The sequence below is a fragment of the Diplotaxodon limnothrissa genome, linkage group LG23, assembly GCF_057381915.1.
Source record: "Diplotaxodon limnothrissa isolate DT_005_m linkage group LG23, D_limnothrissa_male_GT1.1, whole genome shotgun sequence".
Taxonomy (NCBI): domain Eukaryota; kingdom Metazoa; phylum Chordata; class Actinopteri; order Cichliformes; family Cichlidae; genus Diplotaxodon; species Diplotaxodon limnothrissa.
In genome coordinates, this window is record NC_140617.1 from 41,069,464 (window position 1) to 41,210,930 (window position 141,467).

At 41.1% G+C, this 141,467-nt stretch overlaps 9 protein-coding genes across 11 annotated transcripts; 5 read left to right on the forward strand and 4 right to left on the reverse strand.

Moving 5' to 3' along the window:
• The first annotated feature begins 2,553 nt into the window (after positions 1–2,553).
• Positions 2,554–9,618, forward strand: prkag3a (protein kinase, AMP-activated, gamma 3a non-catalytic subunit). 3 transcript variants are annotated; one of them, XM_085348846.1, is made up of 13 exons: positions 2,554–2,661; positions 2,764–2,803; positions 3,004–3,104; positions 3,223–3,304; positions 3,391–3,449; positions 3,767–3,827; positions 3,916–3,970; positions 4,054–4,180; positions 4,270–4,435; positions 8,802–8,839; positions 8,950–9,096; positions 9,184–9,376; positions 9,497–9,618. In XM_085348846.1, the coding sequence occupies exons 1-12, from the start codon at positions 2,644–2,646 to the stop codon at positions 9,298–9,300; spliced, it is 1,011 nt and encodes a 336-aa protein (XP_085204972.1). In that variant the 5' UTR covers positions 2,554–2,643; the 3' UTR covers positions 9,301–9,376; positions 9,497–9,618. The 3 variants fall into 3 exon arrangements, with proteins under 3 accessions (XP_085204972.1, XP_085204973.1, XP_085204974.1); XM_085348847.1 differs by having other exon boundaries at positions 9,184–9,372; XM_085348848.1 differs by having other exon boundaries at positions 3,767–3,812.
• A 1,084-nt stretch (positions 9,619–10,702) lies between these two features.
• Positions 10,703–20,550, forward strand: retreg2 (reticulophagy regulator family member 2). Its single transcript, XM_085347494.1, has 9 exons — positions 10,703–10,988; positions 11,426–11,529; positions 12,128–12,158; positions 12,516–12,645; positions 15,037–15,121; positions 15,231–15,368; positions 15,642–15,724; positions 16,244–16,379; positions 17,735–20,550. Exons 1-9 carry the CDS (start codon positions 10,735–10,737, stop codon positions 18,499–18,501), a joined length of 1,728 nt encoding a protein of 575 aa, XP_085203620.1. The 5' UTR covers positions 10,703–10,734; the 3' UTR covers positions 18,502–20,550.
• A 1,499-nt stretch (positions 20,551–22,049) lies between these two features.
• mdh1b (malate dehydrogenase 1B, NAD (soluble)) lies at positions 22,050–24,534 on the reverse strand. The gene is made up of 10 exons (XM_085348542.1): positions 24,513–24,534; positions 24,311–24,423; positions 24,095–24,229; positions 23,868–24,010; positions 23,618–23,786; positions 23,201–23,543; positions 22,960–23,101; positions 22,460–22,632; positions 22,209–22,348; positions 22,050–22,088 (listed from the first exon to the last, which is right to left on the reverse strand). Exons 1-10 carry the CDS (start codon positions 24,532–24,534, stop codon positions 22,050–22,052), a joined length of 1,419 nt encoding a protein of 472 aa, XP_085204668.1.
• A 448-nt stretch (positions 24,535–24,982) lies between these two features.
• On the forward strand, positions 24,983–35,022 carry fastkd2 (FAST kinase domains 2). The gene is made up of 12 exons (XM_085348114.1): positions 24,983–25,138; positions 25,354–26,003; positions 26,101–26,204; positions 26,303–26,411; positions 26,630–26,753; positions 28,105–28,244; positions 28,365–28,537; positions 28,818–28,975; positions 29,050–29,286; positions 32,521–32,617; positions 34,115–34,229; positions 34,630–35,022. The coding sequence occupies exons 2-12, from the start codon at positions 25,383–25,385 to the stop codon at positions 34,753–34,755; spliced, it is 2,004 nt and encodes a 667-aa protein (XP_085204240.1). The 5' UTR covers positions 24,983–25,138; positions 25,354–25,382; the 3' UTR covers positions 34,756–35,022.
• A 1,048-nt stretch (positions 35,023–36,070) lies between these two features.
• LOC146608682 (T-cell-specific surface glycoprotein CD28-like) lies at positions 36,071–38,526 on the reverse strand. The gene is made up of 4 exons (XM_085348946.1): positions 38,436–38,526; positions 37,330–37,629; positions 37,097–37,245; positions 36,071–36,204 (listed from the first exon to the last, which is right to left on the reverse strand). Exons 1-4 carry the CDS (start codon positions 38,524–38,526, stop codon positions 36,094–36,096), a joined length of 651 nt encoding a protein of 216 aa, XP_085205072.1. The 3' UTR covers positions 36,071–36,093.
• A 1,616-nt stretch (positions 38,527–40,142) lies between these two features.
• On the forward strand, positions 40,143–80,272 carry raph1b (Ras association (RalGDS/AF-6) and pleckstrin homology domains 1b). Its single transcript, XM_085348672.1, has 16 exons — positions 40,143–40,400; positions 52,478–52,546; positions 62,929–63,048; positions 63,359–63,464; positions 63,547–63,741; positions 64,878–65,302; positions 70,612–70,689; positions 72,422–72,581; positions 72,788–72,909; positions 73,238–73,303; positions 73,410–73,553; positions 74,114–74,224; positions 74,849–74,947; positions 75,048–75,168; positions 75,628–75,764; positions 75,854–80,272. The coding sequence occupies exons 3-16, from the start codon at positions 62,929–62,931 to the stop codon at positions 78,464–78,466; spliced, it is 4,497 nt and encodes a 1,498-aa protein (XP_085204798.1). The 5' UTR covers positions 40,143–40,400; positions 52,478–52,546; the 3' UTR covers positions 78,467–80,272.
• Positions 80,273–83,909: 3,637 nt separating this feature from the next.
• Positions 83,910–85,284, reverse strand: spp2 (secreted phosphoprotein 2). The gene is made up of 6 exons (XM_085348134.1): positions 85,143–85,284; positions 84,933–85,060; positions 84,734–84,856; positions 84,321–84,434; positions 84,179–84,227; positions 83,910–84,065 (listed from the first exon to the last, which is right to left on the reverse strand). Exons 1-6 carry the CDS (start codon positions 85,192–85,194, stop codon positions 83,962–83,964), a joined length of 570 nt encoding a protein of 189 aa, XP_085204260.1. The 5' UTR covers positions 85,195–85,284; the 3' UTR covers positions 83,910–83,961.
• Positions 85,285–86,744: 1,460 nt separating this feature from the next.
• Positions 86,745–92,135, reverse strand: alg11 (ALG11 alpha-1,2-mannosyltransferase). Its single transcript, XM_085347671.1, has 5 exons — positions 92,032–92,135; positions 90,262–90,483; positions 89,807–90,178; positions 89,129–89,694; positions 86,745–87,599 (listed from the first exon to the last, which is right to left on the reverse strand). The coding sequence occupies exons 1-5, from the start codon at positions 92,076–92,078 to the stop codon at positions 87,316–87,318; spliced, it is 1,491 nt and encodes a 496-aa protein (XP_085203797.1). The 5' UTR covers positions 92,079–92,135; the 3' UTR covers positions 86,745–87,315.
• Positions 92,136–92,460: 325 nt separating this feature from the next.
• Positions 92,461–96,784, forward strand: cpb2 (carboxypeptidase B2 (plasma)). The gene is made up of 11 exons (XM_085347249.1): positions 92,461–92,579; positions 92,821–92,896; positions 92,981–93,105; positions 93,196–93,304; positions 94,151–94,252; positions 94,706–94,810; positions 95,450–95,560; positions 95,643–95,739; positions 95,844–96,046; positions 96,144–96,228; positions 96,314–96,784. The coding sequence occupies exons 1-11, from the start codon at positions 92,503–92,505 to the stop codon at positions 96,523–96,525; spliced, it is 1,302 nt and encodes a 433-aa protein (XP_085203375.1). The 5' UTR covers positions 92,461–92,502; the 3' UTR covers positions 96,526–96,784.
• Positions 96,785–141,467: the final 44,683 nt, after the last annotated feature.

Sequence of the window (141,467 nt, forward strand, 5' to 3'; positions counted from 1 at the left end):
AACAATACAACATTTGTAATTTCTTTTATCAATTTTCCTTCTGACGATGCTGTCTGTGTTGAGCGCTCAGTGAATCTGTGTTCGACTACTCCGCCTAGGCTGCACTGTCGAGCGCAGATCCACTGAGCGCTCAACACAGACAGCATAGTCAGAAGGAAGAGCGCAGGGCAAGCTAGCGAGACAGAAGTTAAGCTCTACTTGCAACAGGCAAATTGAACCTCATTCAGATCTGGCGTTTGGAATTATTTTGGTTTTCATGTGACGTATGACCCTGAAGGTAAGCGAGTCATGGACTAAAGTAAAACAGTATGTTGGATGTGCCATGCAATGCTCAATTACATTGGTGTGAACTAGTGTGTTAGCGCAGTTAGCTCGTTAACGTGTTGGCCGTCTAGCCCCATGCACGGAGTGATCGGCGGAGATTTGCCGTGTTGTGGCGTTAAGGTCATTTCAACGAGATTAACCTGAAAGCACTAGTGGGAACACAACGAATATGACTGCACATTTACGCCGACATTATCCTAGTGCAAAGACAAGTGGAAGCAGACAAAAAAAAGCAAGCATGCTACTAACTTTAGCCGAGTCATTTAGACAGCTGTTAGCACATGATTCTCCTTATGCTGCTGAGAATATAACCCAGAAGAAGCGGATAGTATAGCTTTTATTTTGGAAAGAGCCATTTCTCTGTAATAAACTCTCTTTTCCAAAGATGAGTGATTCCTCAATCAGATACAGGGCTTGCAATATCGCTAGCCCGACGTCCTGGAGCTAGCGATTTTTTTCAGTCGGGCTACCAAAATCTTTCTCTTCCCTGCCCGTCGGGCTATTGTAGGAAAAATATATGTCAATGCTTTTGCATTCTTTCAGAAATGTAGCTGGGTAATTATGTCATTGGCATCGGTGAGCCACTGTCAATATGTGACATATTGAAGTCGCGTTTGAATTTGCGCTTGTTTTTTTGCTTTCACTTTGCAATCGTGCGAACTGTGTATAGAGAGCGACAGCACTGATCTGTGAGTGATGATAATTTGTGCACCAATTCCTCTGACATCGTCTTATTAATTGTTAGCTTACTATGCAAACATGACAAGTGAAATCTCCCGCAGCAAGCTTAAACATGTGAGAGGTTGATCGCGCAGAGAATCGCTGAGCTTATGTGAGTGAGCGTGTAAAAGCATTTCAGTTCTGCTGAGCCAAATAAGACAGGTCAGGGTGAAGAAGTGACAGCCAAAGAAAAGCTTACCACAAAACGGAGAAGTTATGACAAATCAGACTATAAGGCAAAAAGAAAGTGCAGCTTTATGGTTTCATGGACAAAAGAATTTCTGTGGCTGCGATATGATGAGCTAAATAACCAGGGCTGCACATAAGTGGTCCGCAGGTGCGCATTCGCTGTCAAAATAAAAAACACGCACAAGGGTTAGGGTTAAATTTAAAAACTGTACTTTTGAGTTAAAATATATATTTATAATTTTAATAAATGACAAATTAAAAATGCATGAACATTTTTTTGTATCGAAAAAATATCGAACCGTGACACCAAAGTATCGAACCGAACCGTGAATTTTGTGTATCGTTGCACCCCTAGTATTAAATGGTATTTTGGGGTAATTCCCAAAGAGCTCTTACCTGAAATGTCTTGGCAGGGGGTGCAGTGTATCCTTAAAAATTTGAGGAAACTTGACAAGTGAAGGGGAACAAATTTGATTTTTCAATTATTTATTTATTTTTTGTTCAACTCATCCTCAGTATTTATGGAGGAGGTCAGGAAAGAGGTATAACAGTTAGTATCTATAGCCATGTGCAGAACACTCTGTCATGGTTTGGGGCTGCATTACAGCCAGTGGTGTTGGATATGTGGTGAAAATTGATGGAACATATTTTAATCCACCGTGCAATACCATCTGAAAAGTGTCTGATTGGCAGTGGGTTCATTTATCACAAACACACTGCCAATGCAGTAAAAGCGTACCTGGGTAGGAAAACACACGGATAAATTCGCCTACCTAGACCTCGGACCTCAACATTATTGAAGTAGCGTGGGATCATGTTGACAGAGAACAGAAGAAAAGGCAGAAACAATCAAAGAAGAGTTTTGAATGTCCTTCAAGAATCCTGGTGAATTATTCCTGAACACTACATAAAGACATGACAAGAACGCTGCCTAAGAGAGTTCAGACTGAATAAACGGTAGTCTAATACTGACCAAATATTGACTTTCGAGCTTCTTAGAATTGTACAAACTATTTTTGCCTTATATTCTGTATTTCCATATATATATATAAGTATGTTTGTATATCACACTTTCCTGGCAAAATATGAAGAAATGAGGGTTTATGGGATTGCACTAAGTGATCCCATAACAGTTGAAAAGCTATTCCATGTTTTTAAGGGCCAGGATAAACGTTTTGGATGAGCATTTTTACAGAGGGGGAAAACAGATGTCTGGTTTTGGTTGAATATGGGATGTCCCTCCCCCCTGACTCTATGCCAAGCTTCTCTTACCCCTCCCCTACACTCCTGGCTTGACACATACCATTTGAGAACTCCTAATATAGACCCAGCTGCTTTGTAGAAAAGGCTAACAAACGGTCTCAGTTTCCTGCTTTGAAAACCACTTTTTCATGGACACAAGACAGAGTCATGGAGCCTCGTTCACAGGTGAAATGTATATGATTGGGGTGTCTGGGAGGTTGATAATATTTTTGAAACCAAGGAAATGAGTAGCCATGGGGATTTTGTTGACAGTGATATATGTTATAGGTGTCATTCCCAGAAAAGAAGCAGGAAATACAGAGTCAAGGTACAATGCCTGGCAGTTGTCTGGGTTTGGATCTGTGCATGGAAATGTGCATATGTGTATTTGCATTTGTTGGCTTTGTGCTGTTAGCACTTTCCTTAATTTTGTAGCTGTGTGTGTGCACGCATGAATATGTCCTCGTCTATAACTGCTGAACCCTGTTCAAACAGTGTGTTGTGACCAGCTGGTGTATTTTCTCCTAGAGGCTGATGCCACAGTCTACATGAAATTCATGAAAAGTCACCGCTGTTATGATGCCATTCCAACCAGCTGTAAACTGGTCATATTTGATACCACACTACAAGTGAGCCTGAAGCTTTTCCATGAGCTGTTGCACATCTAGACTTTCATATTGAATTGTCACAGAGTAGTGTTATTTACCTGTAAAACATCACTGACTGAAAAATCTTTAACCCCAAAAGGTGAAAAAAGCCTTTTATGCACTGGTGGCAAATGGCTTGAGGGCTGCACCACTATGGGACAGCAAGCTGCAGAGATTTGTGGGTAAGATGACGGATTAATGGGACAGATATGGTAGACTGGGCTCACTCACTGGTAATAATGGGAATGTGAATCCTCCTCTGCCACAGGTATGCTGACTATTACAGATTTCATCAACATCCTTCACTGCTATTACAAGTCCCCCATGGTGAGCACTAAATTCCCACAGTTTGAAGCCACTCAGGTTGGACGCCCCTACTGTAGAGTTAAACAAAGGACTCGGGGCTACAATCAGCCCAGGAAAAACTCCAATCTGGCCCACTGGACGTTTTAGAAACATGTGAAAGAGGGCATACATTTCTGACTTTTAACTTTCGTAAATTTTACAACTTGTCCTACGGATAAAGACCTCCCGCACAGCCATTCATACTACACCCATGTGACAGATAAACTATTAAATGACAGAAAAGTTCCTATTTTCTTGCTAGCAACTATAAAAATGCCTGTCGTCTTTGTTTTTTTAAGGTTCAGATGTATGAGCTTGAGAGCCACAAGATAGAAACATGGAGAGGTGATTCCCTTCGAAGTAAATATGCAAGCAGGAATGAATGGCATCATCTGTGCCCAGAGGTCTATGAAATTCATCTGAGCCGTTTCTCTCCTCTTCTGTTTAGATGTTTATTTGCAGTATTCCAATAACTTCCTCATTAGTATCTCTCCAGAGGCCAGGTGAGTGGACACAACACTCTGAGGCACCTCTGTTTCAAATTCCAGTTGGCAGGCATTCCTCTTCTTATCTCTTCTCCATCCAGCCTCTTCGAAGCCATCTATTCCTTACTCAGATACAAAATCCACAGGCTGCCCGTAATCGATCCAGAGTCTGGGAATGTCCTGCACATTCTGACCCACAAAAGAATCCTCAAGTTCCTCCATATATTTGTGAGCAAAAGCTTTAGTTATGATGTTTTTTGTAGCCTTGAGTACCATGATACTTTGTTTTTCAAATATGGGTGTTTGGATTTTTTTAGGGGAAAAAACCTCCCAAGCCTGCATTCACAAAGAGGCCGATCCAGGAACTTGGGATAGGAACTTTCAGGAACATCGCCACTGTCCAGCAAACTGCATCGCTTTATGATGCCCTCTCTATATTTGTGGAGAGGCGGGTGTCTGCGCTGCCAGTGGTGGATGAACAAGGTACATTATACTCAGCTGTCGCTGTCACCATGTATATATTCTACAAAACCACAAGAGTAGCTCTGCACGATTCACTGGTCACAATAATGCTTATCTGCCTTATATTGAGATGGTGCCGTTGTCATTACCACTGCTGCCTCACAGCCAGAAGGTCTTAGGTTTGAAGTGAGCAGTCAGCCAGAGGCATTTCTGTTTGGAGTTTGCATGCTTTCCCTGTGCTTCCCACAATCCAAAGATAGATTGATGCTTCTGATTGCCTGCCCCTTGTAAACAATAGCTTGAACAGCAGATGGGTAAGTCCTGAGGGACATCCACTGTATATGATGTCATACCGTGAAGAAAAACCTACTGGAAAGAATAATTTACGCCAGTCTGAAGCCTGAGCTTTTGGCTCACAGTGATCACTTGTATATACACTTATCAAGGCTGACTGTGTGTTGGACCCAAATGAAGGACTTGGAAACTACGTTTACTCTAAGAAACAGCTTTACTGCAGAACTTAAACTGAGTACAAAATAATCCAGATCAAAACCAACCACTACAAACCTTCAAGGAAGTGTGCAAGGGAGGACACAATGACCAGCAGGAAACCGAGGACTTAAATACTCACCAGGTAATTAGGAAGATGGGGAAACACCAGGGAAGACAGCCGCAACAAATCAGGATAACAAAGCAGGGGAATTAAAACAATATGAAGCACACAAAACACTATCAAAATAAACGCGGGCACACACAGAGAGACCCATAGGAACTTGACAAAGAGACAGAAGATAAACAAACATGGAGATAAGGTAGAAGGAACAAAATGGAAATACAAAAGAGGAAATCAGAAAGCCAGGGAGACGGAACACAGAGTGACAAGGCAGACCCAGGGACATGCCGGAGGAACAGGAAGGGAGCACAAAGCACGATAACAAAACATTAATTAAATTTAAATTTGAGATGAATAGCATATTGGAGAAAAAAGTGGAATATGCAATGTTTTGTCTAAATCAGAAGTACTTTGAACAAGGGGAGAGAACAGGTAAAATGTTGGCACACAGGGTTAAGCAGATAAAATCTAGTAACCTTATACCATCTATTTTTGATCCTAGTAATAATAATAAGTTGACTACTAGTAAAAAAGAAATAAATGATATTTTTACTAAATATTATCAGGAGCTGTACACTTCTAATGGACTGGTGGAGGAACAGAGGCTGTCAGATTTCTTCTCTTCTATTAAAATTCCCAGCCTGTCGGAAGATCAAAGAAGTATATTAGAAGGTAAGATTACATTAATTGAAGTTAAGCAGGCAATCGGCAGCCTTAGAGTGGGTAAATCTCCAGGTAATGATGGATTTCCATCAGATTTTTATAAGGTGTTTGTGGACGAACTAGCTCCAAGACTACTGTCGGTATATCAAGATGCGTTTCAAAGAGGGAGACTACCGTTTAGTATGCGATCGGCAGTGATCACGTTATTACATAAAAAAGGGAAAGACCCACAGCATTGTGGGAATTATCGCCCAATTTCATTAATTAATGTGGATGAAAAAATTATTTCTAAGATATTAGCTTTTAGGCTTGAAAAAGTTCTTCCGTATTTGGTGCATAGGGATCAGGTCGGTTTTGTGAAAAATAGAAGCTCTGCGGATAATCTACGTAGGTTATTGCATATACTCTGGAAGAGCAGGACTAAGCTAGACCCTGTCGTTGCCTTCTCTTTGGACGCAGAGAAAGCTTTTGATAAAGTTGAGTATCCTTTTCTGTTTCATACCTTGAAGAGATTTGGTTTCGGTCCCTTTTTTAGGCAGTGGATTCAGGTGGTATACACAGATCCAATGGCTACAGTTATTACCAATGGGATAATGTCACCCTCATTTTCGTTAAGTCGGGGTACTAGACAAGGTTCACCCTTATCACCTCTCATTTTTGCTCTGTTTTTGGAGCCTTTAGCCATAGCTTTACGTGAATGTAAGAAAATTAGAGGGGTGGATTTGGGTCAAGAAGAACATAAAACTTTTTTGTATGCAGATGATATTTTACTGATTTCAACTAACCCAGAACAGGCCGTTCCTGCAATTTCCTCAATTATTGATTCTTTCTCTGTAATCTCTGGATACACTATAAATTGGTCTAAGTCTGAAGCTATGCCTATTTCTAAATTGTGTCCGCCTGTTATGAGGAGTTCATGGCATTTCAAGTGGAAGCCCGAGGGTCTGACTTATTTGGGGATTAAATTGACCCCTGGTTTAGACAATATAATGAAAGTAAATATTTCCCCAGTGATTCAAAACATCCGTTCGCTGTTGCAGAATTGGGTTAAAATAAATCTGTCCCTTTTGGGCAGAATTAATTTGGTGAAGATGATTATTGCCCCTAAACTTCAGTACTTTCTTCACATGTTACCGATAGCAGTCCCACATAATTTGCTAAAGCTTTATAATACATGTGTAGAGGGTTTTGTGTGGGCAGGTAAAAAGCCATTGTTCAATCGGTCTAAATTATATGCTGCTAAAGAGAGTGGTGGGTTGGCATTGTCTAAGATGGTCTGGTATCATTATGCTTTCTCCCTCTCTCAGTTAGTTAAGATACATAATTCCTCTACTGATAAGCCATCATGGGTTGGGATTGAGGAAAGTCTTGTGGCCCCTTCGTCTTTAGAGGCCTTCCTTACTCAGAAGGGTAGGCCAGTACCGTTTAAAGATCCAGTACTGTCTTTCATGCAAGAGACCTGGCTTAGAGCTCACCAATATACCAACAGCAGCCCTTATCTCACCGCTAGAGCCTCTATTTGGTATAATAAGAAAGTATTAATAGGGAAGAAACCGGTCTGGTGGGAGGCCTGGGCTAGGACAGGTATTAATCAGATGGGGGACCTATTTGGGCAGACTGGCATGAAATCGTTTGCAGAAATCAGACGAGAATTCAATTTGGATCCAAGGGAAATTTGGAGGTTTTTTCAAATAAGACATTGTATTAAAGCCATTTTGAAAAATAATCTAGACCCTCCATCTAGTGTTCAGAAGATGTTTGCAACCCCTGACAATAACAGAATCAGGGCATCTAAATTTTATGGGAGCTTCAGAGAGGCACACGCTCCCAGTTTGGGGGGACTGAGGCGGTGTTGGGAGAAAGATCTGGGTATCCAGATCTCAGAGGACAGTTGGAAGATGCTGATCTCATCATGGTATGTTTGCTCACCTGAAACACAGTCTCAACTTATCCAGTACAAGTTGCTTCACAGAAACTATTGGACACCCAGTAAATTAGTCAGGTTGAAGCTCGCAGATAAGGACATTTGTTGGAAATGTCAGCAGGAAGTCGGGACTCTAGTTCATATGTTGTATACATGTCGGAAAAATGATTATTTGTGGGATGGGATCATCAACTTGGTGAATGATATTTTTAAACTTAATCTTTCTAAATCTCCAGCTATATGCGTCCTGGGTCTACTACCTGACGATAACATTCTCTCAAAAAAACAGAGATTGTGGATGCGTCTGGCTTTTATAACTGGTTGCAGGGTAATTCTTAGGCATTGGAAGTCATCCAGCCCCTGTTCTTTCAAGGAATGGACCGAACAAATGTCTAGGATGGCATCATATGAACGGGTTATGTATAGAATGAAGGGAAGAGAAGATATTTTTGAGCAGGTCTGGGGTCCCTTTTTGCGGTACATTGACAATGTCTCTTAGACATTATGATAAATGGTCTCTTAGAGGGATATTTCATGTGTCATTGGTATTTTGGTTGTTGTCTTTTTTTTTTTGCACCAGGGGGTTTTACCCTTATTCGTTTTTGTTTTTGCTGATGTTTTCCAGGAGGCGGTGTATTATTTTGTTTCTCCTGGGTTTTATTTATTTTATTTAGTTATGTAATTTTTTTTTTTTTTTTTTTTTTTTTTTTGTTTGTTAGTGTGTTGTTTGTTTGCTTGTCTTAGTTTGTTTGTTTGTTTAGAAATGGACAGAGAACTGACAGTATGATTATTGCAGTTGTATATTTATTTATTAATGTTTCTGTCCATCCAAAAATATTAATAAAAAAAAAAAAAAAAAAAAAAAAAAAACAAAACATTGCGTAACCTAGAAGAACAAGAAGATAAACAGAGACTAAACAGATGGTATAATAATTTCCAAAGGAAAATATTGACTATACCAATATCCAAAACAGCTCGATTAAAACATAAGTGATCCTCACCAAGAACACAAAGCCCTGGATCCAAGACCCAGGGACCATGACACCCCCCTCATTTGACACTTTGGCCATGCTTTAATGTGTATCCACCACTGAAACAGTGTACACATGACAGAAAAAAACTATAACAATAAAGACTGTTAGACTTGTAACCCGGTTATTACATTGTCAAACTATTTGTTTTCCCAGGCAAAGTGGTGGCACTCTACTCAAGATTTGATGTCATTGTAAGTACAAATCTAACGTGACTATATTTATCACTCCACTTATTTTCCTTAAATATCAAAGCACTGTTCACACACACACTTTCCCAGATACCGTTTTTGATCCATTGCAGAACCTAGCAGCCCAGAAGACCTACAACAATCTGGACATGACGATGCAGGAGGCTGTTGAAAAGCGGATATGTTGCGTTGAGGGAGTTATTAAGTGCTATCCATATGAAACCTTGGAAACCATTATAGACCGTATAGTTAAAGCTGAGGTAGACTTTTTTCAGCCTCTTTAAGATTTATCGTGAAATTATGAGGTCAAAGGATAATAAAAGAAAAGTCCTTTGTGCTTATCCCAGGTCCATCGGCTGGTCCTGGTGGACAGGGCTGATGTGGTGAAAGGCATCATCTCTCTGTCTGACCTGCTGCAGGCAATGGTCTTAACCCCTGCAGGTATTGATGCCCTCTTGTCCTAGCACCAGGGGAAAGAGGGCCCCCCTCCCCTCCTTTAGCACCTGTGTAGGCTTGAGTCTTGGCAGTGCACCCAGGCAGGTTGGCTCATGACCCTCTTTTGTGTTTGTGCTGTTTGACTGATGCTTTGTTTCATTTTCTACATACTCCCAAGATCAATTCTAAGTAGTGTGATTACAAATGTTCTTTTTTGTTTTACAGAAATTGGCATGTGACTGAAATGAGCCCTCATACCAGGAAGAAATAATCCCCAACTCTACTGCTGTTTATATGCTTTCTGGACCCTAATGCCTCAATGCATCTGCACAGCTCCACAACACAAAGCAGCATTTGATCAGTAAATGTTTACTGATTTTGATAACATTTCTCAATTAAATTTGTATTTAAGCTTGTTGTGTTGTCTTTTCAGTGCCTCGCCTCTAAAAAAAAACCTCAAGTATTTGGCCTTCAATTTATCTCACAGATTTTCAGTGGCAAGTCACTCCAGTTTTTGATACTTGAAAAAGCTCTGATAACTTTGTATATCCATCTCCTGCTTTGTGAGCATCAAAAGCTCTTTTTCCTCAAGTCTAATTTCCTTTGGGTTTTTTCTTAATGAAATTTTAAATCTGTTTAATCTTTATAAGCGTTGCTATTTAAAAAAGAATTCTGTCATGTGCAAATACAAATAATCTGTTTTCTAAAAACAACTAATATGAAACGAAAATAAGCACGTGCGTGAGGAAATCTTGATAAAAAAAAAACGTTAAATTTAATAGTTTAAAATTGTATAAAATGTTGCATAACAATCAGTATCTCTAACCACGGGGTGGTACTCTTTGGCTTTCTTTAACCCCGTCTTCTCTACACAGTAAACAAGGAAACACGTGACTCTATTTTTTCTGTTGACGGGCCGTATGATCCGTCAGCCCATCTGTGTACCCGTCTTTGCGACGGACTGGGATCGGAAGAGGAGTTACCTTCAAAATAAAATACACTCGCAGGTCACAGTCTGCACCCACACACACACACACACATACACAAAACATAATCAAGTGTTTGTGCAATTGTTATAGGAAATGGAAATGCATCTGTATAACTTCAGGTATAAGTTGGCGTTTATTTATGTATTTTTTTTATTTATTTTTGCAGTTTTGCATTTTTCTATTCCGTTTAGTTAAATTTAGCTATCAGAGTTTCACGGCACGTTTCAGTATCACCTTTATTTTAGTCATTTTATTATTATTAGAATATCTTATGGCGGTCTTCTCGGAAGCAAGGTAAATTTTTCTTTTAACAAACTTGACAGAAAGACGCGACTGTACTCGCTGCTCTTTATCAACCCACTTTATTTTGAAAGTTTTAACCGGATGCTTTATCGTTTTCACTCTGCCCTGCTTGACCCTCATCTTTCCATATACCCCGTGATCTCCAAAACAACATAACAAAGTGGGGGAAACATGGCGAGCGGAGAGGAGGCCAGAAGACGCCCCTCGGTTACCTCCTCTTCGGTCGGCCTGGAGGCCCTGTTCCCTGCGGGGACGTCGGAGCAGGCGTGCGGGGACGGAAACCCGGAGCTCGTTCGCCTGCGGGAGCGTCTTCAGGGTTGGCTATCGCAGTATGAACTCCTGCTGCTGTGGGTGCAGAGGCTGCTGGTCTGGGAGAGGCCGCTGTACAGCATCTTTGTCGCCCTGACACTGAACACATTATTCTGGTAAACGTCGAGTCTGCGTTTAATCACGCTTGTCTCTCACACTGATAAGGCTGCTTTGGAGTGCATTGTTAGCTATCTGGCTAACGTCAGCGAGGGTATTACGAGTGAATGTCAAGATAAGTTAGCTAATCCCACGTCTTTAGCCTAATGCTAACGAAGGTTGCAAGCCAGTTTAAACTTCCTTTTCGGCACGGCATATGTTCCCTGCTAACTATAAGGAATTATATTATATAGATAAAGGTTATTTTGAGGTGTCACACCTGTTAATACCGCAATTCAAGAGAAGACGTAAAGATGAGTGGCTCAGGCCTGGTTGACCAGCTGTCAGTTTGCTGTCTGATTACTTTCCCTTGGCTCATATTCAACCACAGCAATAGGGCTTTAATAGATTCCCCGTATTTGAATTTATATACATGAGTGTGTTTGTGTTTCTGCAGGATCTTGTCCTCCACCTCCCTGCGGCCTCTGTTTCTGATAAGCGTGTCCCTGCTGGGGCTCATGCTGCTGGAGAGATGGAAGCCCAAGTTACCCATCATTACTGGTAAGGTCTCAAAGTAATCACAATGATGCCTTCCTCTAATAGTTCGCGTAATGTTGTCTGTCAGGTATTGCTGACAAAGCTAAAATTCTATTCAAGTTGAAGTTGTTCCTCCACTCACACACATCGTGTGATTTCTGGTATTATTTTAACTGAGTAGTCAAACATCCACAAAATATGTTACAAGGCTGAAAAAATTCTGTTAATATTCAATGTGAGAATCATTAAAATCTGAAAAAGTTGTGATGCTGTTTGAAAGTGCAAACCAAACCTGCATGCAGTGATTTGCAAATCTGCCCAATTTTATTCACAATAGAATGTAGAAACATGTTTAGGAAAAATATGAGCTCCTTTTGAGTTTGATGGCAGCGACGCGTCTCACAACTGTTGGGACAGGGGAAGGAAAAGGCTTTAAAAGGAAGCGGTCCTTAAAAAGAAACAGCTGGAGGAACTTTTTGCAACTCGCTGCATTCGGTTTATATTTTACACAGCGGCCCAACTTTTTGTGGAACTGGGGTTGCAGGAGAAAAAAAAGATGTTTCGACAGATTCTTTGCTAATTGTGGGTTGTTTTTTGTTTGTTTTTTGTGTCTCTTCTACAGTTCAACATGTAGACGCTCATCCTGCACAAAGGTTTGTAGTGTAATAAGTTGATTTTGTTTTCTTAAGCAGTGATTTTTCCTGTGTTAATGTAGTGTAAAAGTCATCCATTAAAGTCTGTCCATGTAGGATGTTATGACCCGTTTGTCACACAACACTCTGTGATTATAATTAATTTCAGGCTCCCTGCCTCATTTAGTGTGTTGTGTTTGTGTTCACTTGTGTGCATCTGTCTCCCTCCATCATCATTACGCAAACATGAAATCCTAACCTGCACCTTTGCTAACATAAGTACAGCCTGAACTGCTTCAAATACAGATCTGTGTCCGTCACAGGTGTTGAATTTTTTTTTCTTCCCGTGTGTGCGTGTGTGTTCTTGTTTGATCATAGTGAGACAATGAGCGCGGAGCAGCGTCTGCTCAGCATCCCCGAGCTCAGCCACCACCTGGCTGAGAGTTATCTGACCTGTTGCATGTATCTGCAGGAGATGCTGCAGTACAAACGACAGAACCATGGCAAGGTACGGTGCTTTGGTGTGACCATGGAAACGCATATGCACACATGTTATTGGGGTGAATCTCTAATAGTCCAAGTATAAATGTTTATGCGATTGTTGTCAGGTTGTGTTTTTTTTCTTTCTTTCTTTCTTTTTAAGAAAAAAGCCAATTCTTCTAGCCATCTTTCCAGCTCTGTATTTTTATTCTCAGACTTTAACAGACGAGCTTTGCATGATTATTTACAAAGTTCAGAATAGTACTTGTATAATGTATTACAGTGGGACTTAGTTCTTAGTTCCTCTCAGTTTGTGCACTGAAACTTTACTTACTTTAGAGCCACCCACCCTTCAAGCCAACTTTCTGACTGAAAACCCTGAACTGAAAAAATCTCTGAACAATAGGTGCGTGGGGCCCTCTGAGAGCTGTATCCCTGAGATGACCTTGTCAGGGATATCCGCTCAGTATCTGAGTGATTAGTGGAGTCTGAAGCTCAATGGGACTACTTGTATATATGCTGGCCTCATTACTTGAAGGATTGAGATTCATATTCAGGTTTAAGATGAACTAAGCTAAGACTGTCAATAAGGAGAGGCAAATTTAGCGTAGTCATGAGAAGTGCTGGGGTTGTTACACAACAAAAGTAATGTATTAGGAATTGCTTATTACTTTTAGTAATGCAGCATATTACTTAATTATTCCTCAAAGAAAGTAATTCATTACACTACTCATTATTTTAACTTTCTTGTTACTCCATAAAACGCCCCTAAACACACACTCATAATCAGCAACTTACAATGTAAAGGTGAGGATACAGTTCATCACATCAGCCCAGATCCCTGTCCGAATAAGGAAACACACACAATCTTTATATTTTAGTTTTTATGTGTAAACACAAAGCCAACAACACAAAGAAAAGTTGAAAACCAGCCCAAAGAGACTTTTAAGCAACTGCCACAATGATTCCGCTGTAGAAATGTGTCCAGATGCAAGCCTGACTGCTGCCTTTGTTACCTGATGAAGTTCAGGTTTTAGCTGCTGGGCTGAGGTCTGCATATACTCAGCTATAACGTCCCTCTGGGTTCTTGGCTAGCTTTGTGTTAACATGCTGTATGTGCAGGTCTTGCAAAGAGACAATGTTGCATTAGCAGCATAATGCAATTGTTTCTGTCCTGGAGACAGTTCCCACTTCACTATCATGTTCTTGTGCTTTTGTACATTAAAAATAAAAGTAACGTCCACATCTCCACTCCTCCCCTTCACCGTTTTCCTCTCGCTAAATGAGTCTGATTGTAGTGCAAGACTACAGCAAGAAAAAAAACGAACACATGACTTGGACATTGGACTTTGGGAATCTCAAACAAGTAATGTAGGCTTAACAACACATTAAACAACTCCTTAAATGTCCTTTTAAAGTGTTTTCGATCATATGACAGAATTAGAATATGTCTGAAAGTGCACCTTGGTTACTTTTTGGAAAACTCACAATGGCGGACTTCCAAGGTAAATCTAGTCACATTTACACATTACTTTCAACACGGCACAATTCTTAAAGAATGCCATTGTGTCAGTTAATAGACACGCACGAGATTAGACTGTGATTGTTCTCCCTTCTTGAGCGAGTTGCTCAACTAACTGAAAAACTGGATCCTTTTGGAGAAATAACTGAAAAAGCTTCCAGTTTCTTTCTCATCATTCTACTCTGCCCAAACCTGTCTCGTAGAATCAGTCCTTTGTGGTAAACAGATTTTTTTCCCCCCTGCAGTGAACATGACATCTCCAATATTAGGCTTTGGCCACATTTCACCCAGAACTTTACATGTTTTGATAACAGAGCTCAGATAACAGAGAGATGTGTCTAATGAAAATGAGACCGTTACCCTGTGGTGAAGTTAGTCTGTTGCTTCCAGCTGTTTGCAGAAGTCTTTCTCTTTAGTTTTGAGTTGTAGGTATTTGCACACGTGGCACAAAGTCGATAACCTCATTAATTACAGTGAATTATCTTCAGTCGTTACAACTTAATATCCATCATAAAGACTGAATTGTAAATAGGATTGTGGGCGTTGTGTGAGGCGAGTGAAGTGACACACACAGCCAGTGTTTTTGAGCTGCACTGTAATAATCACCTGATTCCTTTGCACAGTTTTACTAGTGTTTGGATGCATTTCCATAAGTACATGTCGGATGCAGGACCTTTTAATCATGGGTTTAAAAAAATAAAACTCATGAGTAGTGCTGTTATTCCTTTCAGCGGTGTTTTGGGGGAAAAGTCAACTATATGAATAGCATCACACTAACCGATTGGTAATGCTAGTGATATAAACTATCCCACTTTTAGAAACGGCTATAGTAAAGTGTTCTCTATGACATAAATACAGCACACACTGAAGATATCTCTCGCTTTCTCTTTTTTCCAGTTCTGTGTGATGATGTGCAGTGGCTGTTTTGTTCTGGCTGTGGTTGGACATTACGTACCAGGAATCATGATCTCCTATATTATAGGTGAGCCATAACAGAGGGTGTCTGGCAGTGAGTAATAATAGGAGTCAGTGCAGTAATTAAAACGACAACAACAAAAAAACCCATGTTCATTCTCCACGCTGCTTTTCAGCGCTGAGCGTTCTGTTGTGGCCGCTGGTGGTGTACCATGAGCTGATCCAGAGGATGTACACCGGTCTGGAACCGATCCTGATGAAACTGGACTACAGCATGAAGGGAGACACGGAGCACCGCAAACACGACAAGAGGAGTGAGTGAGAGAGCCACTTTCAGCCGCAACGTGCTTTCAAGTGAAGTCGGCGTCGATGTAGCTCACCTTTCTTTGTCCTCTCAGCGATACCCAACATCAGGGGCTCTGCACACACAAACAAAAGGAGCCATTGTAAAGCCGCAGTTTCCCTTGGTTACTTGATTCTCATACCGCTGTCTTTGAATCACTTCCTTTAGTGGTTTGTTGTTGTTGTTGTGGTGTCCTTCATGGCATGTTGAAAACACGTGTTTGTGTGTGGGGGGTTTTAAACAGAGATAAAGGTAGAGGAGGGGGACGAGCCCAGAGCTGAAACGGAGAGCGAGAGCGAGGAGGAGCTGTCCTGCTTTGCTCCAACGGTAAGGACCCACACCTGCAACACGACCCACAATGCACAGAGAGTACGTATATGCAAGGGTGCCGCTTTAAAGTGTAAGACTAGCAGAGGAAGCTGCAGCAGCAGCACAGTGTGCTGAAGTCAGCACCGACCTTTATGAATGTGGTGACGTGTTGATGGGAATGGAGCTCTGCGCTGTGCCAAATGACCTGAAGGATTATCTTTCCAGTACAACTGCATTCCATTTGCGCAACAGCAGAAAGTACACGGTTCAGTTCAGTAACTGACAGTGTCATGTCAGGTATTCAGTCGCTATGCTGTGAATGAACACTTGCAGGGCATGGTGCAAACGTAATAAAATAAACAAACTAGTATAATCTGGATTACTTCTACGAGCTATGAAGGTTATAGTCCTTGTAATAAATTCAAACTTGTTGCATGTGGAGTAACCAGAGGAGTCTGGTTATACTTATCTTTTTCAGGTTTTGAAATGTGGAAAATAATGCGTCATTATTTTATTTATTTTGTTTTCTTTGGTCAGGTGGATGTGAAAACTACGGCTCTGGCTATGGCCATCACAGACTCTGAGCTGTCAGATGAAGAGGCATCCATCTTGGAGAGTGGAGGCTTCTCGGTGTCCAGAGCCACCACTCCTCAACTCACCGACGTCTCTGAAGGTAGTTGTCATGTGTCAATGTTGAACTTTGATTAAAGCTTGTTTAAAAAAAATATATATATTTTTTTTTATGATCCAAGTTGACAGCACGACACAGCTGCTACATCCATGATCTGAATCTCCCGTTCCCCTGCATCCCAAAGGTGCTCTGTTGGTTTGATATCCGGTGACTGTGGAGGCCGTTTGAGTTCAGTGAACTGTCATGTTCAAGAACTGAGTCTGATATGATTTCAACTTTGTGGCATGGCGAGTTATCGTGCTGGAAATGGCCATCAGAAGACGGGTACAGTGTCGTCACACAGCGATGGACATTGTCAGCAGCAGTACTCACATGTGGATGTGGTGTTTAAATGATGATCAGTTGATACTAAGGGGCACAAAGCGTGCTAATAAAATATTATCGTTACACCACCATCTTTGACCTGAACCACTGATAAAAGGCATGTGGGATCTATGCTTTCACATGAACTATGACCCCACCATTCTATTTGTGGCACTAGAAATCAAAACTCATTTGACTAGGGAACATTTTTCTAATCTTCTATATCAGTCAACCTGCCGAGGCACCTGACGAGGTCTTCTGCTGCTGTATCCCATCTGCTTCAAGGCTAAACATGTTTGCTTTCAGAGATGCACTTCTGCATATCTTAGTTGTAACGAGAGGTCATTTGAGTTACTGTTGCCTCCTTATCAGCTCAAAGGAATCTGTCCTCAAGTTTCTTTTTTCACTCAGAACTGCCGCTCACTGGATTTTTTTTTTTTCATTTTCAGCCCACTCTCTGATTGTTTGGGAAAATCCCAGTAAATCAACCGTTTCTGAAATAGACCAGCCCGTCTGGCACCAACAGCCATGTTCAAAGTCACTTAAATCACCTTCTTTCCCCATTCTGCTCAGTTTGAACTCTAGGAGGTTGTCTTGGTCATGTCTGTACGCTTAAATTCATTGAGTTGATACTGTTGGACAGGCTGATTAGATAATTAGGTCAACAAGCAGTTGAAGAGGTCTATATAAGAAATAAATTTGGATAGTGAGTGTGTGCAGAGGTGTGTGTGCTGCTCTGTGCAATGTCATTCACCAGTATCAAATTTTTAGAGATGCAGACCAACAGAATTAGCGAAATAAAACAACAAAACTCTCTCTTGGCCAGACCGAGTGTCTTTCCTTTGCTCTTTTCAAAGAAAGTATGACAGTATGTGGGCGAGTGTTCCTTTTGGATTGTCGTGCTTCTGTGCATCAGATTGTTATCATAAGGGCAATGTCACCTCATCCTCTCATCGTTAAGATATCACTGTGAAAATTAAATGTGCACGACTTGCATTTATTTATGGTTTTATACTGTCTCTTGCCTACTGCAGATTTGGACCAGCAGAGTTTACAAAGTGACCCAGAGGAGTCGTACCTGCGGGATCTCCCTGAGTTCCCCTCAGTGGAGGAGTTCCCCTCCATTGAGCAAAGTCTGCTTCACTTTCCTCTGCGAGGTTCAGGCCAGGCAGAGGGAGCCCAGGCTGACACTCAGTCCGAAGGGGAACCATTGAGCCCCGCCAGCCTCCTTATCCAGCACCTAGCATCCCCCCTCCATTTTGTGAACACACATTTCAACGGACACGGTCGACCACCTGGGGGCGAAGAGGGCGCGGTGCCTGTGGCGGGCGTGGATGGGGGAGGAGAGAAGACAGAGCCTGCAGTCACCCAGGGTGCACAACGTTCCTTGGAGGCCCTGAGCGAGGAGATAGTGAGCACTGCCATCTCCACTGTCGTGCAGAACACTCTGTCAGCCCTGCTGCGTTCCAGCGAGGCCAGCGAGGAGCCCTCTCTGGCTGAGTTTCTTCCCAGCGAAACCCCACCGGGCGCTCTGGAGACACCTGCCGACACCACTGCTAACACTACAGTTACCACGGCAGAGGAGCTCGGTCCTGACGAGGAACCAGATGAGGCGATCACAACGGAAAGTGGCACCGGCGAGGAGTTCCCCGACGACACACTAGTTCCGACCGAGGAAGAGGACTTTGAGCTTTTGGACCAAAGTGAACTGGATGAGGAGTTGGACATCAGCCCTGAAGGACAGGTGGCGGGAGAAACTCCAGACACACCTCCATCCCCTCAGCATCAACCACAGTCATAGCTGCCCTGCTGCGCCCCTCCCCCAATGTTTTGCTTTTATTTGTATGTTAAAACAACATTATATTCATGCATACAGCTATACAAAACCCATTTATCAATGAGTTTGGAGTTAAAGGGTGTTGGTCAGTGATTGTGTGGCAGATGGTTGAGATACTCGGTGCGTTCTGCTTTTATAGCCTCACGTCAGAAGAGTCTGTTAAAGTCTTGGGAGTCGTGTCTACACCAGGACCATCATTAGCTTCTATCGGGCAGCGTTCATAATTACACAGCTTTACTTTACAATTAAATGCACCATTTCATATTGCATTTATAGTAAAGAGGTTTTGTGTTATGCTGAGTGCTCCCCTGACAGGAGTGTATTCAATGAAAAGCAGGTTTGTGGCTTTAATTAAAAGTTTAGAAACTTTTTTTTTTTCTTTTAAGAACCCGTTTGATTTCAGTCTCTTTAGTACAACAGTGATGCCTTTATTTTGTACCACGGCTAAAAGCATCCACCTTGTTTTTTCATTCAGAGGCAGATGTCTATCTATATAGGTGGCGTTAGGAAGAGTTGGAATGTTGGATTAACTGTTAATATATGGTATAAATTATTTAATTTAATGGTCAGTCGATGAAACTTTATAACTAAAGCAGAGGGGGAATTTAAGAGTCTATTTTATCCCTTTGGTTATCCATATAAAGATTGTATGTAAATGTTTTAACGACAACACCAGGTTTGAATCGTAGTTGCACATTCCCACAGTTAGACGAGTAAAATGACACCAATCCGCGTCCACACCTTTAGGGTTCAAAGTTAGAAATTCCCATTCAGTCGTTGCTGGTTTTTTCACTCGTTGCCTGAAAACGGATTCTCTGACTTCATTGGATGTTGACAGCTAGTAGATCTTTACCCACATGCGAGTTCTTTAACGTGACACGATAAGAGAAGTGTTCCCAAGTTTCCTCTGTGTGATCAATGCCTCATTTTTATTTACATTTGTAAGTAGGATTTAATTTCATACATCCACGTGTAATTGAATTTGTTATTTATCTACAGACCTGTTAGATATGCCCGTGTACTGTTTGTACAGTGATTACTGGGATCTGTATATTTACCAAATAACCTCCTTTGTGCCATGACAAGTTCATGCATGCCATGCATCACGCATGTATTTAACATCAATATTTGAGGTTGATTTTTCAGTTTTACTAGAGCAGAATTTTTTTCTGTTCTTGTAGGGAATAATACTGTCATTCTGCGTCATGTACCTGGGCCAATGTTTGGGATCTGTATTCAAAAACAAGATGGGAAAAAAAAAAAAAAAAGATCATCAACAAGAAATTTAGCACCTTGTTCGACTGTATGGAAAAGCCGATTTTGCTCTTGTGAACCACTCAGCATCCAAGTCTCAGGGTTGGGTTGTACAAAGTGAACATACCATTGCGCAAAATGTGTCTGTTTCCCCCAACTTGTCGTAGTGCACTGCATTTGTACTAACCTTCTCCTCTTTTTCAGTCAGCGCCTCCTTGTGCATAGTGTAGAAATGCAAAAAGTGTACATTCTGCATGTAAAAACGGCACCCTGTTCAAGTTCTCCTTGTCGGCTGACAAAGTACTGCACAATTTGTGAAGAAGAAAAAAAAAATCAGTTTGAATGTTTCAGGTTTAAAGAGTGCATTAAATTCAGCTTGTTTAATATTTCATTATCAGTGAGGAGAGTAAACGTTTTGATGTGTCCTTACTTTTAAAAGGCCAACCATCTGTACGTGGAGATGGACGGTGAGCGGTGACGTCGGCTTTAGAGAACGATATTAACTGACTAGTTTGTGTACGGTAGTACTGTGATTTATGTTTAAAATCCTGCTTAAACGTTTAAAAAAAAAAAAAGTAACTTACTGAACTGTAAAAATTTAAAAAAAGGAATATATTTTCTAATTTCTCCTTTTTCCATAAAGTACTCAGTTTGATCTTTTATGTCTAAAAATATAACCTCTGGACGTGTTTCACAAAGCGGGATGGGTTTAATGTGATCAGACTGTGATATAAAACTGCAACTGCACATGTGAAAATAAAAGAACAAACTGAAACAAACTTAATATGTTGCAATGACACGTATCTGGATTACTACCTTTAATCATTAACTGGTCTTCAAATTCTGTTTTTAAGAGTGTCTGTTACAGTATTGTGCAAACATAAATGGAAATGCAGTATATAACAAGCTTGAACGTCAATATTTGGTATGACCACCTTTATTCTTCTGCACATGCTGAACTCTCTTAGACAGCTTTCTTGTTATTTCTTTAGTCTTCAGGAATAGTTCTCCAATGGAGGACATTCAAAGCACTTCCATTTGTCACCAAGATGATCCCATCCTGCTTCAGTAATGTTGACGTCATGGCTCTGGGGAGGCCGATCCAAGTTTGGGATCATTGTCACGCTGAAAAATGAAGCTGTTTTCGCTAATCGGATACTTTCCAGATGGTATTGCATGGTGGAACAAAATCTCATGATAGTTTTCTGCGTTCATAATTCCAAAATTTCTAACAAGCTTTCAAACACCACTGGCCGAAATGCAGCCCAAACCATGACAGAACCTCCGCTGTGTTTTACAGATAAGTGTAAACACTCATTGTGACCTTAAGTATACTGTATATTATTGATCATTTTTACCATAATTCCACATTTGGATTCATCACTCTATCAGACCTGTTGCCACTGATTTTCAGTCCAGTTCTTGTGTAATGTGGCATACCTCATCCTTTCCCCCTGTTTCTCATTATTAAGAATGGCTTAATGAGGCCGGCCTTCCACTGAGACATTTCTGATGAGGTTTCAGTGAACAGTAGATGTTTTGGACTGAAGAGCCAGATGTATTTCTGCAGGTCATTGCTTGATTTTTCCTATTTCTTAAGGTTATGGTACTGTTCATCGCCTGTAGATATTTGTTATGCCTGTCACTTCTTCCTTTTGTCATTCACTTATCGAGTTTCCTCAAATATTTGAAAGAAATTTTACATTTTCCTCAAGTTATGCCATGTTTTTGGCTAATATTCCTTTGGGAATCACATTGTTGGTGCAAAAATACTAGTGCTGAAGAAACTCTGGCCCCTTTGGGGAAATAAATAATACACACATATATATTTTATAAAGAAATTTGGGTTGGCTCAAGACTTTTGCACAGTACTGTATATATGCAAGAGCTTGCTTTATGATTACAGGAGAATCATATTCATATTAAACAACATAGTCAAAGCATATGTAAAAGGAGTTGCTTGAAGCCAAAGGTCTGGTTTCAGACTGCTCTGAATTCACTTACTGTTGTGCCACGATGATGTAAGCTTTACACAGATTTCCCTATTTGGTGGTCAAAGTGGGCGGGGCTTACTAGCTAACTGATTTGCCAGAATATTTAAAGAAAATGAGCTAAAACAGCTTGTTTCAGAGAGAAAAACCAAGGGCCAGGATAATGTAAACATGGATTTAAAAAAAACATTTGAATGATGAAAACTCCCGTGATAAAAATATAAAATATAGACGTGGAAATGAGCATGCTTGCTTTAAACAACAGCTTTATTCAGTTGTGCCGCTGTCTGATCCAAACTGCTTTTCCTGAGAAAGAAAAGATAGTATTAATACATTTTTCTTAAATTACCTAAATTATGTCAAAATGTTAGCAACATTTCAAGCAACGAGAATGCGCTACATCTAATATTATTGGTTTAACTTTACCTGCTGCAGTTCACTTGCTGAGAGCTCAAGCCTGTACTTGAGCTCATTTTCAACAGTCAACTCAGACACTACTGACCATTTGCCATCTGTGAAGGTTAATGGAACTGAGAAGACAATGCCATCAGGGAGACTGTAATGACCTAAAATAACCCCAAAACAATCACATTTTGAAACAAGCTAGATCACACTGAATCAGAGACTCTGAATCGCATTTAAAAATCATTCTGTCACACTGAAAACCAATTCTCAACCTGGGCAAGCTACACCCGAAGACAGAACATCTGGATCACTAGCACCATTCCAAGCTTTCAAGACAGTGAGGATCCCATTGGCAGCTGATGTGGCGGCTGCTTGGCCTGTCTTTGAAGTCACAGCTAGACGCCGCCTGCGTACCAAGTGCTGAAAGTCTGTTTCCAACCATTTCCTGAAAAGGAGAAGAAGATTATCTTGTGTGCCAACAGAGGATGGGTTTCCCATCAGAGCAGGCAGCTTTCTGGACAGATGTATTGTGCAATCAATATTTGCACAGACTGAAATCATGCCAGTGGCTGGCCAGTGTCAGACTTTATCATATTATATTTGTTTACCCTGCCAAAGCCCCAGCTGGGTTGAGCTTACCAATGCGGTAAATCTAGGGCACCAGGAAATAACCACCTTCATGACTCCAGACTCACTTCACAAGGAGTCTGGAGAATTAAAAGTGCACTGAAAAAATACAAATTAAGGTCTTTATGTTTCCGTGGTAACAGACCTGTCAGGAAAAATGCTTAGAAGTGGCTGGGAAAAGAAAGCTGGTCCTGTGATTGGCCCATCATGGTTGAAAACTTTTGCCCTCTGCAGGTCAATGTAGAAAGTACCGCTGATATTTCCCCACACTATTACATCTGTAATATCTGCAGAAGGAGAAGACATAAGAACTGATTCGTCTTTTATTTCAGGGGCTGGTGCTAAAATGCAACATGAACATGAGTCAACCAATTCACACGAGATACCTGACGGCCTCATTCTCATCTTCTTCCCAAGTACAGCCTTGGCTTCGTTTTCCAGTTGAGCTGCAGCAGCGATAAACTGGTGGCTGTCGATGGAGCGTGCACTGTCCACAAGAAGCGAGCACCTCAGGTTGAGAAACGAGTCGCCGGACACGATCACCTTCACCGTCTCCTTGGCTGTTGCATCGATCAGTTGCCCGTATTCTTTGTAGCGCTCTGAGATCACCTTTACCTTCTTCTTCTTTACTTCCTCACCCTCATTTTCTCCATCGTGCCCACCGTCATCTAGAAGGAGGATGACATCCGCCTTCCTGAAGGCTCGCTCCAGATCTGTGCCAGTAGTCACCTGTAAATAAATTTAATGACATGGTTTTGCTTTCCTCTCGATGTGACCAAACAAATAAGTAAGTCTAAGTGCACCTGGTGGAGCATGCTGATTGCCAGCTCCTCGATCTCCAACCTCAGGCTCTGTAACTGCTCCTCGTTTCCCTCCAGGTCCAGCAAGCGGAGGCTGATTGCAGAAACGTTGGGAAACACCTCGGGGGAGAGCAGACTGGGGATCAGGACTTGGCATGTTGGGTTGAGAGCACTATAAAGACACGCTAAAGTCCTTAAAAGTTTCCTAAAAGAGGAAATAGAGTTTTCTCTTTAGCTTTTACAACAGACCCACCCAGTTATCCAAACATGAAGTGGTTGAATAAGACTGGCCCGATGCTGCTCTTCTTTGATGAGATTCATTTTGGCCTCCAGATTCTCTGCTGCAACACTCAGCATCACATTTGTGGTCATGTCTGACGTGATGCCGTAGTAATCCTACACAACCATTGTTCAATTGATGACATTTTCAGTTTTAAAAGTTTACGTTATTGTAGCTGAGAAAATCTATTTTTTGCTTACCTGGCAGTGCTCTAGGAAGTCATTGAAGCCCCCCAAGAGCATCCCTTTGCCCCCTTGCTCCACTAGTTCCCTCCAAACCAAAGGGGAGCCCTCATGTTTCCAGTTATTTTTTTCACACGTGGCCCCCAGCCATTCCTGCCCAGAGAGAGGTCATGCTGAGGTGACAATACGTCCTTAAATTTATATGCCTAAAACGATCGCCTGAAAATATGATACCTTCCATTCATCTGGGAGGATGGAGATCTTATGGATCTTGAAGTCTGGCAAACACTGCTGGAGGGTGTCTGCTAAAAGCTCTGCTTTGGCATAATAAGGGCAGTCTGTTTTTCCTGTTCGAGGTAAAATTGCACAAATTAATGCACGTGTATGTACCGGAAATACTGGCAAATATTAGATTAAAATGAAATTAAAGCTCTACCGGCGAGTACAAATTTTGCCATGCTGTGCGTCTAGGTGAAAAAGGTTTGTTGCTAGGAGACGGATGGACGGCGTTGCACTTATTTGAGTCCGTGTATGGCAAACCCCAGAATACCAAAGCCACTTTTTGTTACTCCTTTGTCCTTAGAGATCACCACAGCGGGTTGAGTTTTACTTTGGATTACCTTCCCGATGCAAGTCCTAAGGGATTTGTGTCTTCAGATGGAATCGGACCAGCGACCTTTTGCTTGTCAAACAAATATGAATACCGCCACACAAAATGCAATGACAATAAATAAATACACATATAAAAGTGTTATATTTTCCGTTAAACATATTTCTACTCCGCTCGTTTAAAATAGAAATATATTAATAATTTGTATATTTGCGGGTTTTTTTTCTACTATCGTGACAGTACATGTTGGGGGGGGGGGGGACGAATTATGGCGGTGCACACGGCGCCTACTAGCATGTGTGAGAAAACTTCAATGGACTGGCCTAGCACTGATGAACTCTGTGGTGTCATGTAGCTGTTTATCTCTTTGCTGAACTACGTTTCTCTCCGATTTTTCACGGTCTGGAAACTACAATGCGTCGCTTCGTTATACGTGTTTGTATGCGTCTAAGGTTAGCATCACTTAGCTAAAAGCAGCTAGTCAATGTTTTCATAACTTGGCAGTTTATTGACCTTGTTGACTTTGTAATTAAGCAACATTGGTAGCCACGCATAATTTAAGAGCATTTGTGGCTATGAATGTAAAGTGTCAAGCCATTTAATTTGTAAGAGCAGTGGTATTATTTCTAATTTATTTGGCTCTGTCTCTGTTTATTTTTTTCAATAGTTGCTAGCGCTCTGTGTTATTAAAGAACCATGTCTGTATGGGTGACAGAGGAGGTCATGAGACGGGGCCTGCGCTTTTGCAGCCGCGGATCTCTTTGGCAACAGCGCAACTTCCTGTTGTCTGCGCCAATCAAGGACTCGTGTTCTCCAGATAAACAGTTCTTCCACCTTTGGAGCCCAAGACAGAGTCAGACGTGGCTTTCTAGGAGTCCTGTCAGTTCAGTGAGGTTCTATTCACAGGGAGCCAATCATGGAGATGATCTGGAAGATGGGGAGCGTCTTCCCTCTCAACCTGCTGACACAGCATCAGCTGAGAGACAGAGGAAGTCTCCTTTCTTGGAGCTCCTGGAGAGCTGCGGCTCCCCGTCAGACGTGTTAGACCTCACCGGCAAGTACTCGCCCACAGCCCGACAGGTCAGCCACTGCCTGACCCACATGTGGGCCACCACTAAGAAGATGACAGATGAGCAGCGCCGCTACGAGCTGCAGCTGATGTTTGAGCATCCCGCTTTTGACCAGCTGCTGCAGAGGGCCATGACGACTCTGGTGCACATTCGCGACGAGGACGTGACTTACTCTCTCCTGAGTATGGTCAACCTGGGCGTTCCCCAACGTAGCCGAGTGGTCCAGACTTTTCTCCGAACCTGCCAGGTAGACGGTCCACGACCACATGCACAAATTATTCTTCATCTTGGTGATGTTTTTGTTTTTTCTGTGCACTCAAATGTGTCTTCTTGTTCACTAACAGGAGAAACTGAATGACTTTGATGAGAAGAGTCTGTCCATCTTGGCCTCCAGCCTGGAGCAAATGGAGGATGGAGCCAATGTTCGTGCGCTCAAGGAGGGCATGAGGTATGAGATCATGGGAAGAAAAAAAAGTCTAGCCTCAAAGATGCCTTGTATCATAAAGTCACGTGTTACATTGATTTTTCTTTTTTTGTGCGTCTTAGGCTGGTGGTGGAGGCCCGTCTTCCAGGCATAAAGAATGTAATGGCTCTCCAGACCATGATGCGTCTGCTGGGAAACGATGCCCCAAAGGACCTCAAATGGAAACTAGAGGTTAGTTTTGATCTCATTTGGCATTCTGTCTCGCTGTTTTTAAATATTCTCCACATTTATGACTGAGCCCTTGTGTGCAGCTGCCCTCAGCTGTGCTTTTTGCATGATATTTGCTTACCTGTGTAATGCACAGCTGAATTAACAGACAATTGTTCAAAAGTAGTTAATGTTTAAAAACTGCTGTTGCTGAATCTTTTCCGTGTCTGTGCTTCCTCCAGAAAAAGGCCTTATCTATGACAGACCACTTCAGCCTGCCCAACGCCCAATACATGATTTCCACTATGGCCACAATGGGCTTCTTCTCTAAGCCACTGCTGGATGTCTGCAGTAAAAAAATCACGGGTAAATCCTTCTCCACAAGAAAATAATGTCCAGACAGTGTCACCCTGCCCCAGCGTCTAGATGTTGTTGGTGGTGGGAATGAAGCAGATGGGGGCTTGGATGGGGTGTAGGTTACATTAGTGAGAGCCTGAAAGGTGAAGTGACAGAAGAGAACAAACAATTAAAGCACAGGAAACAGGGCGACTGGCCTACAGAAGGTGGACAAGAAAAACTGAACGAAGGATAAAGAATAGATTTGACCGCCTAGGAAAGCAGGCAGATAAGTGAATACAGGTCGTCTTTATTCAACTTAGCTTTTAATCTTTATTTACCTGTAATCAAATTTTCATACATGTTTGAGTGAGACTGAGGCAGGTGGAAAGGTGAAAATGCAAGGAGCTGAGGTAGTGAAGATAGATGAGTTTAAATACTTGTGGTCAGAAAGCAGCAATGGTTGAAAGGGAAGATTTATGAGACAGCAGTGAGACCTGCTATGATGCGTCTCTGACAAAAAGACAGACAGCTGACCTGAAAATGATAATATCTTCATTTGGAGTGATCAGAATGGACAGGGTTAGAAATGAGCACATCAGAGGGACAGCTCAGGCTGAGCAGTTTGGAGACAAAGATAGATAGACAAGACTGAGATGATCTGGGCATGTGCAGAGGAGAAACAAAGGATGCTGACGATGGAGCTGCCAGACAGGAGACCATTGGCAAGATACATGTATGCAGTGAAGGAGGACACGCAGAGGGTTGTTGTGACACAGGAGGATGGTAGGGATAGAGTGAGACGGAGGCAGGTTATCTGCTGTGGTGGACTTTAAAAGGAGCTGATGTGAGAGAAGAAGAGCCGTGATCTACAATGAGATACACTGCTGTAGGCCAATTAAAAATAAAATGCTTAAATATGAGAGAAAGAAACCTGCACCAGTGCCTGGACCAACTTTACAATACAGAAGACGACGATGATGGATAAACCATCCTGCTGGTTTAAAGAAACATCATAAGATAAATTTCTACTCTCGGCCATTAAAGTCAGTGTTTGGAAATGCTTATTAAACAAAACACAGCATACACTGTGAGGCGTTTCAGATTTTCGACACTGTGTTGTAATTTAACACGAGTACTTCCAATACATGGGCAAAATTCTTGAAGTCAATATGTTTAAATAGAAAAATATATACCTTCACTTTCATTAACAGTGATGTCAAATCAGTCTTCATTTGAACCTGCTAATAACCAGAAATAGCTTGTAAATAGGTGATGATTGTAGAAATTACAAGAATTATATTTATTGTGGATTAATTAAAAAAGCGCCTTAAATTTAATTTAATGATTTTCCTTTTCCTACTCCCGACTTCTGTGTTAGAGAACATCCATGGTATCCCCTTCAACAGAATATTTAAATTGCTGCAGTCCTGTAGGGAGCTCCGCTACAGAGACGTTCATCTGCTCACCAGCATTTCGGACTATGTCGCTTCCTCACTGGACATTTGGACCAACAAACAGGTGACAACTATCCTCTGACCTGCCTTCTTGTCCAAATAGTAAATACGAGGTTTCAGGAGGAGGAACTAAAAACATCACACATGACATTTATTACTGCTCCACTTCTTTCTTTCTGTTTAGCTGCTTCTCTTTCTGTCTGTGTTCGAGAACCTCATCTTCTGCCCTGCTGCTCTGATGGATGCTTATGCTGACAAAGTGATCGCCAACCCTGACGTCCTAACACTTAAAGACCTGCTCTGTGTCCTCAAGGTGTACTCCTCTCTGAGCTACGATCTGCAGGACAGAAGACAACAGTACGTAAACCATTTGTCTCATCTAAATGTGTCCCTGTGGCTGTAGACATGGAGTAGAGGTTCAGGGAGAACAGTGTGCATGTTTATCCCACATCTGTCAACGCCGAGGCCGATCAGCGAACACAGACAGCAGCAGAAGTAGAACGCTAATAGGCTGATCACAGTTGAAAACAGGCACAGCTGTTAGTTTGCTGGTTTTTGAACTGTAAAATAAACACATTTTCCTCGTCTGTAACTGAATTACTGTTGCTTGTCTTTGTTGGGTTTCTTGCTGCTGCAGGTTTCTCGATAGTCTGAGCCGAGTCCTGATCTCCTATTTGCCCAAAATATCTGCGTTTGAGTTGTTGAAGGCCGTTTACTGCCTCTGTCTGTTGGGCCACTTCCCTTACGCACCACTGGAGCAGCTTCTGCAGAGCAGTGTGCTGGAAAAGCTTGCAGGTAAAACAGTTCACTTTGACTGCTCTTGTCTTACACCTGGGTTTGTGGTCTTCACCTGCTCCTTTTCTCCTCAGGTTCGAAGTTTCCAAAGAGCCAGGAGAGAATGTTTCAGACGGTGGACGTGTGCCTGCGTGTTGACCATCCTCCTCTTCCTCAGCCCCTAACTGTTCCTGCATCAGTCCTGGGAGACCCCACCCCCAGCACTCCATCGGTCAACCCGAGGCTCTTGCTGGACTTGCAGAGTCTGCTGGAGGATCAGGTGCATATGATGCTACAGGAGGGGGTGATGGTGGAGAATTTGTACTTCATAGGTAAGAAAAATTTGAGAAAAGAATTTAAAAAATGAACATTTCAGCAGCATACTGGATACTTGAACTGTCTTGCTATAGAAAAGCTTTTCAAGTGAAGGCAGTTTTATTATTATAACATATTGTATCCATAAAGGAAACTCAAAGTATTTGACATACTGTATTAAAATGTTGCGAAAAAGGCAAATGGAAATTTGATGGTGCAAAAAAATAAAACAAACAAACAAAAATTACAGGTAAGTCTAAAGTGGCAGTTTAATCTAAATGCAGACTTGCTTATTTTTCTTCTATACAGTTTAATCTTTCTAGAGCGGGATGTGAAACTCATTTTACATTGTGGGCCACTTGCAGCCCACTTTGATCCTAAGTAGTCCAGACCAGTGAAACTCCCCTTTTGTTGTTTGAATGAAGTGTAACTATGTTTAATCCCTAAAGAAGAAGTGCAATTTCAAATATACGTGTCAGCTGTTTTACACAATAAAAAAAAGTACTGCTGTAAAGAAAATCGGGCTTGAATTGTAATAAATAAATGTGATAACTAAAATTATGAACGTTTTTGTGAATTCAAAGCAGAGAGCATTTCCGGCCTCTCTGCCTTGTGTTTGACACAATTTTTCAAAGTGTTTTTGTATGAAATGGTCACTTTTAGAGATATCATCTTTAGAAAAATCTATTTTTTCTTGAATATAATGGAACTGATGGGCTCAAAGGGCCAATATAAAAAAAGAAGGCCCAGTGTGATGGCTTGTACCCAGTTTGCTGTTCACTACATAAATTGGTTCCCATTTAAATTTAGATTCTGAATTAAAGCAACAATGTGTCTTTCCAGACAAAATGACCCATTAATGCAAATGATTCTACAGAGCTCATTGTGAGCACTTTACATAGAAACGTATTCATGCACCAGCCAGAAGAAACTTGCAGCTCAGCCAAGGAGGCTGTTAAAGCTGTTGTCCTGAACATTCTCCTGTTCAGCCCATTTCTGTTGCGCTTTTTTCAAGTTTCATTGTTTTTTGTTTTTCCTTTTTTCTCCTTGTTTCTGTAGTTTTTTCCATTTCAACTGGGTTTTATTCAACTTCCATTATTGTTTTTCAATATTTCCATTGTGTCTTTTTAACTTTTGTTCTGTTCTTTCTACTTGCGTTGGGTCTTATTCAACCTCTGTTAGTTTTATTCAACTTATTTTCATTTTTGCTATTTTCATTGTTTTTTTTATTCAAGTTCTCTTGATTTTTTCCTATTTATGTTATTTTTTTAACTTTCATTCTATTCTTCAGACTTCCATTGTGTTCTTTTCAACCTGTTTGTTTTTATTCTATCTATATTGTGTTTATCCTGTTACTATTGTGTTCTGTTCAACTTGTTGTTTTTATTTCCATTTCCCTTGCATTTTGTTTAACTTGTTTTTTTATTGCCATAGTGTTGTTTTTTCTATTTCTGTTGTGCCTTTTATACTTTTGCTGTTTCATTAAGCTTTCATTGTTTTGTTTTGTTTTTCTACTTCCATTAAATTCTGTTCTGTTTTTCTTATTTCTATTCTGTTTTATTCAACTTTCATTGTATTTTTCTACTTACGTTAGGATTTTCTTTCCACAATTCAATTGTGGGGTCTTCCCTCTATTTTCATTGTTTTTGTCAACTTCAGTTATATTTTTTCCTACTTTTGTTGTGTTTTTCTAATTGACATTCTCAATTTTTTAAATTTGCTCGTTTTTTTCTTATTTATGTAGTTTTTTCCTATTTGTATTTGACTTGTGTTATTTTTTTTCCTTAATTCTGTTGTTTGTTTTTCTATTTCTGTAGTGTTTTCTTATTTCCAATCAGTTTTATGATTTTTTTTTTTTCTACTATGTTTTATTCAAAATCCATTGTTTTTGTGTTTTTTGTTTTTTTTTTGTTGTTATCTTTTGGGGGGGGGGGGGGTACTCTTGTCACTTTCCGTTGTGTGTGTGTGTGTGTGTTTTTAACTTGTTTTTGTTTCAGTTTCTGTTATGTGTTATTGAACTTTTGCTTTTTTTCTATTTCCATTGTGTTTTGTTCAACATTGTTTTTCAGGTTTTGGTTAAAGGATGTTTGACCTCTCAGGGCCACGGCAGAGCTCAGCCGTGAACTATGTTAACATCTTGTCAGAGAATAGAGTTTTGTTTTAAGACAAATTTTGACCTGCCCCATGTCTTTTCGATTTCTGTTGTGTTTTTTTGCTTATGCTGTGTTTTATTAGTCTTTTACTGTTTTCTTTTTTACTTCAGTCAACTTTTTTTTATTGTTTTGTCTAACTTCTGTTCTGTTTTTATTCAACTTTCATTGTGGGGTTTTTATTTTAAAATTTTGTTTTGTTCAACCTCTGTTCTTTTTTTCTTATTTATTTGTAACTTCTGTTGTTTTTATTTCTGTTGTGTTTTTTCCATCTTTCATTGTTATGTTGAGCCATGATGGTTTCTTAAAAAGTTAAATGTTCAGAATGAGAGAGATCATACAGAAAAGAATTGCAACTTGAAAATGCTCGCAACAAGGATAGGAGACATTTCTTCTTGAGTCATTACTGCTGTCACTTTAAATCAGATTTTACAGAGTAAGTGGCAGAAAGAAACGAGGAAAGTCATAAAACCCTGAGTTTAAATGGGAGCTGATTTCAGTAGATGGCAGCATAATGGCAAAAACCCATTAGATCATGTCAAGTTTGATGTTAGTGCACCACCAGCTAAGCATTTCCTGCTGATCTAAGAGCCTCGGTAGGCTTTCATTTCATAAATGAGACATTTATAGACGAACAGAAGGCCTTAAATTAACTTCTGTGTGTAAGTGGAAGCCAGTGAAACACAAGAACTGGAGTAAAATTTGACAGAAAAAGGATCCAAACCTTTGAGCAGATGAAATTAAGCAAGACAGAAAAACACTGGCTCTTAAAAACGACAGTATGTGGTCTCCTCAGGGCCCAAATTCTTGCAGGTTGTCATTAAAGAAGTGTTTGAAGCAAAACAGTGAGAAACATATTTACAAAGTCTGGGACAGAACTGTGTGGCAGAATCCACAAATTCAAAATTCTCTTAAATGTAAAAAACAAAACTAAGAAAACTATTCAATTTGAAAATTTCAGTATCTGACATGTTGGGGTTTTTTTTTTCCATCAGACATAAAGCCCTGACTTTTTTGTCACAACCAGCTTCTCTATATTCTCGGTTTAACCTGCTTTTGAAACTGTGATGACAGCAAACGTCTGTGTCTGCTGTCTCCCAGACGCTGCTGTAACCAAACCTACGCCAAACCAAACCTCTGTGTGTGAAGCACGCAGCGGTGGAGGGGAAGGGTGTTCTCCAGCAGAGAGCAGTGAGCGGTAAGATATCAGCATGAGCTTGCTGCTGACAGCATCACTGCATGCATGTCTCGAACGCACGTAAAGTCGTGTTTAGTTCCTCATATTGTTCTTGATTTAATTGTGCTTATGCAACATTTTTTGAAATGAAGGTAGTTGAAGAGGATGTTGGGACTTTTCTGTTCCTCCAGTGTCGGGCACTGATGTAACTATATTGCGTGATTGGTAATATCTGACTGAGCTTGCAGCAAAGCACCATGAATCTCGTTTTCAAACTAAGACAAGCATGTAAAGACCTCATTCAGGCACGCAAAAGCAGCCTTTGAAAGCAAACACATCAAGCAGGAGTGCATGCTTTTTTGCTCTCTTTGAACACCGTTATGTATTACAGGCGATACTTTACCGCCTCTTTTAAACATATTTCCATTCTTGGCTTTCAGGCACTTCTTTGCAATAAGCAGCTGAAACTGAAAAATATGTGTTGTGGAAAACTTCACCTTCTTAAATTGGACACGTTGTTGGAAAAATGTGTGCAACTACTGTATTCAACATTTTTTTACATGGACTACAGACTTTCCTAAAATTGCATGTGTTCAATCATGTAGGATACATGTAGATTAATATTAATATTTTTATTAAAACTTGAAGTTTGAAACTTGAAGTTTAACTTTGCATTGACATTTTTTGTGTTTTTGATATTTTTATGCCCATCTGAGCTTTTTTTTTTTTTTTTTAATGTCCACTTTCTTTATGGTGATGCATGTTTTAATGTCTATTTTTGTTTAGCCCTAAAGGGGGGGGGGAATATTATATTACTATAATATTCTTCATATTATAGTAAAATGTGCAGAATAAGTTTTCTATCATCTTTTTTTCCACTGTGTTGCTGCAGCCAAAACCTTCTTCCAGTAAAACAGCACAGCTAAAAATAAATTTGTCAAAAGACAGACAACCTCAATATTGTCCAAAAATAAATAAATAGAAATAAACATAAAAATGTATATAATGAGGGGTTTTACAGGTAGAAGTCTAAGAAATGCATATAGGTTTTTTGGTACAATGTAAAGGTTATGTGTTTCTGCTGACATAATCGATGTTACTGAAAGTATCAGAGCGTAATCAGAACTATCCATCTGTTATTTATTTCCATACAGCACAGGCGCGTTCATTTATTGGAACTGAGTCAAACTACTGATTAAAAATGAATCAGCTCTTTTAAATTCTGCTTCGTTGAAATTTTTTGTCTGGACTTTACTGACTAAATAAACCATCTGTAAAGTAATTAAAGGAAAAAATAGATGTCAACATCAATGAAAAGTAAAATCCTAATATCAGATTCATGCTGAGTAAAGCAGATAAAGTCAGAAAGAACACATTGATTTTCATCAGTGACAATAAACCCACAATCTTCTCCATCTGTCAGTTTTCAGATTTTTGTCTCCCAGTAATTTTATTCAAATTTTGACCTTTTTTTTTTCTTTTTGGTAAAGCTTACAAATCATTCTCTTTATTTCCCAGAATTGCAGTAATGTATGCACCGCAATCTGGTTTTTGTTACGGCACGTCCAATCCCCGTGGTCCGCTGGCTGTGAAGATTCGCCATCTGAAGATCCTGGGATATAACTCTGTCCTGGTGAGACTTTGGCACCTTCAGAAAATAATGTCGCACTCACATTTTTGCACAATCTCTGCTTATTTCACTTCTAAACCTTTTTGCAGCTCATGACTAATGCCTGTGTTTACATATCCAAATCTAACGTATCCGTTAGATTTGGATATGTGGTTTAAAAAGCAGAACATTGCTAATGTATGGCTGCACTGCATTACCTGTTTATTAGAATTCAGGTCTCTTATATCCTATACTTGTATCATATGTTTAAACTACTAAAATTAAGAAGAGAAACTCAAATATTATGTCTTCAGATTTGCTCCCTGTAGATTTTAATGGTAGGTTATTCTCTCTTGATTGTAGTGCAAGTATTGGAAGAAGTATCAGAGTGGATGATTTACATGATCCTAATCCTATTTTCCAGGTAACGGAGCAGGACCTGCAGTCTGTATCCGAGGAAGCAAGGATAGATTTCCTCAGGGAACGGATTTTTCCACAACACCACAGACCCGAAACACAGCCTGATGAAAAGGAGCACCTGCAATCTTAGAGCCAGATGTCAGCGTTAAATGGAAGGAAAGAGGCTAATCCTCATGATGACAGACAGGTTTTGTGGTAGTATTTAAGAAGGAGAAAATATATGAAACTTTTTAAAATGACTGTTTAGCTTTGGATGCATTTAGCTAAAGAAAGATGAGGGACACGTGAAGAGCAAATACACACTTTGAACGGTCGTTCAAAATTAAGAGTAAAACTCTTTTGTGTCCATTAGTAGATTGTTTCATCTGTGCGCACATAGTAGGACATCATTTTGTTTTGGTTTTTTTAATTAAAAAGATGCTGAAAAGAGTTAAAAGTGATTCTCTGGTTGCATGAAAGTAACTTTGCAGATTTCAGATAAGTTTTTACTGAAAACCTGAACTTTTCTGTGCTTACGCCTCCAGTTTTTTTTAAAGGGTGCCCTTCTTCATAGGAGAATTGAGTGTGTGGGAGGTAAAAAAAAATCTTTTATAGTCAGCATTCGTTTTTAATCATTGCTTAAAGCCCTAAAAATTGTTTCAAGGCCTAACAGAAACTATGTCTATCTCGCTCATGCTTGCGGTAGCTGTTGCGTAAAACCCTGCTACTGAATAAAACCAGTGAAACCCGGTGCGAGCGCCTGCAGTGACTGCACAGAAAGTGCAAGGTGAGCAAGGTAAAGGTGGCGTCCCTTTGAAGCTGCTACATCTGCAGAGTGCACGACGGGTAAAAAAAAAAGGAAAAACTAAGAGCGAGGAAGGCAGGAAATTGTGCACGTTGTTATTGTTTCAAGTAACTGGCTTTCATCAGCTCCGGCGATATCAGCTCTTTGAGAGAGATGTAAGAGCTCGCTGAAGTGAAAGAGAAGTCAAACACTTTAATAACAGCTCGCATGACATTTAGATTCTTGATGCTGCGGTTTTGTGAGTTCTCTTTAACAGATTGAGCGTCCATACTGTAGCACATTCATTTATGCTTCAAATGTGGTTAAGTCCCCTCAATCAGACACCACCTTCTGTTTCGACCACAAAGATAGGGGTTCCCAATTACATGTATGTGTGTGTGTGTGTGTGTGTGTGTGAGAAAAAGAGACAGGCAGACTTAGTAACTGAAACAGGAAGTGAGCAAAACCAGAAACCCAGAGTGTGTGTGTGTGTTGTTGTTTTTTTAGTTTTAATACAGCCATTGCTTTAAAGAAAAATGCTACTTTTGCTGTGTAGGTACAGATTTACTACAGTGTTGACAACGAAATATGAAAACACAAAAAACAAACCTCACAATTATGTGTTTGACAAAAATAAGCTACAGCGAGGACAGCCTGAATGTTTAGGTCTAAACTAAAGCTGTGCAAAATGATCCGATGAAGTCATTAGAAGTGTCTTTGTATATTCTGAAGACCTTTTTTCTTCTTGCGGTCCCTGGGCGCTCTGGGTTTTGTGTTCATGTAGTCACTCTGGTTTTCTGTGTTCTTCAACTTGAGCTGCAAGACACGTGAAGAGAGATGAGCAACTGTCTCAGAGACAGAAAGGGAAACGAATGTCATACCATGTTAATGGAGAACACCTTCAATTTGAACATTTTAAAGAAAAAAAAATCTTCTTCATACTATGCAGGGGGGGAGGGTTGTGCCTTTTTTCCTAAAATCTGACAAAAAGTAGTCGATTCTAAAATGTACAAAGGGGTTAGGATTTGTCTATTGGCTGTATAGAAATGTGTAAAACTAACAAGAACACAACAAAATGTTTCTCTTACAGTTGATAAAAGACGATAAATGTTGAACATTAAATAAATATGCCAAGGTTAGCAGACCGTATCGGCCCTAACAAGGCGTTGCCACAGTGAAAAGCTCTGCGTATTTGATTTGGCAGAATTTTATGATTGATATCTTTCCTGACCCAAATACCGAGGGATTTGGTTCTCCTCCCAGTCTTTTGTGTGTTAGGTGAATATAACACACATGCATCTGCCGTTGTAGATACATCAAAATCAATGTATTTTTTTTCTCTGACACAAAAAAATCTACTTGTTTTTGTCTCTTTAAAACAAACACTTATGAAATAGTCATTTAGAAATAGTGTTACATGATAGTTCATCCCCTGCAACACCTGCAGCGCTATCTGCAGCACATGTAGCAGAGTAGCATCGGAGCAAATTCAAATGGGTCGTCAGTGTTTGTGTGTGGCAGACTAGCAAACCTCAATGTTTCCCTGTTTTGGCGTTGCTGTTGTGTATATTTACATGTAAAGAAAGTACATTTTCACTCATAAAATTGCAGTATTGGCCAGGCTTCAGTAAACATTAAGATAATTTGCTACAAACGACTGTTTTGAGCTCTATTTTTTTCTCTTCCTTGTGGATCAAGGATATCTTACCCAGTTAAACAGTGCAATGATGGTGACTGTTACACCGTAGATACTGACAATTGCAATCACCATTATCCAAATCCATGGAAATTCTGGGCATGTGTTTGGTTCGACTCCTGTGGGATTGCGTGGGGGTTTCGGGCACTGGTGAGGGAATTCTGCAAGAAGCATATTCAGGAAGTGTTTAGTGTACTGCACTATGAATTACAGACTGTTTAAAACCTTTTTTAGGACTCTTTTACCTATTACAAGCACAGGATCGCCATCTTTTTTCGTAAGAGGAGGAGGGTACGTCCTTGTGATGTTGCATCTGTACAGTTCTCTGATACTGTGTCCTAATTTGACTGTGAAAAACCAATGTGATCCATTTTTGTGCAGTTCCACAGCGTCCCACTTCATCCCAGTGCAATTCTGTTTGCACGTATGGTTATAAATCATGGTTTTATTTTTCATTAGGTAAAACGAAATTTCTTCATCCTTGGGCAGTATCAACGGGCACGTTACAGTCACGTTGTCATTTGAAGAGTCATGAAGCGTCAATCCTGGAGAGACAATTGTGAGAATTTGTGTGATCATAAATGCCTATTACACGTGGCATGTTATACTTTAAAAAAAAATCATTTGTTTGCTTTTTTTTTTCCAAAAGTTAACTTCATCTAAGGCTTGGAAAAGTACCGCCAGTAACCAGCACCAAACGCTTGGCAGAGGCTTCATAGAGCCAGAGCTCCTGCAAAGATTCAGACATTTGCATTTAATTCCCCTTACTGAAATTCAGGCTTTGAAACCAGTCATTTCAGAGCAGCTCCTCCCCCGCATGGAATTTGTTTGATATCAGCACATTTACCTCTTTCGGCCAAACTCACATTTCACATGAAAAACAAGATGTGTGATACAAATGGCAGACTTGAGTCAGACGTACATTTAGCACTGTAACACATGAACCACATGCAGTTTTGGTGACGTATCCATCTGTTGCATGGATATATGTTGAAACACACGCTTTCTGAACTACGGCATTTGTCGATTTAAGGACGATCTCGGGCGCCACATGGATAAATGTGTGTTGTTTTTAAATTTAACCCCTATGTGTTTTATGTGTCTTAACCACAAAACAAAACAAACTCGAGAGCGGCTGAAATCTCAAGCCAGGATATGTACTTACACAACTGATGTAGTTCAGCAATCTAAAGGCATTAAATACTCAAGTACTACTGCAGTACTCAGAGTTTGAACCTCAGTGTTTACAAATGAAAACAAGCAATTTTGTTGTCCCTACGTATGCACAGATCAACCTGCAATAATTAATAATAATAATGCTCATGGTGTAATCATAATAAAGTCCGCTTACCGCTCCAATCACAGTTGGAGTCACTTTGATCCTGAGTACCATACGATGACTTGCAAACCAGAAGGCACATGAACATCCATGAAATCCTCATTTTCTGCAGCAAGAGCGGGAATTTGCCTCCAGTAGAATGATGCCCCCAAGGCTTCCCCTCATCACCTAAAACCTCCGAGCTCCTCCAAGCGAACCTGCACAAAAAAAAATCTGATCCGTTACTCCGATAACATCACGCACGTGTTCTTTTGACTGCAATGCCTTCGATCCTCTCTGCTTCTGACTAAAAACACTCCCACACAGTGCAGCAGTGACTGAGGCTCACAAACACACCCTCTCTTGACAGAAAACATCCTGTGGCGAAAAAAAGAAAAAAAACCTGCCTCCTCCACTGAAGTTTCTGCTGTTTCCCAGTTTGTGACCTTTTATGCCATCAGCGTGCTTAACTTTAGTCTTGTTGGTCGTGTAGAGCGAGCTAAACTCAGGTTTTGTGTTTTAAACAATAACATGGAACGGGTGTTAACATTATCCTACTACAGTTCAGATTTTAATAAGACTTGTGCTGCTCCTCTTGTGAAGGCGGAGCGTTCAATGGTGCGATGACCTTGTTTCACCTGAGAAAATTTACTGAACAGGATTTTTTTTTTAAATTTAAATGCACTGGCAGGTACTGAAGTGGTTCGTGTGAGAGCCAAAGTGTGATTACAGGAAAGGCTGACTGGCAGAGAAAAAGGCACTTAGGAGAAGTCTGTACACTGTATGAGTCACAGTCTGTGTATGGCACAGTCAGTGACACAGTTACTGTTTTAAGGAGGGAAAAAACGTGTGAATGTGCTGTGCCATACAGGTTTCTTGTCAGTACATTGTAACTGTTTCCTAAAAGGGATTACCAAGACCTGAGATTCATTTTTTTTAAAAAGCCGCACATCCACAGAAGCTGTAATTTGGGTGCAATGTATTCTCTTGTCCACTAGATGGCCACATAACATTTAAATCCGACCCCAATCTTCTTCCAGCGTAACAGGTTATGGGAAATAGTTATTAAGTTGCTTTTCTTTTTGTATATGCAGATAAGCATAGCTTCTAGGCATTAATAGGCGTTAATGGCACAATGGTAACTATTTATTTTGTTTGACAATATTCACATGAATTAGGAATTTTAACTCAAAAGACGACTGAGAGGCTGGAAGGGTGGACGGATTGGGAATGTAATACATCCATATGGATAAAAATAATCCCCTAATCTGGAACATGCCCCCTATGTCTGATGGTGGTGGTCGTGGCGGCTTTAGGTGGGTACAATTAAATCGGTGCATTGTGGCCGCCTCAGACTTTTAGATGTTTCACCTGAATTTCTCTTCAGACGCACTGAAAAGCGTAATTATTTATTATTATTATTATTATTATTATTATTATTATTATTTAATAGCTCTTGAATGCTGATGTTGCCTTTACAATCTGTAAATAATAATACTTTAGTGACCGACCCTAGAAAAGCAAAACTGTATAGCCTGTCATTTTTATTTATTTATTTTTAATTTAGGGGCAAATGATAACTTTATATTGAAGAATTAAGCATAAAACCATGCTTATTGGCCAAACAGAGGAGCTTATCGTGTCTCCTTTCGTCTGCCTTTTAGCTATGCCATTCCTCGTCATCTCTAATCCACAATATTCCCGGTAGATCCTGAAGGCAACGCTGGATCCTGGGCTGGACAGGAAACGACGGAGACGCGCAGCGTGTCTCCGGCTGAGAAGAATGGAAAAAGGGGATAGAGTAGTGGACTCTGTGTGTTCGTGTAGACGAGGGCAACGCGTGGAAAAAAAGATGAGGATAATGGGCGGAATTTAAATAGATTTTATTTAAAAATAGATAAATACACATATCAGGAGTTTCCCCTCTCGCTGTGGACGTTTACTCCCATTGGAGCGCAGACCAGAGGAGAGGAGCCTCTTTGTGAATCCTGTTTCACTGTAAGTGGATTTTTTTCCCCCACCTCACTACTCTGGCATTTTAAAAATGATATCCCCCTCCCCTTCCTTCACTTCTAACTTATTAACTTATACAGAGAAAATGTCAACCATGGTAGGGAATAAAAAAACCTAAATGTCAGTTAATGTTTCCAGCCCATCCTAGACTGTATCCTCGGGGAAAGGGAACGGACGCACTTCTTTAAAAGATGAACCGCTAGATATTGGGAAAGAAGACATTCACTTGTGAATGCGTCGTTAGCTGTTTGTTAAAGTGTTTGTTGTGGTAGGGCGTTTGTTTGAATGGGAGGGGGGAGGTTTGTGTGCCCCCCCCCCTTTATGCGGCCATTGAACGCTGCTTTTCTTGGGGAGGAAGGGTGTGCGGCGTTTGCGCCGACTGGGAAAAGAGCCGCATTTTTTTTTTTTTTTAAATGGGAGTGCCAGCTGAACACGAGCCCGTTACTGGTGTGATGTTTTGTTGCCAAAGCTGAACCCTGCGCCTCTGTCGTGGACGTCTACAGGTATTTCCAGCCTCATTTTCATCCTCTGCCTTCAGCTGAACAGAAAGATGTGTGGCTAGTCTCCACCCTGTTTAGCGGGGAGGAGGCTACAATGGCCGACGGTATTGTCGCGCTAATGTTTTTATCTTCTTTTTTCCCCCCTAATGAAATACGATAGTTTACCTAAAACCAGGTAAAATGAGGGGGAGAGGTGTGTTATTGTTGCTGGTTTCAGCCCATTGTCGCCTGCCTCCCCACTGCAGCTCATGGGCACAGCTTTAATTCCCTTTGTTGGGTGACGCCGCCGGCAGCAGATTGGATAAAACATGCAGCCAGTTTGACCAGTGGCTATCGCCAGTTTTATGCTAGCATCCACCTTAGCTAGTGGACACCTTGGTGTGTGGGTGGGGGGATGAAGGGGGAAAAAAAACTAGCGCTGTTCGTGGAGTCTTAGTTGAAGTCTGTGGGAAAAGTTAGAGCTCAGACACATGTTGTGCTTACACTAATTTAGCTTCATAACAAGCCTTTTCGCACGCATGGCTTTGAATTTTTACTCTTACAATTAGCTTGCAGCCAGATGCTAATAGTGCAAAGATAATGAACCGTTGACTGGGAAGGTTCAAAGGTCATTGGCAGAGGCTGGCTGGCAGACGTATGCCTTTTTCTTTTAAAAAAAAAAAAGCATGTTACCAAAGCCAATTGAGGACAGCTTTTTTCCCTTGTTTTTTTCTGAACACACAACAAAAACAAGCAGCATTTTTCTTTTCCAAAATGAGCCACTAAAGCAGCCCCCCGACAGTCTTTATTCCCCACAGTGGCTTTATAATAGACCGTTTGTGTCCTTAAGGCACGCCTGATTTGCATCCACAAAGCACTAGACTGGAAGTACTATTATTCCGGGCATTGAGACAGTGCAGCAACAATGCAGGCCGTTTGCTTACAGTGCAGTCAATGAGTTGAAAATAACTACTGGACTTCTGGTTTCTCGCTGTCAGGCACATACATGCCTTTAAGGATGGGGATTTTTGGCAGCAGACCAGAGTCAAATTTCACTCCCTTGTCATGTCAGTGACACAAAAGCAGTCCTGAAATGAATGATGTCCAAAACACATCTGGAAAACCCAGCATATTCCTTTGGGCAGTTCAACTGAGGCTCTGTTTCCTGTTATGAATGTGCTTCTGGAGAACTTAATTATCAGCTGGTTATGTAAAATGGAAGGCCCAAAAGATATTTGTTCTGTTGTTTTGGATGTTTTGGGTGGCCAGCCACATTTTTTTTTATAGCTGCAGCAAAAAAACATACACAACCTGTTTAATTCAGTGTTATTATTCATGTCAAAGTCATAACTATAAACAAAAGGAGGTGTTCTAACACAAAGGCTTGTGTCAAGAGAAAATTAATGCAGACTTTCATGTTGTACTATGAGATGGTAAACTTGCTTCCAAAGCCACAGTGTATTGGCAGTATGGCATACTGCTTAGTAATAAAAAAAAAAAACCCACCAGTTGTGGATTAAATTTTAAACCATGTTTTAAGGTACTGTGTCATTTTACTATCCTTGTTTTAAAGCATTTTTTTTCTTTAACTGCAGTGCAAGCTGTCTTTTTGGAGAAAAACAGGACATAGTGAGAGAGAAGGTTATATTTTAGAAAAACCATCAGCTTCCAACAAAAATATAGAACATAAAACACGTTTTCCTATTGGTCCATGCTGTCTTGTTTTGCCAAAGATGAAGGGGGGGGGGGAAACCTCTTATGTTTTTCCCCTGCTGTCCCTCTGCTGCTTTTCAGCCTTTTTTATTTTTTGCTTGATTTCCCCAGGATATAGTTGATTAGATGGGAATAACAGTTGTCAAAGAAAATTCAGGCTTGAGGATTGATCTCCAGAGACGGGAAAGTTTTGAAAGCTATTCTTGGCGTGTATGTGTGTGTGTTACCATCTCTTGCATGCTCGTCCATTTGTCTGTCAGCACTTTTCTGGGTCTGTCGTGCAAGCTGCGACTCATCCATCCATCCACTCACCCGTGTCCCCGAGCAGGAAACTTCCCTGCACGAAAGCTCAAAGATGGTGTAAGTTTACCCAGGTTGTGTTACAGCCGCAGGTGTAAGTGGGTAATGGAGGGTCGGGCGGGGTGGATGCCACTTCAAACGTATCTTTCAGCTGACCCTGATGGAGAGCTGGAGGGGAAGACTGTAACCCGATGTAACCACGCCAGTAAGAGGCACCACTGCTCGGGTTGGACAGCCCAGAGTAAACTTGAAAAGGCCACCAGCTGCATCGGAGACTTGCCCAATGATCCCAGCAGGATGCCTTGTTGTGGGTGTGTTGCATTTGAGTGAATGCGCAGAAGGAGAAAGTGTGTAGGTCTCATTCCACTTGGGTGTGTCCCCCCTCCTTGTTGCAGGCACGTGGGCTTATCCTCTATAGGGCCTTGTTCTGGTAACATTTTGCTGACCTTTGGTGACAGCTGCCCCTTCCATTTACAGACAAAGACAAATGGCTAGCCAGCCTGTCTGCAGCCTGCAAACACTCTGCTGTTCCAGATAGCAAGAGGCTGTGCCTGTTAGCCTTTATATAAATGTAGAGACTTGTGTCAGTGCTTTCTTTGGCTGGAAATCAACTGAGATTCTGATCATATTTTCTTTTGTCGATTGTTTTTTATTCTCTTACATGGAAATTGATTACAAGGCCTTGCATGCTTTAAAACAAGCATAGACTCTTACTATCTCAAAGCTCAGCACTCAGCTGTTGTAGCCCACCTGTGCTACAGCAGCACATAGACAGTGCAGCCTGCTCCCTGTATGCTGTACTACTAATTGGAGGAGGCAGAAGGAGGGCATCAGCCTCTCCTCCTGCTCTCCTCTCGGGTAGTGCGTGGTCTTGGTCCTCGTTCGGCAGCTCAAGTGCACAGACAAAATACACAGCTATAATTGACCTACAGTCGTATCTCTTTTCCATGTTGGGTCTTATCTGTGCTAATGGATGAGTGCAGTATCACGAGTATGCATTTTTAGTACGGGTCAGTTCTGGTGGGATTTCAGCTCTTAAAGGAAAAGCGCACTCTGAGGCGCTGAAGCTCACGCTATATTCCATCAATCACAAGTCAAGGAAGCAGCAGCTTGATTTATCTAAACCGAACTTTGTATTTGAACTGACGATGCCTTTTCTCGGGAAACACTTGGACCCCTTCACTTATTGAAGGGGGAGGGGGCTTCAGTAAGTCATGATGTGTTTTGCTTTGTAACTGTCGATGTGTTTGGCAAGACTGTGGCTGTTCCTGAGGCCAAAGCATGTCAGCGTGTGATGTTGACGAGTTTGTTGTAAATCCTGCATCAGATCTTTTTTCTCAAATGTTTTTTAATCTATATGGCAGATTTTAGATTTTTGAAACCATTGTTATTTATAGCCAAGTGGGCAAAAAGGGTAAGTTTCCTGGGATTGTTAAAAAAAAGATTGCATTGCATTATTCGATAAGCGGGCAGATGCTTGCCAACTTTTGTTGTTTCAAAGGGCAAGTCACTGAGACCATGCTACTCTGGTTAGTCTATATAACTACTTAGTCTTTATGGTCACAGAGCCTCTTTCCTGACCTATTTCCGATATTTCATCTGCTCTGCTATGATACGTGTTTAGCCTTTTGTATCCTTCAGTCATTAATTGTCTCTTTGTTGTTGCCTCTTTTACTGTACAATTTGTTTAAGCAGCTTATGCAGCTATTAATCACTATGACTTTGACAATGGCAGGTGGCTGATTCTCACAGCTGGGTGGCTGGTGGCGACCCCGCCTCCCCTCTTAACTGTACTGCAGATGGTTTATTTCACTGCTTTGTTAACTTTACGTTGCATTGTGTAATGGGGGGGGGGCATTTGGGGTGGAGCTTGTTTGATATTTTTCACATTCTGCAACCGATTGCAACTTGTGGTGATTAAATGGTTGCCCAGAGCTTGAGGGTGTTGGACACGTGTATTGCTGTATTATCAGAAACAAATTGCTTGTAATTGCCAACTTGACACAATTCAACGACAGACTGATATCAGATCCATCTTATGGCAACATTTATGGCAGGTTTTAGTGAGAGAAATTCATCTTATTGATTAAAACAGATATTGACAAAGTTTAACTTTGAGCACATATCTTGCAATTTAAAAAAGATAAGTCACAATATATCTTACTGCAATACTCTCTGCAAAATGCTGTCACAAATATATTGTATCGGGAGTGAAGTAGTGTGATAATATCGTATCGTAGGGTGATTCCAAAGGCCACAACAGTCACGGGACTGTTTGATGGATGAGATGGCTGGTCTGTGTGGATGGACAGCCTTTAGAAGTTCATAATGCCTCTTAGACAAGAAGACAACAAAAAATGCTTCAGACGAGCGGGAGTAGTATGAATACTGTGCAAAGTGCAGACTTGGAGTGACGTATGATCTGTCTGCCCTAAAAATTACATATGGAAGGAGAAGGTGGATTTATTTCCTACTCGGTGCATGTGAAAGCAATTCACAATTTTGCAAGTGAATTAAATTAAACAGTCAAATATCTTTTAGCAGCATGATTTCTAGCCTGGGATAAACATCAGCAGAGCCATTCAGTGTTTCCTCTCTGCTCCCCGTCTGATCAGAGTTCACTTGGTTCTCATGAAGCCGTGACAGCAGCGTGCGTGTCCTCGTGGTCACGTGCATGCAGGCTTGATGTGTTTGTTTGCATTCTAGCTGATAACTGTTCAGCATAGATGTGGTTTGAGAGGTTTGAAGCATCGCACGCAAATGCAAACACATTTCATCTGCACCGTGTCCCTTCACCCAGCTGTGAAATGCCTTCCTTTTGGGCCTGAAATGTTTAGATTGCCTCTGTTTGGAGGAGCGCACGCCTGCTTGTACAGTTGCTTTCTAACCATCGACCTCCGGGTTACATACCAGGGAAATCCACTGAGGATCTGGGTTTATTTACCACTTTGAAAACACTAACAATATTGGCATTATAAGACTGTCAGAGAAAACCAAGGATGTAGTTACAGCAGATACAGTGTTCTTTCTTGGAGTCTCCTTTGGGAGGTAAAGGATGGCTTTGCATTGTGATGGAGTGTCAGATTTGTGTGTATGGTTACAGTGGCAGTTGTGGTATGTCTGAAGCATTGGGAAAAAAACAAAATCTTGCTGCAAATAGAAAATATATTCCAAACTCAGGCATGCACGCGATTTAATTTGTCATCCACTTGAGCTCCAAATAGTATTCTGCTCCAAACACACACACTGTTAAAATCTGATAAGTTGGTTTCATATTAAAAGAAAATGCAAACTCGTTGCCTCAAAATTATTAAATAACAGCAACACCGCACACCCAAGGGAGACAGAGAGGCGGACAGTTGAGACCTTGTTGCTTAATGATGTTTTAGTATAAAAGAACGTACTTTGCATTTACCAGGGGGCATGCATCAAATAACATTTAACTTTATTTAAATACAGCCCTGAATCACTTAAATATCTTAATTGAATTGAAGTTTATTTATAGACCACTTTTCACAGACATGTACTCACAAAGTGCTGTAGAATTAAAATAATAATTTAGGAATAATAACATTAAAATGTAACAGAAAATCAGAATAGAGTTGATAGCAAAAAAAACTTAAATGCATGTAGATTGATATCAGATGAGCAAGTAAAATAGTTTCTGAGCTTTGTGACATCGCGTGTTATCTTGCTGGAAGCAGCTGTAAGAAGATGAATGCACTGTGGTAATAAAGGGATGGACTTGGTCAGCAGCAGCACTCAGGTAGGTTATGATGCTTAAATGATCCTCAGCTGCTACAGGGCCCCAAAATGTGTGAAAAAAAATATCCCCTACACCAACATACTGTCACCTTCAGCCTGAACTGTTGATACAAGCCAGGATGGATCCGTTGTTTATGCCAAATTCTGACCCTATCGTCTGAGTGTCTCTGTAGAAATCAACTCATTCAACCAGGCTACGTTTTATTTCATTGTCCAGTTTTGGTGAGCCTGTGTAAACTGTAGCCTCAGTTTCCTGCTCTTAGCTGACAAGAGTGGCACCCAGTGTGCTCTTCTGTTGCTTTAGCCCATCTGCTTCAAAGCTGAACACGTTGCGAGTTTAGACGCGCTTCTGCTTACCTTGATTATAACAAGTGACATAAATTTTTAGCCAGAGAACTGGCACTCACTGGGTATTTGTTTTCAGTTTATGAAACATTCAGACTAGTCTGTCTGGCATCAACTGCTATGGTCAAACCCAGTTAAATTAACTTTCTTCCTCATTCTGTTGCAGAGTTTTAACTTCAGCAGGGCATCGTCACCATGTCCACATGCCTAAATGCATTCAGCTGCTACCATGTGATTGGCCAATTATCTATTTGCATTAACAAGCAGTTGAACAGGTTTACCTGACAAAGTGGTTGCATAGACTTGGAAAGTATCACTATGAATAGCTTAATTAGTTTTTAGAAAGTTTTGCAATATTTACATTTGGTTTTAAGAGACCATAAACTCAGGTTTTCTTCTGTTCCTGTGACCCATACACCGCACGAGTACAAGAACAATGGGTTTATAATAATTGTGAACATTTGGTGGCCTGTTGCTAAGCTGAACTCTCACAAACACTAAAACCGCAGTACACATCCTGAGAAATCAAAGTCTAAACACAACATAAATAACATCATGATTACAGCACTACTAAATTATAAATTTAAAGTTAAACATTAACAGACTCACAAGTCTCTGCTCTTGCAGAAGAGTTCTGTACAGTCAGGCAAAAGTTATTAAATGAAACATGTATTTACAGCTAAGCTGCTCAGTTTGTGGGCAAAATGTTCACATAGGCATTAGTTAAGTGGAACCCACTAGTTTATATTAAGTAAGGATATTGTTTACATTGCATACAGTAAAAGCAGAAACAGATGCACCCCTACATTATTGAAATGCTCCAACTCTTTCAAGTGTTTCTGTTCAAGCAGCAAACAAGCAGCGCAGCAAAAACTGGGGCTTAAAAGTCCTGCTTTACCATTAAATATGCACTGTAGCCTACTTTCCCTTCTCAGATGTTGTAGCTACACCCTCCTCCGTAATCATGAAAGTTACCCCAGCTCATGTCTTTTTAGTAAGTAACTACTCTCTGCAAGTGGTACTTACAAAAGGACTGGAAAGCAGCCTGTCCTTGTCTCATTGCCACAGGGCTCACCACACATCCCCGTGACACTTACTTCACAATTATACAGGCTGCCAAAAAGACTTTGGGAAGTCAAAGAAACACCTGTGAGGAAGAGAGTTGAAGGAGAGAAGTAGCATATGGAGGATGAAGACAGATGAGAGGGGTTCATGAGAACCTATAAAATATCAGTGGAGCTGATGTCATATGAAATACGACAGCCTGGAAACACTGAGGTCAGTCTTCCTATCCTCGCGTCCTTTGCCAATGTCTGGAAGTCACTTTTTCACAACGCTTGGCTTCAGTTTCTGCATTACTGTACCGACTGATCTTGGCAGGCTGTTCCATTTTTTCCTCCTTTTTTTTTTTTTTTTTTTTTTTTTTTTTGTGCGTGTGTTAACATCAGGGTTCATGTAGGACACTGAAGGAATCTAGAGTTTCAGTTAGTAACTGCAGTGACCTACAGCTACAGCGCAGTGAGTGAAAACAGCCGTGCTCTGTGCGGTAAAAGTGGATTGACACATTTTTCTGAGAGAATCCCCGGACGGTTAGTCAAACCTACAGGCTTAATCTCACAAAATAACGTGTGTGTGTGTGGGTGGGTGCTTGTGTGACTGCCTCTTGGCAAATCTCATTCACTAATACCCCGGCAGCTCAGCAAGGGAGCGCAAGCGCCTATTGACTGCATCTCTGGGTTAAGTTCGTGGCTGAGTAGCTTGCTAATCTCTCTCTGCTCCGTTGATCTTCACTCTCTAGAGAGTCCTGATTATTTTGACCCACGTGCCACACAGTCAACCATACTCGGTGTATGAGTCGAGAGCTGCCCCTGAGATTGTCACCGCAACATGCCTTTGGGGTGACAGGGAGGGTCACTGTCATGTTTGATTTGTCAGCTTCACCCCTCACTGCTTTTTGGTCATCCCCATCAAGAGATTATTCAGATGAAATGGTGTAAATAAGAAGTGAGATTTCAGGCTTTAAGCTGATCAGCTGTGATCAAGCTGTGCTAATGATGAAGTCTGAGAGCTCGACACACGGATTTGTTTGCACTTAAATGACAAGTGTGCAAAAACGTTTTGAAACAAAGAGACATTTTGATCCAGCTGTGCGCTAACACAAGAGGCATTTCATCATGTAATTCTGTATGTGTGTGAGTGTTACATTACATTTGCCAATAAACCCTGTCGGCAGCTAGCCAGCCGGTGGGACCTCCATCAGATCCCAGTGGCCATCGTGGGAACATTCCTGACGCAGCGTTATTCCATAATTCCCACCATGTGTGGTTTTTCCAGAGCCCAGTGCTCACTGCATGGGCCGTGGAGAATCCCACAGAGGAGAGGAGATCAGCTCCTTGTAATTGCAACCAGACTTGGCCGTGTGCGAGTGGGTATTGCTAAAGAAGCCTGTGAGTGATAGTAACCACTGGGAAAAGCTGCTAAGCAGGGCAGGTTGTGTTTCTAGCTTCAGTAGAGTCTTGGTGCCGTAATTTGAATAAGGATTTAGCTGTTTAAATAGAAAAAGTAAAATTAGGGACCCACATGGGTAGTATTTTAATATTAGAAAGCAGTCTTCCCAGCGCCCTGTACTGAGAGTAAAAGGGTGATATGAATAGTTTTGAAGGTAGTAAGAAGGTAATTTGAGGTTTTTGGGGGGTTTTTTTCTTTCCCAGCCTCGGCTGACATAAAAGTTGTAATTTTAGTCCTGACCCACTGAGGAGGTCATGCTGGCCTCTGTGCAAGAAGGAAAGCAGCTACTTCTCAGAATTGCACTTGACTTGATCAATGCAATGCAGTTATACCATTACTAATGCCTTACCGGTGAGAATCGGCACTGGATCAAACCATGAAGGCAGCTGATTGATTGATCATCTGCCCTCACAAGAACGCTCGGGGTCCTTTGAGATCAGATGAAGGTGTGTATCTATTCTGCAACAGTTAAATTTTATACAGTAAATAAATTTTCCAGAAAATAGCTTGTCATCCAACCCACACGAATGAGTCTAATGCTTTAAAAACAAAAAAAAAAAACAAAAAACAAGTAATCTCTAGTTTGTATTGTGTCACCTTGACATTTTGTTTGTGAAGCTGAGGTTAGGTGAGTTGATAGGTCAGCGTGTGATTATATACCACTACAACCAGAGCAGATGGGGCCTGACTAGTGAGACGCAGCAAATTCTGGATACCAATGCAATGTATTAATCTTATGTTAAAGTTAATGTTTTTACACTGGATAGCGTGCTGCTTTGAATGTAGTGGTGTTGTTTTGTCAACACCATTCGGCTGTTTAAATATGACACAAGTTTGCACGTAGTCCACCAAAACTTTGAACAGTCTGCTTCAGCTGTCTTTGTGTGTCAAAGTTTGCATGTCAGAGTCAGATTGTTGCTCATGCTGGAGTCACAGATTGTGGCTTTGATATAGTTACCATGAAGCGTAGTGCACATGTGTCATGCATTTATCCCTGCCCTCTAACTCATTCACCCGCTTGCTCATTTCACCTACAACAATCTGAGTCTTTATTTCCTGCTGTGACATCATCACTCCATGCTCTCCGACTGCACTGCCCTTCTTCCCACTTCCTGGCCCGATAGGAAATGAGCCGCCCCAGAGGAGTGCTGCTAATCGGGGAAGTGTGGGTGGACAAGGACACACCTGTGTCCACTACACTGGACTCTGTGTTTCCCCTCAGTCTGGTGTTGAATGGCGCACCAAAGTAAAGCACATAAAAAATAATGAAAGGAAAAAAAAAATCTGCTGATGTTGTTGACAGCGAGGCACAGAGCACCTTTTTGGGACAGTTGTGGGGGTTTTTTGTTTGGATTTTTTTGTAGTGCCCAGTTAACAACTTGAGTTTCCAGTCAAAGGAAGACAGTGTTTGTTGGGGAGGTTTCTTTGTTTGCTTTTTTTAATACACTGGGTCCATAACGGCACACTTACCTGACCATTTTATACCTCTCATAGCAACATCTGTTTAAATGCGTGGTTCAACAACAACACTGTCTGTTCACATCAGAAAGACCCTCCTCTTCCTCCATACAGTGCATCTCCATCATAACTTGGTCATGTTTGTCTGTGCATGTGACGCAGGCCTGCCTTTGTTTTCAGCCGTGGAGCAGCTGCCCCACCAGCCGCCGTGCTGTTGTGACTGAAACAACTGTGTGTCCCCCCCCCTGCAGCTGCACAGGCCCGTGTGTCACTGCCGCACCTGTTCAATGGCCCTGTGTTGACTGAGTGATATCACATGTCGACTGTGTGCAAATTACACAGAAATGGTGGGGGGAGGGTGATCTGTAATTTGTAATGTTTTTTATTGTTTGTTTGTCTTTTTAAGATGCAAGTGTCAGTAATGCCGTGCATGTGCACAACGCACCCATGAGATCTTTCATCCCCTTTAACACGCTTCCCTTGTTACATGAAGTCTGTTTGCTGTGAAAACACACACACACACACAGTTACACAGGTCAGGTTTTTTCCTCTTTCTGTTTTTGCTCCCGGGAGGGGCCTCATGCTGTGGCTCAACAACAGTTGGTGCGTAGAAAAATGAAGGAACAGCTGAGACCAGCGGGAATAGCCATAACATCAGCTGCCGGCCTCTCTTTTTCTCTCTCACACACACACACACACACAGTAATGCACACCAATATACAGCATTTATATTTCCTGTCTTGCTCAGCATGTTCTAACCTTATACTACCATTATTTTTATTGTCAGATTATGATTCAACATCTAGATTGATTTTTAGATCTTAAAAAAGGGGGAAAAATGGGCTGGTGTGACTCAACGGTGTTGCGAATGAAATGGTTAAAGCCTAGTCAGCGTTGTCGCCGGTGACTGGTGAGTCACAGTCGGTGCACACCTAAGAGTTTTGACAAGGTTTCTACTCTGACTCACGCTGTGAAATGATTAGCCTGTGGCGGTTAGACATGCTTATTAGGTTTTAGCTGCGCACGTGTGTTCATGCGTGTGCTGGCGGGAAATGCTTTGTAGTAAAATGAAGGCGGACTCCACAGCTCAAATGTCACATTGTTAATCTCGCCGTAATGATGGAGAGAGTTTTTGATGGAGAGCGAACCGCACTTGATTGCTTTCAGAGCTTTATGATAAGTGTCTCTCTGGCCACGCGCGGCGTTTAAGTCTGTGCTTGGTTAAATCGCTCGCTCTCGAGCACCCTCCGGTTAATCCCCTGCATTCTTGTGACAGTGAAATCACCCTGCTCGTCTCCAGCTGCTGGCAGCCGTGCCTCTCGATCCTCCTGCAGCGCAGTGAGAGCAATAGGAGGCGATCCACAAGTTTGGGGTTTCACTGACTAATGGCTTTCGATGAGGTGACCAAAAGCGGGGATTGTATTTTGCCATTGCAACTCAAAATAGGCACTAAATCATATCTAATGGATTTTCTTCTTCTCTTTGTTTCCACAGCCCCAGAGTGAAGTGGCAGTGTCATCTGACCTTTAACCTCAATAGAAAGAAGGAAAAGCCACTTCAGAGGTAAGACTTCCTGTAAAGCAGAGTGACTACTTTTTGTGGGTTATAAACTCTTGAGTGTAGGAAAAAGGAAAAACTGTTATTGACGCTGCTGCCAGTAAGCTTTGCGAAACCTCTTTGCACACATCACACACGCAGATTGTTGTTTTTTGTGTTGGCGTAGCAAACTCAAAGAGAAGTTCTATTTAAGGTGGTTTCAAATGCCTGTTTTATTGCAGTGCCCCTGACATGCATGTCTGGCGCACCATGTGCTCAAACCATCATATCGCCTGTCGTGTCACTGGTTTACAGTTTTTTCTAAGTTAACAGTGTGGGGCCATGTTTATTTCACAAAGCTGGAGCAAGTGGGGGTGCACAGAGGGAGGCTTTGCCCCTCCTCAAAGCCTTGATTCAGAGGACCTTGAAAATCAAAGCCAAATCAAAGAGAAGTAAAGCCTCGGAGGATCTTGTCAGGGGAGAGTCTTCCTCGCCGAAGGAGATAATTCCCGATTTAAGTGGAACCATGTGAGTCGAGCCGCGGCTGGGGTCTGTAGTAAGAGATGCTCCTCACAGTAAGCTTTTATTTCTCTCACTGTCGCAGATCTGTGTTGAATTTGCAATCTGTGGTCTCAAAAGTTTCCACTCTAATTTACACTGAGATTGTTGACTTTACTCTCCCACCCCCACAGATCAAGTACTGTACTTATTTTCTGAAAAGTTGCACATATGCAAACTAATCTATTTTTAGCTACTGTGTTAACCACACAGATGTTAGTAAATGCACAGATGACTACAGACATTCACACCTCTGATTTTTTTTCCATAACTGGAATAAAACAACAAGATCCAGGAAGTTTAAGAACAGCTTTGTAAGGGGAAAAAAAAAAAAAAGAAAAGCCGCTCTGCAAATATTACGGCTTGCTGGCTGCTATTTTCCACACTGGTTTTTATTATTTTTGTTTATTGAAGTGATTCACAAAAACAAGCTAATTCAAATCTTCTGATCCCAGTCTGGTTGGGTTATTGTTGATTGCAGATGATTTCTGCTAGAGTGGGACACAGGACAGAAACAATCTCCTCTTTGTTGATGCTGTTATTTGTACAGTAATGCCCTTTATCCACTCATGGCACTGTCTATTACCTGAAGCCCTTCCAAATTTAGTACCTAATGTGTTTTCCATTTGTCCAAAGGATTGCATACAGTGTTCCTATTCATGTTTTTTTTTTTTTAATCAGATGTGAAAAGAGAGGTCTGGTCAATGTATTTGAAAAATGAAAAAATGTCTAAACAAAAAAAGGGAGGAAAATATGAAGAGAGAAAGAGCCAGACACAAATGTATGTGAGAGCTGGATATTTAAGAGGGCCCCTTGCAGAGATGCAGCCTGGGGCCTAAAGAAGGAAGTGTCCTCGCCCTGGAATTAAACTGTTCCAGGAAGTAGGGATGCTTTTGTGTCTGTCAGGGAGTGGTGACACAGTGTGTGTCACTGTCTTGTGTTTAGAGTGGGGCTGCCTCTAAAGTTCACACTCAGCTGTCAGTTTCCTTCCAACATGTCCATCACGTGCTTTGGGGGCACGGTTAACGAGTGATTGTTCTGGGTCACAGTTGTCTTGGCAACGCCTTCGTGGAAGGCGGATGTTCTTAAAAAGAAACGTCCTTGAAACAGTCTCTCCGACTTGTCCCAAAGACATGCAAGCTGCAGCCACGGAGACCTCTCTGAAATGAAAAAAATTATTTAAACGTGTGCGCGTTAATGACACAGCAGGAATGCAGGAGCTGGCGTGCCAGGAAGAGGGGTCTGTGTCATGAGAGGCAAACGCACACCAGCTGCAGGGGTTATGGACAGAAGCAAAGACCAAGGGAGACATGGGAAATGTAGTAACGGAGGAAGCCATTCCCAGCTGCCAGTGGGGTCGGGGGATGCATATGTAGTTTTTTCTCAGCCTTCGTGCAGGGTGCATCACACATGGCTGGTTTGTGTGTCTGTGTGTGTTTTAGCATGTGGTGTTCGTGCAATTTGTTGCACCCACTGTGGGCTTTTTTTTTTATTATTCCCTAACAGGTGGCAGATGTAAACGTACTGTTCAGCTTGACCGAGTAACCAAATGATAATGAAGAAGGAAAAATGATTGGCACTATAATGATTTCATTTGTCTAAAGTGGATGATTTAATTATGGAAAAGTACTTAAATGAGGCTTTTGCATATATCCATTTTCATTTTGGAGCCTGGGGTTCTTTGGGGGGCATCTGCATCTATTTTCATCAAAAATGGTCTGTTGTAGACAGCAGGCAATATGTTTGGGTTTTTTTTTTTCCTTTACTTCACCACAATGCTAATTTCTGGCTTTGCATTTTTGTTTTTTCACTCTACTTGAATAGTAGAACTCTAGAAGAAGCATCAGAAACCAAGTGTTTAGAGCATTTTGAAGGCTGACATTTTGGCATTGGTGGATAATCGGCCCATAATTAATTACATAAGTAAGAATTATTGTTATATTCTGCTGGAAGGGCCTTAAAGAATACCTCTAGGATATAGTGTGGCATTAAAAACTCCTACTCTTGATGAGTTCATGATGCAAACACACCCCTTTTTTATTGAAATGACTTGCCCCAGGTTCATATTTGTGTCTGAGCAAGCACAAAATAAGACTGCATGCAATGCCAACCAGCGAGCATCAATTCAACCAAAAGAAAACAAGAGAAGGAAATCGGTAGAGTGTTTACGCCGTGGCTTTGCAGCTCTTTATATGCTACCAGATCAATGGGTCTCATCTATTTTTTAAGCACTGGCTGTTTGTTTTTTGTTTTTTAATGTCTGGCTTATACTTCTCGACTCGTCAGCCTCTGCTGTCTGCTGCTGCAGTGCTGCATCATGTTTTACAAAGTTTGTGTGGGTGTGTATGAGCCCACTGCAGCAGACCACCTGAGCCCCTTCATCTATGTGTATGTGTGTGTGTGTAGTTGGAAGTGTTTGACGTAACCTGATCTCTTGAGGGAATGGACAAGACTATGGATTTCACATTTGGGCCGATGCCCTGAAGGAAGCAGGGACGCTGACACATCGTTGCTGTGTTTCTGTGTAAGCGAGAGTGACACAGACAAATAAGAAGAGACTTGCCCATGTGCGTGCTCGCTGCTTCAAAGTGACGTCAGCTTTTTCACCAAGCGCATAAATGACTATATTATGAAGTGCTGATCGACTGTATGCTTTGTGGTCATGGCTACAAACAGATGTTCAAACACTGTACTAACAATGTAGGTTGTTACAGTGTATGTGAGGGCTGTCAGCACAGAGATGTGCGTGTGTGCTTGTGTGTTGCCATGGCAGTTTCTCTTTGAATAGATGCAGGGCAGCTGAAATTTGGCTCGCTCTGATGCTGGTGAGCTGTTGAGTCCTCGCACCTTACCGCCCACCAGTGTGACCGTGCATTTTCACACTCCCTCTCTTTTCTAGTCTCACTTTCTCCTGCTCTTCCTCTCTCCATCTGTCTGCTTCTGACATCCTCCCCATCTTTCTCCTCTCTCTGTCCCCCATCTCTTTCTCTGCCCCTCCTTCCTAACTGGCTGCGTAAGCCGGAGTGGTTGAGTGATCCTGAATGCACTCAAGCGTGTGTGTGTGTGTGTGTGTGTGTGTGTGTGTGTTTCTTCCCTGCTTACAAGCTGTTGCTCGTGCTTGACTAATAACATGGGAGCTGTTGTTTCGGCCAGCCCCCCCTCCACAATCTAATAGCTGGCTCCGTTCCTCCATTATTATTGTACCCATCCATCATTCCTTCTCTGCTCTCTCTCCAGCCTGTTAAATATCTCATATAACCCCCCCACCCCCAACCAACCAACCAAGTAGTCCGTCCCCTTGATGTGCTTGCTTTCATGTGACACATGCCACTTCTTATTCGTGTTCTGTTTTTGACTTATGTTTACAGGACTGTCTCAACATTTGAGACAATGCTGAGATTTCGGTGCACATTTCCATCAACGCTATCTTGTGTTTAGTGCTGCCGTAGTCGTGTGTGAAAGAAGGCTGTAGCCCCACTAGTTTTAAAGCCTAAAATTTACCATTATGTACACAGGCCGTAGATTTAACATACAAGCGCGAGTTTACTTTTTTTTACATTTATTTTAGGAATTTACAGCTTGAATACAGGCGTTTGGATGCCTCAGGGCAAAATATGAAAAAAATACTTCATTAAAAACAACAATATAGAACGTAATGATGTGGTAGTCTAACTTACACATCTGGCAGTGCTGACGAATCAATCGACAGCAGGCGGTGGGAGTGTTAGTTTCATTTTCAGGTATTACTGGTGCTGCTGGTCATGACATCAGTATGTAAACACACCTTGTGTAGCATAAAACAGAAACTATCACAAGTGAGGCTTATTTCTATTTTGGCATGGCTCTTACTTTAATGTATCTTCCTTGTGTAGTGTACAGCTTTGAGTGTTCCCCATGCCACAAATAAGGAATGAGCTCCACCCATACTGTATGTCCCTCACCCCTTCTTAAATTAAACCTGTAATCATCTTGTCACAAGCTTTCTTCATTAACCTTTAGGGCTGCAGCCACGCTAAATTTTCCCATTCATCATGGGCAAACAAGCACAGTGTGTTATGTCATTTTCTGAGTCAGACATCACAGGCTACTACAGGTCAGCCAAGGCTGACAAACCAGCCACACCTAGTTGGACTTTTGGTCCAGCCACTCCCTTGTTCAAAGAGTTCTTTTACTGGCACTTAGAAGTTTCCTCTTTTCCTTCTTTTTACTTGCATAATGCCCACATGTTGACGCAGGGATGGCAGCTTCTGGCTTTCATTTCTCGTCTCCTGGTGTGACTTTGTATATGAAGGGAGGGGACCGGGGGTAAAAAGGCAGGGCAGGGACAGAAAGCAGGGATGGGAGTGGAAATGAGCAAATAATCACCATCTGCATGGCAAATGCAAGCCTGGAAATGACACGCACTCGCACATTTACAAAGAGATCGTATCTATTTTTTATATCTTAAAGGTAGTGAAACCAAGCATTTGTCTGCTCCAGGCTTTGTTCTTTGACAGAAGACCTTATTTCAACTGTCAAGCCACAAACAAGATTACAAGACGCGCTCGAAAGCGCCTATTGCCTTCAAACGGCTACAGGATGTCATTATGATATTTTGACACTTGGCTTTTCAGCGTGGTGTTTTTACTGTGATGACACAAACACATGCATGTGTGAAAGGTGAATCATAGTCTGACAGGTTAGAAGTGCAGCTTGCACCAGATGATGGTCTGACATGAGAAAAAGAAGAGATGTTTGCATGAAATTTATTTTAAAGGAGAGGGTGATTTTCAGAAACAATTGATTGAATTGATTTTCAATTAACATGTAGTTTCCCTTTGTAACTACCAAGAGTTTGCAAATGAGCTGTATTACATGGAACAGACGGGCCTTACAACTGCTGAATTTTTAACAAGGAAGGCGATCACCAGGAAACCTGCATGAGGCTGTTTTTGTGTTTATAGATTTGCATGTTTTTATACACTACAGTGCTAGAATATACAGCACTTATTTTATAAATACATTGCTAAAAAAAGAAACTTTTTTTTTTAATCAGAGTGCAACATCAAGTCAGTTAAACTTGTGGGATATTGATCTGGTAAGTAGCAGAGGGGGTTTGCTCATCAGTTTCAGCTGCTTTGGTGTTAATGAGACTAACAGCAGGTGCACTAGAAGGACAACAATGGCCCGACCACTAAAACAGGAATGGTTTTTACAGTTAGAGGTCACTGACTTTTTTCCCTCTCCATCTTTTCTGACTATTTTTTTCACTAGCTTTGCGTTTAGCTACGGTCAGTGTCACTACTGGTAGCACGAGGCGATACCTGGACCCTACAGAGGCTGCACAGGTAGTCCAGCTCCTCCAGGATGGTGCATCAATTTGTGCCATTGCCTGAAGGCTTGCAGTTTCTCCCAGCACAGGAGACAGATTTCAGGAGACAGGCATTTACTTTAGGAGAGCCTGACAGGGCCGTAGAAGACCCTTAACCGATCACCAGGACCGCTGTCTGCTCCTTAGTGAGCAGACATGCAAGAGCTACAAAATGACCTCCAGCAAGATGCTGGTGTGACTGTCTCTGACCAAACAATCAGTAGCAGTGCAGCCTGAGGGCTTGACTTCCTCTTATGGGCCCCTATGCTCACTGCCTGGCACCATGGGGTTTGATTTTTAGGATGTCTTTGAATTCAGCCCTCTGTAGGTTGATAAGTTTAATTTCCATTAACTGATGTGGTATCCTTTCGTTTCTAAGAGATTACCCAATCCATATCGATATAAATAAGGTGGATTTAAAAGTGGCCTATCAGATATGCATAATCACATGGTTTTGTTTGTCTGTTTTTCCCCTATAGATTCCTTCACTTTTTTTTCCACACACTACATTCCCCAGAGGTTATCAGCAGCATTTACAGCATGGGACATGCATTAATATGTGTGTGTTTGGAGCTATTCCTGTCTATGGGTGTTGTAGATGCTTTGTCTGCTTCCTCTGTTTCAGCTTTGTTTGCATCTGCCCCCAGAGACCTTTATCGGCATGAGCATTTTGTGTCCCATTAAACTCTCAAGAATTCCCACTCTCCATTTAGAGCCAAGCACCACGACAGTGTGGGCATCGCAGAAATTCAGAGTTTGTTATTGTCACGCTGTTTCTGGTTTTATTGCCTCATGTTTCTCATTTTGCCGTATTTTGAAATGGTGATATAAGTTGTTGAGAATATTTTTAGATGAGAGGTGTCAGACACTGGCGTTAAGCTATTTTTGCAAAGATCGTTTGAGAGAAGCGAAAAATAGCGGTGAGGAATAGGTGGCTTTGGAGATGACCCCTACACTCCTCACTGCAACATTTCAGCACACATACAGTTGAGGCTTGGTGGAGTTTTTTGTCCAAAAATAGCATATTTAGAAGTACTTGGGGAAACATTCAGTCAGTGGAGTATCTGGTCACAACAGTGTTTACACAGCTCGAGTCATTTTCCACCACCCAGCCCTCTTGACTTCCTGTGCGATGGAAATATGAGAGGCTTTATTTGTAACTCAAATGTTAAGAGTAGTTGATCATTTGTATGTCGACTGCAGGCAGAACAGGTGCTGCTGAAGCTGTCGGTGCATTACAGTCGGCACTTGTTTTCCCCTTCTCTCGTACTTTGAGATCATATGAATTCATAACTTTCACAAAATAACTCTTGATCTTAATATACCGTAGTACATTTTCATCTGAATATTAAGAGAATAAAGACCCAAGACTGCAGCTATTCCTGCATATTTGTGCTTCCCTACAGGGTTTAATATTGTTAATTAAACAACAGTTTAACATCGAGTTTTCATATTGCTCCCTTTCTAATCCTCTCGATACGCTCTGATCTGGATGACTTGGACTAAAGATAGACACGTCTTCCTCCTCCTCCCACATACTCAACCTCCTCAGCGCTGGGTGCTTACTGCGTTTTCTTTAACAGTTTGAGATTTTTGTTCTTAGAAAACACGCTGCATAAATAGATGAGCAGCCACTGCGAGTTTACATGAAAACCAAAAAAAAAGAGACTCCAGAAGGAGACTCCACGGGAAAAGGCCTTTGACCTTTATTCTTTCACCCCAGATCTCTGAGCTGCCCAGTAGTCACAGGAGACAGATGAATGGCGGTCATGCTCAGACAAGACAGACGGGACCGTGCAGCATCAGCAGGGAAAAGGCCACGGCCGGTGTTTAGTTTGCGATGATGCCTGTAGGAGTGCATTTGCAGACTACATACACACGCATATATACACAAACACAACCTCCTATCCCCGTGTCTCTCTCAGGTCATGCTCCATAAGCTTAAAAGCAGGGCCTCAGGTGGTAATTCACTTAAACCTGCAGCAGCATCTTCTGTTAAGGCCGTGATTCCATTAGAATGACAGCAGCTATTTCCAAAGTGCTCTTTGTTTTTGGCTCTGCATCGTTTTTGCTCTATTTTTACTCTTTCTGCATCTGGACTGAATACACACCTACAGCATATCTATATATATTTGTACTTGTTTTTTGTCCTGACCACAAGTCTGTGTGTGTATGTGTGTGGAAGAGACTCTTATAAAGGACTCCAGGCTGTTTACACACAGCTGTTAAGTGTCCTGCAGTGCGACTCATTTCCTGTATGTGTATTTACACATGGAATAACCTTGGGGAATAATGGCAGTGCAGGCTCATTTGATTTTTAGTCATTTCCTCTTGCGCTCGTCTTGATGCCATAGCTTGAGATACTCACCTGATTTTACAAAATCATGGCTGTGACTGAAGGGTCCCCATATGGAGCCACATTTCATGGTAGCCAAGGAGACAAACGATTCAAATTGTGTTACGATGTAACATGTGTGGGCATAAGGGTGGTGAGGTCTGGATCTCACTTTCAACACCTCAAGTTTCTTCCCCCCCATTCCTACAAATGTACAAGTGCCACCCCCACCACTACCGCCACTATAAGTGGTATGGATAAGCTGGAGGACAGCTGGAGCTTCCTGCAAGGAAAAAGGCCATGTGGGAAATTAGGAATTTTGCACATCCTGGCTATTTCCTGTTGTGACTGCCACACACGTTCATGAGTGCATGGATGTAATTTTAAGCGCACATATATACACACTGGGTTGTTTTTGTTTACATACTCATTGACTCCATTCTTTCCTCCACAAGATGACAAGTTCATGTTTCTCATGTGTTTTAATGAGAGTGCCGGAAGAAGGAAGCTATCCATCATCTAAAGTATAATAAACACTCTGCAGTGACAGCTTTGGTCCGTAATACAAGCTTGTAGCACCAGCTTCAGGGTACGTCTTCTACATGCACCACATACAGTGATTTCTAGTAGTAAGCATGCTGGAATTTGTCTGAAATAAGCACCCCTCAGCTGCTTAGCTTTTCATCTTTTATCTGGTTTGCTACGACCTTCATCACATTCTAACAACAAAGCATAGCTTTCAGATCACCAAGTGTTCATTTTAGCCATAAAGGCAACGGCACACAAATACTCTCACATACAAGCAGACGTTTTGCTAGATCAAAAGAACAGGGGTCGTCAGCGGGGTTAATCCCAGTTTGGTACAGTCCCCTCTAGTGACTGACACCACATAGCTGGGATAACATGGAATGACACCCTCTGAAAACATCAATGGGATTACTCTGGAATATTCCATCTGACTCGCCTGTTTTGGGGACTCCGGACTATGCCAAGACAGGAGTGCACACCAAGGGAAAAACAGGTTGAGCGTTCTGCTTTAGTCTGTTTAATATCCAGTGTTGAATATACAGTGGTGTAATATTTTTCTTTGTGTGTGCCAAGCTGAAAGTGTGCAGTAAGAAAATGTGTTTCTGCACTCGGCACTTCCTCTGGCATCTGACAGGGTATCAGAGCCATGACCTCCTCCTCCTCCTGTGCTCAACCGTACTTTGCTTCCACTTGACAGGTCTGTCACCAGATTGGTGAACGATCTTCCTCGGTGCACATCGGCATTTGGGTGAACATATTTTTTTCACATGGACCGGAGACCATCGCATTAGGAAATGAGGATGAATGTAGGCACACATCAAGGCTGCAGATTGTTTTGCGTTGTCAGTTGGAGCCATTTTCTGTTATGTTTGCCTCCTTCATATCATTCATTCAGTGTTTTGTCTACTGTGGCGTCCTTGTGTGTATGAAAAAGGATTGGGTTAGACATTTTAGCTTTGACTCTAGAGCGTCAGATTTCCTCCTGATTTTATTCTGATTCTGTTTAATTGTTAGATATATGAGACTTAAGTCGGCCAGGCAAACAGATGCATGCTGGTGTTGCGCCACTTTCCATTTAACCCACTAGAGGGAGCTCTGCCATCACCTTTGACTAAAAACAGCTGGGCATTCTCAGCGAGCCAGCTATGCTTTCCATCCTATTATCCACCGGCCTTTAACAGCACATGCTATTGCTCCGTGTGGTCTGATTAATATCTTAATTTAACAGTGATCTGTGGGCCTCCAAAGAAAAGAGTGGGGTTTTTTTTTTCTGCAGACATGAGGAAGATGCTCTGCTCCTCCCTCTGTGTTGGCTCTTGAGCTGGTAGTAGAGGTCCTGGGCGTGTCAGTGGTGCACAGCACACAAGACACCACAGGGTGATCGCACAGCACAGGGTGCCCGCTAGGGGTCTGCGAACGGTTGTCATGGTAACAGGCAGTGAGGTTGGCATGAGATTAAGTTGTTTTTGCGTTTTGTTTTGTTTTTTCCCCCCTTTTTCCTCATTTAGATCATTCCTGCTATGTGGGTGTGACTTGTAATCATGTGAAATTTTCTGCTTCTTTTGCGTGCGTGCGTGTGTGCGTGCGTGTGCGTGTGCGTGTGTGTGTGCGTGTGTGTGCGTGTGTGTGTGTGTGTAGATGGACCAGGTATCTGATGATGAGTTGGACCATGGAGCAGAGGAAGACAGTGACAAGGAGGACCAGGACCTGGACAAGATGTTTGGAGCCTGGCTGGGAGAGCTGGACAAGCTCACACAGGTTAAAATACAAATACTCTCACACACACTAAGGGGGTGGTTTGTTACACAGACGTAGACAGAGCACCACGAGAAAGGATGGGGCTGTATCCATAGCAACCTTAACACTGCTAATCCTGTCTCCCTTTACTGTATCCTAGCAACTCCACTCCCACCACCACCACATAGTATTTGTGCAGGTCTGTGGGTAACTGAGGAGTCTGGCAGGCAGACGAGGTTGTTACGATGCGCTTTGACTGTAGTGTCAGAGTGTGAATGTGTGTTTTGCAAATGTGCATCTTATGAGTTTCTTGTGTGTGCGCACATTGCAGAGTCTGGATGATGGCAGGCCGCAGAAAGCACTGCAGAAACCTCCTCTCAGGCAGGAGACGAACATGGCCAACTTTTCCTACCGCTTCTCAATGTATAACATAAATGGTAAGATCTCACTTCAGTATAACAACAGAACAGAGATGCACTTATTAGTATAACCCAATAACTCTTGCTTTGCTCCTTGCAGAGGCGTTGAACCAAGGTGACACAGTGGACCTGGATGCCCTGATGGCTGACCTGTGCTCCATCGAGCAGGAGTTGAATACCATTTCCAAACCAAACTCAACTTCTCGCAGCCAGAGCAAAGGCCAGCAGAGGGCAGCTGGAGGGCGCAGTGCTAGCACTAAGCACACAGGCACCAGTGGAGGAGGAAGCAGCGGAGGTAGTCCTGCTGAATTATGGGCTTTTAAAACAAAAAGTGCGGTTCCTAAACAATTTGATACTCAATGTGAAGAAGTGAGACTGTTATCATTTGGTATCCTTTCAGATAGTAGTCAATTGTAAGGCATGATGTCTGAGATTGTTGTGCAGCAGTGGCTTCCAGCTTGCAGCCCATTCAGATGAGCTCAAGAGCCCTTCCATCACTTCCACCTCATCTTCATTTAACCTAATTTTAAACTTGATCGGGAATGTTTCATCTGTTATTGAACCATCACATTCAGCTTACCTGCTAGCCATATTTTACACCATGGGTGGCCCACATAGAATATAAGAATAACCCTTTATTGTCATTGTCCATGTACAATCATATTATGGGTTCTCCACACCAACTGTGCAGGAATAAAATATAAATAGTAAGACAGCAGGAATAAATAGCAATCAGGAGGAATATATACAATGCAGCCCACTTTGATCTTAGGTGCGCTGGACCTGTGGAACTCCCCTTTCTTTAACTACACATTTAAAATCCCTGAAATATCTTAATGTAAGAAAAAGTAGGGCAGTATGAGCTGTAAAACTAAAGTCTGAAATCTTCAAAAGCCATCGAGCTGGCCAGATTGGAGTCTTTGGGGGGGGGAATTCTGTTCCCCTGGCCTTATATTGACACCCCTGCTCTACACTGCTGGTTTCCACCTTTTTATTCATGCTCTTAGCTAGCTTGTAGTTTTTGCTGTTTATTCAGCAGCTGTATTTGTATTCCATATACATACTGCATTTAGCAAACAAGTTCAATTACTTATCCACATTTTAGGCTACCTATATCAACCATTTTTTCATGTTTAGGATTTTGAAATTGATACCATTGGTAATCTTTCCATGTCCCCCCCTAGCTGCAACACAAATATACCCCCTGTGGTTAGGAAACACTGCTGTGCATCAAAAAGAAGGAAGTCTTTGTGGGATGAAACAAAAGTGTAAAACTGGGGTTGAGAGAAATAAACACCTGCAAAGTTATAACAGAGAGAGAAAAGGTGAAGCTTTGTAGAAAACAGTCAGTTTTGTTGAGATCTTTCTTGTGTCAATATTTAATTCAATCAAATATTAATTTCACTGTCAAATTGAAACCCGCCCCAACAGGAAGTGCAAGCAGCAGTACTCGAGCATCACCGGCCAACACGGTACGAGGTGGCAGCGCCACTGCTCGCCCCGCGGCCTCTAACATCTCCCTAGATGACATCACCTCTCAGCTAGAGAAGGCCTCCCTGAGCATGGATGAAGCGGCACGTCAGACGTCCTCCTCTTCCTCCTCCTCGTCCTCATTTTCCTCCAGCACCATCCGGCGGCCCTCGTCCGGATCGTCTGGCGGCGGAGGGCAGCATCGGAGGACTGGTTCGGTCGGTGCTGTCACCGAGCAGGACGCACCATCCCAGCGGTCTAGTGTGAACTCAGCATGTGCCTCAGCTTCGAGCATGGACTCCCTGGATACGGATAAAGTGACAGGAGGAGAGGTGGAGAGCCAGGGCAGCCCAATCTCACAAGGACAAAACCAAACCAATACAGAGGTACGAGCCACACTGAAACACACACATAGACGTATCAGACGGTTTAAATGAGTCTTTCCAGATGTGACGGTAAGTGTAATGTACACAAGGACTGCGGTCAGTTCAGTTTGTAAGTCAGGAGAAGTGAGAAAGTACTAAGCATAGACCTTAATGAAGCCAAGCATGTTTATACACACATACTGATTGGAAGGAACTGCATGCCTGAAGTCTATCCAAAGTAAATGCACAATGCAGCCTCTGTATTGTGCATTCGATGCTGTCGGTGAATGCATTGCAATCTCAAGTGTGACTCGGATTACAATGTCAACACCTACCTATTGTTCACTAACAAAAGCAATGCCGTGGTCGGACGGCCATGACAGTCTCTCGCATGTCCCCCCTGTTTTCGCCTGCATGTGTTTACACTGTCTGTGTTTGCATCCTTTCTTATATCCACGGCCTCTGTCCTCACACACGCACACACCCCACCTGCCTGCACCCACCCGACTTTTCCAGCATGTCACGCTGCGACGAGCCAACAGTAAGCCGGCCAGACGGCAGCTTGACTTCACCTCGCGAGAGGGCGAAGTGGATCGGGCCACCGTAAGTGTGTGTGTTTGTGAATGATTGAGCAATTTCTCCAGTTGGTGTGCACAGTTAATTGTTTCAAGGTTAATGGACGTTAGGTGCAACAGAATTTTTACAATTGAGCTGTTGTGTGTGTGTTTGATGTGTGTGTGTGTGTGTGTGTGTGTGGTGTGATAGCGTAGCTGTGGAGTCTAGGTTTCAGAGAATATACCGTGTATTCACGCTTTTCTCTCTCATAATCATTGCCTCTTTTCCAACAGCTGTATCTAATGACAACCATTGCTGCTGCGCATTAATGAAACCTTCTCTCGCTTCCACGCTTCTCTGTACAAAAACAGATCAAAACACTTGTGATTAATAAGCCTCACAGAATCACCTGGCACTGACTTCTCTATATTTTGTCTCTTCTTCTGCTCTTATCCTCCTCCCCCATCTTCTCCTCCACCCAAGCACTCCTATCTGGACCAAGAAACCTCGCTCATTCTGAAAAGCATAGCTGGAAAGCCTTCTCACCTCCTGACCAAGGTGACTTCCTCATACACTTTTTGCTTTCATTCCTCTCCTGTGCATTCGTGTTTGTGTCTGTGTGCATTGCTCCTGTCTTCTGCTCTGCTCGTCTTTTTGGTAAAGTCCATGCTGAGAGTGATTATAGAACAGAGGATTTTTTTCAAACATGCTTCCACATGTGGTGTTTTGTCTGTGGGCCTTCATTTTGTTCGATTCTTCTTTCTAACTTCATGTTGCTGGCTTTTGATTTGCACTCAGTCTTTGAGCAATAAAAGCTTACAAGGGGAAAATTTAATGTATTAGCATTTATTACACAGTATTAAATCATTACTTTTAATATTTTGAGTTGTTTAGAAGTCTGAAACAGAAACCAGGGCTTGCAGGGCTTTAAATGGCATGATTTGTTGCCTTTGTCTTATTTTGAAAGGTTCATCTGTGCTTTAGAAAAACTGGTTACACAAGAGGCAAAACAAATGTGAACAAAGTCTACTTGATAGATTTCTCTGTGGGTTTTGGTCACATGTCACAGTCTTCAGCAGATGGAGCTTGCTCACAATGAGTTTCTCGCATTATAGAGACTAAACCATTACTTGATTCACCCATAGTTGAGATAATAACCCTACGTGCTAGCCAAAAGTGGAATTTGTGTTTAACTGAAAAAACAAATCTAAGTTGGACTCCAGCTTAGTTTTGTTATTCAAATGTCTCTATAATCCAAGTCGTGTCTGATGCTCCCATCACCTCTTTTAACCTCTGAGTAGATGCTTTGGCCGCTGCCTTTGGCTTCTTTGCAAAGTTTATGCTGAGCATATGTGTGTATATTTGTAGTTTGGAGCTCATTGCTTGTGAGTTATCCCACCTTTAATACACAATGCATAGCAAGAAAGTACAAATCAGCTGATTCCAAGTTGGTTGGATATTAAATCCTTAAATTCTATAATGCTGATTAACTAGAAGAGAATGTTACAGTGTGTGTCTTTAGAAACTGAAAGTTTACAGTGCATTTTTCCACACAGAGATCTCCATTAGTGGCTGTTGGCAGTAAAATAGCCCTTTCAGTGATGTCCTTTATTATTTGAATATAATGGGTGCCGGCAGCGACACTGTCAGCTCATCTGCCCTCAAGTTTTAGAGCTGGATATAAGATTTGCAGTCACCTTATCTAAGAAGCTGGGAAAGAAAAGCGACTGGACTTCTTTAAGTTTCTTGATGATCATGTTCATCGTCACATGAGCTAAGGTGTGAAAAAGTGTTATTATCAGCAGAGGTTTTGGGTGGACCTTGCCTCACCCTATCATGTGACCTGTTGCGATCGACTGACGCAAGATATGAGTGGGCGTTAAGCCGTCCTTAATTTTAGGTGTTAGACAGTTGGTGCTGTAAGCCATCCCCTCTGTTCGAGGATTGTCGTTCACATTGGACATAGATGGCTTCTTTCGCTCCTCTTCCATCTGTCTTCTCTGTCCAAAATGTGGATATTGGGATCCTTGAAAGAGTGACCTTTGTCCTTTAGATGCAGACGTACAGCTGAGTCTTGTCCTCTCGAGGTGGCTCTTCTATGTTGTGCCATAGACAAGGACATGTCCCCCTAGTGACATCCACCAAGCTCCTTAGAATACCACGATAACTGAGATGCTACACGGACATAGTCACCAAATCTTTTGGATTGAGTCAGTGGTTCAAAACATTGGTGCCTGTTGCTGTAAACAGAGCACTCAGCTGTATATTATGTTGTTGTTTTTTTAAGGGGAGAGGAGTGATAGCCTGCATCTTTACAGGCTGTGAGGGGGTTTATGTGTTAGTGTTACACTTTCCACCAGAGAACAGAAGAAGGCGAGCCGCGATCGCCTGGACTCACAAGTTTTCTACCTCTCCTCGCTCGTGAATCAGAATATTGAATGAGCGCGGGATGCTTGGGAACAAGCGAGGCGGGAGAGAGTGGAAAAACATCAAAGGAAGTGGCTGCCAAGATTTTTTTCTTTTTTCTTTCTTTCTTTTTTTTTTTTACAGACTAGGCAGAAGAGCTTTTTCTTTTTTTTAAATTGGCTCTGGTGTGGCTCACTGTGAAAGTGGAAGGGTAAACGCCTGTCGAATCGGAGTCGGTCTAATGTCTAATAAAAAGCAGGGAGTATGTGTCGTGTAGAGAGGGAATAATAGATGAGAGAGCGAGGGGGGCGGGTTGTCCACGCTGACATTTCTGGGGCTGAACCCACAGTGGGACTCAAATTGACTCCCGACTGTAATCTGTACAACTCGCGTGACCTCTTGGTCACTGTTGCTCTTACTCAGTCTTATACACACACACACACATTGGGGTGGGTAAAAGCCTGCCACTATGTGTTGGCCAAACACACTCTTGGTTTTAAAGCTTTAATGTGTGTGTGCCCTAGAGTCGGTCATGTGGAAAAGGCAGTCTGGGTCAAGGAGTGGGCAGGGGCTTCTTGAGATAAGAGGCTTGGGGAGCACTTGTTAATACCTGTTAGAGATTTTCTACATTATACATTATAACCAAATCTCTATAATACAATATAATCAAGTAAGCCTTATATTCTAACCAAGTATGCCTTATATTTTGTGTGTTCATATATTTTCACATAACCAAGCCTATTGTTGAAGAATCACCTAACCAAGTCTATTGTTAAAGGAAAACTGATGCATTCCTTACCTCAGTGTCTGAGATGTTTGACAGCATGATATAATGATGCATTCTTTTTCTTTAGTGTCTGTGATGTCAGATAAAGCATGATATACTTCTGTATTCTTATCCCAGTGTGTGAAAGATCAGATAAGTTGATTTAATGTTTAACCTCTTCCCTGACAGTTAAAAGAGGAAGTACTATGTAACCCATTTTTGCCTTATAAATAAAGCAAGCGAGCCTGTGCTCGGTGTGTGTGTCTTCTCAGAGGCATTCACCCGTGCGCACGTTTTCTAATTACACTCTGAGTCGGTCTGCAGTTGTCTCATTTCTCTTACTTGTGTTTGAACAAATGTCTACCCCTGACAATACCCCTCACCCTCTCTCTTTGAACACACATGCTCGTGTGTACACATGACTTCAAATATTCAGCACCTCAGCTTCTCATTCACCCACTCTCTCCGTCCTTGTCTCTGTGAGTTAGCTTCAGGGCCATAGTCGGTCATGGTCTTCCCCCGCCTCGTCCCGATTGGCTAAAGGGTTCAGGGTCCTTTAAACGGAGTTTGCTGGTTGGGCGGCCCTTCCTCCTGGTACCTTTTTTTTGTGGGGATTATGCTCCCCTCGATTGGGTACGCTCCCAAACCCCTGCATCTGCTGTAAAGAGAGGAAACGAGTGATGGAGAGGGGAGGAAGCGGGAAGGGGGAGGGGCATTTTCCTCCCTACTGTCTCACTTGGCGTTTTAGTCAAATTGTGCTCGTCTTGGCCACACATGTCTGCGTGTGAGTGAACCCATGCCATCACTAAAGTCCTCGCTCAGCACCGTCTCAGCTAGCTCGACCGCTGTCATCTCTGGGTGACGGCAGATGTGGATGCAAGGCGGACTTTGATCGACTGGGAATCACGCTGGAATAACTTTTTGTTTTTTTAATCTTGGTGTGAAAGGTGGCAAACAGATTTTTGTTCATTTGAATAGAAGAAACCGCTTTTGTCATATTTTTAAATCAAGTTACGGACACATCTGGATATTTCCCATTTTGAGCATTTTTTGGGGGGGGGTTCGCATCTTTAAGTTGGCTGCATGGATGCTCTTTGAGCTGATTCTGCATTCATCTGCAGCCTCTCACCCTTGAGGGATCTTCTACTATTGTCTCCCCTTCTGCTGTATAGCATGATCAAAAGAAACCGCCGCAGCTCCACATGAATCCGGCATGAAACCATATACAGCAAGCAGAGCACCATTTTTGAGGAGCCAATGCCGCCACGGCGTCTTTTATCATAATTCCGTCTATTTGTCTAATTGAACACTCATGCTAAAGTAATAAAACACACGTGGAAGCTTACACAACCTGTAGGAATGGAGGTGATGGCATCTTGTTGGAGGGGGCAGGTAAGCAGCCTGGAGCATGGGGGAAATTTAGATTTCTGCCCGTGACACAAGGCGCCATCATTCCAGATGCTTTTTTTCATGAAGTTGTGCATAGCTGCATGTGTTATTCCTGCCAAAGGAGTGACGGATGTATGACGAGGATGAGGCTATAAAATCAAAAGGCATTTTTAATGTGCGTGCTGTATTAACACACTCCTGTGCGTTCATCTAGGAGGAGCAAGCTGCCAAACTGAAGGCGGAGAAGATCAGAGTCGCCCTGGAGAAAATCAAGGAGGCACAAGTCAAAAAGGTAGAACCACCTCTTAACTCGCTGACTCTTAGAAAGTGCAGGGATATGAAGCCCTTCTGACTTCGAATAATTGCCGTCTTGTCATATTTCGTGCACGCCGCATTTCTTTGTGAACTTCATTCACAGCGAGGCAGTGAAGCATGCAGAAAATAGGTCATTGCAGTGTTTGATTATGTGTGTGCGTCTGCTGGAGGAGGGAGCAAGGAAGCGGAGACGGGCTTCAGAAATATAACGCAGATCCACATAAGACATGTTATTTATCCCGCGTATCAGCTGAACAACAGGAGCGCCTTGCCACACTGACAGTTTGCTTCCACTGCGAGGTCGATACGGGACTCCTCACACAGGCAGGCCTTTTGTTTTTCCCCCCCAGGCCGGTGAATGAACAGTCTCTTTGAATGAGACCAATGCCATTTAACAGAATGGTGTCCTTTTTTGCATGCAATGAATGGTTGAAGCCCAATAGTTTTACAGCCAACAGAGCTAGAGTATGGCTAGATAAAGGGTACTGGTACAGACAGGACACGCGAAGGAAAAAAAACCTCAGCTAACACAGGAGAGCTTTGACGTGCTAAATTATTCGTGCCCTGTTGTCGGCGTTTTACACGACCAGCAATGATTTGAATTTCACCGAAGCAGTTTGACTTCATCTGGATAAGAAATGGATCTTAAAGGATTTAGATGTTAGATTTAATTTAACTTTTTTCCCTCTGAGTGGTGGGGGGGGGTCTCCTGTGAGAAATGTAGGTCAGACTCCCCCCATGTCTGAGACTCATCGCTGTCCCTGCGTTCTCATTGGTCTGCGCTTCACTTCAATCATCCGTACTGGCACGCGATTGGACGTCGGGGTCGCAGTGGGAGGTGACATGCAGGAGGGTCAAGGAATCCGGGGCTTTATTTGGTTTCACACATCGAGGCTGCGATTGTGTGATCCAGGATTTGGCACGTGTGCGAGTGTGTCGCGTTCAGATTAGTTTAAGCTTTCGTGTTCTGGTTGCTTAAAGATGCCCAAACTACAGCCATATTCGTAGTCATGTTTAGTGGCCATATGTGGGACATGGTCATGATCTTCATGAACACATGATAAGATGTCATTCTTTCACTAAACTGAAGCTACAAATTGGAAAATGTTCAGCTTTTTACACAAAAAAAATATTTTCAAATTGATACCATAGGTGTATCTACTAAAATACAAAATGTGGGGTGGGTCTACTGATCAGTAGGTTGGCGATTTAATCCCTATCTGCTCCAGTCTGCATGCCAAATATCCTTGGGCAAGATACTAACCGATGTATCCACTAGAGTGTGAATGTGTGTGAATGTTGGATAGTAAGCACTTACAAGCTTTTAAGAATGGTAGTGTGAATGATTGAATGAGGCATGTTAAAGAGCTTTGAGTGCTCCGGGAGAGTAGAAGAGCGCCGTATAGGAATCATCCTGTTTACCATTTAAAAATCTCAGAAGAGTTTGAATTCCAGTGACCTTGACATGAAGGTTAAAGGTCAAATTTCCTGAAGATCACCTAACACTTCCAAATTCTTAGCATCTACTAGGAGGCTGAGGTTTACCGTTCCCTCCGCATTTTCCAAAGCTGAGCCTTATTGGAGTATTTGCTGGGCTAATTCTGGCCCCCAAGCCTTATGTTTGACCCCCTCCCGATCTAACGCATGCATGACGATAAATCTTACATATTGATATCATGTTTTAGCGTTTCCCTCTTGGCCTTCCTCAGCTGGTGATCAGGGTCCACATGTCCGACGAGAGCTCAAAGACCATGATGGTAGACGAGCGGCAGACAGTCAGGCAGGTGCTAGACAGCCTGCTGGATAAGTCCCACTGTGGATACAGCCCTGACTGGTCTCTGGTGGAAACCATCACTGAGCTGCAGATGGGTAAGGGAGCAATCGCCTGAGTTGAATAAACATTGTTTATGGTTTTGCTTTAATCTGCGCTTGTAGCATAGGGTCGAAGTTCAGGGGTTCTCGCGGCATAATACACAAAGTAATATGTAATAGTCACGGCCCCAGTTCCAGGGCGGCAAAAGAAACCTGTTCTCGCCTGTTCTTCATTACCTGTTCTCGCTCCTCCTTTTTCTCAGAGCGTATTTTTGAGGACCACGAGAACCTGGTGGAGAATCTGCTAAACTGGACCCGGGACAGCCACAACAAGCTCATGTTCATAGAGCGCATTGAGAAATACGCCCTCTTCAAGAACCCTCAGGTGACCGCCCATTACGTTAAAGCTGCACACGTATGGTGGCGTGTTCAACAGACCGAGGGGCAGATAACATCCTCTCCTCTTTTAACTGCTCTGCGTTCGGTGTGCAAATGCCGACTGTGTATGTTATACGCGCAGAAGCATTGTTTATGCATGCTGAGTGCCTGCATAGAGCCAGAGAGTGAATAACAGTGTGTGTGTTTGTGTAGGAGTGTCAGAAGTAGGTCAAAGCAAGTGAAAGTGAATAATTTATTTACACATAGGATAAGGTGAGACTTTCTCCCCCTCCCATCCCTCCACTGACTTCACTGTTTTACTCAATTGCTTCCAGAACTATTTGCTGGGGCGGAAGGAGACATCAGAAATGGCCGACAGGAACAAAGAGGCTTTATTAGAGGTAAGATGGTGTTTTATAAAGCAAACTGCAGACGTTTCTATCATTCCTGCTAATCTGGAGCGTTACTTAGATGAATTATTTAATGGGTTTTTGTGCAATACTTCAGGAATGTTTCTGTGGTGGCTCAGTGTCTGTGCCAGAGATCGAGGGCATCTTGTGGCTCAAAGAAGATGGGAAAAAGTCATGGAAGAAGCGTTACTTCCTCCTCAGGGCTTCGGGGATCTACTATGTCCCCAAAGGCAAAGCCAAGGTCAGTGACGGCTGGTGTACGATCATGCTACTCGGACGCAGAAATGAAGATTAGGAACAGAAATGTGGCATTTAGGGTCATGATTTGTGGCATTTCCTGTTTGGTTTTGATCACTTTGAAGAACAGCAGTTGTGTGCGTGGCGTTTGAGTGCACATGCTCCCTTTTTAACACCACCATCCTCCCAAGTAATTTTCAAATTTTAACACTTGCAGTTCACTGTGGCACCATGGAGACATGTATAAGTCCCATAGTACATTTCAGTCCCAGCTTTGATACTGAATAGGGCATTCTAGATGTAAGTTAGACCTTTAATAGCATATACACACAAAACGTAGACAAATGAAGGACTTTGCATAATTATTTCAAGCCATTCTGCAACTGCTTCACTCATGCACTAAAACAGCTTGAGTGAAGCTCCATGTTTCTATACAACGACAGCACAAACGTGGTGGGTAAAATTCAGTTTCTTCACACAGAGCAGCAGCAGCCAACAGCGGTCTCTTTTAGGTCAACCACGCATCAGTACATGACACCGTCCCCTGCCTCTCTTTCTCCACAGGCATCCAGAGATCTCGTGTGCTTCCTGCAGTTGGACCATGTTAACGTGTATTACGGGCAGGACTACCGCAGCAAATACAAAGCTCCCACTGACTACTGCCTGGCCTTGAAGGTGAATCCCTGTAACTGCATGGTGAAACGTTGCGTTGTCCTGATTGGCCTGCAAATAACAGCAGGTCTTAATGTTCCTCCAGAGACCTAAACCGGCACAAATGAGCACTTGGCTAAGAAAGCTACAGATGATGTCCAGTTCTGTGTGTGATACAGATCTTGTAAACACATTTTGCAAGTCAAATAATTAGATGTCTGCATATCTGAAGAAATTTATAACAAGAGAAATGAGGCATTATAACATGGGTGGGATGTACACGTGTCCTCCTTTGCATCTGTTTAAAGTAGAGGTTTGAACACATCAAATGGTTCTTGTAGTCCCCAGAGATATGCAGTCTTAGCGCTTCACTGTTACCCCCATGCACTTAGTACCATTAGTCTGCTATTAGAAAATGTCTCTGGAGATCTTTTCCAAAGAAGCTGATTGGATTAGTTTAATCAGAATAGAAAGTTTATTTACTGACTGCATTTAATGTAATGAATAAGCACTTGTCTAATAAATTGCAAGAGGATGCTTCGATGTCAATTGCACATGTTATTTGTTTAAAAAAATCCTTTTATTTTGAATCGTTTTGCAGTGTCTGTGCAGAGCACTTAATGTTCATAATACTTGTTTTATTTGCAGCATCCACAAATCCAGAAGAAGTCCCAGTACATCAAGTATCTGTGCTGCGATGATGTGAGGACGCTGCACCAGTGGGTGAATGGAATCCGCATCGCAAAGGTTGGTTTGAAGCAGAGTTACTGTTCAAGGCAAAGAAATAAGCAGATAAATGTTTTGTTTTAATTTATGAAATGCATCTGTGTTCTTCGATCTCATACAGTATGGGAAGCAGCTGTATTTGAACTACCAGGAAGCCATGAAGAGGACAGAGGCAGCCTACGATTGGTCCTCTCTCTCTACGTCTAGCATCAGATCTGGCTCCAGCTCCGCCAGCATACCCGGTTCGCTCACGAGCTAGGCTAAGCACCACTAATGGCTCCTTTAAACGCATCATCATGTCCAGTGTATAGTTAATTCAACATGGAAGCAATTTAGCTTTCAAAACAAAAGCACTTCCATTTTTTTTTTACTAAGTCAATGCTAAGTTATGCTAGTTATGCTACCAGATAGAAGTGGAGCGTATTGTAAAGTGTATTCAGACATGCTCACTACTGTTAGAGGTCACTCTGAACACAGAACAAGAATGCAAACAGGCACTAGACTTTTAACTCGCTTGATTCACTAAAAAGAAACACATTTGTGTTGGAGAATGCTGAGAAACAGCAAAAAGATGTACATAATAAATATTCTATGTCAAATCTTTTAAATTTTTAAGAAGGATTTGTGACTCATCTATGATGTATTTCCAATATTACTAATTGATAAGAGGCCTTTTTACAGTTTTTCATTTGTTTTTTCAGAGTCCCAGTCGAATCATTCGGGCCATTCTGACAGCGGGGTGGATACGGGCTCCTCTCATGGGCGTTCCCAGAGCGTGGTGAGCTCCATATTTTCAGAGGCCTGGAAGAGGGGTACCCAGATTGAGGAAAACTCAAAGGTATGAGTTTCAGCGTGTTAAAGTCGCGTGTTTGCAGGAGGATGTGTGAGTCACGTGACAAAGCCTAACACTCGCTCTGTTCTCCGCAGATGAGAATGGAGGCATCCAGAGGGGCCACGCTGCCGCACGGTTCCCACAGCCACCGGCATCACAGCCAGCATTCAGTTGACCACTCAGCCCTGACGCCGCCTCCGCAGCAGCCTCAGGCGCAGCCTCCATCACGGCCTCAGTCTCAGCCCCACCCCCAGCAGCAGCAGCACCCCCCACAGCATCAGCACCCATTGGTGCAACCCCAGACGCCAATTCAGCTGCAGCACCAGCACCAGCACCCGCCTCCCCAGCATCCGTCTCCTCAGGAGGCAGTTCCGCCACCACCACCGCAGGCAGCACCACCGCCACCGCTACAACCACCACAGTCTGCTCAACTACATCAACAGCAGCTGCAGAAGCAGCAACAGTCACAGGCCTTCAGCAACTACAACCACATGCCCCCACAGGAGCAGCAGCAACCAGCTCCCGCACCCCCTCCACCTCCGCCACCTCCACCACCGCCTCCCCCACCCCCTCCACCAGTCCAGACGGTGTCATATCAGTCGCCGGCTCTCACAATGTACAAATACAGCACCATCACCAGGCTGCAGAACCAGAAAGGAGGCAAGATACCTTTTCACCTCCCTGCTACAGCCCAGCAGGTTCTGCCCACGACTCTGACACCACCTGCACTGCAGGCCATCAAACCAAACGTCAATCACATTGCCGCAAGGACTAATGTGCCCCCGCCTCCTCCACCACCACCTCCCCCTCCACCGTCCATGCCAACCCCCGGGTCTGCCATGGCTGTGCTGAAACTGGGCCCACCCAGTCCGGCTACTCCACCGGCTTTCATCCCTCCACCGGCTTTCATCCCTCCACCGCCAGTTCCTCTGCCTGCTCCACAGACCAATGGAATTGCATTTCCTCCCCCTCCGCCGCCCCCACCGCCACCAGCTATTGCAGCTGCTCCCGTGAGTCAGCCTGTCTACCACAGTGGACTCAAGCAAGCGCTGAAGGAGCGGTTTCCCAGCCCGCCGCGGGACCTCCCGTCTCCAAACGGCGGGCTCGAGTATTCCCCACCACCTGCCCCCACACCACCACCCCCGCCTCCTCCACCTCCGCCACCGCCGCCACCACCTCCTCCTCCTCAACAGTTCCAAGTACCGGCCCAGTTTCCACCTCCTCCTGCACCCCTGGCAGCACCACTGAAAAACTTCAACCCAGGCTTTCTCCCTCATACTGCCCCCAAGCCCATGTCACCAGTCTCCCCTTTCCCTCCTGCCCCGCCTCCTGCTACAATGAGTTGCCCGACCCCAGCTCCACCACCACCCCCTCCTCTACCTGCACCCCTTAAGAAGCAGTTCAGCCTCCAGACAGGCCACACCTCCACTCAACCCCCTCCAACTCTGCCTAAGCAGCATAGTTTGTCTAAGCCACCAACCATTTCCACAGGAGCCCCTCCCACCATGTCTCTGGTGAAACAGCTAGCCAGTCAGTTCCCAGGAGCTTCATCCCAAGCAGGCAATCAAATGGAGGCTTCGAAAGCCCCACTCTCTCCCCCTGCAGTTAAAACCAAACCAAAATGGCAGCGTGGGGGTGGCCAGCAGCTGCAGTCTCCCGAATTCCCCCCTCCTCCTCCAGACAGCAACACCGGCTTCCCTGCTCAACCACCACCACCTCCTCCTCCTCCTCCACCTCCCCCAGCACCAGTCACAGGTCCGACGCCACCTCCTCCTCCCCTTCCTTCTGGAAACATGGGCTCCCCCATAAGGAGGTCACCCTCTGGTTCCTCTAGTTTTGGAGGCAAGAAACCTCCTCCCACCCCCCAGAGGAACTCCAGCATCAAGTCCAACGCCTCAAACTCCTACGAGGAATCCAGGAGAAATTTGCTCAGCAAGTTTGCTCCCCAAGGCAACACCGCCCCTCCCTCCTCATGTCCTCCCTCCAATGGATCGCCTTCAAAGGAGCCCTCAAATGGACCTCCTGCTCCCCCAAAACCAGGAAAGCTCAACCTGGCTAACCTGCCCCTGGCACTGCAGGCCAAGGTAAGCCAGGCAAAGCAGTCTGGTGGCGACTTCCCTTCCCCACCTCCTGAGTGCGCCTACTTCCCACCTCCTCCACCTGCCTCCGAGCTCTTCCCCCCTCCACCACCTCCAGGTAATGACGCCCATACGGGCGGACCTCCTCGAGTAGCAGTGGTGAATCCCCAGCCCCAGGCTCCTCCTCCACCACCACCCATCTCCCTCGTCAGTAACTCAACATGGGGAAAGAACTCCCTGAAAAAGACTCCTCCGCCCACGCTCGGGCGGCGTAGTAACAACACCCCAGAACCACCTCCGCTCTCGCCACCTCCACCGACTTCCCCAAAAGGTAGCTCAGGCCAGCCCAACTTCTTGGAGGATCTGAACAGGACACTGAGGCGAAAGTCAGTGGGACGCCAGGGCTCCACCAACTCCGCCGGCCTCTCAGGCAAGTTGGACCCCGCGGGGACCATGGACGACATGGCGCTGCCCCCGCCGCCTCCTGAGCTGCTCCTGGACCAAGGAAAGCAAAGCAACGGAGGAAACGGTGGCTATATGTCCGGAAACATCTCAGGCTATGCAACACTACGACGAGGACCCCCTCCTGCCCCACCCAAAAGAGGGGATGGCACCAAGCTTACTGGATAGTAGTTGAACTTGTCGATAAGGACACGATGAAGACTAATGAATAGACAATGAAATGATATAGTGAAGTAAAAATGCATTAGTGGACTACTCTTTTCTTCTCCTGGGGACACGATAATAAATGACTGTGTATATACTAAAAGCCAAACCAGACCATCTTCAATTAGTGTTTGCTAGTTCTTCATTTTTTTTATTGCTTGGCTTTCTGGATGAGTGAGGTTTACAATACTGGGACACTTTAGACTCAAACAGGTTAAGTTGGAGGTGTCTAAACTATCCAAGCTCTCTGGAACATGAAGTTTTTGCCCCGTACGGTATAACCCCACTTGTCTGGTACACCAAGCAGCTCTGAGTAAACACTAATAATAAGACTTTGTGCAAATATTATTGGATCCAGGTCTGAGCCAAATCATGCATCTGCTTCTTTGCCACAAGTTTGTGCCACGTTACTGGAGACGCAACACAGAAAACAACAAAAACTCATCATGATCTCTCTGCTTTGGTACTGCATGGACAACATGTAAACAACAAGCTGTAAAACATGAAGCTGTGTGCGTGCATGTGTGTGTGTGTGTGTGTGTGTGTGTGTGTGAGAGAGAGAGAGAAATGGACTGAACGTGCATCCATGCATTGAGTGCATGCATGCGTATGTGATGGTATGGTGGTAGTAGTTAATCATCATTAGGGAGGGCCTTCATGGAACAGGGATTGTCAGGTTTGCTTTTATATAAAATTATTTAAAGATTGGTAAATGGAAGGATTTTTTTTTTATATGTGTAAGTGTCTTTTAAATAGATTAAAGCCTAGAGAGGAGCAGATCAACATTAGCGCACAATGGAATGTATCTGGAAGAAAAGAAAGGCAATGATTCAGTAAAATCTTTTGTCTTAAGCGTTTCTAGACTGTTTCACCACTTGACAAATGCAAATCAGAAGGAAGCCTTACTCTTAAAGTCTTGCACAGAGGTCGAAACAGAAAGGAAGTATCTTCTAAAGGTTTCCAAAAAAAATGGCATGGACTGTGCCGCTGGATTTAATTTAATGCAAAACTTGTACTGGACTTTGTAGAAAAGGAGAGAGGAGGAGGAGGCCTGGGGTGGTTATCTTTGTGGACTGTGTGAGTTCCCTGTGTGCTGGCTTGATTTCGGACCTTATCCTTCAGTTTGTATCTGTACAGTTGCAGCTGCTGCTCCGTTACCGTTGGTTCCCCCGCCGCCTTCTTAAGTTCCCCGTCCAGGAAGTGGCGAGCACCGGCTGGATTCAGCCACGTGAAGTATCGAAGGAGAGATGCATTTTATCCGGTTAATGTACAGAGCATCGAATCATGTAGTTTATTAAAACACAAATCATCTGAATGTTCAACTCAACTTTGTGTCTATGGAATCTCGTTTCCTCGTGGTGCCATTGCTGCTCCATCTCTTGGTGCACAAGGTCAGAGGTTATCTAGAGGGTCGACTATGAAGGGTTTCCATTTCTAGCAGCGATGCCTTCGTTTTTAGGGTGCTAGTGCTGTCCTTCGACATGTCCGTGTGTGCCAGGATGACATATCATGAATATTTCAGATCATTTAGACTGGCTTTGGTGTGGGGTGGTGTAGATTCCATACAAGGCCTTGAAGACAGTGTATCTTTTTTTTTCTTTCTTATAACTGAGCGTCATTGTCCTTACCGGGATGTTTGCTGCAGTACAGTATGTAAGTTATATCGATGTGCTGAGGCGAACACGTGGGGCCAGATGAAGAAAAATGTTTGCAGATGAGAGTAAATGTTTCCTCTTGCATATAAACTGAAAATCACAATATAAATGTTTAAACCAGACCTCAACCCGTCTCTGTGTCGTTTGTTCAATTAATTTAAAGATTATGTGTAGTTCAGTGCAAAAGTCTTGAGTCACCCCTCATTTCTTTTTATTTTGTTTCCAATGAGCCTTTCTTCAAAGTTTTTATTTGGATGTTGGCTCCTTCTTCACTCATTTCTTCACTCATTTTCATTCCAGTTGTTGTATCTGACCATTTTTCTGAAGAATATTTTTGTTAAGCCACCAACACTAACCTATGAGTCATTGAAGTATAAAAAAAGCAACTAACTCGTGGGATGAGCCAGTGTTTGTGTCTACACAAAAAACAAATTGGAACCACTTTTAAATTCTCTTTGTTGCTAGCAGCCTGTCAAAAACGCATCATCGTTTCCATTTCTTGAGTTGAATTTATGAAAAATGCCACAGATAATGGCAATATTTAATGGTAATTTATTTATTATTAGAGGTACAACAGTGAGTATGGACAGCCACATATAAAACATGATGAAAGCTGTGTCATGGTTTGCATTTCAGCCAGTGGTGTTGGAGTGAAAACTGATGGAAGTTATGAACATACAAAGCACATAACACTTTGATCCATCGTGCAGTACCATCTGTAAAGCTTCTGATTGGCAGCAGCTTCATTGTCTTCACCAGGACAGTGATCCTAAACAACACAGTAGAACCATACCTGGATTGGCCTCCCCAGAGCCTGCACCTCAACATTACTGAAACAGTGTGGGATCATGTTAACAGAGAACAGAACAAAAGGCAGAAACATCCAAAGAAAGCTCTGAATGTCCTTCAAGAAGCCTGGAGAACTATTCCTGAAGACATGACATGAAAGCTCCCTTAGAGGGTTCAGACTGGAAGAATAAAGGTTGTCATGCCAAATATTGACTTTAAAGCTCATTAGAATTGTACAAACTCTGTTCTTGCCTTACATACTGTATTTCCCTGTATCTTTGCATACTTTTTAATAAATAATTGCACCTACTTCCAATTTTCCTACCATAATATAAAGAAATGAGGGGTCACTTAAGACCTTTGCACATCTCTGGATGTTTGTTTGATGTGTTATATTCAAGTGCAATTTACAACCGACTTGTTTGATTGGTAGGTCACACACCCCCTCTAGTGGTTTTATCCTACCCTACACTACACTCAGTAGCGGTTTTTGATATGGGCGACACGGGCAAAAGAAAGTTGCTTGCACCCATGCTGCCCCGACATCATGACAGCGCATTTTGGGGATTGCATGGGCACCGGTCGGTTTTCTATCGCCCATTTGCGAGGACTAAGGGCGCCATCGGTTTGCGACGTGCGCCTTCTGCTTGCGGCAGGGAGGACAGGACGGGGCGGCGGGGGATTTAATAACCAGCTCGCAAAATAAAAAAATAAAAACAAACCAACAAACACGAAAACAGCAGACATTATGATACAGACTTATAATTTGCACTGCATTTAATGTTTTTTTCTAAATTCTATACGCGAAAAGTGAGCGTCAGAGCCCTCGGTGCGCATGCTCGCTGCTGCTGCTGAAGTCAAAGTAAACTTTATTGTCATCTCCGCTACATACAGAACAGTATATAGAGAGACGAGACAACGAGGCTCCAGTTACAGCAGTGCACGAAAACAAACAATAAATATAAGAAGAGTAAGAAAATAAATATACGTTTTAGGACTCGGGGTAAAGGGATCAATAACAAGTTAAAATTTATAATTTACAGTTTAATGATCTAAAGTCTCACATACAACCTGTCAAAAGGGGAGGGGGGCGGCTGCTTCCAAATAGAGCACATTTCATTCATAATGTAAATCAGAGCCCATTATGTATTCATGATTTGTTCCTGGGTTGTGTGAAATCCCAGAAATAAACTAAAGTGAATCTGTGAACTAAGGTGTAGGTGTGTTAGATTATGTTGTGGTGATCCTCGGGCTGGGGGATGGGTGTTCATACTGGAGTGCAAAATTAAAACCAATGGAAGATGGACAAGAAAAGTTCAAAGCCATCAGGTGCTCAGTTTAGAAAAAAGAGAAAAGAAGAGGAGGAGAAACGAGCAAAAGATACAGGTAAGCAGATGTGTGATTGGATAATGGCAGCTCATCCTGAAACAATCAGAATCACAATACTTTATTAAAACCTAAGGAAATAACTTGAGTTACAGTTGCTCCAAGAAGAAATGGTAAAAATAGTAACAGTAACAGACTAAACTCCAAATAATACATTATGTTACAGATTTTAAGAAATAGCACTAATATATACAGATCACTCAATTATAAATATCAAGGATTAACAGAGGTGATTATAAATAAATATCAAGAAAATTGACAAGAATATTACAGAGTAGAAAAAAACGTGTGCAAAAAGAGTGTATTAGATGGAGGAGTTGTACAGGGAGATGGCCACAGGTAGGAATGGTTTCCTGTGTCGGTCAGTGGTGCTTTTTGGTAATATCAGTGTCTCTCTGAGCGTGCTCCTGCGATTAGCCAGCATGTCATGGAGTGGGTGGGAGGTATTATCCATGATTTTCCTTATCTTGGACAACATCCGCCTCTCAGACACCACCCTAATGGAGTCCAGCTCCATCCCCACAACATTACTGGTCTTGTGGATAAGTTTATTTAGTCTGTTGGCGTCTGTGACCCTCAACCTGCTGCCCCGGCATGCAACAGCAAAGAGGATAGCACTGACCACAACAAGATAACATTAATTAGTAGGTATAGTGATGTTTGTTAGCCACTTGGTTATGATAGTAAACAGTAGACACTGATGTAGCTTATTGAATCTTTTGGACTGTGTTCGGCACAATATTAATTAGTCATTGTCAACTTTGATTTGTCCTGTTCTCATCGTATGACGAATTATAATGGCTGTTTGTTAGCCGTACTACTATGCATACTCGCTCTCTCCATATATATATGTGTGCGTGTGTGTTTGTATGTTTATCTGGTTAAAATCAGCATGGTTCCGAAACAGTTTTTACAATAAAATATGTTAATGTACAATCCTTAATATGTTTTATGTGTGGGGTCAGAGGGAGTGTTCGCCCAGGGCACCAAACAGGCTAGGACCGCCCCTGCTTACACTCTAAACTTATTGGTGCTCAATATAACGTTTGACGAATGGAAATTAAAAATAGAAAAAGAGGTAGTCAAAGGAGCTTGCAAAGAAAAGCATCTGGACTTCTTTAAGTTACTTGAAGACGTTTCACCTCTCATCCGAGAAGCTTCTTCAGTTCTAAGGTCAAGTGGTGGAGAGTCCCAGAGTCCCACAATGAACTCACCCGAAACTCTGGCTGATTGGGACCCACACCCAGTTTCACACCTTGGCTCAGGCGATTAGAGGATCATCAGGGGGTCCTTTTGTCCCTCTGTGGGGGGAAACTCCCACTAGGTTTATATCTGGGACTCTCCGCCACTTGACCTTAGAACTGAAGCTTCTCGTAACTTCAAGTAACTTAAAGAAGTCCAGACGCTTTTCTTTGCAAGCTCCTTTGACTACGAGGACCTGGATGACTGAGAACCTTCACAGACAGAAAAACAGGTATATTTTCTTTGTGTTTCAATAATCATTCAGCAGCTCTGTAAATTAAATGAGAATTAAAGGGGGACAAAAAAATTTTTGCAAAATATCTTAATTCAGTTTTTTTTTAATATATATGATCAGCACCTAAAAGAAAGTCATGGATAGCTGAACTTTCACACTACATAGTTGCTGAAAGTGTCTCCTCTGGGTCGGTCTTCTGCCAACTGGTTGTACCGGGAGCCGCCAGGCTGGGCTGAAGGTGCAGCTGGAGCTGGGACTGCCAAAAGTTTTGAGGTTGTTAGTCCACTTATTTGCACTTAACATCCAAAAACGTTTTAAATAAAGATCACTGTAAGAAAAAGACAAAAGAAAATGTGAAAATGTGCTTACCTCTGTTAGCAAATGGGGCATTGAACTGCTGTCTCCTTCTCAAGAACACCTGTGGAAACAAAGCCTGGGTATTCATGCGCTGTGCATAAAGGGCAACAACTGTTTGGCTCTTTAATTTGTGCCGCTCTGACTCTTGACTCACCTCCTCGCTGCTCTCTGAGCTGGAGCTGGAGCTGCCATCGTGGCCGCACCTCAGAGAGACCACCTGGGGAGACCTGGCCATCATTCGTACCCGGGTGGAACAGGTGAAGGAGGGCTGAAGGTGGGTAAAAGAGAAAGAAACAAGAAAAAACCCTGCTTTATTAGTCTGTGTGATATTTCTTTAAATACCTGGTGGCCGCTGTCCCGTCAATCACACAGGGGCACATTCTGGCCCAGTAAACTCGTGCCAATGTAAACAACAGGCTGTAGCACTGAGTCAACATGTGTCCACACCAGGATACAGATATCAGCCCTTCACAGGGAACCATCCACATAATATTCCAGCTTCTGACGTGGCTAATTTATTTATTATCTCACTGAAGTATTTGGAAAGCACTGGTTTAAATGTCTCACCACAAAGAAGCCGGGCCTGAAGGCACAGGCCTGAGGGTCGTCTTGGGAAGTCTTTGCACACTGAGTCTCCTTAATCCGAAAAACCATCAGCAGGTCGACGGTGTCCAGGCCCGTGGGGATGACCTGTCACACGTGGGATATTCAGGACAAATCAGCTGTTGCCATACTGTTAAATGCATTAAGCACACAACAGGCTCACCTTTGCGACAGAGCCTGTAGTGACCCGGTAAAGGTGGCTGGCAGCATACACAGAGTTGACCTCTGCCAAAGCTGCTCCCAGGGCGCTGTCTGCCGCAGACTGCAGCTCAGAGTTGTGAAGTGGGATGCCTTCAAAGTCACAGACGAGGAGGAGGGAAAGGTGAAGTTACTGAATCTTATTTTGAAGTGATCAGGACAGAAAGTTACTCACCTGTGCATCCAAGAGACAGCAGCAGGGCTGGGAGGAGCACGTATGACTTCATCTTGACGATGGGCACCAAACCAAAATGCCTCAAAGGTTCATCTACTTCTCTCTAAATATACTCAGCACTGAACCTGTGCACCGCCTCTTAAACTCCATAACCCCTTAAAAAAAAGCCTCCCTCTCTTGCACTGTCCTGTCTGCCCAGCTTCCTTTTATGTCCTTTGGGTGCATTCCAGTACCCACACTACCATACGATGTCCTAATACACTGTACGTCAAATGCAATGTGACAAATAACCGGGATGTCCTGCTGCATGCAATATGTTAGGCATGCTTTAGGGTCATTCTGATCCTGAGTCCTCTACATGAATGGTAGGAGGTTCAAAGTTCAATATGATAAAGCAGTATGTCCCAGTCACATGCCCATTGTAAGGATGATAGAAATGTGTACTGAGTGTAAAAACAAAAAGAGAAGAAAGGAAAATAAGGTGAGCCCAGGCTGATGTGCTAAATTAAATTAGTAAATATTTGTGCATCCTCTATATGAGACTTGCTTAAATGTATGAGAAAAATTCTGATGATTTAGAAGCTACTCGAGACCCTTTATAATATATATTTGCAAACTTATGATGTAATTTAAGGAAAACTGTCTCAATCCACCTTAAATATCCACTTGTTCTGCAGCGATGACGAGACTGATAACAGCTCTGAGAAATGCTTTTGCATAAAGTGGTTTTTATTTCAGTCATGTTAATCTCCCCTTGGTTTTCTTCATCTTTACAGATCACTGACCCCATCTGTCACAGCACATTTCAACTTCAGGTCAGGTTCGGGCACTTTGACAATTTATAGGCCTGATAAGAACAGTCCAGACTGTAGTTCTCAGCTGTTAGCAGTTTATATAGTGAGACACAAAAGCAACAATCCCTCCCACTCACTGTATGTTTATTACATTCATCCTTGATATCAAAAATACATTCTGGAAATGTGAGGAACTGGAACTCTTGTAAACAATGAATGTTTCCTGTTATTTTGCTCCCTTTTCAGCATAGTTTAGCACACGATTTGTTCCCCTTCAGACACAGTTCACCCCAAAATGACTTGATTCTATCTAACACACAAAGAATAAATGTTCAGTCAAATTAATTTCGCTTTAATCATGTGGGGGAGTATCGTTTAAAGTTTCAGAGCACTAATGTGCAGCGATCACGTTAGAAATAAAAAGCAGCACTGAAAGCGCGCTCAGCGTTAAAATAACGAACTTTAATTCAAATGTTTATTTTATGACTCTGTGGACTAAATCACCATATTAATGACTTTCCTGCTTTACTTGCAATTTTAATGTAAATTTTTTAATCATCATCTGATAACATCTCTGATTGGAGTACATGATGCTCAGCCTCATTAAATGAGGGATTTAGGCTTCAGTCAGCCACTATAACACATCTTAACACCGCTCTGTTGTGCTTTTATCCAGCTGTTTTGGAGGCCTCTTGAATATGAAAGAATATATTCTGAATATAGTTGCCACTGGCCTTGTAGTACTCAGAAGGATCAAAATGCTGCTTTTCTTTAAAAAAACAAAAAATTACGATGACGCTCAAAGAACCATAAAGTTTTATTACTTTATTTCTACCGTCTATGGCAAACCTACCAAAACAATCCAGATGGATAAATGTCATCACAGTAGATCCACTTTGGGGTGAAACATCCGTTTAACACGCACCACGTTAACAAAACTGGAACAACAGACAACGATTAACTACAACTTCTAAACACAGGATTGTGGATGAATTCACACCCACTACATGAAGAACATTTTCATTACTTACATTAAGATTTACTATCGGAGTCATATTCACGTTTTATGGGAATGACTTTGATCCTTGAGTTGAGCAGTGTGCTCAAAACATCACTTAGTTTTGTTCTGTTTTGTGGGTTTTTCACCCCAAATTAGAGCCTTCAGTTGTTCTGATTCAAACTTTATCCTCTCTCATTTCTACTTTTAGGAGAAATCCTGGAACTAACCTTTCAATACCTGTATTTGGGAGTCTTTTATCCACAGCTCTCTGCTTGAGCTCATGACTGATCTGCAGCCCTAAGTGCATGAGGGGAAAGGTGCTCCAAGTATCAAACATCACAACACGTGCACAAACACACATGTAGAATAATTCCTCCTCTCATCGCTCGAGTGTTCCTATGAGTGGCTCAACAGCGGCTAGAAAGCAGGCTTCAAACTCCTGATCTGAGAAGCGAGCCACAGACTGACGCGCGTTGCGCCTGATCTGCAGGCGGCTGCTTGGCGACATAGCCAGAATCCTTTGGATGGCTTCTGCATAGCCGTCCTCGTCATCAGCAAGAAAGCCAGTCTGACCCCCCTCAAAAGGTACAACAATGTCCAACTTGGGGCCGCCAGACTTGTGAGCCAGAATCACCTTCCCTGCTGCCATACACTCCACGACACCTAGAAGGGGGGGAAAAAGAGAAAGAAGTTGGATATTTTCAAGAAAATCCCGTTTTAAAATAGACATTAGGGCTGGGCCATATTATACCGTTCACGGTAATACCGGTATAATGTTAGGCAACAATAGGAAAATGAAATATCGCGATAGAATATGAGTAAAACGCGCATGCGCAGTGCCTTTGTTTTCATACGCACATGGCCGATTGTTGAGTGAAACAGATGAACCAGAATTGGTTTGTAAAAATGGTGCAACTTCAGTGATGTGGAACTGGTTTGGTGTTTGTCCGTCAGATACACGACAAAGCACATTTTTTTGCAGAACATGCAAGCGGCCGTCGTTATTGTCGTATTTGTCGGACTAAGATGCTCTTAAATCTGGGAGTAATCTGGGTCCTAAACCCCGTATTTCTCAGGTCAAACAACACTGCAGCATCACTGAGAGTTAAAAACTGTCTAAATTCTTTCATCTTTAATAAAACGATCAGCATTGCTGCTTTACCAGGTGTAACTATGAAGTTTAACTTCCAGGCATCCATGAAAACAAAATTTATTACATTTAACTGAGTTAGAAGTTAGCGGGAAGCTAGCGGAAGTTAGCTCGCTAGTTACCTAAGCATGATATTGCATGTTCTGACTGAGAGATTTCTGAAAAAAATCAAACGTACAGCTCTGCTATCACTTCCAACATAAATGAAGACAGGAAACTAAACAGCAGTGACGTTTGTAGGGTTACTGAAGTTGGGCTAGCTGGTATATAATGATGTGCTACGTGATCGCTAGCGACACAGCTATGTTAGCATAACATAAACAGGGAAGCTGGAGGACGAACACTAACACTTTTCCACTTATAAAAGTTAACGTGAAGGTTCTTCATGGTTAGAGACAAATGCAATCGCATGGCAGGATACTGTAAACGGACCAAACTTCAGTCAGGAGAACAACTGAGATAATCCATCCACAATACGAGGTTAGTCATTAATATACTGCAACAACATGGGAATAGAGCCGCTGCAGAGAATTCAACATTAATGAATCAATGGTACAGAATTGGAGGAAGCAAGAAGAATGAGTTTAATAAAGTTTGATTTATCTGACTGCTTTGTTTCGCTTGATGTGCCTTATAATCCCGTGCACCTTATGGTCCGAAAAATACGTATTGCATACTGCAGTTTAATTTTGCAAAGCACCTCTTTTTAACTTCAGTGGATATTATACATGGTTATGCTCAGGATATGTCAGCCCATTTCTACTGGAAATGCCTTTTGGTTAAACTTTCAGCAAGGAATTTGCATTTGCACTGTTACATTTTTATAAAGCTTTAATGTACATAAAAACCAGCTTCTTATTTAAGTGAAAATAAATGGAAGGTTTTCTTTTTGCACTAGTAATGTTGTGGAGTTGTATTTTGTCTCGCATCAATTATATCGTCAGTTATATCGTTATCGCAAATTTTCAAATATATATCGTGATAAATATTTTTGGCCATATCGCCCTGCTCTAATAGACATTATGTCAAACGGATTGATTACCTATTCCAAAGTGTTCATTCCACATGGTATGAAGTCCAATTGTAGCTTCCCCCATCTCTCTCTTCAGCTCCTCAAAGGGTACGTTCAGCTTAAACTCCACCCTGTCAGCCACGCCCAGCTCCTGGCACAGCCCCCTCAACATGAGCACTCTGTCTTCATCTTCCTGGTTCCTGCATCCACCAATCAGAACCAACTTCAGTGCCTCTCTTCCCCCTAACCCCTCCCTCCTCCTATCAAGCACCTTTTTAAAGGCTCGAATCTGCAGCCGGTGGTCTTTCTCCGGCCTGAACTGCCCAATAGAAATGATCGAGTGGCACTTCCTGTCCCCGTCCTCTTCGAGCGGGATGTCTGTGAAAGCGCTGACGTCACAGGGCGGGTAGACCACACAGGTGCGGTTGGGGGAGCGCCACAGTGATAGGATATGATCGAGGGTCCAGGAGGAGTTGACCATGATCAGGTCACTGCAGGAGCCGGCCATGCCGTAGAGCAGGGCGAAGAGACAGTAGTAGACCACCTTAAAGGCACTCAGGAAGAGGCTGTTGGAGATGTAGTCTGGGTTGTTGAACCTGAGACATTAACAGTGTGAGACGGTTAGAAAACAGCTGTTTAAAAATTAATTAATTAATTAATTAATTAAGAACACAATCAGTTAGCGTGCTCTTTAAACACAGCGTATACCTGGGGTTTCTCTCTCTGACTACAGAGAGCATGTCAGTGCTGATGGTGGGGTAGTGAACATAGCTAGCCACGCTGCAGCCTCCCAGGTAGCGGAACAGAGGCAGAGTAAAGGCATAACCCATGGAGTCGATGTAAATGTCTGGGACAAACTCTGTCAGTGCCTCCCACCCCAGGAAGACAGATCCCACGCTCTGTCCCAGCAGGGTGAAGTGAGGAAACAGTCCGGGCTCCACGAGCAGCCGGTGCCTCAGGAACACAAAGTGAACCGGGCGGGGGAGCAGGATGTTGAAGCGACGTCGTGCTCCCTCCAGGATCTGCTGGCCTGTCACCCCCAGGTCCCCTGTGTACACCACAAAATTGATATCTGCATACCTGTGGAGACATCGAGGTCTTTTAGGACTTTTGAGAATCACCTTAAAATTGTGCAGGAAAAGCAAAAAGACACCCAGCTCTACCTGTTCTGCAGCGCTCTGATAGCACACCAAAGCACCCTCTCTCCTCCTCCCCCAGCATTACAGTAAGGGTGAAAGAAGGCCACAGTGGGACGTCCGTCCCTTGCTCGCCGCACAGTCCTGTTGCTCTGCAGCCAGAAACGCACTGCCAGCACCAGCAGGACCAGGACAGCAACGAGCAGAACACAGAGGAACAGCAGAGGCAGCAACAACTTCCACAGTAAACTGAAAAACATGGGAAGAAAATGCTGAGTAGTTCTGTTAACCTGGGTTATAATTCATAAACACACTGAAGATGAAGCTTTAGAGAAAGAACCAGAAAGGAAAATACATCCAGGAGATAGAGAAGACAATACATGGTAAAATCCACAAAGTAAAAGACATCAGAAAACAAGGTATAAACCTTTGTGCAAGAGAAGCTGAAACCCACACAGAGACATGGAGAGCAGTCAAACCACACAGAAAGGCTCCAGCTGTGACGTGACAGTGGTAACCCCTCCACCGACATGCTCTCTTGTCCGCGTCAAGGCACTCTGTGACCCCTGTATGACCCCTGTTTCTTTTATGCACCATGTATGATCACACCTGTATTACTTTACACTGTTTGAAGATTTTCCAATGAAAAGCAGGTTCTGCGGGAACCTGAGCAAATGTGAAACACAGGCAGTTCTCGCGATAGTGTCAAGGTGTTTTGCCATAAAGTGATAAAGTCTTTCTACATGTAATATTTGTTTACTTTTGGTTAGTCAACAGGATTTACAAAGGGGTTATATATAAAATGAAAAAATAAATAAAAAGATTTGTTTGGCAAGTATCTTTATAACCCTGCATTATTGTAACTATATTATAATCAATCCAGTCCTTTTTAGACAACTTGATACAACTGTGAAAAACGCATTGGTTTTAATGTCAATGAGACTTGACTTTGCAGGAAAAAAATGATTGCAGTATCTACCTTGTATCAGGAATGTTTTTTTCTGGCTCAAAATGATTTGACATCATTAACGAGATATGTTTGGTTTATATTTTTTGGCAGGCAATCACTTTTTAGAACAACAGGTTCCTCTTGACCTCTGTCACTATTAACCCGCTGGTGGAGCTAAAATTCAACAGATATGGGTCAAATTTAACCCGGAAGAGCCTCAGTATAGAAAAAAAAATGTAGCACACGAACAATACTTTTTTAAATGCTTTTATTCTTCTTCTTTTTCTTTTTGTATTTCGGGGTTAGTTTAAGAAATAACATCGAATTTGAAGTTAAAGAAATGACGTTTAGGTTGTTTTTACTGCTATCAAATGTCAAAACAGGTCAAATTTGACGCGAACAGTTTTATGAGGGTTAAAGAAACCGTGTTACATATTTATAATGAGTGTTCAACTTGCATTACATTTTTAAATAAGGTTAATATAATATATTGTTATAATTAAAGCTTATTAAAAAAATCTTATTGGATTAAATAACTGTCCACCAGTCCCCTTTTGGATTTTATAGAGACGTTATATTATATTGTTAACAAATCGGAACCCCCCCGGTCTGTGCACATGTATTTCCCCCCGTACAGGGAAATTAGCTCAACAGCTAAATAACCAGAGCTTTGTGCAATATTTCACCGCTCTTAATCGTTTGTCTTTGACCAAAGATCGTCTCTGCTACTACAGAACTAGCAGCAGCACCCGAAAAGAAAACGACACAAGCTAACTCGGTTTCCCCACGCGACCGTTTATCCTGTTATCCCGGTTTGAGCGCGTGCTTTAAAAACAAATATATCCTACCTTGTTAACTCACACAAATAGTGGGCCAGCTGATCGTGGCCCGACATCTTGGCAATGGAAATTTAACAACACATCACAAAAATCGCTTCCACTTTCCCCCTATGCTGTTTTCTTCCCGTTTCCCCCCCACGTGAACCTCAAACTCTATAGTATTTCCCTTTTATCTGGCGCCACCCACAGGCGAGGAGGTGTTACGCCACTGGGGTTTTCTACGATTAAAAAGAAGAAGTGCAAAGCTGACGTTACTTTAGATTTTTGCGATTTGTACTACATAAGTTAATAAAGTTGTTTACAATGTAACAGTAGCAGTTAACTAAGCAGAGGGCTCTGCCTCAGCTGACCCGTGCCCTTGTTCTTCTCTAAAAGTAAAGTTCAACTTCTAAATAAACACAGTTTCAATCAATATCATCTCCCTGCCCTCATACTTTGAGCGGATCTCTGCCTTTTCCAGTCCAGCTGGACCCTGACATCATGTCGACTCCTTTGATTTGGTTTGTTTTCATGAATTTGAGCATACTACTGAAGCCAGGATACTGCACAGAAACAAGGTGAGGCATCTTAGCAGAGATTTCTGTCTGTGGTTGTTTTGGTTTTTGGGTTGTTGTTTTTTTAGATTATAAGTCTTTACTCTCATTTTGAACCGTTTAAAAATGGTTATGACACTCTTGTGTAAATACCTGCAACCATATTGTGACACATGCAAATACACTCCCTATGGGTAACCGAGTGAGATCGGTACTATATGGCTGTATCTTAACTGCATGAGTATTTTTTATTTTTTAAATTTAGTGACCAAGTTCTATCAATCACCCCACAAACACAAGAACAAGTGGACACCTTGAGGAATGTATCCACACACTATGAGGTAGGCATTAAAGTTAAGTGATCATACACCTGTAATGTTTTGTTTTTACTTCTGTGATTCATTACATCAGATATTTTCTCACAGACAGTCCTGTGGAAGCCTGTTTCAAATGAGTACATCAGTACACAAGTGCAGGTCCACCTCTATGTCCCTGGAAACAGCTCTGTGACAGTCAAGGCTATACTGCAGAAACATGGCATAACACACAAGTATGCTGCTTAATGCACGCACACCATTCACTAAGCATCGAGTCACATTTCATTCCAAGTGAATCATTTGTGTTTGCATGTTTATTTTAGGGTCTTACTGGCTAATCCTAATGTGCTGACCGAAATGCAGATGAAGAATGACTCCACTGACCCACGAAGCGGTTCAACTTTTTATGAGAGATATCACACCCTTGAGGAGGTATACATTTCCTATTTAAAAGAATGAGATTGAAAGGAGTCCTGATGTGCTCATTTTCAGCTCTGTAGTTTTGTTTTCAGCCTCTGCTAGAGTAGCTTTTCATTGGTCACAGTTCGATATAATCCCTATCAGCCTTATTCTGGGCCTTGGTGCTCCCCATTGGTTCATCACTTAACTCCACCCCATCCATTTAAGCCAGCTTTCTTCTGGTTGGCTGCCCCATGTGAACAAAAGATTTGAATGGCAGGTGGGTGGAGTTCACAGCCAGAGCTGTGACCATTAGTGATGTGTCATACTGCAAATTTTGGTGACGATCCGATACCAAGTAAATCAAGAGCAGTATTGCCGATACCAATACTGATATTTTTACTTTTAACCTATAAAGGTTATGCAGGGGAGAGCAGCATGTTATGATTTATGTGCTGAATCATTGTACATTTGCCAAATAGTTTAGAGGGATACAGTGAGGTTAGGTTAATTGGTGATTCTAAATTGCCCATAGGTGTAAATGTCAGTGTGAATGTTCTCTTCTTGGTAGCCCTGCGATAGATTGGCGAGCTGTCCAGAGCGTCCTCTGCCTCTTGGCCTAAGACAGGTTGGATAGACAGTTCGGATTGGATGAATAATAAGTCCGCTTTAAGCATGTTTAGTGACGATGATGATGATGGGCTGCCGATATTTTTTATATTTTCTTCAACTTCGCACAGTAGTTTTATTAGGATATTCTAAACTTCACAGCCACCGTTTATCACAGAGCTGTTGTTTTAGATTACATGGAAATGCACAGCTACCCTGTATGTTATACTATATTACAGCTTACAACCACGTACGCCGTCTCCATTGTAGATTTATGACTGGATTAACAGAACTGCACAAGACAACCCCAGAACAGTGAAAGCCATCCTTATTGGTTCTTCATACGAGAAGCGGCCGCTATACGTTCTCAAGGTAAAGCTGCATCCGTCAACTTGAACTTGTAGGAATGATAAGACTGTCCCATATTTACAAAACAGAAAGTTTTTGTTCATTCACAGAAAACAGATCATGGTAAGAAAAAAAAACCCAGGAACATTTCTGTCATTTCATTGATTATGTATTACTTAATTACTTTGGTATTGTTAAGAAAATGCAGTTAAAAGTCTAAAATGTATGCCCTCCATCAGATTTTCCAAAGCCATCCAGTGGGCTGGGTTGGAGTCTTTTGCTGGGCTAATTTTGGCCCTTGAACCTTATGTTTAACACTCACAGACCTTTTTTTTTTACTCTTTGTACACTTATAGGGGTAAATAATCAACATTGTTTATCCCATTAAACATACTTTAAGCTGTAAAGTGTTCAGTGTTGACAGCTCAGTTTACTTCCTGAGCACAGTTTCATGTGTATGGCCTCTTTTTTTCTCAGCTGTCTTTCAATGACAGGCCAAATAGGAAAGCCATGTGGATTGACTGTGGGATCCACGCAAGAGAGTGGATCTCTCCGGCTTTCTGCTTGTGGTTTGTGCACCACGTGAGTCCAACTGAGCTGCGGTGTCTGCGTTTGTTCTCTGTTCTCTGTAATCGATTACATTTGTTTGTTTGTCTGTCTGTTTTTTTTGTTAGCAGTTTCTAGTCACCACAGTGTTCAAGATATCATTTTCAAATTTTGTTTGATGGTAGATACCAGTAACAGCTCAAAATGATTTAATTTTGGTGCTAATCTGGTCAACCCCACGGTCACACCAAATGTGAAAGTCATTCAAAACTGTATATTACCCACAGCTTCTTATGGATCACAATACATTATCCTATAGAAGCCAAAGTTCCAATCATATGGGTTCAATACAATACACCATTTTAGTATGTACTGCGTCAAGGTCATAGGTCAAAGGTCAGGATCACATCCAATGAAGCTTTATGAAAAAGCTTTAGTTTCCACTGGATCATCTCCAAACTTAAAGCAACAAATGAAGACGTATAATTTCACAATGACAGAAAAAGACTAATACACTACACTAGATTTCCATATTGACAATGCTGACATCAAACTTTATTTTAGCCCTTGCCTTTGATGGGGAGTTGAGCTCTCTAAATGCTCTTTGTTGTAAATGCAATGGAGTCTGCTCTCTCTCGGAGCAGTTTCACGAACGCTCCGCCATCTGTCCGTCAGTCTTTGTCATTTTATCAGCAAAACTCGGAAATTACTCGCATCCTGGACAGCATGGATGTCTACGTCCTGCCTGTGATGAATCCTGATGGATACAAATACACGTGGACGGCAGTAAGAACTCAGAATCATTTTTTCAATGTAAAAGAAGTCATTTTAAATAGATGTATGATTTTTCCTTATTTTTATTTTTCAGATTAAGAGAAGGTGGTGGAGGAAGAACCGTTCCATCAGTAAGTCGGGTTTTTGCGTTGGCGTTGACCTCAACAGAAACTTTGATGTTGATTGGGGCAGTAAGTTTTCCTTTCCCTTTTTTTTTCTCATGCGTGGACGCACTCGTTGATCATGCAAGGGTCTCTGTAGCTTCCACAAGGTCACGTGTCGCTGTTGTGCCCAGTTAAGGGATCCTCTCAAAATCCTTGTGAGGAAATCAACTGCGGGCCGTTTCCTGAGTCTGAGCCCGAGGCGCAGGCTGTGGCCAACTTCCTGCGCAGACACAAGGACACAGTTCAACTCTACATCACCATCCACTCCTACTCCCAGATGTTCATCTTCCCATATTCCTACACCTTTGATCAAGCGGAGAACCACAACGATTTGGTGAGTAGTCTGGATGATCCACGAGTCTATCCAACAGCAGTGAAAGACTTATTCAACTGTTGTGTCTAAACCTCTGTGAACACACATTGTTCATAAGCTTGAGATGGTCCAAGAAGCTGCCCAGAGGATCAAACGATATTACAGGAACACCTACACATATGGTCCTGGAGCAGCCACATTATGTAAGACAGCCTTTTTTCTTTTTCGTTTTTTTAAAGCAAAGTCCACTGTAACTTGAATGTGTGAGTGTTTCTATTCTTTCTTCAGACCCATGTTCTGGCGGCTCTGACGACTGGGCGTACAAACTTGGCATCAAATACTCCTTTACGTTTGAGCTCCAGGACCGTGGGGAATACGGCTTCCTGTTACCACCTTCTCACATATCCGGGGCCTGCAACGAAGCGCTGCTTGCGGTCAAGACCATTGCTGTCAAGGTTTTGGAGAAAACACAAGCTCCGGCAAACCATCACACGATCTAAGCAGTTTTGTGATTGTAACTAAACAAATTTTGTAGTTTCACTTGAGGATCAGCTAACTTGTAACCTGTGTTCAGCACAGCTGTTATTTGTGGTATTTCTGTTTCTGGAGTCCTCTAACATAACGTCTGTCTTGCAGAGATTGAGTGGAACTGAAATGTATGGATCCAAAAACATTAGTTGACAGAAAAACTGTTTTAAAAGAAGTAGAAAAAATAAGTAATGGTGTTAATGATGTACTTACCCTGAATAAAACATGATCCATAGAAAATCAACTTCTCTGTAATTTAATTTCATAATATGAAAAACACTTTTTCTTACTATTAATACTAATATTAATTTTATACCAATGTTTTAGTCTTTTAAAATGAAAGTATTTGTCATGGCAACCATGCCATCCTGCTGTAATGCCACAATTTTCAAATTTAAATAGATTAGTCCAACTAAATAAGCTAAGGTCCTGTGACACCTTGGCTTATTTTAGACCTATTTCAAGATTCAAGGTCTTTATTGTCAATACAAAAATATACACAGTATTCAGCGTATTGAAATGCTGTTTCACCTCAAGCCCCCCATGGTGCATTTATAAGAATGTGTGATAAACAAGGACAGGACAAAAGACAATACAAAGTGATCGTGTGCAGTTACAGTGAAGTGAGATGTTGTGCAGTTATTATTGAATACCAGGTTCAAGTGATGGTCAGGATATTGTGGACAAGACGAAACAAAGACATGTGCAAGATGTAAAATATGCAAATATAGCATTATGTAGAGGGGGGAGATGGGTGGGAGAGGGCCTCCAATGATCCTGCCTGCTGTCCTCACTAGCCGCTGCAGAGACTTCTTTCCCTGGTAAAAGGATGGGAGGGTGGGAGGAAGCAGACTGGCCTTCTTCAGCTTCCGAAGAAAGTGAAGATGTTGTTGGGCTTTCTTCGTGATGGTGGTGGTCATCTGACATGTGCACACCCAAGAACTTCACATTGTTGACCATCTCACATCACATCCATTGATGTGCAGTGAGGTGTGGGCCGCTGAGCTCTTCCTGAAGTATTTGATCTCCTCCCAACTTCTTTTTTTGCATATTTGTCACACTGAAATATTTCAAATCATCAAACACTCGGGCCTGATTACTACCAGACCTGTCGAATCAAGAAATCACTCACACAGAACATCTCTGACAAAGTGAAGTAGATCTCAAAAAGCAATGCATCATACCACAATCTAAAGAAACAGATGAGTAAAGAGGTCACTGACATCTAGAATATCCACAAAGACAGCATGCATACAGGAATAAAGGCAGGGATTGAACCACCAATCTATATATAAATTACTCAGGGTTAGTTGTGTCTCAGGAGGAGAGCCACAGCCACATGTCTGGTGTCTGTGACGGTGTCTTCTCCTGCGAGTACGGACACTGGGGGCCTTGTGGGGTCTTCAGCGTCTGCGAATGGAGGAAAAGACCTTGTCTGTTACAGTTGCAGCAGGTACACCTGTGATTATGAATATCCATTACAGTTGTCTGCAGTACCTGCTCCATGTCATGGGTTCTATTTATAAACTCACCTGGCAACTTTAGTGATGCCACTGATGTTGGGACTATTGGTGTGACACTATACATCATTTATGCCAGTATCTGAACTCTGGTGTAAATGAGGTCACAGAGGGATGAAGGGTTTAGGCCACAGCTCCCCGCTGCTGGCCGCGAAGGATTACCGCTCACTCGCAGAAGAAACGCATTGCATTCTCCTGGCTACTAGGACCTTCAGCATCCAGGCGATAGTTCCCGACTGACCGACGGAATCTCCCGCGCCCACACTGATTCTCCTGAGGGCCTCCGACTCATCGATGGTGGCTGGGATCACGGCGCCGTGGCACTGCGGAAAAGGCCTGTGTTTTTTACCATCACCAGTTAGTTTATTACATTCAGAGAAGTATTTTAATATGTTTTATTGATAAATGTTCTCTCAGCCTGTGGAAAGGCTTTCCATTGGCTGAGCACAGAGACTTTCTGTCACACAATCTTCCACCAGTTTCGTCCCTGTTAACCTGTGGGTGTTGATTGGGTGACCAATTCCATCAAGAGCCTGGGACGGTGGTATAATGCAGACCTCAGTGATACCTGGCAACTTGAACAACTAAGGCAGAACATGGCTAATGACCTCAGGCGGATTAACAACACTGCACTCCCAGGGAAACTGAAGCTCTGGTGCTTCCAGTTTGGGTTGTTACCCAGACTACTGTGGCCGCTGACAATGTACGAGGTCTTGCTCAATCATGCCAATCGATTGTTCCTTATCGTCCTAATTAATTTCCTCTTATGGCAAATTAATGACACATTGGGAGGATTTGTGTTTATGTACAACTGTTTGAACTTTTGACCCCACACTTTCTTATAAATGGCTCCAAAAGTCATTTAGACTATTATAAACACACAATGAGTTTCTCAGATCTTCCTGTTGTTGTGAGTAACATCAATCCAATGAGTACTGTCAAAGAAATTCATTTTAGGCAGGTGTAGTAAGGACTTCTTTGTGGAAAATATTACACTTGTGTGTATTGCTTGTGAATTCCACCAACTGTTCAGTGTCATTTGGCATGTTTAAGTTCATCTTGGTCACAGACATGTAGAGTTAATCAATCTAGATTAGCTGTTGGATCACATTTGATGATTCCTTTTCTGCCTGGCAGCTGTTGACCGTGTTCATTTCCCTTGTAGTTCTTTGGCTGTTTAATGCTTAATGATGGGAAGAAGGATTGTAGTAGGAGGTCTAGTAGGAGGTTGAGAGATATGGAGCCAGCGAGGAAGAGAGGAGGTTCTGTCATGTGGGAGCATTTTGAGTTGATTTTGTACTTATTTTATCTGAAAATGTCTTAACAAAACATCTGCTTTTCATAATAAACATATCATTACATTATTTTATTTTTTAAATAATCTTAAAATGTTATTCTACAAAATGTGCAGCAATTTAATTTGTTTATTCTTTTTTGGTGATAGTCTGCAGAGGCGGAGCCAGACATTTGAAACACCCGGGGCTTAGCCCAAAGGGTAGTATGCATGTGGGATTTTTCTTTTTCTTTTCTTTTTTTTTTTGGGGGGGGGGGGGGGGGGGGGGGGGTGTAGAAATGACTGAAAGATTAATAGGCTCTGTTTTGAGTTTTGTTCAAAAAAGAATGACTTCATATAGGGAAAAATATATATCACATGTGCAGGACACCTTAAACTAGTTTTTTAATTAAGCAGCGAGGCAGAACAAGGTCAGGGCTGTATCAAGACACAGGGACTAAACCCCAATTCAACCAGACCCAGAACTGATCCAGAATTAAAACAGGACTACAACAGTTCAAAATCAGGACTACTGAGGACTTAACCAAGACAGAACCACAATCAGAACTAGAAAGTGCATTTTCTGAAGAAACTGCAGTGTGAATGCTTGAATCTGAATGTATGCATTGAAATGAAATAATTACTGAATTTAAGTTAAAAATTTTGAATGAGATAAAAAAAAAAAACCCGAATTTAACCTGAAAACAAAAGTGCTGAACTGCTAAAAGCTGAAGGTTACACAGAAGAAGAAGTTGGAAAAAAGCTGAAAATGTTTTAATTGTAAATTAGAAAAACCTAAGAAATGAGAAAAGAACATTTAGAGTCAGAAAACATCTGAAAGAATATTAAAAGGTCATATTCTTTGAATCACTGAATGACTAAAATGTGATCCCTCCACTTGGACCCACACAGTTTAAAAAGTTTACATCTCTGAGCTTTGAAAGACAAGATGTTGGAAAAAGAACAACGATGGCGACAATTTGAGGGTAAAATGATGGCTGTAACACTGTGGACACAGCAGCAGTTGAAAGAGAAGTGCTTAAGATGAATCTTGGTACAGTGGCAGGCAGAGCTCGTTAAGCAGGCAGGTGTGAGCCTGGTTGCTATAGTGACCGCACCCAATGGCTCCATACACACGTACACAGACATGCGCCTCACTTTTGCTGCTTAAAATGAACAGAAAAGTCAGGCCGAAACAAATCGCTCCCAAATGAAAAGTAAAAGTCGTATTGACAAAATTCTTTCACCGTGAGCGACAGCAATGTCTAGTCTACCTAATTCTCAGTTTTCATGCCTGTGGAGCTTATTATATGGACGTGGTGACAGTGGAAAGACACCATGCTCTTCTGATTTTCAAACGAACCTTCTGAGCCATTTTAACATTAGAGTCTATGGAAGAGTTGGAGGGAGGAGGCTGTGCATTGGTGACATTTATGAAAGAACCATAACACCTAGTACAATAGTAAACACATTGGATGAAAGAGGACAGCCATGGCTACGTTTTGAGGGTAAAATCATACCTGTAGAGCAAACGCTGCGGACACAGCAGCAGTTTTAAAAAAGATTTTAAGATTAATTTTTTTGCTCCTCTCACTCTAGCAGTTGAGCTGCCTCACTCTAGCCCCAACATTCCGTCCCATACACACCCATTATAAACTCTGAAACGGGTGAAAAAACATCATGAAACTTAAACTGGAACTGAAGAAAAAGTATAATAGATATTGAAAAGATAAATACAAGTTGAATAGTTGAATGTCTTGTCTTCGTTTTAAAGTTTGAATGGTGGCTCTATGTCAATGTATGTGGAAGTAGTAAGAGTTTAAAAATGAGTAAGTTGAATGAGAATTTGAAGGGTCTCCCCATTGAAATACATGGGAAATTTTTGTTGAATAAAGTTGAATAAAATTAAAAATATAAATGTTAAAAATGAGAAAAATAGAAGCAGTGTTGTCCAAAAGAATAGGAATCTAACGGTGTTTGAATGGTTTTTCTAAGTTGAACGGTTTTGAAGGAGTAGGATTACAAAAAACGTACGGAATAGATAAAATATAATAACTAGAAAGTGCATTTTCTGAAGAAACTGCAGTGTGAATGCTTGAATCTGAATGTATGCACTGAAATGAATTAATTGCTGAATTTTGAGTTAAAAATATTGAATGAGATTAAAAAAAACCAAAAAAAAAAAACCGAATTTAACCTGAAAACAAAGGTGCTGAACTGCTAAAAGCTGAAGGTTACACAGAAGAAGGAGTTGGAAAAAAACTGAAAATGTTTTAAATGTAAATTAGAAAACCCTAAGAAATGAGAAAAGAACATTTAGAGTCAGAAAACATCTGAATGAATATTAAAAGGTCATATTCTTTGAATCACTGAATGACTCAAATGTGATCCCTCCACTTTGATCCACACAGTTTAAAAAGTTTAAATGCCTGAGCTTTGAAAGATACGGTGTTGGAAAGAGAACAATAATGGCGACAATTTGAGGGTAAAATGATGGCTGTAACACTGTGGACACAGCAGCAGTTGAAAGAGAAGTGCTTAAGATGAATCTTGGCAGAGTGGCAGGCAGAGCTCGTTAAGCAGGCAGGTGTGAGCCTGGTTGCTATAGTGACCGCACCCAATGGCTCCATACACACGTACACAGACATGCGCCTCACTTTTGCTGCTTAAAATGAACAGAAAAGTCAGGCCGAAACAAATCGTTCCCAAATGAAAAGTAAAAGTCGTATTGACAAAATTCTTTCACCGTGAGTGACAGCAATGTCTAGTCTACTGAATTCTCAGTTTTCATGCCTGTGGAGTTTATTATATGGACGTGGTGACAGTGGAAAGACACCATGCTCTTCTGATTTTCAAACGAACCTTCTGAGCCATTTTAACATTAGAGTCTATGGAAGAGTTGGAGGGAGGAGGCTGTGCATTGGTGACATTTACGAAAGAACCATAACACCTAGGACAATAGTAAACACATTGGATGAAAGAGGACAGCCATGGCTACGTTTTGAGGGTAAAATCATACCTGTAGAGCAAACGCTGCGGACACAGCAGCAGTTTTAAAAAAGATTTTAAGATTAATTTTTTTGCTCCTCTCACTCTAGCAGTTGAGCTGTCTCACTCTAGCCCCAACATTCCGTCCCATACACACCCATTATAAACTCTGAAACGGGTGAAAAAACATCATGAAACTTAAACTGGAACTGAAGAAAAAGTATAATAGATATTGAAAAGATAAATACAAGTTGAATAGTTGAATGTCTTGTCTTCGTTTTAAAGTTTGAATGGTGGCTCTATGTCAATGTATGTGGAAGTAGATACAGTTTAAAGAGGAGGAAGTTGAATGAGAATTTGAAGGGTCTCCCCATTGAAATACATTATAAATTTTTGTTGAAAAAAGTTGAATAAAATTAAAAATATAAATGTTAAAAATGAGAAAAATAGAAGCAATGTTGTCCAAAAGAATAGGAATCTAACGGTGTTTGAATGGTTTTTCTAAGTTGAACGGTTTTGAAGGAGTAGGCTTTCAAAAAACGTACGGAAAAATAAAATATAACTAGAAAGTGCATTTTCTGAAGAAACTGCAGTGTGAATGCTTGAATCTGAATGTATGCACTGAAATGAATTGATTGCTGAATTTTGAGTTAAAAATATTGAATGAGATTAAAAAAAAACAAAAAAAAAAAACGAATTTAACCTGAAAACAAAGGTGCTGAACTGCTAAAAGCTGAAGGTTACACAGAAGAAGGAGTTGGAAAAAAACTGAAAATGTTTTAAATGTAAATTAGAAAACCCTAAGAAATGAGAAAAGAACATTTAGAGTCAGAAAACATCTGAAAGAATATTAAAAGGTCATATTCTTTGAATCACTGAATGACTAAAATGTGATCCCTCCACTTGGATCCACACAGTTTAAAAAGTTTACATCTCTGAGCTTTGAAAGACAAGATGTTGGAAAAAGAACAACGATGGCGACGTTTTGAGGGTAAAATGATGGCTTTAACACTGTGGACACAGCAGCAGTTGAAAGAGAAGTGTTTAAGCTGAATCTTGGCAGAGTGAGAGAGAGAGCTGTTAAGCAGGCAGGTGTGAGCCTGGTTGCTATAGTGACTGCACCCAAGGGCTCCATACACACATACACAGACATGCACCTCACTTTTGCTGCTTAAAATGAACAGAAAAGTCAGGCCGAAACAAATCGCTCCCAAATGAAAAGTAAAAGTCGTATTGACAAAATTCTTTCACCGTGAGCGACAGCAATGTCTAGTCTACCTAATTCTCAGTTTTCATGCCTGTGGAGCTTATTATATGGACGTGGTGACAGTGGAAAGACACCATGCTCTTCTGATTTTCAAACGAACCTTCTGAGCCATTTTAACATTAGAGTCTATGGAAGAGTTGGAGGGAGGAGGCTGTGCATTGGTGACATTTATGAAAGAACCATAACACCTAGTACAATAGTAAACACATTGGATGAAAGAGGACAGCCATGGCTACGTTTTGAGGGTAAAATCATACCTGTAGAGCAAACGCTGTGGACACAGCAGCAGTTTTAAAAAAGATTTTAAGATTAATTTTTTTGCTCCTCTCACTCTAGCAGTTGAGCTGTTTCACTCTAGCCCCAACATTCCGTCCCATACACACCCATTATAAACTCTGAAACGGGTGAAAAAACATCATGAAACTTAAACTGGAACTGAAGAAAAAGTATAATAGATATTGAAAAGATAAATACAAGTTGAATAGTTGAATGTCTTGTCTTCGTTTTAAAGTTTGAATGGTGGCTCTATGTCAATGTATGTGGAAGTAGTAAGAGTTTAAAAATGAGTAAGTTGAATGAGGATTTGAAGGGTCTCCCCATTGAAATACATTATAAATTTTTGTTGAATAAAGTTGAATAAAATTAAAAATATAAATGTTAAAAATGAGAAAAATAGAAGCAATGTTGTCCAAAAGAATAGGAATCTAACGATGTTTGAATGGTTTTTCTAAGTTGAACGGTTTTGAAGGAGTAGGCTTTCAAAAAACGTACGGAAAAATAAAATATAATAATAATAAAGATTAGAAGAACAATACTGTGAATGCTTTTCAAGCATTCACACTAACTAGAAAGTGCATTTTCTGAAGAAACTGCAGTGTGAATGCTTGAATCTGAATGTATGCACTGAAATGAATTAATTGCTGAATTTTGAGTTAAAAATTTTGAATGAGATAAAAAAAAAAAACCAACCTGAATTTAACCTGAAAACAAAAGTGCTGAACTGCTAAAAGCTGAAGGTTACACAGAAGAAGAAGTTGGAAAAAAGCTGAAAATGTTTTAATTGTAAATTAGAAAAACCTAAGAAATGAGAAAAGAACATTTAGAGTCAGAAAACATCTGAAAGAATATTAAAAGGTCATATTCTTTGAATCACTGAATGACTAAAATGTGATCCCTCCACTTGGACCCACACAGTTTAAAAAGTTTACATCTCTGAGCTTTGAAAGACAAGATGTTGGAAAAAGAACAACGATGGCGACGTTTTGAGGGTAAAATGATGGCTTTAACACTGTTGACACAGCAGCAGTTGAAAGAGAAGTGCTTAAGATGAATCTTGGTACAGTGGCAGGCAGAGCTCGTTAAGCAGGCAGGTGTGAGCCTGGTTGCTATAGTGACCGCACCCAATGGCTCCATACACACGTACACAGACATGCACCTCACTTTTGCTGCTTAAAATGAACAGAAAAGTCAGGCCAAAACAAATCGTTCCCAAATGAAAAGTAAAAGTCGTATTGACAAAATTCTTTCACTGTGAGCGACAGCAGCTTCTAGTCTACCAAATTCTCAGTTTTCATGCCTGTGGAGCTTATTATATGGACGTGGTGACAGTGGAAAGACACCATGCTCTTCTGATTTTCAAACGAACCTTCTGAGCCATTTTAACATTAGAGTCTATGGAAGAGTTGGAGGGAGGAGGCTGTGCATTGGTGACATTTATGAAAGAACCATAACACCTAGTACAATAGTAAACACATTGGATGAAAGAGGACAGCCATGGCTACGTTTTGAGGGTAAAATCATACCTGTAGAGCAAACGCTGCGGACACAGCAGCAGTTTTAAAAAAGATTTTAAGATTAATTTTTTTGCTCCTCTCACTCTAGCAGTTGAGCTGCCTCACTCTAGCCCCAACATTCCGTCCCATACACACCCATTATAAACTCTGAAATGGGTGACAAAACATCATGAAACTTAAACTGGAACTGAAGAAAAAGTATAATAGATATTGAAAAGATAAATACAAGTTGAATAGTTGAATGTCTTGTCTTCGTTTTAAAGTTTGAATGGTGGCTCTATGTCAATGTATGTGGAAGTAGATACAGTTTAAAGAGGAGGAAGTTGAATGAGAATTTGAAGGGTCTCCCCATTGAAATACATTATAAATTTTTGTTGAAAAAAGTTGAATAAAATTAAAAATATAAATGTTAAAAATGAGAAAAATAGAAGCAATGTTGTCCAAAAGAATAGGAATCTAACGGTGTTTGAATGGTTTTTCTAAGTTGAACGGTTTTGAAGGAGTAGGCTTTCAAAAAACGTACGGAAAAATAAAATATAATAATAATAAAGATTAGAATAACAATACTGTGAATGCTTTTCAAGCATTCACACTAATAATAACTAGAAAGTGCATTTTCTGAAGAAACTGCAGTGTGAATGCTTGAATCTGAATGTATGCATTGAAATGAAATAATTACTGAATTTAAGTTAAAAATTTTGAATGAGATAAAAAAAAAAAAAACCCGAATTTAACCTGAAAACAAAAGTGCTGAACTGCTAAAAGCTGAAGGTTACACAGAAGAAGAAGTTGGAAAAAAGCTGAAAATGTTTTAATTGTAAATTAGAAAAACCTAAGAAATGAGAAAAGAACATTTAGAGTCAGAAAACATCTGAATGAATATTAAAAGGTCATATTCTTTGAATCACTGAATGACTAAAATGTGATCCCTCCACTTGGACCCACACAGTTTAAAAAGTTTACATCTCTGAGCTTTGAAAGACAAGATGTTGGAAAAAGAACAACGATGGCGACGTTTTGAGGGTAAAATGATGGCTGTAACACTGTGGACACAGCAGCAGTTGAAAGAGAAGTGTTTAAGGTGAATTTTGGCAGAGTGGCAGAGAGAGCTCGTTAAGCAGGCAGGTGTGAGCCTGGTTGCTATAGTGACCGCACCCAATGGCTCCATACACACGGACACAGACATGCACCTCACTTTTGCTGCTTAAAATGAACAGAAAAGTCAGGCCGAAACAAATCGTTCCCAAATGAAAAGTAAAAGTCGTATTGACAAAATTCTTTCACTGTGAGCGACAGCAATGTCTAGTCTACCAAATTCTCAGTTTTCATGTCTGTGGAGTTTATTATATGGACGTGGTGACAGTGGAAAGACACCATGCTCTTCTGATTTTCAAACGAACCTTCTGAGCCATTTTAACATTAGAGTCTATGGAAGAGTTGGAGGGAGGAGGCTGTGCATTGGTGACATTTATGAAAGAACCATAACACCTAGTACAATAGTAAACACATTGGATGAAAGAGGACAGCCATGGCTACGTTTTGAGGGTAAAATCATACCTGTAGAGCAAACGCTGCGGACACAGCAGCAGTTTTAAAAAAGATTTTAAGATTAATTTTTTTGCTCCTCTCACTCTAGCAGTTGAGCTGCCTCACTCTAGCCCCAACATTCCGTCCCATACACACCCATTATAAACTCTGAAATGGGTGAAAAAACATCATGAAACTTAAACTGGAACTGAAGAAAAAGTATAATAGATATTGAAAAGATAAATACAAGTTGAATAGTTAAATGTCATGTCTTCGTTTTAAAGTTTGAATGGTGGCTCTATGTCAACGTATGTGGAAGTAGTAAGAGTTTAAAAATGAGTAAGTTGAATGAGGATTTGAAGGGTCTCCCCATTGAAATACATTATAAATTTTTGTTGAATAAAGTTGAATAAAATTAAAAATATAAATGTTAAAAATGAGAAAAGTAGAAGCATTCATGTCCAAAAGAATAGGAATCTAACGGTGTTTGAATGGTTTTTCTAAGTTGAACGGTTTTGAAGGAATTAGATGCCAAAAAACGTACGGAATATATAATAATAATAATAACTAGAAAGTGCATTTTCTGAAGAAACTGCAGTGTGAATGCTTGAATCTGAATGTATGCACTGAAATGAATTAATTGCTGAATTTTGAGTTAAAAATATTGAATGAGATTTAAAAAAAACCCGAATTTAACCTGAAAACAAAGATGCTGAACTGCTAAAAGCTGAAGGTTACATAGAAGAAGGAGTTGGAAAAAAACTGAAAATGTTTTAAATGTAAATTAGAAAACCCTAAGAAATGAGAAAAGAACATTTAGAGTCAGAAAACATCTGAATGAATATTAAAAGGTCATATTCTTTGAATCACTGAATGACTCAAATGTGATCCCTCCACTTTGATCCACACAGTTTAAAAAGTTTAAATGCTTGAGCTTTGAAAGATACGGTGTTGGAAAGAGAACAATAATGGCGACAATTTGAGGGTAAAATGATGGCTGTAACACTGTGGACACAGCAGCAGTTGAAAGAGAAGTGCTTGAGATGAATCTTGGTACAGTGGCAGGCAGAGCTCGTTAAGCAGGCAGGTGTGAGCCTGGTTGCTATAGTGACCGCACCCAATGGCTCCATACACACGTACACAGACATGCGCCTCACTTTTGCTGCTTAAAATGAACAGAAAAGTCAGGCCGAAACAAATCGTTCCCAAATGAAAAGTAAAAGTCGTATTGACAAAATTCTTTCACCGTGAGCGACAGCAGCTTCTAGTCTACTGAATTCTCAGTTTTCATGCCTGTGGAGTTTATTATATGGACGTGGTGACAGTGGAAAGACACCATGCTCTTCTGATTTTCAAACGAACCTTCTGAGCCATTTTAACATTAGAGTCTATGGAAGAGTTGGAGGGAGGAGGCTGTGCATTGGTGACATTTACGAAAGAACCATAACACCTAGGACAATAGTAAACACATTGGATGAAAGAGGACAGCGATGGCTACGTTTTGAGGGTAAAATCATACCTGTAGAGCAAACGCTGCGGACACAGCAGCAGTTTTAAAAAAGATTTTAAGATTAATTTTTTTGCTCCTCTCACTCTAGCAGTTGAGCTGCCTCACTCTAGCCCCAACATTCCGTCCCATACACACCCATTATAAACTCTGAAACGGGTAAAAAAAACATCATGAAACTTAAACTGGAACTGAAGAAAAAGTATAATAGATATTGAAAAGATAAATACAAGTTGAATAGTTGAATGTCTTGTCTTCGTTTTAAAGTTTGAATGGTGGCTCTATGTCAATGTATGTGGAAGTAGTAAGAGTTTAAAAATGAGTAAATTGAATGAGAATTTGAAGGGTCTCCCCATTGAAATACATGGGAAATTTTTGTTGAATAAAGTTGAATAAAATTAAAAATATAAATGTTAAAAATGAGAAAAATAGAAGCAATGTTGTCCAAAAGAATAGGAATCTAACGGTGTTTGAATGGTTTTTCTAAGTTGAACGGTTTTGAAGGAGTAGGCTTTCAAAAAACGTACGGAAAAATAAAATATAATAATAATAATAAAGATTAGAAGAACAATACTGTGAATGCTTTTCAAGCATTCACACTAATAAAGACTAGAAAGTGCATTTTCTGAAGAAACTGCAGTGTGAATGCTTGAATCTGAATGTATGCACTGAAATGAATTAATTACTGAATTTAAGTTAAAAATAAAAATTCTGAACGAGCTGGAAAATACAGAATTTTTAACCTGAAAACAAAAGTGCAGAACTTTTGAAAGCTGATGTTCACACAGAAGAAGTTGGAAAAAAGCTAAACATGTTTAAAATGTAAATAATAAAATGATGAGTAATGACAAAAGAAAATTTAGAGTCAGAAAACCTCTGAATGAATATTAAACGTTCAAATTCTTCTAACTGAAATGAACTTAAAAGATGAACAAAAATTCTGGAGAAAATACAAACTTTAATATACAGCATAATGTTTTTCAGACATGTACACATGTGTATATCATGTTTAATAGTATTACATACATCAATTTGTTTTGTATGTCATAGAAAATAACATAAAAATCTTAAGTCATATTTTACAGCTTCTTTCTGAAAAGGACTAGTAGAATAAATAAAAATAACTAAATTAAATAACTAATGAAATACATGAAAATTCAACTTTTAAAACCACAATTCTGAACCTTTAAATTGTGTTGGTTTCTTAGAACATGGCTGAACAGCTGTTTCTATCGGTCTACTTAATCTGTCTACACATCTTTTTATTACTCATTCTTCTTTATGTTTTAATGTAAACAGAGTCCACACAGTGGTAAAAGAGAACTGTATAGAGAATTTTGAGTAAACTCAAATGAAAGCGTAAGGTGGTGACACAGTTTAACACATGCAAATAATCAAATAAGCACATTAGTCCTTTTTGTGAACATGGATAAATAAGGATCAATAGTTTACAGCATTGTTCAGCCATGCCACTAAATGCTTTTTTACACATTGTTTTAACCTGGGCTCAGACACAAAGTCCCAAATTTAGTTAGTCCCTGACTTTGAGTTGTGGTTATGACTAATTATTATACACGAGGCTTTATCTATCTGAACTCTAAGGACACAAATATGAAAAACCTATACTTACCAGCTGATACTCCACACTACACACTAGGTGTGCCATGTGACCTGAAACTTTGGTACAAACTCATCATAATCATTCTGTTAACACTGTTTTTTAACACTGTTTGTGTTGCTGTTCAGCAGTTTAAAATGTTTTAGATTGGATTACATGGAATGAATTTGAATTTTCTTGGGGGGTTTTGTGTGTGTTTTGTTCTTAGCAGATTTTTTCTTCCATAACGTTGAATTCCAGTTACCACATTTCTGGTCATATGACATCCCGAGTGCCCACTTAAAAAAATCCCCACAGTTAATTCAACATTAAAACAAAATAAAAATATGTTAAATAAATAAAGGTTTGCTCTGTGATGAAATATTAAATAAGCATACATTGTACAGAGCACTAACAATGAAAACAATCCTTTAGCCTGTTGATCAGAGAGAGGCCGTCATTATGTCCATTTAAAACCTGTAATCACAGAGCACAATGTTTCTGTGAAACTATAAAGTCCCATATGATCCTCATCATGTCCACTGACTTCAGAGTGGATCCTCCCTGTCATCCGGCCAGTGTTTGATGTGTGGCAAGCAGCACAGAAGCAGGATAGCTGAGGACTTTAAAAGAAGAGCAGAAAATAGCAACATATGTAGTTGTAAATGTAAATATCAGTGATACTTGTCTTGTCAAAGGGAATAAAATAATGAAAATGTTAACTTACACACTCATTTAGGGAGGATCTTGACACTGCACAGAGGAGGCACAGTCAGTCTGACAATGATGGTGATCTCCAGGGATGTTTTCCTGCAGCAACATTCCTGCCAACTGGCCGTATGATCCAGAGTAGTTGGTTTGTAATGAACAGAAAGGTGTATATGTTAGGTAGTGTGCACTCAGAGCTGGTCCTAAGAAACAAACACATCCTGTAATACACTGAATACCTGTAGTAGTGCTGCTGCAAATATGAAGCCCTTCTATCATGAGTGGTTTCAAAGAAGGTGTTTTGGAGGCTCAGTCACAGAAACTGTGCAGTCTGTTCAGTCCTGAGTGTCTCAGCTCTGAAGGGGATGGATCACAGAGGGAAACACCTGAGTACAGACATTACAATACACTCTAACACTCCTAAGGTCAAGTGAAAACACAATTTAAACACTTTACAAAGAATGAATACATGTTTTCATGGAAATTATGTCATTAACCCTTTTTGTTGTGAGTAAATCTCACCGACTGCTTGTGGGACAAGCTAGAAGGAGGACTTATCACAGAATCTCTCCTGTGCTCCAGATGTGAAGTCTCACGCTCTGATCGTATGGCGATGAAGATGGTGATGATGAAGTTTCTCTGATCTGTGGCATTACAGTTTCTGGCTGCTATGTGCTTCACATTGTTGGATTTTACATGTGAAGCTTGGAGAAGACACAGGAGGACTGTGTCTTGCTTAAAAAAAAAAAAAAGAAAAAAAAAGGAAACCTAACAGGAAAGGAAATCCCCCCCCCTCAACTCCCACCGTACCCTCCCCCCCCCCCCTCCCACTCAACTCCCCAACCTCACACCATCAAATGTCTATACAAATGTAGGGTATCAGCTGGTAACAGAAAGCAAGTGTAACATATGCACTACATATGTAACACTGCTGAAACATTTCTGGCCAGAAATGTGCAGTTATCAACCCAGACCCACCCTGATGATTGCACTGGCCAGAAACATGATAAAAGCTCATAAAAATTTATGTTTCATAGTAAAATTGGTCCAAAAATATAATCGTATACTTTTGAAAAAGTTTAAAGTTTATAACAAACCAAAATAATAACATTTTTGTAAATAGTATTTCAAAATAGAGGCACACATAAAGTGGCTTAACTGTCATTATTGCTGTAATTAGGTTTGTTTGTTTGTTTGTTTGTTTTTTTAAAAAGCAACCTTTAGTCATTATTGTTCTCTCAGAAACAATGAAGAAGCTGTTGAACATTTATGTGTTGTGTAGGCAATCCTCTGGTCCACCCTCCCTCCCTCCCAGCCACAGTGAGACTGGGGCAGCCTGGCAGGATGTTGAAGCCTGGCTGCAGAGAGGATATGCCTACACTATTCATTTTAAACTGCTATATTTGATTTTTCTGACATTTATAGGTTACTGTTAGTGAATTTTAGATTTTCTGTAATAAATAAAATTGTCATCTTTTACTGATATCATTACTTAATTCATGTAATTGTATTTTATGTAAACAATTCAAACATTATACTGCAATGCAGGGCGTCAACTTTTAAATATCGCTCTACTTTATGTCTGTGAAGGTTCTCAGTCATCCAGGTCATCGTAGTCAAAGGAGCTTGCAAAGAAAAGCGTCTGGACTTCTTTCTGGAGTTCAAGCATCGCTCTACTTTCTTAAGTCATTCAAAAATATAGATATTACTTACTGTATTCAAAGATCTAGATCATGAATCATCACAGGACAATACACAGTATACTGGGTCATGGTAACTATGGTAGGTCTTCATGACTCCAGAATGGAGACATCGATCTGACTGAGAAATGAAAATTAGGTCAAGCAGTGTGTTCTTCTCTGTGGTAGGGGCAGTGATGACCTGTGCGTATCCCCTAGACTCAAACAGCTCCAGGATTGGTTTGTTTGCACTGGATAAAACATTCTCATTAAAATCACCACAAACTATGATGGGATGACAGTCCATGATCTCCAATGAGTCTAATAGGCTTACCAGGTTTTTCAGGAATGGCCTCAGAGTGTAGTCTGGAGGTCTGTATACAACTGCAATCAGAGCACTGACTGGTGCTTCAACCTTTAAAGCCAGAAATTCAAGGTCAGTTACATTATGGATGTACTGTTTTTCATGCACTTGAATGTCACTTTTCACATAAACAGCAACTCCACCACCACTTCTGTTTGCCATCTGGGGAAAGTTTGTGTAGGACAGGTGTCTGTTGCGTTTGAACAAATTGTAATTTTCCAAGTGGAGACTCTCTGCGACAAAAGAGCCCCGCAGGTGTGTTTCTGTTAGGCACAAAACATCTGCTAGACACAATTCATGGTGACTTTTGATGTCATTAATGTGAGCTGGCAGTCCCTCTGTATTATGATGAACAATGGTGAAAACCTCTGACCTGCTCAGTGTTTGCCTCACGTGTAGAAGAGGCATCATGTCATCAAGGTTGGCTTGTCTCATGTTCTCAAGCGCTGCAGTGATTTCTGGGTTGGTGAATATTTTTTTCTCCTCCATATCAAGAAGATACAGTCCACTGAGAGACGTCACTCTACTGACAGCTACGTAGGCCATGCCGGGCTCAAAAATGCTCTTAAGAGAGACAACAGCTGATGTAGTTGTCATACCCTGTACCTTATGTATTGTACATGCAAAGGCCAGCTTCACTGGGAACTGTCTTCGTACCACTCCTTTCTGCTTCAGATTCTCCTCTGCTCTCTCAATGTACACCATGTCGTCTGCTGGTGTGCGGTTATTCTTTCCAGATGTCTCATTATCCATTTTAAGTCCAAGCTTGATGATGTGTTGGTCGTTTTCAGAGTGAACTACTCTAAGTAGTATTCCAAAAGCTCCATTAACCAAACCATTTTGTATGTCAATGTTTCTGGTGAGCATGACACGAGCTCCTTCTGCAACTTTCAGTGTGTCTGGTAACTCGTTTTTACCTCCTTTCAATGGTCTGTCTTGAAGTGCCATTCTGCCAGTTCTAGGATCTTTTCTATAATCATCTGCATGGATGTCAATGATATGAGTGTGGAGCAGAGCCAGTGTTGCAGAGTTGTGTGCATCCACTTCTTTATTAGTTGCAAAAATGTGCAACGCATCAGTTGGACAATGGGCTGGTTCAGTTATGGCCTGTAACAACAAATCTCTATCTGCTTCGCAAAGCTCATCCAACTTTCCTTTCACACGAATTCTGTTCAGCATCTCTGCAAAGACAACATCATCTTTCTGACGCATAATCTCAGTCAGAGTGATCATCTGAAAATGCTCCCGCCACAGGTCGATCTCAGACGGGTCGTGCACACAGAGAGGTTTAGACTGTCGCACTGGGGGTAGCTGATAGAAGTCTCCGACAGCAATGACTGACATGCCTCCAAAGGGTCTCCGAGTCCCTTTGATCTGTTTGAGTCTTGCATCTACATATGCAAACAGATGTCTTGACACCATAGACACTTCGTCAATGACGATTATTTCAGCATTCAAAAGTTCTGATCTGACTTCATCCAGCTGATTGCCAAGTCCCTGAATGGGAGGTTTTAAGCTTCTAGGCAGCTTGAGAAGAGAATGCAGTGTTGTTCCAGAAATGTTAAAAGCTGCAGTCCCAGTGAAAGCAGTTAACAGGACAGTGGGTTTTGATATGTCAACGTCGTCTGCATATCTGGGCACTTTGCTCAGTATCTTAGATGCTTCTGAGTAGATGCATTTGATAAGATGTGATTTTCCTGTTCCAGCACCACCATTAATATAAAAGAAAAACTGCTCTGGATTTAGAGCACAGACTCTTTTAATGCACCAGTCTCTAACTGCATAAAATATGCAGGCTTGCTTCTTGTTCAGATTCTGAAACATCTGACGTAACAATGTGGGATCAATAGCAGGGGGTTCCCTGATGGCTCTGACTTCTGTTGAAGCATCAGCCTGACGGCTGTAGTCGGGCACATCTTCCTGTTCATTTTCATTGTCTCGCTCTCTTTCTTGTTCGACAAGTGGCAACCTTACGAGATCTGATTCAGGTGCCAGATTACACCATTCGTCAGTCACACCTCTGTTCTGCTCATATTCCTCAACAGCGCTCTCGATCTCCTCACTGTTTTTCTCATATTTTTCTCTGTTTCTTTTGACAATGTGTTGCACGTACTCAAGACGGTCAGTACCTGGTAGCTGTACACAGCCAGCACCATAGAAAGCCTGATAGGTTGGCAACGATGGTGTTTTCAGTTCGTGGTCTGAACGATGAGGAAGGTACAGTTTAAGCAGTCTTCCGTAATATTGCTCTGGATGTTTTTCTTGTGAGCAGCGGTGAAATCTGATGATAGCAGGCTTATTGTTTTTGCGCCTTTGCACAAACCCCATCTCATTGAGAAGGGGCAAAACATCTTTACCTTTTTTCTGTTGGCCATAGACAATCCTGCAAGTAGCAGCAAAGTCTGCCATGCACATCTCCTCATACTCTGGTGTTTCAGGTCTGGCTTTGTATTTGTCATTCAAAGATGTCATCCAAACATTGGAAGACTCAGGTGTTGTGTTGTCCAGAACTGACAGGGGACGACTCATTTTCACAGGATTATCATCAGTTGGAATGAATATTACAGCACGTGAGCATTGCTTCATGTGAAGACCACATGCACGAGCAACACACTCCTGTGCACTGATCTCTCGCTTCTTTGAATATGCCTGCATGACGGCTCTCATTTCATCGCACTCATTTACACTGTCCTTATGGGAGTTCTCAATGACAGTTTTCAGGTACTCAGATAGCCCGCCCTCTTTTTTTGATATATATTTCATTAAATAATTTGCAGCACCAAAAGCATCTAAAACAAAGCTTATGTCGATATTACTGTTCCAGGCTTCAAGCAGATGTGGATTATAGCCGTTTATCCAAGAGTCTTTTGGATCACGCTTTAGTATGATCGTACTCCTCATGTTCATTTTATTCAGGTATCTCTCATATTCTGCATGTGTCAACTTGCATCTTTCCAAGAGCTGCTCTAAACTCATGGAAGCAGTTTCAGGTTCATTCAGCAGCTGGTTCAGTGGTCTGAGCTTGTTCTTTGCCGTTTCTACTTCCAGTGCATCATCCTCACTGGGTCTTGTGATCATTGTCTCATTGCAGGGTGGTTTGGGAAAACCAAAACGGCACCCGGAGCTTAAACTCCTAAAGCACGTCTTTGTGTGGTTCTTACTGTGTTTTTGCACTTCTGTTACTTTTTTGTACAGTTCAGGTTGTTTATGTGGATCAGGCAGCTGAGCTGTGATGTATTTGTTTATAAAATCAAGAACAGTTTGCTCATCATCCTCCTCAAACACAGGAGCACCTTCTACCCACAGGAGGCAGTGTATGTGTGGGCTTCCTCTGTGCTGAAACTCAACTCTGTAAAAGTAGTCAATGACTTTGCCAAGTGGCTCTGCGGGAGATAAGAGTAAATCTCTGAATAATGCTTCAACTCTCTTGTCAAACATGCGCATTGTTGTGACAGGATTGCTTCTCAGGATGTCACACTTTGCTGACCAGTCGAGTCCTTCAAAATTCACTTGTTCACCTTGCTGCCTTGTTATTGCCTCGATCACTTCAGGCCAGCGCATTTCAGCAGCTGAAAATGTGCAAAAGAACGTGGGAGTTCCCAACTGTCTGATCATGGCAAAAAGATCTCTTGTTGTTTTCTCCCAATAGGCTGGGGTTCCTCTCAGAGGCTGCATGAATCTCACTGCATCTTTATTTCGCACCAGTTTCTCCACCTCATGTTTATCTTGTAACATGCCTGAGGTTATTTTTCTACCATCTCTGGTCAGAGGCTTTGCCTTCCTTAACTGTACTGTCATGCTGGATGTAGCCAAGTGTATTTCAGTCACAAACTGTGCAAAGAATAAATAGTTTGTGTCTTTGGCAAAACGATCATCAATGCAGAAAAGTCTTGATTTGAAATACCCACTGGGGGATACTTTGATCAGCCTTCTTTCATCAAGTGTGTTTTGGCCTGTAGGAAACTGCACAGGGAAGGCCATGGCCTCCAGTTTAGGTGTTTTGAAAAAACTTATTGGATTGTTTCTCTCTGCAGGAGCAACAGAGTAGATTCCTTCACTGAAACATAATATCTCCTCAGCCACATCAGGGGGCTGCAAACAGGACTCGAGTGCAAAACCACCATTAGTCAGTCCATCTGCTTGCTCTGAATCATCTCTCATCTGTTCATGCGATTGTTCACCATCACAGGGTAACATGTCAATGTCCTGTTCATTTATATTTTGTGCTTCACTCAGTGCATTTTTCTCACAGCTGTCAATTTCCATTAAATCAGCCTCATCATAATCGTCCTCATTCATGTTTTCATCATCATCATCATCTTCATCAGGAAGTGTTGGATCACACAGCTCAGCATCATCTCTGATGCTCACATCCTTATACTGTGGATGAATCTGCTTGAGTTTATGCAGTGCTTGCACAAGTTTAGACCAGCTTACAGTCTGAAACAGCTGATGACCTTTGTAAGACAAGCGTCTCTTCAGTTTTATTCTCATGACCTGAGAATTAATTCTTAATCGAGGCAATGCTTCAACAGTTTCCTGTACCTCTGATGGGACACAGACCACATTTCCTCTAATTGCTCTTTGTCTGCCTTTGGGAAGAGGAATGATCTTGGCAAATGGTATACACTTGGCTATGAGATGTCTCTCCAGTATGTTGAGATCAGACAGTTCAGGTGGAGTATCAGCAAGATCCAGTTTATTGGCAACAGCAAGCGCTGGCATGGATCCATTTTTAAGATGATCGTGGCAGGTGTGACAAATCCACTCTCTCTTTCTCTCATCGGGAACATTGCACTGCTCATTTCTGCAGTTTTCATCACAAACATGAACAAATCTTCCAGTCAAACATGTTGCAACCACATGTGGGTTTTTGACATACTTTGACCTTGTGCAGGGTCGCACTTGGTTTGGAAATGAAGCCTTGAAGCATACAGTACATGGGTATGATGGTCCAGCTTTGATTTGTGATTTGAACACAGATATGGCCTCGTTGATCACACTGTTGTCACTCTCTTGGGTTTGTCTGTTCACCCATCTGTATTTCCTTTTTATTTTCATTGCACATCTCATGTTGTGCATAATCCTGAATGCAAGATTACTTTGATACCTGTCTCGCATTAGTTGTTTCATTAGTTGTCTGTGTCTTACTCTGAATGCGTTATCACGTGCATAACGCTGAGTCACTCGAGATCTCTGTCTCTCTCTGAATTCAGGGTTTTCTTGATACCTTTTAGTGATATAGTTTTTTTGTTTTTGTCTAAATTCAGCATTGTCACAGTAGCGTCTTTTAATATATTGTTGTTGTTTCTTTCTGAATTCATCGTTCTCACAGTAGCGTCTTTTAATATATTGTTGTTGTTTCTTTCTAACTGTAGCATTCTCAGAAAAACGTTTTTTAACATATTGTTTTTGTTTCTTTCTGAATTCATCATTTTCACAGTAACGTCTTCTAATATATCTCTGTTTTTTCTGTCTCAATTCATCATTCTCACAATAACGTCTTTTCATATACTGTTGTTTTTTCTGTCTGACTTGAGGATTGTTTTTATATGCCTCGCTTGTGCAAGACTTTTTCTTTTCTTTGTACTCTTTGTTTGAAGCATACTTTTGTCGTTCTTTCCTTTTTTGGTTTTCTTTTCTCTGATTTCTGGGTTTCTCTGATGCCATTAATCTTCTTTTCATTTTGTGCCTTTGTTCTTTATTAACTTTTTTCAGTTTTTGTAAAACTATATCAGAAAGATCACAGGAAGCAACATTTGTTATTGCAGCATTTGATTGACATAAAAAAGCATCCCTTGATGGAAGGAAACTTAATTCACTGCATAGTTCTTCAGTTGGTATATTAGTAAATTCATTCTCATGAGCTTCATATGATGTGAACTCAGTAATGTAGACTTCTTGTTGTTTCACCAGTGGTGTACAAACAGACATTGGAGAGATCTCAGTAAGATCAGTGGTTGTGTTTCTCCTTGGAGTAGAGGGGTTTGCTTCATCAACAGTTGTATCAGAGTGAGTAGGTGCCACAGCAGTGGCGGCTGTTGGTCTGCAGACTGTGTCTGTGATAGTATCACTCAGATTGACTGTGCGCACACTGTAAAACTGCACAGGCTTCAGTTCATAGTTACAAGAGGGTGATATCTCCATCATTTCATAAGAATCTTGGAGCCTCTTAATCATGTCACTCAGGAGTGTGAATTTCAGCATCACTGCTGTACCACGATTACATGACCATAGTGGTAGAGGAAGACCACTGGGTGTTCTGGAGTGTGGATCAAAGAAACCATATTTGCCTGATGTGGATCTGAACACTGCGATACACAATCCACTCATAATCAGTAAGGCATACTGCACATCTGACAACAGGCAGCTCAGTCCTGCTTCTAAGCTCAGAAAGGTATCTACTGCCTCCTCTGGAGGTTCTTCAAATGTCCCATACCGGGAAGGCTGTGTCATGTCAACATGATATATAGACCTACGAGCATCAACTTTGTCTGGCAGCTCATCGGTTGCCAAATGAATATTTTTAGGAAATCTTTTCTTGGCCTCTTTGTACATCACATCACCTTTATCCAAGACCAGATTAAGGCCAGCTGTAGTCAGGTTTTCATTCTCATGAAGGAATGCAAGAAATGTGAGTGAGTTACATGTGCACTGCTTGTTTCTGGAGTCTCCATATTTAGGATGAGCCTGGCTGCGAGATGCACAGATATGTGTAACAGAGGGCTGGTTTTCAAAGTTCACTCTTTCTGCATGAGATGGTCCTGCCACATCACTGTGACGGCCTCTTTTTACAATATCAGCATAACCCACCTGTGGGGCACTTGACACCTCAGGTTGGTCTCTATGGTTTACCTGATGATCATTAAATTCATGCTGCAATCCAATCTTTACAGCATCTGCATAGGATACCTGTTGTACATGTGCAGGAACATGTTGACCTGCCTGTTTGACACCATCAGCATTGGTCTTTGCAGACACAAAGTCTTCTGCAGAGCTCTGAGGAAAATCACACTCAGCTTGTTCACATGTTGGTACTTCATGAAACTCATGGAACTTCTTCCAGCGTTGTTTTGCAGCTTGTGACTTTTTCTGCTTCCTTGGCATTTTTACACAAGTGTTTCTCTTAGTCTTTAGAAAATATGTTTATAAAATAAGAGTGGCACAGAGCAGGAGATGTTTTCTTTGTCTTTATATTTCAGTTTTTATTTCTCAGAAACAGATGTCTTTGTTTGTTTGACAGTTTGTCAGTCGAGAGAATAATATGCACTCTCTTTATTGGCTTGGCACAACTTAGCAGCAAGCGCAAAGTGAAAAACAGGTAGAGAGAAAATTTAGAAGAGAGAACAGACAGAGTAGGAGAAACACGGCTGGGAAATCACAATCAAACCGTGAATTAGAGTTTTCTTTATTTGTTCAGTTTGTTCTCAGGTAGAGGCAATATGCACTCTTTATTGCTTTAATGGCTTGGCATTTTTCAGCAGCAAGCCAAGAGTGAAAAACAGGTAGAGAGAAAATTTAGCAGAGAGAACAGACAGAGCAGGAGAGACACGGCTTTAAATCAAACCGCAGAGTTTTCTTTGTTTGTTCAGTTTGTTCTCAGGTTGAGGCAAAATATGCACTCTTTATTGTTTTATTGGCTTGTGCATTTTTCAGCAGCAAGCCAAAGAGTGAAAAACAGGTAGAGAGAAAATTTAGCAGAGAGAACAGACAGAGCAGGAGAGACACGGCTTTAAATCAAACCGCAATAAGATTCTTGGTTTGGCAAAATTTCTCACAAACCACAGGGTGAAATACAGATGGAAAGAAGGCAGAGACAACAGGTGGAGTAGGACAGAAGATAGAGGGGTTGGGGGGTTGGGATGTGAGATAGAAGACTGGAGATCTGGTCCTTGTTCTTCTTCTGCACACTGTGAACAAAAAACAAGAAAAAAAAATAATTTTAATAAAATTATATCACATGGTAATTGTATGAACTAATTGTGACTACTGAAAAAGGGCAAAACAAATATTCAAGCTAAACTGTTGTCGGCTGCCATGTGCAAAAAGTTGCACAATTTGGCACTTTTTAAAAGAATAAATATTTAATTAAATTCAGCAATAATATTTTTAAATACAAATATGATTGAGTGAATTGTTAACTAATCACATGTAATGTGCAAAAATGTACGAAAAAAATATTTTAGCCCAATTGTTAAGCTGAACTTATGTGTATTTATTATAAAAATGTGTTTAAAAGGTCTAGCACAAAGTTTGAACCCATCACTTTAAAGCTTATATTAGTCAGACTCTTTTTTTAAAAATTTGGTGTACTTCTCTAACAGTATGTGCACACCTACCAGGCAAAGCACAGATGTGAGTCAAGTTCCTGAAAGTGTAAGACAAGAAATAACATGTTAGTTGTCTGTACAGTGTTATCAGACTAACAAAAAAACAAAGCCCACACGACATGATACACTGAACTTATAGTCAGCAGGGTAATTATAGAGTAATATAGCACACCAGCTGATACAGCAGCCATTTTATAATTCAAACTAATTAACTGAAGTATTTATTTAAGTACTTATATAAGGCTACTGTTAGACTGTTACTAGCCTTAGCATCGCTGCTAACGCTAGCATTCCTGCTAGCGTTAGCACTGCTGGTAGAACTAGCACTCTTACTGTTAAAACTGAGGCACAATGGCAATAATAAAGCTCATTTGTTACTTTTGTCTCACTGACCGCCAATAAATGTCACAGGAATATCACAGGAATATTCTTTTTGTCAGTTAAAAACTGCTAAGGCTAGTGTTGGCACTATAGCTAGCGTTAGCATTGATGCTAGCATTAGCATCGAAGCTAGCATTAGCACTGCTACTAACAGCAAAAGTCATGAAGTACTCTTACTGTTAAAACTGAGGCACAATGGCAATAATAAATCTCATTTGTTACTTTTGTCTCACTGACCGCCAATAAATATCACAGGAATATCACAAGAATATTCTTTTTGTCAGTTAACAACTGCTAAGGCTAGTGTTAGCACTATAGCTAGCATTAGCATTGAAGCTAGCGTTAGCACTGCTGCTAACAGCAAAAGTCATAAACCTATATAAATGGTAGCAAAGGTTATTCTTTTTTTGCTTTCTTTATTCTTTGAACTCTGTTGAACTTTAAAAAGACTTGATATGTGAGTTTAAATGTCAAACATGTATTTTTACCATCATAAAATTAAAACAGTGCAGTACTGAGTGTATTGTACTTACCACAGCAGAGAGCAAAGCGGAATGACGGCAGTTGGTGCAGTGATTAGTTAAAGACTGATGAGGCGTTCAGGTGGAGCTTGGAAATTTGAGCATCAGTTTGAACATCAATAATGAGCATATATATTTCTCTGTCATAGAGAGACAGAGAAAAAAAATACACAAGACTCACCAGCATACAAATTGGTACTTTTTCTCTTTATGTCACTCATTCGCTTATACTCAGGAAAGAGGGCAACTGGCATTAAATTAGCAAATAAAAAGTATGTCATCTTGAACTGTTTTATGGATTTTATTTTAAGACTACTTTGAGCGTATTCGTGGGGAGATAAACTATACAGACTAAAAACAGAGACATTAAATGAGATTCGATTATTTAAAATGTGGGAAAATACACTACAGACAGGTAGATGCTGTGAGCTTTAATTATCCAGTCAGAAAAGATTATTTTAAAGTCATCAACTGACTAAAACTGCCGAGGTATGAAAAACCTGTGTGGAGAAGACAAGTCCACCAATACACAATCAACTTGAATTTAACAGGGCAATAATTCAGGGCTCTATTCAGTTAGCCTATATTAACTACTGACATACTGTTAATCTGTGGCAAAAGCCTGTCAAACCTGTCTTATTGTACCTATTGAAAAAGTTAATCTTACTACAACTGCTTAGATGTAACACACATTTTTGATTTAATCTTGGCAGAGTGAGAGACAGAGCTCGTTAAGCAGGCAGGTGTGAGCCTGGTTGCTATAGTGACTGCACCCAAGGGCTCCATACACACGTACAGAGACATGCACCTCACTTTTGCTGCTTAAAATGAACAGAAAAGTCAGGCCAAAACAAATCGCTCCCAAATGAAAAGTAAAAGTTGTATTGACAAAATTCTTTCACCGTGAGCGGCAGCAATGTCTAGTCTACCAAATTCTCAGTTTTCATGCCTGTGGAGTTTATTATATGGGCGTGGTGACAGTGGAAAGACACCATGCTCTTCTGATTTTCAAACGAACCTTCTGAGCCATTTTAACATTAGAGTCTATGGAAGAGTTGGAGGGAGGAGGCTGTGCATTGGTGACATTTATGAAAGAACCATAACACCTAGTACAATAGTAAACACATTGGATGAAAGAGGACAGCAATGGCTACGTTTTGAGGGTAAAATCATACCTGTAGAGCAAACGCTGCGGACACAGCAGCAGTTTTAAAAAAGATTTTAAGATAAATTTTTTTGCTCCTCTCACTCTAGCAGTTGAGCTGCCTCACTCTAGCCCCAACATTCCGTCCCATACACACCCATTATAAACTTTGAAACGGGTGAAAAAACATCATGAAACTTAAACTGGAACTGAAGAAAAAGTATAATAGATATTGAAAAGATAAATACAAGTTGAATAGTTGAATGTCTTGTCTTCGTTTTAAAGTTTGAATGGTGGCTCTATGTCAATGTATGTGGAAGTAGTAAGAGTTTAAAAATGAGTAAGTTGAATGAGGATTTGAAGGTTCTCCCCATTGAAATACATTATAAATTTTTGTTGAATAAAGTTGAATAAAATTAAAAATATAAATGTTAAAAATATGAAAAATAGAAGCAGTGTTGTCCAAAAGAATAGGAATCTAACGGTGTTTGAATGGTTTTTCTAAGTTGAACGGTTTTGAAGGAGTAGGATTACAAAAAACGTACGGAATACAGAATAAAATATAATAATAATAAAGATTAGAAGAACAATACTGTGAATGCTTTTCAAGCATTCACACTAACTAGAAAGTGCATTTTCTGAAGAAACTGCAGTGTGAATGCTTGAATCTGAATGTATGCACTGAAATGAATTAATTGCTGAATTTTGAGTTAAAAATATTAAATGAAATTTTAAAAAAACAAACAAAAAAAACCAAATTTAACCTGAAAACAAAGGTGCTGAACTGCTAAAAGCTGAAGGTTACACAGAAGCAGAAGTTGGAAAAAAGCTGAAAATGTTTTAAATGTAAATTAGAAAACCCTAAGAAATGAGAAAAGAACATTTAGAGTCAGAAAACATCTGAATGAATATTAAAAGGTCATATTCTTTGAATCACTGAATGACTAAAATGTGATCCCTCTGCTTGGATCCACACAGTTTAAAAAATGTAAAAGTCTGAGCTTTGAAAAACAGTGTTGGAAAGAGAACAACGATGGCGACGTTTTGAGGGTAAAATGATGGCTGTAACACTGTGGAGACAGCAGCAGTTGAAAGAGAAGTGTTTAAGATGAATCTTGGCAGAGTGAGAGAGAGAGCTCGTTAAGCAGGCAGGTGTGAGCCTGGTTGCTATAGTGACTGCACCCAAGGGCTCCATACACACGTACACAGACATGCACCTCACTTTTGCTGCTTAAAATGAACAGAAAAGTCAGGCCGAAACAAATCGTTCCCAAATGAAAAGTAAAAGTCGTATTGACAAAATTCTTTCACCGTGAGCGACAGCAGCTTCTAGTCTACTGAATTCTCAGTTTTCATGCCCGTGGAGTTTATTATATGGACGTGGTGACAGTGGAAAGACACCATGCTCTTCTGATTTTCAAACGAACCTTCTGAGCCATTTTAACATTAGAGTCTATGGAAGAGTTGGAGGGAGGAGGCTGTGCATTGGTGACATTTATGAAAGAACCATAACACCTAGTACAATAGTAAACACATTGGATGAAAGAGGACAGCGATGGCTACGTTTTGAGGGTAAAATCATACCTGTAGAGCAAACGCTGTGGACACAGCAGCAGTTTTAAAAAATATTTTAAGATTAATTTTTTTGCTCCTCTCACTCTAGCAGTTGAGCTCTCTCACTCTAGCCCCAACATTCCGTCCCATACACACCCATTATAAACTCTGAAACGGGTGAAAAAACATCATGAAACTTAAACTGGAACTGAAGAAAAAGTATAATAGATATTGAAAAGATAAATACAAGTTGAATAGTTGAATGTCTTGTCTTCGTTTTAAAGTTTGAATGGTGGCTCTATGTCAATGTATGTGGAAGTAGTAAGAGTTTAAAAATGAGTAAGTTGAATGAGGATTTGAAGGGTCTCCCCATTGAAATACATTATAAATTTTTGTTGAATAAAGTTGAATAAAATTAAAAATATAAATGTTAAAAATATGAAAAATAGAAGCAGTGTTGTCCAAAAGAATAGGAATCTAACGGTGTTTGAATGGTTTTTCTAAGTTGAACGGTTTTGAAGGAGTAGGCTTTCAAAAAACGTACGGAATAGATAATAATAACTAGAAAGTGCATTTTCTGAAGAAACTGCAGTGTGAATGCTTGAATCTGAATGTATGCACTGAAATGAATTAATTGCTGAATTTTGAGTTAAAACTTTTTTAATGAGATAAAAAAAAAAAAAACCAAATTTAACCTGAAAACAAAAGTGCTGAACTGCTAAAAGCTGAAGGTTACACAGAAGAAGAAGTTGGAAAAAAGCTGAAAATGTTTTAATTGTAAATTAGAAAAACCTAAGAAATGAGAAAAGAACATTTAGAGTCAGAAAACATCTGAAAGAATATTAAAAGGTCCTATTCTTTGAATCACTGAATGACTAAAATGTGATCCCTCCACTTGGACCCACACAGTTTAAAAAGTTTACATCTCTGAGCTTTGAAAGACAAGATGTTGGAAAAAGAACAACGATGGCGACGTTTTGAGGGTAAAATGATGGCTTTAACACTGTGGACACAGCAGCAGTTGAAAGAGAAGTGTTTAAGATGAATCTTGGCAGAGTGAGAGCTCGTTAAGCAGGCAGGTGTGAGCCTGGTTGCTATAGTGACCGCACCCAAGGGCTCCATACACACGGACACAGACATGCACCTCACTTTTGCTGCTTAAAATGAACAGAAAAGTCAGGCCGAAACAAATCGCTCCCAAATGAAAAGTAAAAGTCGTATTGACAAAATTCTTTCACCGTGAGCGACAGCAATGTCTAGTCTACCTAATTCTCAGTTTTCATGCCTGTGGAGCTTATTATATGGACGTGGTGACAGTGGAAAGACACCATGCTCTTCTGATTTTCAAACCAACCTTCTGAGCCAATTTAACATTAGAGTCTATGGAAGAGTTGGAGGGAGGAGGCTGTGCATTGGTGACATTTATGAAAGAACCATAACACCTAGTACAATAGTAAACACATTGGATGAAAGAGGACAGCCATGGCTACGTTTTGAGGGTAAAATCATACCTGTAGAGCAAACGCTGCGGACACAGCAGCAGTTTTAAAAAAGATTTTAAGATTAATTTTTTTGCTCCTCTCACTCTAGCAGTTGAGCTGCCTCACTCTAGCCCCAACATTCCGTCCCATACACACCCATTATAAACTCTGAAACGGGTGAAAAAACATCATGAAACTTAAACTGGAACTGAAGAAAAAGTATAATAGATATTGAAAAGATAAATACAAGTTCAATAGTTGAATGTCTTGTCTTCGTTTTAAAGTTTGAATGGTGGCTCTATGTCAACGTATGTGGAAGTAGTAAGAGTTTAAAAATGAGTAAGTTGAATGAGGATTTGAAGGGTCTCCCCATTGAAATACATTATAAATTTTTGTTGAATAAAGTTGAATAAAATTAAAAATATAAATGTTAAAAATGAGAAAAATAGAAGCAGTCATGTCCAAAATAATAGGAATCTAACGATGTTTGAATGGTTTTTCTAAGTTGAACGGTTTTGAAGGAGTAGGATTACAAAAAACGTACGGAATAGATAAAATATAATAATAATAAAGATTAGAAGAACAATACTGTGAATGCTTTTCAAGCATTCACACTAATAAAATAGAATAATAATAAAGATTCGAATAACAATACTGTGAATGCTTTTCAAGCATTCACACTAATAACTAGAAAGTGCATTTTCTGAAGAAACTGCAGTGTGAATGCTTGAATCTGAATGTATGCACTGAAATGAATTAATTGCTGAATTTTGAGTTAAAAATATTGAATGAGATTAAAAAAAACCAAAAAAAAAAAACCGAATTTAACCTGAAAACAAAGGTGCTGAACTGCTAAAAGCTGAAGGTTACACAGAAGAAGGAGTTGGAAAAAAACTGAAAATGTTTTAAATGTAAATTAGAAAACCCTAAGAAATGAGAAAAGAACATTTAGAGTCAGAAAACATCTGAATGAATATTAAAAGGTCATATTCTTTGAATCACTGAATGACTCAAATGTGATCCCTCCACTTTGATCCACACAGTTTAAAAAGTTTAAATGCCTGAGCTTTGAAAGATACGGTGTTGGAAAGAGAACAATAATGGCGACAATTTGAGGGTAAAATGATGGCTGTAACACTGTGGACACAGCAGCAGTTGAAAGAGAAGTGCTTAAGATGAATCTTGGCAGAGTGGCAGGCAGAGCTCGTTAAGCAGGCAGGTGTGAGCCTGGTTGCTATAGTGACCGCACCCAATGGCTCCATACACACGTACACAGACATGCGCCTCACTTTTGCTGCTTAAAATGAACAGAAAAGTCAGGCCGAAACAAATCGTTCCCAAATGAAAAGTAAAAGTCGTATTGACAAAATTCTTTCACCGTGAGTGACAGCAATGTCTAGTCTACTGAATTCTCAGTTTTCATGCCTGTGGAGTTTATTATATGGACGTGGTGACAGTGGAAAGACACCATGCTCTTCTGATTTTCAAACGAACCTTCTGAGCCATTTTAACATTAGAGTCTATGGAAGAGTTGGAGGGAGGAGGCTGTGCATTGGTGACATTTACGAAAGAACCATAACACCTAGGACAATAGTAAACACATTGGATGAAAGAGGACAGCCATGGCTACGTTTTGAGGGTAAAATCATACCTGTAGAGCAAACGCTGCGGACACAGCAGCAGTTTTAAAAAAGATTTTAAGATTAATTTTTTTGCTCCTCTCACTCTAGCAGTTGAGCTGTCTCACTCTAGCCCCAACATTCCGTCCCATACACACCCATTATAAACTCTGAAACGGGTGAAAAAACATCATGAAACTTAAACTGGAACTGAAGAAAAAGTATAATAGATATTGAAAAGATAAATACAAGTTGAATAGTTGAATGTCTTGTCTTCGTTTTAAAGTTTGAATGGTGGCTCTATGTCAATGTATGTGGAAGTAGATACAGTTTAAAGAGGAGGAAGTTGAATGAGAATTTGAAGGGTCTCCCCATTGAAATACATTATAAATTTTTGTTGAAAAAAGTTGAATAAAATTAAAAATATAAATGTTAAAAATGAGAAAAATAGAAGCAATGTTGTCCAAAAGAATAGGAATCTAACGGTGTTTGAATGGTTTTTCTAAGTTGAACGGTTTTGAAGGAGTAGGCTTTCAAAAAACGTACGGAAAAATAAAATATAATAATAATAAAGACTAGAAAGTGCATTTTCTGAAGAAACTGCAGTGTGAATGCTTGAATCTGAATGTATGCACTGAAATGAATTAATTACTGAATTTAAGTTAAAAATAAAAATTCTGAACGAGCTGGAAAATACAGAATTTTTAACCTGAAAACAAAAGTGCAGAACTTTTGAAAGCTGATGTTCACACAGAAGAAGTTGGAAAAAAGCTAAACATGTTTAAAATGTAAATAATAAAATGATGAGTAATGACAAAAGAAAATTTAGAGTCAGAAAACCTCTGAATGAATATTAAACGTTCAAATTCTTCTAACTGAAATGAACTTAAAAGATGAACAAAAATTCTGGAGAAAATACAAACTTTAATATACAGCATAATGTTTTTCAGACATGTACACATGTGTATATCATGTTTAATAGTATTACATACATCAATTTGTTTTGTATGTCATAGAAAATAACATAAAAATCTTAAGTCATATTTTACAGCTTCTTTCTGAAAAGGACTAGTAGAATAAATAAAAATAACTAAATTAAATAACTAATGAAATACATGAAAATTCAACTTTTAAAACCACAATTCTGAACCTTTAAATTGTGTTGGTTTCTTAGAACATGGCTGAACAGCTGTTTCTATCGGTCTACTTAATCTGTCTACACATCTTTTTATTACTCATTCTTCTTTATGTTTTAATGTAAACAGAGTCCACACAGTGGTAAAAGAGAACTGTATAGAGAATTTTGAGTAAACTCAAATGAAAGCGTAAGGTGGTGACACAGTTTAACACATGCAAATAATCAAATAAGCACATTAGTCCTTTTTGTGAACATGGATAAATAAGGATCAATAGTTTACAGCATTGTTCAGCCATGCCACTAAATGCTTTTTTACACATTGTTTTAACCTGGGCTCAGACACAAAGTCCCAAATTTAGTTAGTCCCTGACTTTGAGTTGTGGTTATGACTAATTATTATACACGAGGCTTTATCTATCTGAACTCTAAGGACACAAATATGAAAAACCTATACTTACCAGCTGATACTCCACACTACACACTAGGTGTGCCATGTGACCTGAAACTTTGGTACAAACTCATCATAATCATTCTGTTAACACTGTTTTTTAACACTGTTTGTGTTGCTGTTCAGCAGTTTAAAATGTTTTAGATTGGATTACATGGAATGAATTTGAATTTTCTTGGGGGGTTTTGTGTGTGTTTTGTTCTTAGCAGATTTTTTCTTCCATAACGTTGAATTCCAGTTACCACATTTCTGGTCATATGACATCCCGAGTGCCCACTTAAAAAAATCCCCACAGTTAATTCAACATTAAAACAAAATAAAAATATGTTAAATAAATAAAGGTTTGCTCTGTGATGAAATATTAAATAAGCATACATTGTACAGAGCACTAACAATGAAAACAATCCTTTAGCCTGTTGATCAGAGAGAGGCCGTCATTATGTCCATTTAAAACCTGTAATCACAGAGCACAATGTTTCTGTGAAACTATAAAGTCCCATATGATCCTCATCATGTCCACTGACTTCAGAGTGGATCCTCCCTGTCATCCGGCCAGTGTTTGATGTGTGGCAAGCAGCACAGAAGCAGGATAGCTGAGGACTTTAAAAGAAGAGCAGAAAATAGCAACATATGTAGTTGTAAATGTAAATATCAGTGATACTTGTCTTGTCAAAGGGAATAAAATAATGAAAATGTTAACTTACACACTCATTTAGGGAGGATCTTGACACTGCACAGAGGAGGCACAGTCAGTCTGACAATGATGGTGATCTCCAGGGATGTTTTCCTGCAGCAACATTCCTGCCAACTGGCCGTATGATCCAGAGTAGTTGGTTTGTAATGAACAGAAAGGTGTATATGTTAGGTAGTGTGCACTCAGAGCTGGTCCTAAGAAACAAACACATCCTGTAATACACTGAATACCTGTAGTAGTGCTGCTGCAAATATGAAGCCCTTCTATCATGAGTGGTTTCAAAGAAGGTGTTTTGGAGGCTCAGTCACAGAAACTGTGCAGTCTGTTCAGTCCTGAGTGTCTCAGCTCTGAAGGGGATGGATCACAGAGGGAAACACCTGAGTACAGACATTACAATACACTCTAACACTCCTAAGGTCAAGTGAAAACACAATTTAAACACTTTACAAAGAATGAATACATGTTTTCATGGAAATTATGTCATTAACCCTTTTTGTTGTGAGTAAATCTCACCGACTGCTTGTGGGACAAGCTAGAAGGAGGACTTATCACAGAATCTCTCCTGTGCTCCAGATGTGAAGTCTCACGCTCTGATCGTATGGCGATGAAGATGGTGATGATGAAGTTTCTCTGATCTGTGGCATTACAGTTTCTGGCTGCTATGTGCTTCACATTGTTGGATTTTACATGTGAAGCTTGGAGAAGACACAGGAGGACTGTGTCTTGCTTAAAAAAAAAAAAAAGAAAAAAAAAGGAAACCTAACAGGAAAGGAAATCCCCCCCCCTCAACTCCCACCGTACCCTCCCCCCCCCCCCTCCCACTCAACTCCCCAACCTCACACCATCAAATGTCTATACAAATGTAGGGTATCAGCTGGTAACAGAAAGCAAGTGTAACATATGCACTACATATGTAACACTGCTGAAACATTTCTGGCCAGAAATGTGCAGTTATCAACCCAGACCCACCCTGATGATTGCACTGGCCAGAAACATGATAAAAGCTCATAAAAATTTATGTTTCATAGTAAAATTGGTCCAAAAATATAATCGTATACTTTTGAAAAAGTTTAAAGTTTATAACAAACCAAAATAATAACATTTTTGTAAATAGTATTTCAAAATAGAGGCACACATAAAGTGGCTTAACTGTCATTATTGCTGTAATTAGGTTTGTTTGTTTGTTTGTTTGTTTTTTTAAAAAGCAACCTTTAGTCATTATTGTTCTCTCAGAAACAATGAAGAAGCTGTTGAACATTTATGTGTTGTGTAGGCAATCCTCTGGTCCACCCTCCCTCCCTCCCAGCCACAGTGAGACTGGGGCAGCCTGGCAGGATGTTGAAGCCTGGCTGCAGAGAGGATATGCCTACACTATTCATTTTAAACTGCTATATTTGATTTTTCTGACATTTATAGGTTACTGTTAGTGAATTTTAGATTTTCTGTAATAAATAAAATTGTCATCTTTTACTGATATCATTACTTAATTCATGTAATTGTATTTTATGTAAACAATTCAAACATTATACTGCAATGCAGGGCGTCAACTTTTAAATATCGCTCTACTTTATGTCTGTGAAGGTTCTCAGTCATCCAGGTCATCGTAGTCAAAGGAGCTTGCAAAGAAAAGCGTCTGGACTTCTTTCTGGAGTTCAAGCATCGCTCTACTTTCTTAAGTCATTCAAAAATATAGATATTACTTACTGTATTCAAAGATCTAGATCATGAATCATCACAGGACAATACACAGTATACTGGGTCATGGTAACTATGGTAGGTCTTCATGACTCCAGAATGGAGACATCGATCTGACTGAGAAATGAAAATTAGGTCAAGCAGTGTGTTCTTCTCTGTGGTAGGGGCAGTGATGACCTGTGCGTATCCCCTAGACTCAAACAGCTCCAGGATTGGTTTGTTTGCACTGGATAAAACATTCTCATTAAAATCACCACAAACTATGATGGGATGACAGTCCATGATCTCCAATGAGTCTAATAGGCTTACCAGGTTTTTCAGGAATGGCCTCAGAGTGTAGTCTGGAGGTCTGTATACAACTGCAATCAGAGCACTGACTGGTGCTTCAACCTTTAAAGCCAGAAATTCAAGGTCAGTTACATTATGGATGTACTGTTTTTCATGCACTTGAATGTCACTTTTCACATAAACAGCAACTCCACCACCACTTCTGTTTGCCATCTGGGGAAAGTTTGTGTAGGACAGGTGTCTGTTGCGTTTGAACAAATTGTAATTTTCCAAGTGGAGACTCTCTGCGACAAAAGAGCCCCGCAGGTGTGTTTCTGTTAGGCACAAAACATCTGCTAGACACAATTCATGGTGACTTTTGATGTCATTAATGTGAGCTGGCAGTCCCTCTGTATTATGATGAACAATGGTGAAAACCTCTGACCTGCTCAGTGTTTGCCTCACGTGTAGAAGAGGCATCATGTCATCAAGGTTGGCTTGTCTCATGTTCTCAAGCGCTGCAGTGATTTCTGGGTTGGTGAATATTTTTTTCTCCTCCATATCAAGAAGATACAGTCCACTGAGAGACGTCACTCTACTGACAGCTACGTAGGCCATGCCGGGCTCAAAAATGCTCTTAAGAGAGACAACAGCTGATGTAGTTGTCATACCCTGTACCTTATGTATTGTACATGCAAAGGCCAGCTTCACTGGGAACTGTCTTCGTACCACTCCTTTCTGCTTCAGATTCTCCTCTGCTCTCTCAATGTACACCATGTCGTCTGCTGGTGTGCGGTTATTCTTTCCAGATGTCTCATTATCCATTTTAAGTCCAAGCTTGATGATGTGTTGGTCGTTTTCAGAGTGAACTACTCTAAGTAGTATTCCAAAAGCTCCATTAACCAAACCATTTTGTATGTCAATGTTTCTGGTGAGCATGACACGAGCTCCTTCTGCAACTTTCAGTGTGTCTGGTAACTCGTTTTTACCTCCTTTCAATGGTCTGTCTTGAAGTGCCATTCTGCCAGTTCTAGGATCTTTTCTATAATCATCTGCATGGATGTCAATGATATGAGTGTGGAGCAGAGCCAGTGTTGCAGAGTTGTGTGCATCCACTTCTTTATTAGTTGCAAAAATGTGCAACGCATCAGTTGGACAATGGGCTGGTTCAGTTATGGCCTGTAACAACAAATCTCTATCTGCTTCGCAAAGCTCATCCAACTTTCCTTTCACACGAATTCTGTTCAGCATCTCTGCAAAGACAACATCATCTTTCTGACGCATAATCTCAGTCAGAGTGATCATCTGAAAATGCTCCCGCCACAGGTCGATCTCAGACGGGTCGTGCACACAGAGAGGTTTAGACTGTCGCACTGGGGGTAGCTGATAGAAGTCTCCGACAGCAATGACTGACATGCCTCCAAAGGGTCTCCGAGTCCCTTTGATCTGTTTGAGTCTTGCATCTACATATGCAAACAGATGTCTTGACACCATAGACACTTCGTCAATGACGATTATTTCAGCATTCAAAAGTTCTGATCTGACTTCATCCAGCTGATTGCCAAGTCCCTGAATGGGAGGTTTTAAGCTTCTAGGCAGCTTGAGAAGAGAATGCAGTGTTGTTCCAGAAATGTTAAAAGCTGCAGTCCCAGTGAAAGCAGTTAACAGGACAGTGGGTTTTGATATGTCAACGTCGTCTGCATATCTGGGCACTTTGCTCAGTATCTTAGATGCTTCTGAGTAGATGCATTTGATAAGATGTGATTTTCCTGTTCCAGCACCACCATTAATATAAAAGAAAAACTGCTCTGGATTTAGAGCACAGACTCTTTTAATGCACCAGTCTCTAACTGCATAAAATATGCAGGCTTGCTTCTTGTTCAGATTCTGAAACATCTGACGTAACAATGTGGGATCAATAGCAGGGGGTTCCCTGATGGCTCTGACTTCTGTTGAAGCATCAGCCTGACGGCTGTAGTCGGGCACATCTTCCTGTTCATTTTCATTGTCTCGCTCTCTTTCTTGTTCGACAAGTGGCAACCTTACGAGATCTGATTCAGGTGCCAGATTACACCATTCGTCAGTCACACCTCTGTTCTGCTCATATTCCTCAACAGCGCTCTCGATCTCCTCACTGTTTTTCTCATATTTTTCTCTGTTTCTTTTGACAATGTGTTGCACGTACTCAAGACGGTCAGTACCTGGTAGCTGTACACAGCCAGCACCATAGAAAGCCTGATAGGTTGGCAACGATGGTGTTTTCAGTTCGTGGTCTGAACGATGAGGAAGGTACAGTTTAAGCAGTCTTCCGTAATATTGCTCTGGATGTTTTTCTTGTGAGCAGCGGTGAAATCTGATGATAGCAGGCTTATTGTTTTTGCGCCTTTGCACAAACCCCATCTCATTGAGAAGGGGCAAAACATCTTTACCTTTTTTCTGTTGGCCATAGACAATCCTGCAAGTAGCAGCAAAGTCTGCCATGCACATCTCCTCATACTCTGGTGTTTCAGGTCTGGCTTTGTATTTGTCATTCAAAGATGTCATCCAAACATTGGAAGACTCAGGTGTTGTGTTGTCCAGAACTGACAGGGGACGACTCATTTTCACAGGATTATCATCAGTTGGAATGAATATTACAGCACGTGAGCATTGCTTCATGTGAAGACCACATGCACGAGCAACACACTCCTGTGCACTGATCTCTCGCTTCTTTGAATATGCCTGCATGACGGCTCTCATTTCATCGCACTCATTTACACTGTCCTTATGGGAGTTCTCAATGACAGTTTTCAGGTACTCAGATAGCCCGCCCTCTTTTTTTGATATATATTTCATTAAATAATTTGCAGCACCAAAAGCATCTAAAACAAAGCTTATGTCGATATTACTGTTCCAGGCTTCAAGCAGATGTGGATTATAGCCGTTTATCCAAGAGTCTTTTGGATCACGCTTTAGTATGATCGTACTCCTCATGTTCATTTTATTCAGGTATCTCTCATATTCTGCATGTGTCAACTTGCATCTTTCCAAGAGCTGCTCTAAACTCATGGAAGCAGTTTCAGGTTCATTCAGCAGCTGGTTCAGTGGTCTGAGCTTGTTCTTTGCCGTTTCTACTTCCAGTGCATCATCCTCACTGGGTCTTGTGATCATTGTCTCATTGCAGGGTGGTTTGGGAAAACCAAAACGGCACCCGGAGCTTAAACTCCTAAAGCACGTCTTTGTGTGGTTCTTACTGTGTTTTTGCACTTCTGTTACTTTTTTGTACAGTTCAGGTTGTTTATGTGGATCAGGCAGCTGAGCTGTGATGTATTTGTTTATAAAATCAAGAACAGTTTGCTCATCATCCTCCTCAAACACAGGAGCACCTTCTACCCACAGGAGGCAGTGTATGTGTGGGCTTCCTCTGTGCTGAAACTCAACTCTGTAAAAGTAGTCAATGACTTTGCCAAGTGGCTCTGCGGGAGATAAGAGTAAATCTCTGAATAATGCTTCAACTCTCTTGTCAAACATGCGCATTGTTGTGACAGGATTGCTTCTCAGGATGTCACACTTTGCTGACCAGTCGAGTCCTTCAAAATTCACTTGTTCACCTTGCTGCCTTGTTATTGCCTCGATCACTTCAGGCCAGCGCATTTCAGCAGCTGAAAATGTGCAAAAGAACGTGGGAGTTCCCAACTGTCTGATCATGGCAAAAAGATCTCTTGTTGTTTTCTCCCAATAGGCTGGGGTTCCTCTCAGAGGCTGCATGAATCTCACTGCATCTTTATTTCGCACCAGTTTCTCCACCTCATGTTTATCTTGTAACATGCCTGAGGTTATTTTTCTACCATCTCTGGTCAGAGGCTTTGCCTTCCTTAACTGTACTGTCATGCTGGATGTAGCCAAGTGTATTTCAGTCACAAACTGTGCAAAGAATAAATAGTTTGTGTCTTTGGCAAAACGATCATCAATGCAGAAAAGTCTTGATTTGAAATACCCACTGGGGGATACTTTGATCAGCCTTCTTTCATCAAGTGTGTTTTGGCCTGTAGGAAACTGCACAGGGAAGGCCATGGCCTCCAGTTTAGGTGTTTTGAAAAAACTTATTGGATTGTTTCTCTCTGCAGGAGCAACAGAGTAGATTCCTTCACTGAAACATAATATCTCCTCAGCCACATCAGGGGGCTGCAAACAGGACTCGAGTGCAAAACCACCATTAGTCAGTCCATCTGCTTGCTCTGAATCATCTCTCATCTGTTCATGCGATTGTTCACCATCACAGGGTAACATGTCAATGTCCTGTTCATTTATATTTTGTGCTTCACTCAGTGCATTTTTCTCACAGCTGTCAATTTCCATTAAATCAGCCTCATCATAATCGTCCTCATTCATGTTTTCATCATCATCATCATCTTCATCAGGAAGTGTTGGATCACACAGCTCAGCATCATCTCTGATGCTCACATCCTTATACTGTGGATGAATCTGCTTGAGTTTATGCAGTGCTTGCACAAGTTTAGACCAGCTTACAGTCTGAAACAGCTGATGACCTTTGTAAGACAAGCGTCTCTTCAGTTTTATTCTCATGACCTGAGAATTAATTCTTAATCGAGGCAATGCTTCAACAGTTTCCTGTACCTCTGATGGGACACAGACCACATTTCCTCTAATTGCTCTTTGTCTGCCTTTGGGAAGAGGAATGATCTTGGCAAATGGTATACACTTGGCTATGAGATGTCTCTCCAGTATGTTGAGATCAGACAGTTCAGGTGGAGTATCAGCAAGATCCAGTTTATTGGCAACAGCAAGCGCTGGCATGGATCCATTTTTAAGATGATCGTGGCAGGTGTGACAAATCCACTCTCTCTTTCTCTCATCGGGAACATTGCACTGCTCATTTCTGCAGTTTTCATCACAAACATGAACAAATCTTCCAGTCAAACATGTTGCAACCACATGTGGGTTTTTGACATACTTTGACCTTGTGCAGGGTCGCACTTGGTTTGGAAATGAAGCCTTGAAGCATACAGTACATGGGTATGATGGTCCAGCTTTGATTTGTGATTTGAACACAGATATGGCCTCGTTGATCACACTGTTGTCACTCTCTTGGGTTTGTCTGTTCACCCATCTGTATTTCCTTTTTATTTTCATTGCACATCTCATGTTGTGCATAATCCTGAATGCAAGATTACTTTGATACCTGTCTCGCATTAGTTGTTTCATTAGTTGTCTGTGTCTTACTCTGAATGCGTTATCACGTGCATAACGCTGAGTCACTCGAGATCTCTGTCTCTCTCTGAATTCAGGGTTTTCTTGATACCTTTTAGTGATATAGTTTTTTTGTTTTTGTCTAAATTCAGCATTGTCACAGTAGCGTCTTTTAATATATTGTTGTTGTTTCTTTCTGAATTCATCGTTCTCACAGTAGCGTCTTTTAATATATTGTTGTTGTTTCTTTCTAACTGTAGCATTCTCAGAAAAACGTTTTTTAACATATTGTTTTTGTTTCTTTCTGAATTCATCATTTTCACAGTAACGTCTTCTAATATATCTCTGTTTTTTCTGTCTCAATTCATCATTCTCACAATAACGTCTTTTCATATACTGTTGTTTTTTCTGTCTGACTTGAGGATTGTTTTTATATGCCTCGCTTGTGCAAGACTTTTTCTTTTCTTTGTACTCTTTGTTTGAAGCATACTTTTGTCGTTCTTTCCTTTTTTGGTTTTCTTTTCTCTGATTTCTGGGTTTCTCTGATGCCATTAATCTTCTTTTCATTTTGTGCCTTTGTTCTTTATTAACTTTTTTCAGTTTTTGTAAAACTATATCAGAAAGATCACAGGAAGCAACATTTGTTATTGCAGCATTTGATTGACATAAAAAAGCATCCCTTGATGGAAGGAAACTTAATTCACTGCATAGTTCTTCAGTTGGTATATTAGTAAATTCATTCTCATGAGCTTCATATGATGTGAACTCAGTAATGTAGACTTCTTGTTGTTTCACCAGTGGTGTACAAACAGACATTGGAGAGATCTCAGTAAGATCAGTGGTTGTGTTTCTCCTTGGAGTAGAGGGGTTTGCTTCATCAACAGTTGTATCAGAGTGAGTAGGTGCCACAGCAGTGGCGGCTGTTGGTCTGCAGACTGTGTCTGTGATAGTATCACTCAGATTGACTGTGCGCACACTGTAAAACTGCACAGGCTTCAGTTCATAGTTACAAGAGGGTGATATCTCCATCATTTCATAAGAATCTTGGAGCCTCTTAATCATGTCACTCAGGAGTGTGAATTTCAGCATCACTGCTGTACCACGATTACATGACCATAGTGGTAGAGGAAGACCACTGGGTGTTCTGGAGTGTGGATCAAAGAAACCATATTTGCCTGATGTGGATCTGAACACTGCGATACACAATCCACTCATAATCAGTAAGGCATACTGCACATCTGACAACAGGCAGCTCAGTCCTGCTTCTAAGCTCAGAAAGGTATCTACTGCCTCCTCTGGAGGTTCTTCAAATGTCCCATACCGGGAAGGCTGTGTCATGTCAACATGATATATAGACCTACGAGCATCAACTTTGTCTGGCAGCTCATCGGTTGCCAAATGAATATTTTTAGGAAATCTTTTCTTGGCCTCTTTGTACATCACATCACCTTTATCCAAGACCAGATTAAGGCCAGCTGTAGTCAGGTTTTCATTCTCATGAAGGAATGCAAGAAATGTGAGTGAGTTACATGTGCACTGCTTGTTTCTGGAGTCTCCATATTTAGGATGAGCCTGGCTGCGAGATGCACAGATATGTGTAACAGAGGGCTGGTTTTCAAAGTTCACTCTTTCTGCATGAGATGGTCCTGCCACATCACTGTGACGGCCTCTTTTTACAATATCAGCATAACCCACCTGTGGGGCACTTGACACCTCAGGTTGGTCTCTATGGTTTACCTGATGATCATTAAATTCATGCTGCAATCCAATCTTTACAGCATCTGCATAGGATACCTGTTGTACATGTGCAGGAACATGTTGACCTGCCTGTTTGACACCATCAGCATTGGTCTTTGCAGACACAAAGTCTTCTGCAGAGCTCTGAGGAAAATCACACTCAGCTTGTTCACATGTTGGTACTTCATGAAACTCATGGAACTTCTTCCAGCGTTGTTTTGCAGCTTGTGACTTTTTCTGCTTCCTTGGCATTTTTACACAAGTGTTTCTCTTAGTCTTTAGAAAATATGTTTATAAAATAAGAGTGGCACAGAGCAGGAGATGTTTTCTTTGTCTTTATATTTCAGTTTTTATTTCTCAGAAACAGATGTCTTTGTTTGTTTGACAGTTTGTCAGTCGAGAGAATAATATGCACTCTCTTTATTGGCTTGGCACAACTTAGCAGCAAGCGCAAAGTGAAAAACAGGTAGAGAGAAAATTTAGAAGAGAGAACAGACAGAGTAGGAGAAACACGGCTGGGAAATCACAATCAAACCGTGAATTAGAGTTTTCTTTATTTGTTCAGTTTGTTCTCAGGTAGAGGCAATATGCACTCTTTATTGCTTTAATGGCTTGGCATTTTTCAGCAGCAAGCCAAGAGTGAAAAACAGGTAGAGAGAAAATTTAGCAGAGAGAACAGACAGAGCAGGAGAGACACGGCTTTAAATCAAACCGCAGAGTTTTCTTTGTTTGTTCAGTTTGTTCTCAGGTTGAGGCAAAATATGCACTCTTTATTGTTTTATTGGCTTGTGCATTTTTCAGCAGCAAGCCAAAGAGTGAAAAACAGGTAGAGAGAAAATTTAGCAGAGAGAACAGACAGAGCAGGAGAGACACGGCTTTAAATCAAACCGCAATAAGATTCTTGGTTTGGCAAAATTTCTCACAAACCACAGGGTGAAATACAGATGGAAAGAAGGCAGAGACAACAGGTGGAGTAGGACAGAAGATAGAGGGGTTGGGGGGTTGGGATGTGAGATAGAAGACTGGAGATCTGGTCCTTGTTCTTCTTCTGCACACTGTGAACAAAAAACAAGAAAAAAAAATAATTTTAATAAAATTATATCACATGGTAATTGTATGAACTAATTGTGACTACTGAAAAAGGGCAAAACAAATATTCAAGCTAAACTGTTGTCGGCTGCCATGTGCAAAAAGTTGCACAATTTGGCACTTTTTAAAAGAATAAATATTTAATTAAATTCAGCAATAATATTTTTAAATACAAATATGATTGAGTGAATTGTTAACTAATCACATGTAATGTGCAAAAATGTACGAAAAAAATATTTTAGCCCAATTGTTAAGCTGAACTTATGTGTATTTATTATAAAAATGTGTTTAAAAGGTCTAGCACAAAGTTTGAACCCATCACTTTAAAGCTTATATTAGTCAGACTCTTTTTTTAAAAATTTGGTGTACTTCTCTAACAGTATGTGCACACCTACCAGGCAAAGCACAGATGTGAGTCAAGTTCCTGAAAGTGTAAGACAAGAAATAACATGTTAGTTGTCTGTACAGTGTTATCAGACTAACAAAAAAACAAAGCCCACACGACATGATACACTGAACTTATAGTCAGCAGGGTAATTATAGAGTAATATAGCACACCAGCTGATACAGCAGCCATTTTATAATTCAAACTAATTAACTGAAGTATTTATTTAAGTACTTATATAAGGCTACTGTTAGACTGTTACTAGCCTTAGCATCGCTGCTAACGCTAGCATTCCTGCTAGCGTTAGCACTGCTGGTAGAACTAGCACTCTTACTGTTAAAACTGAGGCACAATGGCAATAATAAAGCTCATTTGTTACTTTTGTCTCACTGACCGCCAATAAATGTCACAGGAATATCACAGGAATATTCTTTTTGTCAGTTAAAAACTGCTAAGGCTAGTGTTGGCACTATAGCTAGCGTTAGCATTGATGCTAGCATTAGCATCGAAGCTAGCATTAGCACTGCTACTAACAGCAAAAGTCATGAAGTACTCTTACTGTTAAAACTGAGGCACAATGGCAATAATAAATCTCATTTGTTACTTTTGTCTCACTGACCGCCAATAAATATCACAGGAATATCACAAGAATATTCTTTTTGTCAGTTAACAACTGCTAAGGCTAGTGTTAGCACTATAGCTAGCATTAGCATTGAAGCTAGCGTTAGCACTGCTGCTAACAGCAAAAGTCATAAACCTATATAAATGGTAGCAAAGGTTATTCTTTTTTTGCTTTCTTTATTCTTTGAACTCTGTTGAACTTTAAAAAGACTTGATATGTGAGTTTAAATGTCAAACATGTATTTTTACCATCATAAAATTAAAACAGTGCAGTACTGAGTGTATTGTACTTACCACAGCAGAGAGCAAAGCGGAATGACGGCAGTTGGTGCAGTGATTAGTTAAAGACTGATGAGGCGTTCAGGTGGAGCTTGGAAATTTGAGCATCAGTTTGAAC

What these genes read in the sequence shown, in the direction of transcription:
- prkag3a (XM_085348846.1), top strand. An exon ending in GCAGGAAATACAGAGTCAAG is followed by an intron (nt 2,804 to 3,003) that starts GTACAATGCCTG and finishes ATTTTCTCCTAG; the next exon opens with AGGCTGATGCCACAGTCTAC. An exon ending in TATTTGATACCACACTACAA is followed by an intron (nt 3,105 to 3,222) that starts GTGAGCCTGAAG and finishes TAACCCCAAAAG; the next exon opens with GTGAAAAAAGCCTTTTATGC.
- retreg2 (XM_085347494.1), top strand. Translation starts at nt 10,735, where the DNA reads ATGGCGAGCGGAGAGGAGGCCAGAAGACGCCCCTCGGTTACCTCCTCT. An exon ending in CAAGTTACCCATCATTACTG is followed by an intron (nt 11,530 to 12,127) that starts GTAAGGTCTCAA and finishes TCTCTTCTACAG; the next exon opens with TTCAACATGTAGACGCTCAT. An exon ending in ACTCACCGACGTCTCTGAAG is followed by an intron (nt 16,380 to 17,734) that starts GTAGTTGTCATG and finishes TGCCTACTGCAG; the next exon opens with ATTTGGACCAGCAGAGTTTA.
- mdh1b (XM_085348542.1), bottom strand. Translation starts at nt 24,534, where the DNA reads ATGGCAAAATTTGTACTCGCCG. An exon ending in GGCAAAATTTGTACTCGCCG is followed by an intron (nt 24,424 to 24,512) that starts GTAGAGCTTTAA and finishes TACCTCGAACAG; the next exon opens with GAAAAACAGACTGCCCTTAT. An exon ending in ACTTCCTAGAGCACTGCCAG is followed by an intron (nt 24,011 to 24,094) that starts GTAAGCAAAAAA and finishes ATGGTTGTGTAG; the next exon opens with GATTACTACGGCATCACGTC.
- fastkd2 (XM_085348114.1), top strand. Translation starts at nt 25,383, where the DNA reads ATGTCTGTATGGGTGACAGAGGAGGTCATGAGACGGGGCCTGCGCTTT. An exon ending in ACCTCAAATGGAAACTAGAG is followed by an intron (nt 26,412 to 26,629) that starts GTTAGTTTTGAT and finishes TGCTTCCTCCAG; the next exon opens with AAAAAGGCCTTATCTATGAC. An exon ending in CTGCAGGACAGAAGACAACA is followed by an intron (nt 28,538 to 28,817) that starts GTACGTAAACCA and finishes TTGCTGCTGCAG; the next exon opens with GTTTCTCGATAGTCTGAGCC.
- LOC146608682 (XM_085348946.1), bottom strand. Translation starts at nt 38,526, where the DNA reads ATGAGGATTTCATGGATGTTCATGTGCCTTCTGGTTTGCAAGTCATCG. An exon ending in CGATCCTGTGCTTGTAATAG is followed by an intron (nt 37,246 to 37,329) that starts GTAAAAGAGTCC and finishes TGCTTCTTGCAG; the next exon opens with AATTCCCTCACCAGTGCCCG. An exon ending in TCATTGCACTGTTTAACTGG is followed by an intron (nt 36,205 to 37,096) that starts GTAAGATATCCT and finishes CGTGTCTTGCAG; the next exon opens with CTCAAGTTGAAGAACACAGA.
- raph1b (XM_085348672.1), top strand. Translation starts at nt 62,929, where the DNA reads ATGGACCAGGTATCTGATGATGAGTTGGACCATGGAGCAGAGGAAGAC. An exon ending in AAAACCAAACCAATACAGAG is followed by an intron (nt 65,303 to 70,611) that starts GTACGAGCCACA and finishes GCGTTCATCTAG; the next exon opens with GAGGAGCAAGCTGCCAAACT. An exon ending in CAGCTCCGCCAGCATACCCG is followed by an intron (nt 75,169 to 75,627) that starts GTTCGCTCACGA and finishes TTGTTTTTTCAG; the next exon opens with AGTCCCAGTCGAATCATTCG.
- spp2 (XM_085348134.1), bottom strand. Translation starts at nt 85,194, where the DNA reads ATGAAGTCATACGTGCTCCTCCCAGCCCTGCTGCTGTCTCTTGGATGC. An exon ending in GCTCAGAGAGCAGCGAGGAG is followed by an intron (nt 84,228 to 84,320) that starts GTGAGTCAAGAG and finishes TTGTTTCCACAG; the next exon opens with GTGTTCTTGAGAAGGAGACA. An exon ending in TGCCCCATTTGCTAACAGAG is followed by an intron (nt 84,066 to 84,178) that starts GTAAGCACATTT and finishes AACTTTTGGCAG; the next exon opens with TCCCAGCTCCAGCTGCACCT.
- alg11 (XM_085347671.1), bottom strand. Translation starts at nt 92,078, where the DNA reads ATGTCGGGCCACGATCAGCTGGCCCACTATTTGTGTGAGTTAACAAG. An exon ending in ATCAGAGCGCTGCAGAACAG is followed by an intron (nt 90,179 to 90,261) that starts GTAGAGCTGGGT and finishes ATGTCTCCACAG; the next exon opens with GTATGCAGATATCAATTTTG. An exon ending in GAATGAACACTTTGGAATAG is followed by an intron (nt 87,600 to 89,128) that starts GTAATCAATCCG and finishes CCCCCCTTCTAG; the next exon opens with GTGTCGTGGAGTGTATGGCA.
- cpb2 (XM_085347249.1), top strand. Translation starts at nt 92,503, where the DNA reads ATGTCGACTCCTTTGATTTGGTTTGTTTTCATGAATTTGAGCATACTA. An exon ending in ACAAATACACGTGGACGGCA is followed by an intron (nt 95,561 to 95,642) that starts GTAAGAACTCAG and finishes TTTATTTTTCAG; the next exon opens with ATTAAGAGAAGGTGGTGGAG. An exon ending in TCCTGGAGCAGCCACATTAT is followed by an intron (nt 96,229 to 96,313) that starts GTAAGACAGCCT and finishes TTCTTTCTTCAG; the next exon opens with ACCCATGTTCTGGCGGCTCT.